General features: G+C 40.7%; 1 protein-coding gene across 3 annotated transcripts; it reads left to right on the top strand.

Annotated features, from left to right (window-relative positions):
* The first annotated feature begins 61,677 nt into the window (after positions 1-61,677).
* On the top strand, positions 61,678-116,564 carry LOC126281603 (uncharacterized). 3 transcript variants are annotated; one of them, XM_049980706.1, is made up of 10 exons: positions 61,678-62,054; positions 66,279-66,394; positions 75,176-79,482; positions 82,730-84,727; positions 93,245-93,371; positions 101,938-102,141; positions 102,900-103,014; positions 111,513-111,663; positions 114,833-114,912; positions 114,991-116,564. In XM_049980706.1, the coding sequence occupies exons 3-10, from the start codon at positions 75,311-75,313 to the stop codon at positions 116,298-116,300; spliced, it is 8,157 nt and encodes a 2,718-aa protein (XP_049836663.1). In that variant the 5' UTR covers positions 61,678-62,054; positions 66,279-66,394; positions 75,176-75,310; the 3' UTR covers positions 116,301-116,564. The 3 variants fall into 3 exon arrangements, with proteins under 3 accessions (XP_049836663.1, XP_049836662.1, XP_049836665.1); XM_049980705.1 differs by lacking the exon at positions 66,279-66,394 and having other exon boundaries at positions 61,870-62,054; XM_049980708.1 differs by lacking the exon at positions 114,833-114,912 and having other exon boundaries at positions 61,902-62,054; positions 114,991-115,091.
* Positions 116,565-144,179: the final 27,615 nt, after the last annotated feature.

Genomic DNA, 144,179 nt, shown 5'->3' with positions numbered 1-144,179 from the left:
GTGGCCGAGCGCTTCTAGGCGCTGCAGTCTGGAACCGCGCGACCGCTACGGTTGCAGTTTCGAATCCTGCCTCGGGCATGGATGTGTGTGATGTCCTTAGGTTGAAGTAATTCTACGTCTAGGTGACTGATGACCTCAGACGTTAAGTCCCATAGTGCTCAGAGCCATTTGAACCATTTGGTACCGCGGGGATTGGTACTCAGCCCCTTGCTGTACTCTCTCTTCACTGTCGACGCACCAAGGTTGGCACGCATAGAGTTGGCTCTTTAGGCCGACGTTATAGCGCTGTTCATCCGCAGTAACGTCCAGACAATGAGATGCCGCCTACAATTCGGGACCGACGCAATAGAAGCATGGCCGACGAAGTGGCGACTTCAATTCAATGTCAAATGAATTCGCAATTGCGAGTAAGGACTACCATCAGGTATAGAATGGAATGATGACAGTGAAAACATGCCAGACAGGGACACGAATCCGGATTCCCCGTTTATCGCGAGCTGTCGCCTTACCATCTTTTGTTTTGTTGATCTCATTTTGTTCTATATTGTTCGTTGAATCTGTTCGTGGCGGATGACATTCGTTCAGGTTGTTCGTTGATCCATTCACTCAGTTTTTTTTATTACAGAAGGTAGCTATACCCTCTGACCGAACACGCTGAGCTACCGTGCCAGCAACCATTCGGCTACCCGTGCACGACTCACGGCCAGGCCCAACTTCCATATGAAGGGCTTATTTCAATAGTGGTACAAGTCCATTTTTATTCATTCTGAGATGCAGAGTCCTAAAGTTAAATGAGCGCTGAAAAATCTGCAGTTGAGATACCGGAAATATATATATGGTGTTACAAAAAGGTAAGGCCAAACCTTCAGAAAACATTCCTCACACACAAAGAAAGAAAATATGTTACGTGGGCATGAGTCCGGAAACGCTTACTTTCCATGTTAGAGCTCATTTTAATACTTCTCTTCAAATCACATTAATCATGGAATGGAAACACACAGCAACAGAACGTACCAGGGTGACTTCAATCACTTTGTTACAGGAAATGTTCAAAATGTCCTCCGTTCGAGGATACATGCATCCACACTCCGTCGCATGGAATCGCTGATGCGCTGATGCAGCCCTGGAGAATGGCGTATTGTATCACAGCCGTCCACAATACGAGCACGAAGAGTCTCTACATTTGGTAGCAGGGTTGCGTAGACCAGAGCTTTCAAATGCCCCCATAAACGAAAGTCAAGAGGGTTGAGGTCAAAAGAGCGTGGTGGCCATGGAATTGGTGCGCCTCTACCAATCCAGCGATGACCGAATCTGTTGTTGAGAAGCGTACGAACACTTCGACTGAAATGGGCAGAAGCTCCATCGTGCATGAAGCACATGCTGTGTCGTACTTGTAAAGGCACATGTTCTAGCAGCACAGGTAGAGTATCCCGTATGAAATCATATAACGTGCTCCATTGAGCGTAGGTGGAAGAACATGGGGCCCAATCAAGACATCACCAACTATGCCTGCCAAAACGTTCACAGAAAATCTGTGTTTATGACATGATTCCACAATTGCGTTCGGATTCTCGTCAGCCCACACATGTTGATTGTGAAAATTTACTATTTGATCACGTTGGCATGAAGTCTCATCCGTAAAGAGAACATTTGTACTGAAATGAGGATTGACACATTGTTGGATAAACCATTGGCAGAAGTGTGCCCGTAGAGGCCAAACAGCTACTGACAGTGCCTGCACACGCTGTACATGGTACGGAAACAACTGGTCTCCCGTAGCACTCTCCATACAGTGACGTGGTCAACGTTACCTTGTACAGCAGCAACTTCTCTGACGCTGACATTAGGGTTATCGTCAACTGCACGAAGAATTGCCTCGTCCGTTGCAGGTGTCCCCGTCGTTATAGGTCTTCCCCAGTTGCGAGTCATAGGCTGGAATGATCCGTGCTCCCTAAGACGCCGATCAATTGCTTCGGACGTCTTCCCGTCGGGACACCTTCGTTCTGGAAATCTGTCTCGATACAAACGTACCGCGCCACGGCTATTGCCCCGTGCTAATCCATACATCAAATGGGCATCTGCCAACTCCGCATTTGTAAACATTGCACTGACTGCAAAATCACGTTCGTGATTAACACTAACCTGTTGATGCTACGTACTGATGTGCTTGATGCTAGTACTGTAGAGCAATGAGTCGCATGTCAACACAAGCACCGAAGTCAACATTACCTTCCTTCAATTGGGCCAACTGGCGGTGAATCGAGGAAGTACAGTCCATACTGACGAAACTGAAATGAGCTCTAACACGGAAATTAAGCGTTTCTGGACACATGTCCACATAACATCTTTTCTTTATTTGTGTGTGAGGAATGTTTCCTGAACGTTTGGCCGTACCTTTTTGTATATATTTCAGCGCTAATTTAACGTTAGGACTCTGTATCTCAGAATGAACAAAAATGGACTTGTACCACTACTGCAATAAGTCCTATATGCTGTCAACCACGAGCCTACGATCTTCACTCGTACATCCATTATGAATATTTCCGTGCAGTTTGGACGTTGTACCTGAAGTCGCTTGCCTGGAATCAGCAGATAAATACGATATTCCAATGCCTGTGTTATTCTGATTACGATGCAAAGTTCCTTTGGACATGCATTCATTTCCATGGGAACAGCACTGCGTCGTTATGGAACACATCAAATGAATTCGTAATTGCGAATAAGGACTACCACAGCTGTAGAATGGAATGATGACAACGAAAATGATTGACAGCATATGGAAGTCTGTCCAAAGGAACTTTGGGTAGTAATCAGAATAGTACAGGCACTGAAATATCGTATCAATTCAATGTGGCCAAGAGCTAGGCAGTAGTCTTCACCCAAAGGAAGCTGAGTCTAGACCTGCCACCGGTAAACATCATGGGAGACTCCATCCCATGGACGAAGACCACGAAGTACTCGGGGTGATCCTCGACCAAGGGCTCACCTGGGTCCCACATGCACAAAACTATAGGCCTATATCTCTGACATCGATCTGTTGTAGAATTTTAGAACATGTTTTTTGCTCGCGTATCATGTCAGTTCTGGAAACCCAGAATCTACTCTGTAGGAATCAACATGACTTTCGGAAACAGCGATCGTGTGAGACCCAACTCGCTTTATTTGTTCATGAGACCCAGAAAATTTGAGATACAGGCTCCCAGGTAGATGTCATTTTCCTTGACTTCCGGAAGGCGTTCGATACAGTTCCACACTCTCGCCTGATAAACAAAGTAAGAGCCTAGGGGATATGTGGCTGGATTGAAGAGTTTTAGCAAACAGAACACAGCATGTTGTTCTCAATGGAGAGACGTCTACAGACGTTAAACTAACCTCTGGCGTATCACAGGGGAGTGTTATGGGACCATTGCTTTTCACAATACATATAAATTACCTAGTAGGCAGTGTCGGAAGTTCCATGCGGCTTTTCGCGGATGATGCTGTAGTATACAGAAAAGTTGCAGCATTAAAAAATTACAGCGAAATGCAGGAAGATCTGCAGCGGATAGGCACTTGGTGCAGGGAGTGGCAACTGACCCTTAACATAGACACATGTAATGTATTGCGAATACATAGAAAGAAGGATCCTTTATTGTATGATTATATGACAGCGGAACAAACACTGGTAGCAGTTACTTCCGTAAAATATCTGGGAATATGCGTACGGAACGATTTGAAGTGGAATGATCATATAAAATTAATTGTAGGTAAAGCGGGTGCCAGGTTGAGGTTCATTGGGAGAGTCCTTAGAAAATGTGGTCCATCAACAAAGGAGGTGGCTTACAAAACACTCGTTCGACCTATACTTGAGTATTGCTCATCAGTGTGGGAGACGTACCAGGTCAGGTTGACAGAAGATCCAAAGAAGAGCGGCGCGTTTCGTCATAGGGTTATTTGGTAAGCGTGATAGCGTTACGGAGATGTATAGCAAACTCAAGTGGCAGACCCTTCAAGAGAGGCGCTCGGGATTCGAGCGCGCACGGAGGCTTTCCGGCAGTCGTTCTTCCCGCGAACGATACGCGAGTGGAACAGGAAAGGGAAGTAATTGACAGTGGCACGTAACGTGCCCTCCACCACACACCGTTGGGTGGCTTGCGGAGTATAAATGTAGATGTAGATACGCGCCACGTCAGAAGCAGAGCAGTGGGCCGTCTACGCGCCCTGTATCCGATGTTTAACCTACAGTCGTCGCTGCTGACGCATCACGGCAAAGCGCTCTACCTAACACGGTCAGGCAGTTGCTAGCGTTCGTGGCCGTGATTAGGGGGGACGGCCGCTGACTCATATCGCAGCGCTGCAGGGGGTGTACCGAGAATAGAGCTCTGGAATGCGCTCTACGCCTTCTGAGGCGGTATTCAACTCGTCTGCTGCGCGAAGACACTGGACTTCCGCTTTAGCGGGACAGAATTCTGCTGAGTCCACGGGCTTTCTACGAAAACTCGCGTCAATCGCGCAATCACGGAAGTGGGCCACTAACCACACTGCTGGCCGACGACACGTTGGCCTGACCTGCTGCGAGAATAATTTCCTCCGCAGCAACTTGAGGAAAATCATACCCATATTACAAGAGGCCAATCCAGCAGGACAGGTAAAACATAACACCACACCGAAAGGTTCAGCTGGATCAACATTATAATGTTTAGCTTCCAGCTGGCCGGTGTGGCCGAGCGGTTCTAGGCGCTTCAGTCTGGAAACCGCGCTAACGCTACGGTCGCAGGTTCGAATCCTGCCTCGGGCCTCGATTTGTGGGATGTCCTTAGGTTAGTCAGGTTTAAGTAGTTCTAAGTTCTAGGGGACTGATGACTTCATAAGTTAAGTCCCATTGTTCTCAGAGCCATTTGAAACAATTTAACTTGCACGCATGCCGAGCGAGGAATGGTCGACAGATAACCGACCAGCTGCCGCCATTGGGCGCGGAAATTACTCTCTGCCGACGTTGTGACTTCAGTAGGATGAGCGCTAGGTCCCATACTTTACTGGAAGTGAAGCTATTGTCTTCACTGATCACGACGTTGGCTGTTATTATTTCAACAACCTCCTTTAGAAAACAAGCCTTGCGTCCCAATGTCACCGAGTCCCTTTTAGATACACTGTGATCCAGAACTGCAGATTTGGTCTGTTGTTTGAGTTTGGAGTGCCTCCGTGTTCCTGGCATCATCATTTGAATGTCTGCACATTCAGCCTGACGTATGCCTCACCACATTTGCGTGGAATATGGTAGACAAATAGTTCAAATGGCTCTGAGCACTATGGGACTTCACATCTGAGGTCATCAGTCTCCTAGACTTAGAACTACTTGAACCTAACTAACCTAAGGACATCACACACATCCAAGCCTGAGGCAGGATTAGAACCTGCGACCGTAGCAGCAGCGCGGTTCCAGACTAAAGCGCCTAGAAACGCTCGGCTACAACGGCTGGCTAATATGGTAGACACCTAGTTTACAGAACCCCAGTTCTTCTTTCACCGCGACTAAAATACAGCATTGGGTATTAGACTAATAGTGCGTGCATTTTTTGTTTTTGTAAGTATAGGAAAACAAGCATTTAATATTAGGTCGAGCCATTATTCTGTCGATGTCCTTCGATACTTTGCCAGCGTACAGTGTGCATGTTAGCCTCCTCGTCGTGTTCTATCTGCAAGGCCTATACCTTCTGCCTGAAAGCACGTTGGATTTGTCTCCCCCGAAACTATTCTTCTTCAGTATGTCCTTAAGGTGGTTGAACTCCGGTAGTAGGCTTTCTTCGAACGTCATTGCACAGAACCTGTCTACCAGTGCAAGCAGCACAACTTCACGCTGTGAAGAACGATGTCTGGAGACATAGAGATACAAATTAGTGTGGGTGACTTTCCGCACGGTGTCCCACAGCACTTCCACTTTGCACTCGACTAGGTCGTACAAAAAGACGAGTTCACTGTTCTCTTTCACCCTATAGTGAATTTGGTGATGGGGTGCAGTCAGTTCCTGTTGGAGAAACTCTTGAAGTCTTTCACTCCCCTGCAGTCCCTTCCATTTCGGAATTATATTCCAAAGGAGGCTGTTGGAACACGAATAGTCTACCGCCCTGCTCAGCGCAGACAGTGCCATTATTCTCAGTAAAGCCTGGAGCCCAACGCTCAAGCAATTGGTCACAACGTCGTCCGAGGACGACTGCCACGCTCGACAGGAACGACAGAAGCACTGAGCGACCGGAGTTTGGCCCCAGCATTCTGTGACAGCTTCCCCCACCACTCTCCCATCCACCCGTGCGGCCGGCTAGCAAGGGAAGGGGTAGGTAGACTTCGGAATCTCGATGGGCAGTCTTACCCAAGAACTTGGAGTGTACTGGCTGAGTTCAGGAGCGCTCGATGGGCAGACACACTACGAGAAGCAGAAAACAATCCCCAGAAATTCAGGAGGGTAGCTCAAGCACGAAGGAAAAAACCCACAAGTATCCAGCCGCTGCACGGAGAGAACGGCCTTGTCTATGACCCCTCCGAGAAGACGGAGCCCATGGCTAACTCGCTGGAACTCCAATTCACGGTGCACGAGGAACGAGTAGAGAGGAAAGTTTCCAGTATCCTAAAACGCGCGTGACCAACGTCCTTCGAGCCTGTCGCCTGCCAAACTGTTCGATCATTAAGGGACTCAGTAACTCCAAGTCGCCGGGTTCAGAAGATATAAAGACCCTACAAGTCAAAAATTGACCTCCCCCAGCACTCCTCTACCTTACCTCGATCTATAACTCCAACTCCGCATCCTCCTTGGAAAATAGCTGAAGTAATTAGGCTACCTAAATCCAATAAAAGTCCCCTATTCCAGCAGAAATACTACCCCTGGTCCTAGCAGCTTTTAAATTCTTCCCCACAGAAAACAATATCACCTTCCCTGAACAATTTGGTTTTCGAGCTGGACATGGCACCATTTTCCAAGCCACCTGTGTGATCGAACAGCTATGTAAGGCCAGGCCTGAGGGGCATAACACAGGCGCGGTCTTCCTAGCCGTTGAAAACCCATTAGACCATGTCTAGCACGATGGCCTAATCTACAACCTCCACCAATGCTACTTCCCTGTACATATAGTTAAGATCCTTGCTTCGTTTTAGAGGATAGGGAATTCTTTGATATGTTAGACCGTATTAAAAGGAATATTAAGGTCATTGAAGCAGGCGTCCCCCAAGAGTCTGTCTTGGGGCCATTCCTTTACAGTCTGTACACAAACGACATTCGAAAGCGTCCCAACAACCACACTGGACTGTCTGCGGACGACACAGCCATCTATGCAAGCAACCCGAACCTAAATTACACAGCACAATACCTCCAGAATCTCCTAGATCTAATTAAACAATAGTGTAATAGTTGTAAAATAAAAATAGATACTGAGAAATGTAATGCAATCATGTTTACTATCAGAAGGAGGCCTCCCAACCGTGAGATATCTGTTGATGGTAGGGACCCCCCCCCCCCCCCCCAATCGGGTGTAAGGAAGTTAGGCCTAAGGAAGGATTCCAAAACTGCCACATCACTGAGCTGTTGATGGTAGGGACCCCCCCCCCCCCCAATCGGGTGTAAGGAAGTTAGGCCTAAGGAAGGATTCCAAATTGCTGTGGAACTGCCACATCACTGAGGCGTGTAATAGAGGTTCAGGCGGCATTTACAACCTATATGCAGCAGTGCTGGAAGGCAATGGTCTAACCACCAGGACTAAACTAAAGATATGGAAGATGATGGTCCTTCCAGCGCTACTTTATGGCTACGACGACTGGGGAACGGCAGCAGACTACCATCTTAAAAAAAGTTCAGGTCCCACAAAATAAGGCACTCAGAATTATAACAGACGGGCCCTGGTTCCTCACAAACGCCACGATCCACAATGATACCAGCATGGCAACCATCACCACACTCATTCAACACAAAAATCAGTCTTTCTAAAAATCATCTGAAAATTCTCCATATGATCCCATATTTTCTCTTGGATCAGATCCCTGGCCGGCCGGAGTGGCCGAGCGATTCTAGGCGCTACAGTCTGGAACCGCGCGACTGCTGCGGTCGCAGGTTCGAATCCTGCCACGGGCATGGATGTTGTGTGATGTCCTTAGGTTAGTTAGGTTTAAGTAGTTCTAAGTTCTAGGGGACTGATGACCATAGCAGTTAAGTCCCATAGTGCTCAGAGCCATGTGAACCATCAGATCCCTTTCACGTCAACTACAAACACCCGAAAAACGCAATAACTTCAGAGTATAATACTTTCACAACACAACACACATTCAAACACAAATAACACATGTGATTAAACCATTATTTCAAAACACGCTAGCTCATGAGAGAAGGCAAATTGGCAAAGTCCACTGGCCCTTCAGGTGGTACAGGGCAAACCCTGCCCGACGTGTTACGCCGCCGCCGCCGTCGCCGCAAAGATTGTTATAGAAAGAGCACAGGCGACGTTGTCACTGTTCTGCTGCTCAGACCACAGAAGAGCGAAGGGAAACGACACAACTTCGTGCAAACTGCGTAACAATCACACAAATTTGTATACATACAGACTGGAACCGACGAATGAAAATTTGTAGCAAGGTCCGAAACGATGTACACTCCTGGAAATTGAAATAAGAACACCGTGAATTCATTGTCCCAGGAAGGGGAAACTTTATTGACACATTCCTGGGGTCAGATACATCACATGATCACACTGACAGAACCACAGGCACATAGACACAGGCAACAGAGCATGCACAATGTCGCCACTAGTACAGTGTATATCCACCTTTCGCAGCAATGCAGGATGCTATTCTCCCATGGAGACGATCGTAGAGATGCTGGATGTAGTCCTGTAGAACGGTTTGCCATGCCATTTCCACCTGGCACCTCAGTTGGACCAGCGTTCGTGCTGGACGTGCAGACCGCGTGAGACGACGCTTCATCCAGTCCCAAACATGCGCAATGGGGGACAGATCCGGAGATCTTGCTGGCCAGGGTAGTTGACTTACACCTTCTAGAGCACGTTGGGTGGCACGGGATACATGCGGACGTGCATTGTCCTGTTGGAACAGCAAGTTCCCTTACCGGTCTAGGAATGGTAGAACGATGGGTTCGATGACGGTTTGGATGTACCGTGCACTATTCAGTGTCCCCTCGACGATCACCAGAGGTGTACGGCCAGTGTAGGAGATCGCTCCCCACGCCATGATGCCGGGTGTTGGGCCTGTGTGCCTCGGTCGTATGCAGTCCTGATTGTGACTCTCACCTGCACGGCGCCAAACACGCATACGACCATCATTGGCACCAAGGCAGAAGCGACTCTCATCGCTGAAGACGACACGTCTCCATTCGTCCCTCCATTCACGCCTGTCGCGACACCACTGGAGGCGGGCTGCACGATGTTGGGGCGAACGGAAGACGGCCTAACGGTGTGCGGGACCGTAGCCCAGCTTCATGGAGACGGTTGCGAATGGTCCTCGCCGATAGACCAGGAGCAACAGTGTCCCTAATTTGCTGGGAAGTGGCGGTGCGGTCCACTACGGCACTGCGTAGGATCCTACGGTCTTGGCGTGCATCCGTGCGTCGCTGCGGTCCGGTCCCAGGTCGACGGGCACGTGCACTTTCCACCGACCACTGGCGACAACATCGATGTACTGTGGAGACCTCACGCCCCACGTGTTGAGCAATTCGGCGGTACGTCCACCCGGCCTCCCGCATGCCCACTATACGCCCTCGCTCAAAGTCCGTCAACTGCACATACGGTTCACATCCACGCTGTCGCGGCATACTACCAGTGTTAAAGACTGCGATGGAGCTCCGTATGCCACAGCAAACTGGCTGATACTGACGGCGGCGGTGCACAAATGCTGCGCAGCTAGCGCCATTGGACGGCCAACACCGCGGTTCCTGGTGTGTCCGTTATGCCGTGTGTGTGATCATTGCTTGTACAGCCCTCTCGCAGTGTCCGGAGCAAGTATGGTGGGTCTGACACACCGGTGTCAATGTGTTCTTTTTTCCATTTCCAGGAGTGTAGTTTCATTTGGTTAAAGCACCTATGCCTGAGATTCAGATAGGACCTCTTGTGCTGTTCAACGCTTAGGCGCTCTTCCAGTACAGTCGGAGAGCCTCAGCAATTCTGTCGAGCTTATATGAAACTTCCTGGCAGATTAAAACTGTGTGCCCGACCGAGACTCGAACTCGGGACCTTTGCGTTTCGCAGGCAAGTGCTCTACCAACTGAGCTACCCAAGCACGACTCACGGCCCGTCCTCACAGCTTTACTTTTGCCAGTACCTCGTCTCCTACCTTCCAAACTTTACTGAAGCTCTCCTGCGAACCTTGCAAAACAAGCACTCCTGAAAGAAAGGATATTGCGGAGACATGGCTTAGCCACAGCCTGTGGGATGTTTCCAGAATGAGATTTTCACTCTGCAGCGGAGTGTGCACTGATATGAAACTTCCTGTCGTGCTTAGTTGGGATACCAATTGGGCTGAGACTCGAATGGTAATTTGGATTGAGGAGGGAGTCTGTGTAGTTGTCCAAAGCGAGTGTGCCAGTGTGGTGTAGTAGCCAGCACATCTGCCTAGTTACCAGGAGGCCCGTGTTCGAATGCTAGTAATGCTAACATTTTTAATTCCTCGCTTCAGTCTGCATATGATGATAGATGTTTGAGGCTTGAAACCATGTAGCTTCATTTGATTGAATAAATCTGTATTGTGTAGTGATTGCATAACCGCAGTATTTACGACCACGCTCAGCAACATATTGCCAGAACAGTTCAAATTGCAGATGAGAAAATCACAAATAATGATTTCTAGAAATGAGAATTCTACAGTTAGTAAAAATTTTGTGTTCCACATCCCAGGAGGTGGAAATGTGCCGCCTCTGGCTCCCCTTGAGGATGACAATGCGTATGGGGTGGTAGGTTACACGCATGCACGCACTCTCTCTCTCTCTCTCTCTCTCTCTCTCTCCCTCCCTCCCTCCCTCCCTCTCCCTCTCTTACTCTCTCTCTCTCACACACACACACTATTCCACATTTTCAAAGTGCTACTGTGACTGCGATGAATTACTGAAAGCACATTCTTGTGAAATTAATTAAAAGCGCCGAAATTAAATGAATGGATCGATGGCTTTGTAATTACCGAATACGCAGCAACACGAAATGATACCAGTGCAGACCGTTTAGAAATTCTGATCCTGCAATTAAATATGTGATGATTAACGAAAATTTGTACAACACAGTAAACGCACTACCGTTGCCAGGATAGAGACAAAACTAACTCTCACTACAATATCACACCTTTATATGCCTACTAAATATGCAGATGAAGAGTTGGAAAGGATTCACAAGATAAAAGAAATTAATCAAATAGGGAGATGAAATTTTAATTGTGATAGAGGACTGGAATTCGATAGCAGGAAAAGGAAGAGAAGGAATAACAGAACGTTTGCAAACCCCTGCAGTGTGTGGATGTGAATTCGTACCGCAATGATGGAACTGCCAAGCCCCCATCACACAACCCTTAAGATCCGATGTTAAATTTTAATTACACACTGGTATCTTTATCTCAAAAATGACCCTAACATGGAATCTTATGGTGGGGAAATGCTATAAAATCCTACTGAATGTTTGTAATCAGTTGACTAATAATAATAATAATAATAATAATAATAATAATAATAATAATAATAATAATAATAATGCATTGAAGGAAACTATAACTTACGTCAAATGAAACAGAAATAAAATTAAAAAGATACTGCACTATATTAAAAGCATCAACATAGCAAAAGACTTAGTGACATGTTTGTTAAAAAGGTGATTCAAAAGATAAGAAGAAATTGGGAGAGCGCTACGGTATCCTAGCTGCACATTCAACCACAAATACGAATGCAAGTCACCAAATGTATTAGTGACTCCAATGGTTGATTGAATAATACATGAAAACGATACTACGACTGGTACCGGGATTAACGGTACGGTGCCGACTGTACGTCCCCTCTGAGAACATGAATGGCCACCTATCGCCAGTGCTCATGCATATTGTCATCAGTTTGCTGAGGTCGCGTGTGAAAAACCAGAATCTCGCTCGTCAGGACTCAGACACCGTGAAGTCCCACCAACAGTCTGAACTCAAGAGCCCTCGACTTCTAAAACCAGCAACCTTTCACCTTCCACGTCCAATCCTTCCTCACACGTCCCTGCCCGCGACTATGGTATTCTCGCTGTTCCGGGTACAAGAATCTATCAAGGAAAAATGTCACTGGTTTCCTCCAATAGCGTGATAACTGCCACGTTTAATGAATTCCAACCACAGGATGTCTCCAGACGCGGACCAGTCAGAGCACATCTTCCTCACCAGATTGTTCTAGAAACTCACGTTTGGTGTCAGTGGTCAATGGGCGAATCAGAGTGTTCTTTATACAATATTGAATTTCCAGAAGACTGGCCAACGTGACGGGAACTCTGCGACGCCACTCTTGTCACCAAGTAGGCCCAGGCTTTCCAAGACATGTGATTTCTCACCATAAATTATTAGGTGGCAGCAGGCTCTTGAGACTACCGCCCTCACCCTTCTACAGAGACGAACTGCGCCGAATATCTCGAACCCCGTCTTATCTTGATTGACAGGGAAGTTTGATGAGCATAAGCAGGAACAAAGTGTCTGAATCCCGTGTGGTGTCTCATGTCGCTTTCAGAGTTCTGTGCGAACTGTGCAGTTCTCACACATTCTTAGAATAGAACTACACACCTCGACCGACAACCACTGCAGTTTATATAATACATCCTCCAGCATGATGAATCTGAAGTGTCCTGACAAGAGACTGACAAATTTAGTATCTAAATGGAAGGAGGCAAACTAGACGGCTTGCAAACCTTTCACACTGTCTAGAGCAAAGGAACCAATAAGGAAGCTGTCTGGTGGAATTTTATGAAGAGCATAATTTAATCATTGTCAACCCTTGGCCTGAGAATCTTGAATGCACGCCTTCACACGTCGCCTCATGGATTGCTGATGACAGAAATTCCATAACTGTAATGGTCTGATGCAAAAACCATCGACAAAATCCTTCCTGTAGAGGGAAGTCTTTCTTCTGTCTGCTTGTGCCTTTTTCTTGCAATGACACAGGCTCGGCATGGTTAATCGGATTTGGCAAAGTTAATTGAAGGGGCGGCCACATGCCCTTCCAGCCGCCACACCGTACGCCCCCCCCCCCCCCCCCCCCCGCCCCGGACGGAATTAGTGTACAGTGCGAATGTGGTCTGATGTCTGCGAGCCGTGTAACTGAGGCGGGACGTTGGAACTAGCCCAGTATTCACCTATTGGGATGTGGAAAACTGCCTAAAGACCACATCCAGGCTGGCCGGCACACTGGCCTCTGTCGTTAAGCCGCCGGGCCGATTCGATGCGGGGCCGGCGCGCCTACCCGAGTCCAGGAAGCAGCGCATTAGCGCTCTCAGCTAACCTGGCGGATTTCCTGTAGAGGGAAATCTGCTGCTGATAATCCTACACTTATTGCAGGTGACAGAGATAGTAGCAGTTGTCGCGCAGGATACACGTAATCGGATTTGGCTTACTCCATGCTGGCGGGCCACTTTCCTGGAGCTTGTACTAAGGTTCATCTGAGTATCCTATAGAAGCCGGTCCTCTAAAGCTGATGTACGCGCAGTCCGCCATCTCCTTGTGCTTTCATCTGTCTGAAAGAACACATGATCACACAAACGCCCAAAAGAGTTCCGGCGCACCTCTCACGTGCTACTGACCTCGTCCGCACAGTGGGGCCTGCTGTTTCTCTTCATCCCAAGTAATGTACATTTATGACTGGTTAGTATGGTGCTACAGTATTATACTTGACTTGGTCATATTTTTGGCATGCAAACGTTTGGTGTCACTGGCTTCTGAAGAAGGCCAAATTATTTTGGCTGAAACCTGGGTAAATATTGATTTCTATTTGCAACGGAGGCTGAAGTGTTACATGTACATGTACATGTTGAAACGTCCCCTTAGAAAAATTTATACACGACTGTGCTTAAACTGACACACAATAATTTTTAGCGCAACGCAATCTGACTTTCAATAATCCCTACAAGAGAATGGCCCTGACTAACATTAACCTATATGTTTCAAAAATCACTTACCTCACAAAAATCTTCGTTACTCGAACTATTGCAATACAGCGAGCGCCACTACTGCCAGCTAACTAAAAGATTCAAACTACGGAAGTCACTAACTACTGAGAGGCACAGTTGGCAAATGAAAGATTTTAATAGAGAACAAACAATGTATTTACCTTAATAGTTGTAATATATATATCAGTTCGTGACACCAATTCTTACAAAATTTAAAACTCCGCCATCTCTCTCCCCACATCCACCACCGATGGCGGCTCACCTCCAACTGCACAACGCTAAGCGCTGCTAACATCCAGCTGCCCAGCACTACAATGGCAGACAACAATGCAAACGAGCCACAGACTGCACACAGCACAGCCAGTGATTTTCATACAGAGCGCTACGTGGCGGCGGCGTTACCAATAAAAAAACCTAAACAGCCTACTTACAATGTGCCCAAAAATGGGCTTGAGATGTTGCACGACATGGAAGGTGACTGTGAGGGTACTTTTTTTGGTATAGTTGTGCTGTCACTCGATCGTTTCCCTCTACTTGGCCACACACAAACACCATAATGGCTTGTTACCGACGTGAATACGGGACCGTTCTGCTGCTTACAGTATGCCGCGACAATCATACAGCCTGTAACACACGGGGAACGCACAGCACTGGTCAGAGTAACTTTCATTCACCGGCGCCGTCTACCATGACAAAGGTACAGTTCCAGACACATGTTCATAGGATCTTTTATCATCCATTTCCAGTCACGAAGCAGTCTCTGCAGTTTATCAGTTTTATTAATGCTCACCCTGTATAATGCTAAGACTTTTTGCGAAACCAGATCTTTGAAAACCATCCCCAGGGGCAGGCGAGAACTACCGTAAGTTATTGGTCATGAATTGCTGATCGTCTGCCTCCATACCAGAGGGGTCAGTGCGAAAGACCGCGATGCGGAAGACCTGTGTTCAATTCCCGGTACTACCGGGATTTTTTTTTTTTTTTTTTTTTTGGTGGGAGAGACGGAACGGTGTCCACTCAGCGTGGTGAGTCCAATCGATGAGCACCCTGAGCAAGAAGTGGCGGCGTCGGCCCGGTTAGCCGAGTGGTCTAACGTGCGGCTTTCTGGAGTGGGAAAGCGATTGGTCCCTGGCACGAATGAGCCCGGCGGACTTGTGTTGAGGTCCGGTGACCCGGCCAGTCTGTGGATCGTTTTTAGGCGGTTTTCCATCTGCCTCAGCGAATGCTGGCTGGTTCCCCTTATTCTCCCCCCCCCCAACTCTCCCAGTTACACTATGTCAGTGATTGCTGAGCGCCGGCCTGTGTGGCTGACGGTTCTAGCCGCTTCAGTCTGGAACTGCGCGACTGCTACGGTTGCAGGTTCGAACCCTGCCTTGGGCATGGATGTGTATGATGTCCTTAGGTTAGGTAGGTTTAAGTAGTTCTAAGTTCTAGGGGACTGATGACCTCAGATGTTAAGTCCCATAGTGCTCAGTGCCAGTTTTTGATTGCTGCGCAAATAAGTTCTCCACATACGCGTACACCACCATTACTCTAACACGCAAACATAGGGGTTACACTCGTCTGGTGTGAGACGTTCCCTGGGGGGGGGGGGGGGGGGGGGGGTTCACCGGGGGCCGAACCGCACAATAACCCTGGGTTCGGTGTGGGGCGGCGGAGGGGTCAAGTGGACTGCCGTAGTCGTCGTGGCGTCGTGGACCACTGCGACTGCGGCGGGGACGGAGCCTCTCCGTCGTTTCTAGGTCCCCAGTTAACATACAATACAATACATACAAGAATTAGCGGCTCCAACGTCTGCTAAACAACAATGGCCGGAGAGCAGTATGTATCTAATACACTCCTGGAAATGGAAAAAAGAACACATTGACACCGGTGTGTCAGACCCATCATACTTGCTCCGGACACTGCGAGAGGGCTGTACAAGCAACGATCACACGCACGGCACAGCGGACACACCAGGAACCGCGGTGTTGGCCGTCGATTGGCGCTAGCTGCGCAGTATTTGTGCACCGCCGCCGTCAGTGTCAGCCAGTTTGCCGTGGCATACGGAGCTCCATCGCAGTCTTTAACACTGGTAGCATGCCGCGACAGCGTGGACGTGAACCGTATGTGCAGTTGACGGACTTTGAGCGAGGGCGTATAGAGGCATGCGGGAGGCCGGGTGGACGTACCGCCGAATTGCTCAACACGTGGGGCGTGAGGTCTCCACAGTACATCGATGTTGTCACCAGTGGTCGGCGGAAGGTGCACGTGCCCGTCGACCTGGGACCGGACCGCAGCGACGCACGGATGCACGCCAAGACCGTAGGATCGTACGCAGTGCCGTAGGGGGCCGCACCGCCACTTCCCAGCAAATTAGGGACACTGTTGCTCCTGGTCTATCGGCGAGGACCATTCGCAACCGTCTCCATGAAGCTGGGCTACGGTCCTGCACACCATTAGGCCGTCTTCCGCTCACGCCCCAACATCGTGCAGCCCGCCTCCAGTGGTGTCGCGACAGGCGTGAATGGAGGGACGAATGGAGACGTGTCGTCTTCAGCGATGAGAGTCGCTTCTGCCTTGGTGCCAATGATGGTCGTATGCGTGTTTGGCGCCGTGCAGGTGAGCGCCACAATCAGGGCTGCATACGACCGAGGCACACAGGGCCAACACCTGGCATCATGGTGTGGGGAGCGATCTCCTACACTGGCCGTACACCTCTGGTGATCGTCGAGGGGACACTGAATAGTGCACGGTACATCCAAACCGTCATCGAACCCATCGTTCTACCATTCCTAGACCGGCAAGGGAACTTGCTGTTCCAACAGGACAATGCACGTCCGCATGTATCCCGTGCCACCCAACGTGCTCTAGAAGGTGTAAGTCAACTACCCTGGCCAGCAAGATCTCCGGATCTGTCCCCCATTGAGCATGTTTGGGACTGGATGAAGCGTCGTCTCACGCGGTCTGCACGTCCAGCACGAACGCTGGTCCAACTGAGGCGCCAGGTGGAAATGGCATGGCAAGCCGTTCCACAGGACTACATCCAGCATCTCTACGATCGTCTCCATGGGAGAATAGCATCCTGCATTGCTGCGAAAGGTGGATATACACTGTACTAGTGGCGACATTGTGCATGCTCTGTTGCCTGTGTCTATGTGCCTGTGGTTCTGTCAGTGTGATCATGTGATGTATCTGACCCCAGGAATGTGTCAATAAAGTTTCCCCTTCCTGGGACAATGAATTCACGGTGTTCTTATTTCAATTTCCAGGAGTGTATATATCTAATCATAACTGACATTTCATATGGGGCAACTGAAGTATCTTCGCCTTCACAGGAAAAGCCACTTTAAAACACAACTTTAAAAGGGTCAATAATCCTCCATATAAATTAAAGATAGAGTTCCCCACACGTGAAGCACGCATATACAGACACACACAATTCGTCATATCATGCATATGATTTGTTAATGTGGGCGCTCTAATTCAAAGTAAGTGGTAGCTACATATGTAAACGCTCATACATCTAATCACAGTTGACACATCCTATTGGAAAAATGTAGTGACTTGGCTAATGACAGTAAACAACACTATAAAATAAGAGAACAAAAGGCTCGCGAATATTAGGTATAAATTAAAGGTGCAAGTTGAAACGAGTATGTACCATTGTGTCACCTGATCAATAGTAATTGACGATACTTCCTGTTTTAGTGAACAGTTCAGTATCATTCATATTTTGTTGATGACCCTTTGAAAATTATATATCTCATTTTCATTTAGTAGTTTTCGTGATGATACTGTAGTTCGAGGACCATTATTGTGAAAAATGTTCGGTAACATTAGGCTGTATCAAGAACGTTAGTATTTGCACAATGTCAGTGAAAGAAGAAAATATAAAACCAGTGAATCTTAAAAAAACAGTTTTTTATTGGAAAATCAGCATTTTTAACCAGTTGTCACTTATTAGGTCAATGAAGAGAACTATATTATTGTTCAAGCTGAATTCAAAAATATACTATAATCATCTTATGGTAACGGGTTAATGTTCTTTTAGTAAACAAGCCAATCCCAGGTCCTCTGAAGGAATCATAGTCCGAATTTTACTGGTCAACATTTCGCTGATGGCGTGTCTCTTTCTAGGACACAGTGGTAGGACTCGTAAAACCTTAAGAGACATGCATGCCCATCGCTGATTTTTGATCAGTATTATTTGGTATGGTAGGCAGTCAGTTATTGACGAAGTAATATACTTAGTAGTATTGGTGTGTGTGTGATATGTTAACATTTGAGCATCTGGTTTATAAAGTATGTGTGTTTGTGCAAAGGAGATGACTATGCCTTGTTGTAGGGAAGGTAAGGATTTGACTTGGAGTACTGTGATAGCAACGGGGGGAGTATGTCCAGTTGTAAGGAAGGTACAGCTATTTTCAGAGCCACTGCCGACAAGAGGGTGTATTTCCAATATTTCACCAATTACACGAGATATCGAGATGAGTATATTTATTGACTGCTAATTACTGCTACAGTCAACTCACGAATAGTCAGTCTACAATGTCGTTTTCCTACTTACAATATTATACATTTCTGTGTTAGCTGATGGTGACAGAAATGTTGAAGCTTAATTAGTTTCATTTATCACCTTGATTATAGCTCGCGCATATAATCGCACGTGACTATGAAACTTTGCAAGTGATATATTAATGTGAACTTACTTGGGGAAGAATTCAACCAGATAACAGTCAGAACAAGTGTATCATGGCGTACAACAGTTGGTAAGACCAATAGTACACAAGTCCATCTGCATCTAAAAACGCCCTCGTATAAGATGTTTCGGAAAAAATATAAAAATTTCCTTTTTTACGTCACTCTGTTCATTTAGTATATACTCCACCCTCTCTCTAAACTCACAGTAAATTTCGATTTCTCCTAATTAATGAAGCAGTCTTCCTTTCTCGTTACTACAAAGAATTTCTAAGGTGCTGTCGACGTCATTCAACTTGTGTTTGGTCGTCCGAAGATGTTTCTCAAACGAAGATCTACAACTGTCACTAACGTTAATGTGTTTAGTAAATCTAATAGCAAAACTTCTACCTGTTTGTCCTGTATAATTTTTTTCATCCTGTACCGTTAATTTTACAAACCCTTGAACGTATGTGTGGTTTTTCTATGTTGCATGCTGTTTTCGTATGGTCTTACTTAATGTGTTATGAATACAGAAGCCCATTTGTATTCTAATGTTGCGGAACTGTCTAGCTATTCTTTCAAATGCAGATCCGCCATAAGGTGAGACATACCGGAAGGCATGCGTCAGGGTGTAAGCCACACGATATTAACTATACTTCTTGCTTTTGCTTCTTCATGAAATAAATTGTGAGGCGAAGTACAGGGTGTCTAAGAGCAATACTGAACACATTGGGAGTTGGTAGTACACAGTCCAGTGACATTAACGTGACCACTGCCTATGTTCGATGTCACTGTGCAATAATCATTCACGGTGGCAGCACTAGCAATGGATGGTATACAGGGTGAAGCGAAATTCACGCACTCCTCACATGCCAGGGATAAAAAAACGTCTCTCACAAAATTTCCTCCGGCGAGTACATCCGGCAGCAAAAGGACGTTAGAGAATGGCAATCTGGCAACACTGTAACCACATATATGATAACTACCTCTGGTAGCACATGTTAGTTGTGCTGTAAAGTTGGTGCACTGGATAAAGTTTTGAGTTAGCAGGCAGGAAGTCGATGGTTTGCTCCTCAGTTGGGGCGCACTTTTTTTTATTTGCTAATTTCATTCTGACATTTCATACTGTAATATACACCGCTTCTTAGGTCTCATGTATCCTAAATTTACAACATTTTGTAACGCTGTACATAACAAAAAAATTTCAAATGTGTGTGAATTCCTAAGGGACCAAACTGCTGTGGTCATCGGTTCCTAGACTTACACACTACTTAAACTAACTTATGCTAAGAGCAACACTCGTACCCATGCCTGAGGGAGGATTCGAACATCCGGCGGGAAGGGCCACACAATCCGTGACATGGCGGCTCAAACTGTGCGGCGACTCTGCGAACATAACAAATTCGCGGTTAGGCAAATAAGAAGTAGGCAGCTGAAACAAATGACCTGTAATAGGGCAGAATAACTACAAAATCAATATCAATTTCAAGATGCTAAAGATGATAGCACAGCAAAATAACAAAACATCTACTTCTCATTTATACTACATGTAATATGAGCGTTCAGATGTCCCACTCTAGCAACCAGTGACAATAATAACGTCCATATTGATGATCATGTGATCTTCATACTAAAATACGTTGTCCTCAGAACAACAGATGGTCAAAGCAACCTTCGTGCATGTCCAAACATTGCGCAATCCGCCAGATCATACAGCTCTGGACCCTTAGTAGAAAAGCTACATACACAGTAACAAGAGCAGCATCAACACACGCTACCAATTCTTCCACATTCTTCAGTGGAGTAGAGTATACATGCTCCTTCAAGTGTCCCCACAGGAAGAAATCCATGAGGTTTAGGTCAGGTGAACCCAGTGGCCATACAACTGGACCTCCATATCCGAGCTATTTCCTTGGAAATGTTCTGTCCAAATACTGCCGCACATTAATTCAAGACTGTGGAGGTGCACCATCATGTTGGAATCATATGCTCTGCCGAACATGTAGTTGAACATCTTCCAACATATCAAGCGGATACTTTGTGACGAATGGATGATAGCTTTGTGCAGTCAACCAGTCAAACAACATGTCAGAGCCATAACACTTGCCACTCAACACTCCAGTCCAAAGTGAACTTGATACCCACGGTCGCAGAAGATGTGCTGGTCAACCTCACACCAATGGTAGGCATTGTGCATATTGAAGACACCCTCACGAGTGAATACTGCTTCATACGACCATATTACGATGTTCACGAAGTCACTGTTGGCTTCCTGTTGTTGTTGGAACCATTCACAGAATTTCAACCGCTGACGGCGATCTGCAGGATGCAGATGTTGCGTGAATGCATAATGATAAGGCTGCAACCCATGCTCGTGCAGCATGTAACAACCGTGCATTGCAAGACACGCAGCTGCCTTGCCATACTACCTGTACTACGCTGAGGTTCTTGGTGTATGACCTCCAGATACTGGAGTACAGCAATGCTGTGGACGACCTCCATCACGCGATGGTGGAAGGAGAGAAGGCACTGCTTCAGATGACGAAACACAAGCCCAGTTATCAGATGCACCAAGGACCAGCAGCATATCCACATATTCATCCCTTGCTTATGCCATACTTCTGCCATACTGGTTTAGAGATTTACAGTGACTCATCCCGACACTGCTAATTGTGAAACGTTCGGTTTCGAATTACACTGTTTCCCTAATGGTAAAAGATGTAATGTTTCCACAATCCCATCGATAGAATAATAATAATAATAATAATAATAATAATAATAATAATAATGCATTTAGATACATACTAAACAGCATGCAGCTACCAGACTCAGTGTGAAAAGGCATAATTAGTGGAATGATGGTGAGAACACAAACAAATAGTAATCGGGTTTGGACATTATTTGCAAAGCAGGTTGCTAGTCCTACTGGTAAAGTAAGGCCATAACGAAACGTAATGGACCTGAAAGAGGCAAGAATAATAGTTGGTACTAATCTATGAGACTATTAGAGGAGGGTACAAAGAAAACAGGTTTCGTATCTGCTAGATGAAGTGGTGCGAATAAATTCATGGCCACAGCAAGGTATGGGCTTCTTTCAAAGCTGACCAATCTTCCATTTCTACAAGTGTAATTTGTAAGTGCAGATGCTTTCTAGAGGACCTGCTGCAATCGCTGTTGATGGTTAAGATGCCAGATACCGTACCAACTGGACTACATTTACAAAGTAAAAAACATAAGCCTCAACCCAGGATCGAACCATCGACTTCCTGCATGCTAACCCAAAACTCTATCCACTGTACCAACTGTACAGCACTACTAAGATGTGCAGACAGAAGTAGTTATCGTACGTGTGGTTACACTGTTGCCAGATTGCCATTATTTAACTTCCTTTTTCTGCTGGATGTAGTCGCCGGACGAAATTTTGTGAGAGACATTATTTTATTGCTGGCATGTGAGGAGTTGCACTGTGAAGACCGAGTGCGCGAATTTCTCTTCACCCTGTATAAAGCATGGCAGTGGGACGTGGAAAACAGTGCGGTCTTTGATCTAATGCAGAAAGGAAGCGATTTATATAATGTCCAAAAGGGCATGATCATTAGCTTTCGGACCAGGGATGGAAGCATTTTCGAAGCATTTTCACGTGCAGCCGTAATTAAAGTATACCGTGCTTGGCAAAATGGCGCTACTGAAAACTGGCGCAGAGAGATCTGTGGCACACGTGGGCCAAAGGTAACGGGAGCAAATGACGGCTGCAGAGATGTGTATGGGCGAACAGAAGTGCAACAGTTCAGCGATGACATGTGCTCAATTTGTACTGGTTGCAGTGATACAGCTGGTTATAGGGATAAGTTTTCATTTAGCTTGTTCGTACTCCAGTTGCCAAGGGTTTATTTATAGATTGTAATTTTTGTTTTAAGATTCAAGTTGTGAATTGGATTCTGCATCATGATAATTCGCCATCCGAAACCGCTCTGTCAGTTCAGCAATTTTTAACATCAGAACAAATTTCAGTACTACCACAGCCACCTTATTCACTCTGTGCGACTTTATTCTATTTCCAAGAGTCAAAACGGTGGTCAGGGGACACCATTTTCAAATAACATAAGATGTCCAAAAAGCTGTGACGAGGGTCTTGGAGGATGTTAAAGAAGATGAGTACCATAAATGTTACCATAAATGGCAGAAGCGCTCTAAAAGTGTGTGCAATCAGAAGAGAATTACTTTGAAGGAGACAACACTAAACTTGACTAAAACAGTAAGCAACATTTTTTTTTCTTCTCATCAGTCTCCTTACTTTACTGTCGCACCGCGTATGTGGGATGAAGTAATATGTTGTTCGACCATTCCCGGAAGCTGCTCTTTCGAAATTTCAATAGTAAACCTCTCCATGATGCACAACGCCTCTCTTGTAGCGTCTGCCAATGGAGTTTGTTGAGCCTCTCGTTAGCGCTCTGGCCAAGACTAAAAAGTGATTTGTCACTTGACGATTGGACTGTGCATTCGCACTGAAGTAAGAGGACCCATTTCCCAGCCAGGCTTATCAATTATTTGAATTTGGCAGTTTCTGTTCCTTCAAAAGAACTGACACTACGCAGATCTAGCAACTGTGAAGCACTATATGAAAACTGAAGTGGGGTTAATAAATTCTTCTCGGGTTGACAGCCGAGTCAGTGCATTGTTCTCCAGCAACGTTTCAGCAAGTTTCTTACTTGCCATCTTCAGACGAAGATGGCAAGTAAGAAACTTGCTGAAACGTTGCTGGAGAACAACGCACTGACTCGGCTGTCAACCCGAGAAGAATTTATCATCAAGATTCGCCGAGAAAGCCTGCATTCTCATATGAAGTGGGGTTACTGATATCAACCGCAGCGGGACATTAAGCGGAATCAGCGGCGACGAGTAAAAATGTGTAACGGACTGAGATTCCAACCCGGGGCTCCTGCTTACTAGGCAGGTGAGGTCACCACTGCGCCATCCGGGACACTGCGTTATCGCAACTGCACGGACTATCTCGCTACGCCTCACGGCCGATCTACACTCCAACCGAGCACCACCAATCCGCAGTCCCTGTACGTCATACTGCTGCGCTACGTAGAGATTCCCACAGCAGTTCATACGTATTAGTTCATTGGGACTGAAGAAAGAGGATCCATTGTCATCCAGGCTTACCAATTATTTGAATGCGAGAGGCGTACCGAGGTAATACGTGCAGTTGCGATAACGCTGTGTCCCGAATGGCGCAGTAGTTTCCACGCCTGCCACATGCCTAGTAAGCAGGAGATTCCAGGTTCGAATCCCGGTCCGATACATATTTCTGCACGTCGCCACTGATCCGCTTAATGTCCCGCTGCAGTTAATAGCCTTAGCCCCCGTTCAGTTTACAGATAGAAATCAATTTGTTTCAAGGGAGACCACAATGCATAAAAACCGGGTGAAAATCGTAGCGTGGGCGACGACAACCATGTCAGAAACATGGTTTTGAGAAAAACGCATTTGTCACAATAAAAAAAGGACAAGGCTTGAAACTTACGGGATATCATCGATGCCTGGTCCATAATACACTACTGGCCATTAAAATTGCTACACCACGAAGATGACGTGCTAGAGACGCGAAATTTAACCGACAGGAAGAAGGTGCTGTGATATGCAAATGATTAGCTTTTCGGAGCATTCACACAAGGCTGGCGCCGGCGGCGACACCTATAACGTGCTGATATGAGGAAAGTTTCCAACAGCAGTTGACCGGCGTTGCCTGGTGAAACGTTATCGTGATGCCTCGTGCAAGGAGGAGAAATGCGTACCATCACGTTTCCGACTTTGATAAAGATCGGATTGTAGCCTATCGCGATTTGCGGTTTATCGTATCGCGACATAACTTCTCCCGTTGGCCGAGATCCAATGACTGTTAGCAGAATATAGAATCGGTGGGTTCAGGAGGGTAATACGGAACGACGTGCTGGATCCCAACAGCCTCGTATCACTAGCAGTCGAGATGACAGGCATCTTATCTGCATGGCTGTAACGGATCGTGCAGCCACGTCTCGATTCCTGAGTCAACAGATCAGGACGTTTGCAGGACAACAACCATCTGCACGAGCAGTTCGACGACGTTTGCAGCAGCATGGACTATCACCTCGGAAACCATGGCTGCGGTTACCCTTGACGCTGCATCACAGACAGGAGCGCCTGCGATGGTGTACTCAGCGACAAACCTGCGTGCACGAATGGCAAAACGTCATTTTTTTGGATGAATCCAGGTTCTGTTTACAGCATCATGATGGTCACAACAGTGTTTGGCGACATCGCGGTGAACCCACATTGGAAGCGTGTATTCGTCATCGCCATACTGGCGTATCACCCGACGTGATGGTATGGCGTGGCCTTGGTTACACGTCTCGGTCACGTCTTGACGGCACTTTGAACAGTGGACGTTTCATTTCAGATGTGTTGCGACCCGTGGCTCTACCCTTCATTCGATCCCTGCGAAACTTTACATTTCAGCAGTATAATGCACGACTGCATGTTGCAGGTCCTGTACGGGCCTTTCTGGATACAGAAAATGTTCGATTGCTGCCCTGTCGTGATGCTGGCGTATCACCCGACGTGATGGTATGGCGTGGCATTGGTTACACGTCTCGGTCACCTCTTGACGGCACTTTGAACAGTGGACGTTACATTTCAGATGTGTTGCGACCCGTGGCTCTACCCTTCATTCGATCCCTGAGAAACCTTACATTTAAGCAGTATAATGCACGACTGCATGTTACAGGTCCTGTATGGGCCTTTCTGGATACAGAAAATGTTCGATTGCTGCCTTGTCCAGCACATTCTCCAGATCTCTTACCAGTTGAAAACGTCTGGTCAATGGTGGCCGAGCAACTGGCTCGTCACAATACGCCAGTCACTACTCTTGATGAACTGTGGTATAGTGTTGAAGCTGCATGAGCAGCTGTACCTGTACACGCCATCCAAGCTCTGTTTGATTCAATGCCCAGGCGTATCAAGGCCATTATTATGGCCAGAGGTGGTTGTTCTGGGTACTGATTTCTCAGAATCTATGCACCCAAACCGCGTGAAAATGTAATCACATGTCAGTCTAGTATAACATATTTTTCCAATGAATACCCGTTTATCACCTGCATTTCTTCTTGGTGTAGCAATTTTAATGGCCAGTAGTGTATATTTACGAACCGTGGCAAAAACTTGCTAGTGGCGCCCCCCCTCCCACCCCCGTAGTGTTCGAGATAGGACGTCACAAAAATTTTAAAAACCTATTTTGTTTCTGAAGAGTTTCATATATATCCCATACACGTTCGAGGAAATCTAACACATGTTATTTGGTCTTAAGTGTGACAAAGTGCAGTGCTACGCCTCTTCACACAGTATTCTTCTATCACACGTCACTGTATTTCGCTCATTGGAATTCAGACGTTTATATTTCGTAATGGAAGCCATCAAGCCTATATTCAGGACAGTGGAAATTAAAATGTCCTGTGGTGTCTCACCTGCTCCCAATCGGCCACTTTGACATCCTACCCCCCTTAAAAAAAAAAAAACACACACACACACACACAATTAATACTGGGTAGGATTATTTGCAAACGTAGAATAAGAGCTCTTCAGAAAATTTGCACTCTTTGTTGTCTATTAGCTAGTAACTTTCTCTTTCGGTGACATAAAATTAAATATAGGAACATAGAACAAGTGAAGAAAAGAGACAAGCCAGACAGTACACTGTCCTTCAATCCTTAGTGCCCGGCATTTTTTTTCTGTCTGATCTTGCTGCAGCTTTACACGGCGTGCTTTCCTTTCTGCGAAAGAATCCATTACCTTATCAAAGTTCGTCAAACGTTTTGCTAGATGAAAAATCAAAATATTGCTGTCTAATACTGAAAAAACTGTTAATACGAATAGTACCCAAGACTAGTGTTGATTACGTCTTTTTTGTCACTGTCTGCTAGATAAAACGAAATACGCCTTTCTCAAACTGCAACAATTGTTTTGCGTGTCAAATAAGCGAGACTGTTTCGGCACAAATGGTCATTTTTATCTACCTCATTTACATAAATAACACGACAAAATATAATTCACGGAGTTCCGATATCAAATGCCTATTAGGCCTACTATAAGCAAAAACTTTTATGTTAGGAAATAATTTCTCATTTCATTCATACGTACCAATCTCTCAAGCATGAAATCGAAAAGTTGTAGTACGAAATTTTTATACATATTTGGAGTCGTCATATTCTTCCATATAATTTGTGTGACGCCCCAGTTTCTTCTTCTTCTCATTCTAACAAACAATTTTGTCATCACTAATTCTGTAACTATCCCTGCCATTGTCAAAACTTATTCTCCGGTTAACTTCGCTAACCCCGCCAGAACCATCAGTTTAATTATCCCAGGTTTATTCTCCGGTGAGGCGTTATACACTGAAGAGCCAAAGAAACTGGTACACCTGCCTAACATCGTGTAGGGTCCCCGCGACCACGCAGGAGAGCCGCAACACGACGTGGCATGGACTCGATTAATGTCTGAAGTAGTGCTGGAGGGAATTTACACCATTAACCCTGCAGGGTTGCCCATAAATCTGTAAGAATACGAGGTGATGGACATCTCCCCTGAACAGCTCGTTCAAAGGCATCCCAGATATGCTCAATAATGTTACTATCTGGGGATTTCGATGGGCAGCGGATGTGTTTAAACTCAGAAGAGTATTCGTGGAGCCACTCTACAGCTATTCTGGGCGTACGATAAAGTTTTAAACCAAACTCGTCCGACTAGACAACATGTTTCAGTCACTAACAGTCCAATGTCGGTGTTGACAGGCCAGGCAATCCGTAAACCTTTGCCTCGTGCAGTCATCGAGGGTGCACGAGTGGGTTTTGGGCTTCGAAAGCTCATATCGATAATGTTTCGTTGAATGGTTCGCACGCTGACACTCGTTGATGGCTCAGCATTGATATCTGCAGCAATTTGCGGAAGGTTTGCACTTCTGTCTCATTGATGTATTCTCTTCAGTCGTCGTTGGTCCTGTTCTTGCAGGATCTTTTTCCGGCTGCAGCGACGTGGGAGATTTGAAGTTTTACCGGATTCCTGACATTCATGGTTGTAGTTTTTTGTTGTGGTCTTCAGTCCAAAGACTGGTTTGATGCAGCTCTCCATGCTACTCTACTCTGTGCAAGCTTCTTCATCTCCCAGTACCTACTGCAACCTACATCCTTCTGAATCTGCTTAGTGTATTGATCTCTTGGTCTCCCTCTGCGTTTTTTACCCTCCACGCTGTCCTCCAATACTAAATTGATGATCCCTTGATGCGGCAGAACATGTCCTACCAACCGATCCCTTCTTCTAGTCAAGTTGTGCCACAAATTTTTCTTCTCCCCAATTCTGTTCAATATCTCCTCATTAGTTATGTGATCTACCCATCTAATCTTCAGCATTCCTCTGTAACACCATATTTCGAAAGCTTCTATTCTCTTCTTGTCCAAACTATTTACCGTCCATGTTTCACTTCCATACATGGCTACACTCCATACAAATACGTTCAGAAACGACTTCCTGACACTACTATACTCGATGTTAACAAATTTCTCTTTTTCAGAAACGCTTCCCTTGCCATTGCCAGTCTACATTTTATATCACCTCTACTTCCACCATCATCAGTTAGTTTGCTCCCCAAATAGCAAAACTTATCTACTACATTAAGTGTCTCTTTTCCTAATCTAATACCCTCAGCATCAGCCGACTTAATTCGACTACATTCCATTATCCTCGTTTTGTTTCCGTTGATCTATCTATATCTGAATCCCGTTCCAGCTACTGCCGGGTCTGGGTGTTGACGAGTCCTCTCCATTTGGCTCGGTCCTCCCACCACTTTTCTTCCTCCACTTGCTGCCAGGTCACACCTCTCCTTTCTACAGATATTCTCACTCCCATTTCCCACCGTGTTCTTGGGCGCCCTCTAGATCTTTTCCCATCAATCTTTGGTTCTTCCATAATTTTGGGGAGTCTCTGCCCATGCATCCTCTTAACATGCTCATACCATCTTAATCTCTTTCTTTCAATTTCTTCTCTTATACTTTTTTGTTTAAGGTCCTTTGTAATCTCTACATTCCTTGCTCTGTCCATTCTTGTTTTTCCCTTAACTGCTCTGAGAAATTTCATTTCCCCTGCTTGCAGTCTGCTCCAGTCCCTTTCTGTCATTGTCCATGTTTCTCCACCATAGGTGACAATAGGGATGTAATAATTCTTATACATAAGGAGTTTTGCTCTTTCTGAAACTTCATTACTCCAAATTAGGTGTTTTACTGTTTGGTGGAAATTGCCTCCCTTCTGTAACCTCCTATTAATTTCGTTAGTTGTTCTTCCATCCCTAGATATTTCACTCCCTAAATAAATGAAACTTTCTACCACTTTGAGGGGTTCTCAATTCAAGGTAATATTTCCGTTGATCCCTTTCTCTCTTCCAAATACCATTACTTCACTCTTATCTTTATTTATTTTTAATCCATACCTTTTCGTTATTCCTTCCACACATCAAGCTGTAACTGTACATCTACCTCTTTATCGCCCCATATTACCATATCATCTGCAAAAATCACCTTTTTGTTTTTTTTCTTTTACTATATCTTTGACTGTCCTATTCATTCCCTCCATCACAACATTAAAAAGTGCAGGAGATAGAATACATCCTTGCTTAAGTCCTTGTTTTATTTCGAAGTATTCAGAGTTCCCGTTCGGGTCTTTTTGGTCTGTAGAAAGCTTCGCTTGAAGCGCCCTCATATTTGAAAGCTTGTTGTACATTCCGATTAGGCACGCTTGAACACCTAAGATAACATGCCACGTGTCGAAACCGTATTCTGCGACAAGCGGGGTCAAGTGCCCCTTATTGACTTTTGTTTTGTTTCCTGTGTCGGCTGGCCATTCAGTGCAGTGTGGCCGTTGATCGCTGCGCCTCTACAGGTGGCAGCCGTTATCGATCTCACCTTGGCCGCACATACACTGCCAAGGCACAGCAGAGTGTTTTACTCCTGCTGGCGTGGCAATGTCGTCTTATCGTAACAGCCAAGCAGCACTGAAGCTAACGGCTCACACAGAGGTTACCTGGAACTTTGCAGGCTATCAAAGTGCATAACACTTCATAGTACAAAGGCTCACACCGGAGCTAGAGGGATATTAAACGTTAGACAATAAGCGAGAAATTCAATACAGCTTACGAGCCAAGCTTCTACACTGCGTCTGCGTTGTAAGTCAGTCTTTCGTTCCGAAGGTCTTAGCACAGTTTTGAAAAGACTAGTACCAAGATTCTGTAATTTAGTAAAACTGTTATTATTCTTATGTGTCCTTGGATCATTTGGGCCACGGCACCGAACGCGTCACATTATTAAGAAGTGAAAATTCCAATAAGACTACAGAAACATACATTTATTTATACGTAAGGACGTAAATGTGTGGCATAAATATGTCGGTCTATAAGTATATAACAAACGGGTATCCTAATCGAATGACATTACTACCTACATAGTAGTAACACATGCAAATATACTCAACATGACAAACACATACCTTTATTATCTAATAAATTGTTCGATTTAGCGAAAATAATTTTTCGGTGAATGTTAGCACGAAAAGGTCTTTTGTATTGCCCTCATAATGTTTTTCAACTCTTGAGTCGCTGACGCAGTAATTTCTTCACAGGAAAGTGTATCGCTTTTTACCGTAATCGATAAACCTTGGGAACAGGAGTATAGTGATATAAAGATTTACGCCGTCTCTAGCGAAACTTTTCGCATAAATGACTCTGCGATTTGCTATAAATGAAGCCAAGACTACTGGGACTGTTGTGTTTTATATCAAAAGCCCCGTAAACATCTGATAACGTACAGGGCTAACACGTTCCTCGCTTACGGTTTAATTTATGCAATGCATTTCGTTGGACACGTCTTTGCAGATGGTACAAACATTGCAATACATAGTAAATCGAATATAAATTTAGAAAGGGCGGCTAATCAAATTTTTACTGACATTAATAGGTGGTTCATAGCCAATTCACTGTCATTAAACTTTGAAAAGACCCACTATATGCGGTTCAGAACTTCCAAGAGATTTCCTTCTAGTTTGTGTATAACATGATGACATGGAAATAGGAGAAGTTGAGAGTGTAAAATTCTTGGGATTAGAACTTGATAATAAAATCACTTGGGAGCGATATACTAACGAACTGCTAAAGCGCCTAAACAAGTCTGTGTTTGCAATGCGAATGATGTCAGACATAGGAGATATAAAAAAAACTGGCATATTTTCCTTATTTTCACTCCATTATGTCATATGGTATCATATTTTGGGGTAACTTCACAAACTGAGAAAAAAATTTTAGAGTACAGAAGGGTATAATAAGAGTAATGTGTAGTGTAAATCCAAGAACATCATGTCGAAACCTATTAAAAGAACTGGGCATACTAACCACAGCTTCTCAGTATATTTATTCCTTAATTAAGTTTGTTGTAAATAATACAACTCTTTTTCCAAATAACTGCTTAGTACACAGTATCAATACTAGGAATAAGAACAATATACATAAAGATTTATAATCACTTACTCTTGCCCAGAAAGGAGTCCAGTATTGAGCAATGCGTATTTTCAATTAGTTACCAGCAACTATTAAGAGATTAGTTTTCAGATAAGGCACAATTTAAGCACAATTTAAAAGAATTTTTGGTGGCCAACTCCTTCTATTCCATCCACGAATTTCTCAACAAGTGCAGTAGACCATTTCAATGAAAATTTATTATACTTTAATTTTTGACAATACTTGGCTGTAATAGCCAAGTAACTACCTACTGTGTGAATTATAGATGTATGGAAAGCAGATGTAAATCTTAAGCTGTAAATAGTGGAAGTTTAATTTTAAATCTTGTATATAATTTGACTGTTCTTAACTGAGGATCATTGCAATGAATAATTTACTTTAATTTTTGACAATACTTGGTTGTAATAGCCAAGTAACTAGCTACTGTGTGAATGATGGATCTCATGAAAGCAGATGTAAGTATTAAACTTGTAAAGATTAGAAGTTTAATTTTAATTCATGTACATAATTTTACTGTTTATTGACTGAGGATCATTAAAATTAATGAAACACAAGTTTTTCTAATTACGTTTTTGTAATGTGTTTATCTGGCATACTCCACGTCCACGAGGATCCATTCTTTTGTGGGTCTATGGAATGAATAATTAATCTAATCTAATCTTCAACCATTAAATGGGTGTATGTTTATTTCCAGTCGCTCCCGAACGCTGCTAGAAAAGCCATCGTACTATTTTTTAATCATAGTTGTTTTAGTGCTTTTATGGCCAAAAAATTATGAGTATTCAATCTGCAGCAAAATATTTGATCCTTTGCATACCATAACTTGGGGAAGCCTTTTATTCGATATCTTGAATCTTCTGTGAAATACACTGAGGTGCAAAGGTCATGCGCTGCCTTCTACTATCGTGCCAGATCTCCTCTTCCTCGGCGTAGTGTAGTAGCTCGATGTGACATGGACTCAACAAGTCGTTGGAAGTTCCCTGCGGAAACACTGAACCATGCTGCCCCTATAGTTGTCCTTAACTGCGAAAGTGTTGCCGATGCAGGATTCTGTGCATGAGCTGACTCTCGATTATGACCCATAACTATTCAGGTGACCAAATTATTCGCTTGAATTGTCCAGAATAGCCGCGCCGGATTAGCCGAGCGGTCTTAGACGCTGCAGTCATGGACTGGGCGGTTGGTCCAGGCGGAGGTTCGAGTCCTCCCTCGGGCTTGGGTATGTGTGTGTTTGTCCTTAGGATAATTTAAGTTAAGTAGTGTGTAAGCTTAGGGACTGATGACCTTAGCAGTTAAGTCCCATAAGATTTCACACACATTTGTACAGTTCTTTTGCCCAGAATGTTCTTCAAACCAGTCGCAAACAACTGTGGGCCAGTCACATGGGGGAAGGCCATCGATAAACATTCCATCGTTGTTTGGGAATGTGAAGTTTGCACCCTACTGTCATGTCTTACTAACTGAAATCTGGACTTGTATGACCAGGCCACGGTTCTCAACCCGCCTAGGATGCAACTGATATGGTCACAAGTCGTGCTGTTAGCAAAAGCATCTCGTCCATCACCTGCTGCCATAGCCTATTAACGCCAAATTTCGCCGCACTGCCCTAACGGATACGCGGATTATTTCGCGCAGTGTTGCTTGTCTGTTAGCACTGACAACTCCGCGTAAACGCCGCTGCTCTCGGTCGTTAAGTGAAGGCTGTTGCCCACTGCACTGTCCCTGGTGAGAGGCAATGCCTGAAATTTGGTTTCTCGGCACACTCTTGACACTGTGGATATAAGAATACGGAACTCCCTAATGATTTCCAGAATGGAATGTCCCAAGCGTCTTAGCTCCAACTACCATTCCGCATTCATAGCATGTTAATTAATGTCGTGCGACCGTAATCAAGTCGGAAACGGTTTCACACGAATCACTTGAGTACAAATAACAGCTCCACCAATTCACTGCCCTTTTATACCTTATCCACGCGATATTACCGGCGTCTGTGTATGTGCATATCGCTATCGCATGAACTTTTGCCACCTCATTATTTTGTGGAAGTATTCAGCTCAGTTGCGTATGTGCACTGTGTAGCAGAATGAGGCTTTAAAAATCTGCGAGACTGTACAGAATAAAATTTTGAGCGTTTTCAAGTTAGGAACCTATAGTCGGACGTGTGAAATAAAGTTTCTGCAGCCACCTGTGTTGGAAATCCACGCTTTTCATGTACTGTTAAGTTACCGCGTGAGATTCTCAGGGCTGGAATTCATGGCGATCATATTACTGGAACACACGTCTTATGAGATCGTTTGAATGGTGCATGGTATTTGAAATTTCTCAAGAACGCCTTTCCTGAATTTCTGGGGGAAGTTCCCTTGCGGTTGTTCGCTAGTTCCTGAATTCAGAACGATGGTGCTCCAGAGTCTTTTCATCGTTGAATCAAGGCATATCTCACAGACTATTTCAGGCAGAGATCAACTGGAAGGAGATACCCAGTCCCTTGGCCTGTGTGCTACCCTGATCTCATCCCGCTGGACTTTTTCCCCAGCTGTTATGTAAACACCCTTGCACCAGTAGGAACAGTACCTGAGTTTATTGGGCACATCTCGATAACATTTTATGCCATCAGAGGGGAGCGCGAAGTCTCACAGAGAGGCAAAACATGATTCGTCCCTGCACATTATGTAATGAAGTTGGCGGTCGTCAAATTCAACATTTATTCTATATCAACGAAGCCATTGATTCCAATTGCAGTATTTGATTGTATTCTACTATTTCGTCAATAAAAATTTTCCAAACTACAGTATTCTGGAGTCTCATGTACCCACTCAATGTGCAGAAACTGCGCTGTGCCGCAGAAACTTCTTTCACATTTCCTGCTGTAGATTCCTGATGTCAAAATGTTCCGAATTTCATCCTCTACAATCTCTCTCTCTATCTCTCTCTCTCTCTCTCTCTCTCTCTCTCTCTCTCACACACACACACACACACACACACACACACACACACACACACACGAAAACTGCACCTCGATATGTTTATTCATTATGGATTTAGTTCTGGTGGTCTGTCTTAACTGCCTCCAGACCACCCCAAATAAATCCATAATGAATAAACTTACAGTGGTGCAGTTTTCGCTAAGTTATAGCGGGCAATACGGCGAATTTCCTGACGTTCGTAAGTTATTTTTACCGTTTATAGTCACCGAATTACGACACCGACTTTGTTTTTCCTAACGGGACAGTATACTTTTTCTGCAGTATTTGAAAGAAGCTTATATGAAAACTTCAACGACATAATATGTATGGGACTTGATCAAATAGTATCGAGATGACAGTGCCGCAAATCAGTTTCTCGCCGTCAGGATAAGAGGTTCCACAAGGTCTGCCCTATTATGCAAAATCTAAGCAAACAAGCAACTGAGGTACGGTTTGCGTGTTTCTTATCACGGCTGTCATACCAAGTGCTCAAAATGTTGACTTGCTACACTCTATACAGTGAGTCTGGGGAAACAATAAATACCTCACGTTGAATTTCATCTGGAGTTAACGGCAGCACAGGCCCGTGCTGTAAGGCATTTCATGGCTTAGGGAGTCGTTGGTATTTCCTAACAGTCCTCTTGTTTTAATTTTCGTCACAGATAAAAGTATAGAAGTGTGAAGTTTGGTGTGTGTGCATTTTGAATTTTCTGAAGGACTGTTCCATTGCTCGCCAAATGTTCTCTTAAGAGCGCCTGTCATTACATGTGTGAAATGGGAGGGATACCCGCCATATTGGTACCACGCTGATTGACTTATGACCAGTGGAATGTCTTTCAATAATGTGGCAGCAGCCTAACTTAAGAACTCGAGATACTTGGGTGCATTTAAATTACCATCAATAAAACTGGGATTAATGATGAGGGTCTTGAACAACACGCGCCATACGTTGGTTGACCAAAAGTGTTGTTTTTATTCATTTTGAGAAAGCGTGGATATTCAGCTGAAGATTAATGCATATTGCGAAGATTGACTTGCCCATGCTTCTTCCTTAAACAAAATTCTGTAAAGGTAAACACAAGAACCTTACCTGAGTTCCGTATTTACTTACATTTGGTATATAGGGCAGACGTCTGTGGAACCCTTTCTCATTCGATTGGCCGTGACAACATCCATGACGAGGACCGCTCCGGTCGCCCTTCTTTGATTACAGACGATTTGGTGGCTTCAGTTGAAGCGAGGATTCGTGAGAACAGGCGCTTCACAATAACAGGTCTCTCAAACGAATTTCCTGACGTGTCGAGATCAGTGCTTTACAACATTGTTTCTGAACACCTAAAGTTTAGGTGGTGGTGGTGGTTAGTGTTTAACGTCCCGTCGACAACGTGGTCATTAGAGACGGAGCGCAAGCTCGGGTTAGGAAGGATTGGGAAGGAAATCGGCCGTGCCCTTTCAAAGGAACCATCCCGGCATTTGCCTGAAGCGATTTAGGGAAATCACGGAAAACCTAAATCAGGATGGCCGGAGACGGGATTGAACCGTCGTCCTCCAGAATGCGAGTCCAGTGACCTAAAGTTTAGGAAACTGTTCTCCCATTGGGTCCCGAGACTCCTAACAGAGGACCACAAAAATCAAAGACTTGAGAGTGCAATGAAGTTCTTGACTCGTTAACACGAAGAAGGTGATGGCTTCTTGAGTCAGATCGTAACTGGAGACGAAACATGGGTTTCGCAGCAAGAGAGCATGGAATCGAGGCACACACACTCGCCTGTAAAGGTGAAGGCCAAACAGACTCTGTCCCAGGTGTGTTGGTCGACTTCATGCGACGAGGAACCACTATCAACGCAGAAGCATACTGCCAAACCCTGAGAAAGCTACGCAGAGCGATTCAAAACAAAAGACACGGCATGCTGACAAAGGAAATTGTCCTTCTCCATGACAATGCAAGACCTCACACTGCAGGTCAGTCCCGCCATTTATTGGACAGTTTCGGCTAGCAAGTTTCAGACCACACACCCTACAGTCCTGATCTTGAGCCGAGCGATTACCATCTGTTCCTCCATAATCCAGATCCGATCAGTTTCTGGGATGTCACATAATGTTGCAGCATGTCCCTTACTTGTTCTCAGATGGAAGGTCCAGTTGTGAAGGGGTTATATGTTCATGAGGCACGGTACGAGGACCCTTCCTTGTGGAAGTCAGATGTGGTCCACTAAGACCTTGATGACAAGTCTGCCTGCTCTCAAGTTGCTATGCAGTCCAAAATTGGGTCACTGTCACATCCAAATGCCCCACAAATCTGGTCATTGCATGATCCGACACGACGGGTAAATGGAGACCCACAATGAGGCACCTTTATCTCTGTAATGTGCTGATAATGCTGTCTCTCACGAGTACACAGCATCTCTGTGTCTTTCACAGTGATCCTTCAATATCTGACGTTGTTATCGTCGTTTATATTCCATGCCAAACCTGGTAACAACACTAAACATGAATAACATTAATGCACTTTGGTGGCCTCTCTACTTGTCAAAGAGGACTGCAACCCAAATCATTTACGTACCTGAGTATGTGTGCGAAGTTACATTCACATCCAATCATGACTACTGGTGATTCATTCAGGCAGCAATATATATATATATATATATATGGCATAAATTGCAAGACACAGTCCTCACACCTAGACAAATAAATTATGTTATATGGACATGGCTCTGCAAACGCTTTGCTTCCATGTTACAACTCATTTAGCTCATTAATCATGAGAAACACACTTGAACAGAACTCACCAGCATACCACATGCAACTCTTTCTCACAGGAGATGTTCAATATGCCCTCTGTGGGCATTGACACTTGCTCTCTTAGTGAATCTTGGATGCGCTGATGTGTATGGTTTCACAGCCTTCCATAATATGGGCATGGAGACTGAACGTCTCGCACTGGGTTTCCATACAGTAGAGCTCTCAAATGCCCTCACAAATAGAAGTCCAGTGTGTTAGGTCCGGAGAGCATGGACACCATCCATCCATTTCCCACCGAATCCGTTACTTAGAAGCTGACAGACATAACACAAAATGAGGATGTGTTCCATCGAATATGAAGTACACGTTTTGTCGCACATCTAAAGGCACATCTGCTAACAGATCAGGTAGAACATTCTCTCTGAAATTATGATAACTTTGTCCGTTGAGCCCGGGTGGAAGAAAATGAGGCCCTGCCACACAGTAACTAGTAATGCCAGTCCAAACATTGACTGAAAACCTTCGTTGATGACTTGCTTCAACAGTTACGTGGAGCAAGTTACGCGAGTCGGCCCATATATGCCGATTGTGAAAATTTACAATCTGATATCGTTTAAACTCGCTGCAGAAAATGAGATGTAACATGGAAACAAAGCGTTCCCAGATCCATGTTCATGTTACATAATTTTTTCATCTTCATGTGAGGAATGTGTCATGCATTACACCATATATATCCACAGCTCGTGGTCTTGCGATAGCGTTCTTTCTTCCCGAGTATGTGGTCCCGGGTTTGATTCCCAGCAGGGTCAGGAATTTTCATCTGTCTCGATATGAATGGGTGTTGTTGTATCGTCTTTATCATCATCATTCATCCCCATTATGGTTGGAAGAAGGCAATAGCAAACCGTCTCCGCTAGGACCTTGCCTAGTACAGCAGTATGGGTCTCCCGCATCGTCCTGTATGCTCTGTCAAGGAGTGTGGGACTTCATCACCATCACATATATATATATATATATATATATATATATATATATATATATATATATATATATGCGTGAGGGCCAGATAAGGAAGAAAGGAGTATCAATCTATTTCTACTGCGACTCATATGTTTGGTTTGCACAATGAACTGCATGAGTACAGCATAAGTGGAGACAAAACAAAATCAATTTCCTCTCACACTGGCATTGTCTGGAACACATGATTTTTGAAATGATATAGCAATTCAGTCACAGTTTTCTGCACTAGTTTTGAAACAGTTCATTTCGTTCCTCTCCATACAACTGAGGAATCCGATGTATGTGAGTCCAAAATCGCAAATTACGCTACGTCAACGTACAACAACCACTCACAGACAGCAGGTGGAAGCACTAGCAGTAGAAGTACACAGTTCGTGTCGGGAGGACGCGGAAACAGTGCAGTCGTTGTCGAAATGTGGAATCGGAGAGATTTATGTGATGTCCAAAAGGATATAATCATTGGATTTTGGGCCAAGGATGGAAGCATTTCCGAAACAGCTAAGTTTGTATACAGTTTGCATGCCACTGTGGTGAAAGTATACCGTGCATGTCAAAATGGCGCTACCCAAAACCAGGTTGGAGACAGCTGTGGTGCACCACAGGCCAGAGATGACAAGTGTGAAAGACGGCTGTGGAGATGTGTATGGGCTAATAAAGGTGCGTCCACCCAGATGCACTGAGGGGCTACCAGCAGTGCCTCCTCAACGACCGTTCAGCGAATGTTGCTGCATAAGGGCTTCCACAGGAGGCTCCTGGTTAACACATCCATCCTGACTTGTTTATTGGAAGACTGGAATTTCCATGCCAATACCGTAACTGGTGGTCCACTGAGTGGCCTTTTCTCATAAATCACACTTTATGCCCTATTGGATAGATGGCCTTCGAGGTGTATATGGAGATGGTATCTGTTGTTTCGGACATGTCTGAAAGAAATCATAATTAAATCAAGACCCTATGCTGTCAACAAGCGTTGATGTACATCAACGGAGGCAGTTGAAAATGTGTGCCCCGACTGGGACACGAACTCGGGATCTCCTGCTTACACGGAAGATGTTCTATCCATATGACCACTGAGGGCACAGAGGATAGTGCGACTGCAGGGATTTATCCCTTGCATGCTCCTCATGAGACCCACATTCCCAACTTAATGTCCACACACTACATTCATAATGCCCCTGCCCATTACACTCATTACTCGTGGCAGACAATCTGACCAAGTACCATAAGAGTTCGGGCAATGCATGTGCATCTGCTCAGAAGAAGAAGGTCAACGGCCAGTTAGCCTTAACTATATATGGAGATGGTATCTGTTCTTTTGGACATGTCCTAAGGAATGTTTTAGTGCCAATCCCTGGGAATCTCCTCATTCGGGAAGGTACAGTGGATCAACAAAAATCTGCATTTGTCCTTGGGGACCATGTCCACTCCTACATGTAGTTTGCATTTCCTCAGCACGATAGCATCTACCAGCTTTACTATGTGCACTGTACATACGTGGTTTGAAGAGCATCAGGATGAGTTTAGCACTATGTAACATAGCTTTCAGTGTATGTACGTGGTTTGAAGAGCATCGGGATGAGTTCTGTACTCCTGTGGCCACCAAACTCCCCAGATTTAAACCCAGTGGAGAAGCTGTGGGAACATCTCAATCGGGCTGTTCATGCCATGGATCCTCAACCCAGAAACATAGCACAGCTGGCCACGACACTGGAGTCAGTTTGGTTCAAGAAATGGCTCAAATGGCTCTGAGCACTTTGGGAGGTCATCAGTTCCCTAGAACTTAGAACTGCTTAAACCTAACTAACCTAAGGACATCACACACATCCATGCCCAAGGCAGGATAGGAACCTGCGACCATAGCCTCAGTGCGGTTCCAGACTGAAGCGCCTAGAACCGGTCGGCCACAAGGCCGGCAGTCAGTTTGGTCCACATTTCTCTCGGTACCTTCCACAACCACAGTGACACTCTTCCCACATGTCTCATTGCGCACCCTGCTGCAAAAGGTGATTATTCAGGCTTTTGACAGGTGATCACTTTAATGTGACTGGACTGCATATTTGGTTTTACAAGCTAGTGCCCCTTCATGGTTGCCTTGTTGGAGCTAGGCAAGAAACTAAGTTAGAAGACCATTAGTCAGCATGTTCTAAGAGCTGCGCTTCAGCATCCAGTCTAGGTACTGGGATTCAGTGACAGCTAACGACAAATGGCCAATTACAGAAGACAAGTGATAAGTACATCTTATTTTGCTCCAGCAGTATATGATGATGATGATGTTTGGTTTGTGGGGCACTCAACTGCAAGGTTATCAGCACCTGTACAAATTCCAAACTTTTTCTCAGTCCAGACTCGCCACTTTCATGAATGATGATGAAATGATGAGGAACACAAACACCCAATCATCTCGAGGCAAGTGAAAAATCCCTGACCCCGGTGGGAACCGAACCCCGGACCTTGTGCTCGGAAAGCGAGAATGCGACCGCGAGACTACGAGCTGCGGACTCCAGCACTATAGGCATCGTTGAGCAATACAGCAGTTGTTGGCTACACAGGGGCTTCTACTTCTTTCTTCTACTTCTCGACGACATGCAGTGTCACATATAGTCTCTCTTTAGTCTGGGTGGTGACTTCTTACCCTACCACTGCACGAGAAGCCTAGGCTCTAATAATGATTGTGGGCATGACTGCACCATGAGCGTCCACAGCAATTTACTGAAGAGAGGCCAACATTTTAAAACTGCCCTTTCGATATAACTGACACTCGGAAAACCATAAGTGCCCAAACCATAGACCGGTTTTGTGAGAAACAGATATTCATAAAAATCAAGTTTGTAGACATACTACTGGTCTCATAGGACTGACTTGTTTTTTAACAAAGTTTCGACATCCTATATTTCCTATGAAAAAATATAATGTACTCACTTTATGTTGAAACGTCCCCTTTGAAAAATTATACAAGACTGTGCTTAAACTGACACACAAAATTTTGAGCACAACGCAATCTGACTTTCAAAAATCCCTACCAAAGAATGGCCCTGACTAACATTAACCTATACGTTTCACAAATCACTTACCTCACAAAAATCTTCGTTACTCAAGCTACTGCAATACAGCGAGCACCACTACTGCCAGCTAAATAAAATATTCAAACTACTGAAGGCACTAACTACTGACATTCATAGTTAGCAAATGAAAGATTTTAATACAGAACAGACAATGTATTTACCTTAATAGTCATAATATATAAATCAGTTCGTGACACCAATTCTTACAAATTTCAAAACTCCGCCATCTCTCTCCCCACGACCACCACTGCTGGCGGCTCACCTCCAACTGCGCAACGCTACGCGCTGTTAGCATCCAGCTGCCGCTGCCCAACACTACAATGGCGAGTATTACAACAATGCCAACCAGCCACAGACTGCACACGGCACAGCCAGTGATTTTTATACAGAGCGCTACGTGGCGGCGGCGTTACCAAATAAAAAACCTAAACAGCCTACTTACAATGTTATGAAATATAGATGAATTTTTATGATCATATTTATTACTATCTGGGGTACCTGACTGCGCTCAGGGAGATAGTAATCGAATTTTTCCGTTCATGCAACTGAATCCTCGTGCTCGCTCTTGAATTTTTTCGTGTTGCGAAATTGCCAGATGTTATCCGTTTGTGGTTGTTATATGCTTCCTTCGGGTCGTAGTGGAAAGCTTCAGTTGTTGGGTTGTATTCCTTACTAGTCCTCGTCCGCACTTCTCATAGAGTGATATTTTCGTGGCTGGCTTGAGTTCGTAATCTTTTATTATAAGATTGTGACGCGATTCTTGACTCTTCAATCCATCTATTTCGTTGTTCTTCTGTTTCTCTACTTCTCAGGGTGCTCCTTGTCGTTCGTTGGGAATTAAAACGAGCTTCGCGCTCTTCGTCTGTTTCGTTTTTTCGCTGTTCTCTTTGTTTTCGCCGTTTTACTTCAGAAGTGGCAAGATCTCCTCCTATTTTAAGTTTGGGCTTTGTCTAAAATATAAATCAAATCAACTTTGTATTAGCAAATACATTAAGTACACTTTACACACTTTTCACGTTTCATCTTCGATTTACGTTCAGTCACTGCATAACTTTGACTACCCACACTTCACTGTTTGTTTCTATTCACTCAATGCACTAATTTTTCGGTTCCTCCATTCGTCACTGATAAGAAACTGACGTTCGAACCCACGACAGGTCTTGCATTATATACCCTTACCAATGTGTAGCCTCACCAGTGGTGAATTCCAGACCATACCAAAAAGGTCCACAATGTTCCAGAACATTCCACAACATTCGAGTGTGCTGATATGTTCCATAATGATCTGGGATGTTCCCGAACATTCTGGAATCTTCCTGAGTGTTTCGGACTATTCTCGAACATTTCAGAACATCCCGGATCATTACGGAACATTTCGGATCATTCTGGAATGTTGTTGAATCCTCTCGGATGTTCTGGAACGTTCACGCTTACTCTCGAATGTCCTAGAAATTTCTAGAGGGTGAAACTTCCCAGCCATTATGTCTTCAAAAGCACACCCTATAGATAAAAACTGGAACCCTCATCATGGATGCAGAATAGACGGCTATCACACCATATAACTCCCTTGATATTACCGGGACTCACTTCTGAGTTTTAGCGGTACGCACATTGTTCTTATTGATTAATTGCAATTCATAAAATTTCTACACGTAAGCTAATAACTTAGTGCCTTTTGCAGTTGTGAAACTAGAATCAGAACGTAAAGAACAGATAATAAGTGCACCAGACACACGATTGTGACCTATTTCAGCACTTTATTGCCCTCATTACCGTCATTGTCATTAAGTACATATTAAGTACGTATCATTAAGTACATATAAGCTTATACCTCCTATTGCGAAAAACTACTGCCACATACATGACGTAGATACTATATTGCGATGTCAAACCTGGTAACAAGTGTGCAGCACAGATAAACAAAATTATGGTTTCTGCTTTGGACCCAAATGGAAATGATATCCGAGAAATCGGCGAGACAGCTTTTTGTGAATGTACGTACATTCAGTGTGGGCCTCTACAAATATAGATAAAGCTGATTCACCATAAGATAAACAGATGTCAAGAGGATGCATACATGCTACAATCTCAAAATCGATGACCATGTGCTTCAGGACCTTATGGCACTCATTGACCTAAATGTATATCAGAGTACTTAATAACGTAGTGCAGACTTACCTTACAGGGAGTTCTCAATACTTACTGTATCTCAAACTACTGATAGTTACCCACTCATTATTTCTAAGATGATTACTTTGATATCGAGTTAAGCATGTTAATGTGAAATAACTGGAACATTTTCATTCAGTGATCTGAAATCATACATCCTTCATATGATTAAATACATGATATCCAATAACTTAATTATAATTTTTTACATTAATATACTTAAAATATTATGTTTACAACCGAAATTAAAAATTTGAAACGTAAAAAAATCATAATTATTGAGAAGATCTTGTTTGTTATTCAGCAAGAGATGTCACATTATTTCTTCTGAAAAAATGGAGAAATGGGAAATAAACTTTAAAAACGCTTTTTCAACTGTGATTCCATCGTGACAATTTTTTCTTACCAAACTTCACCTCTACTTGTGTAAATACATTTATTGCGTTAGTTTCATGCCTTTATTATTTAATATTGACTAGCATAATTTAAGTTAAACAAAATGTGTTTGAAACGTACATTGTTGGCAAGTTTAGATAAACTGTAACCTAGGGTCAACATTCGGCTATACTAATATAGAAAATGTCCCAAAACCACTGTGAATTTGGTCGGTGGAATCGAATTTTAACAGAGTAGGTTTGAGCTGAGAAGTTTTTCATCTCCTCAGATTGAGGATCTTCGCCAGAGTACCAGAGAATGACAATGTTCAGCGTGATGTAAATTCTGTTTAATGGCTTCTTTTATTGCCACACTGATTTTCCACTACCACCACTGTTATTTACTGTCGAACCAGTGGTCTCAAAATTTCGTGCCCACATCTTGATGGCATGGGCTGATGGAACATCATTATTATGATGAAACTTTAACTCTCTTCGGAATTCACTTTGAGTGATTACGTAGCCATTGTCGTTTTATAATATGCCTGTATAGCATAAGCACTTTGCGCATGTGTCCACTGCTCCATTGTAGCTAACAATGCTTTAAGGTTTCCTGCAAGGTGACGATGGTATCGTTCTCCTCGCTCATACCAAATCAACAGCAGCACTGTTGCCAGATGGCCTATTTCATTGCTGCACCCTGTATTTTCTGTTCTTACCAAAAACTAAATTATTCATTAATCTGTAAAAATCTTTATCAATCCACACATCAAAGATGATCTATTATTTTTTATTTTTACCAGCATATGTATTCAACCAGGGCCACTGCTTCAATTCAGAAACGTGTCTGGCTCTAGCCAGTTGCAACTCCAACTTGAGACGTTGCTGAAGGCTTCTATAATATATTACTTACCATGTCTTTTCAAGAATTGTCATCAGTTTGGTGTGGAAAACGTTTTGCAAAACTTGTTCCGCTGTACATACGGGAAATTGCTGAGTACATCATGCGAACTATTAGTATATGTTAATCCCACCTTGAGAATATATCCTATGTAACAATCGTCTGCTACAGTTTAAAAATCTAATCTGTCGATTTCAGGATGAGTCAACTATCAACCTACTCCAATAGGAATGGTTTCATGGTGAACCCGTATAAATTGTTAACATCCAAATATATGAAATAACTTGAGTCAACGGATGTTCTGTTGTACAGTACACATATTCATGTGTTATTTGCCTTAGTGTGTTTATGGAAACATTGGCAGTCCCACATTCAAAAAACAATAGCATGTTGACATCAGTTAAGAGTCGAAGTTGGACACTTGTATGTCTGTGCACAGCATCCTACAATGCTCATGGTGCAGTCTAGTATGTATGTTTCCACTCATACACTCCAGAACTGCTCCGAAACGTCTACAAGTAAGTGTATGTCAGTGCACATATAAAGTCTTGTGCACTCCCTTAAGCTGGAGATATTGAACTCGTGCCAAACATGCACCATGTCCTCATATTCTGCATCCATTATGGCACCACCTGTAAGCTTAGTGGAGAATGTGGAAACGCCAGGTAACATGGTTCATCGAAGTTCTCCATCGAATTCAGATGTTTGCATGGGAAGATCCCTTTCTCTGTTGCAAGCTAAAACTTGGTTTGTGTAGCTCGAGTGCGATGCATGTCTTCCTGGTTTCAGCAAGCTTAATGAGTCTAGGGAGCGCAGCGTAATATTCGTGATGGCTCTCTTTGAAAACGAAATACATTTCCTTGTGTTCCCAGCTAGGGCACTAACCTGATCATTACACACACTGGAATCAGACAAACGCTCAACAAGGAAATGAGGAGCATACCCAAACAAACTGGGAAGCAAAATGGGTATGTGTCGTGGAGTTTATAATTCAGGTTGCATGAATTGTGTGCTCCACCATGGAATTTGCCGATTAGATGGTACTGATTCATTCACAGTTTTTTGACTGTGTTCTAATGGTGGCCCACAAATGCTGTATAATCAACTGCTTTATCGTACAGTGACTGAACTTAGGTATTACAGAAAAATTTTCGTGTGATAAATCTCATCAACCTTCGTGAAAACTTTTTGAAGTCCAAAGGACAATTATTTCACGGGATCTTCTCTATCACACGATCATTCTGTGACGATTTTATGTGAGTCACTGTCGTCATACCCAAATTCCGCCACAGGAGCAAGAAGGCATTCTGTGTCAGGTATCTGCTCCCCATGTAGAAAATTCTGAAACTTTCGCCTGGGTGCGCATCTCCACACTTAATGGGTGCTGGGTAGAGGAGTCTGCTGGTCTCCGTTAACCTCTCCCTTGAATAAAAGGATTCAGCCACTTCAAACAGCCATGCCGTGCTTGACTGTGTGCTTTCAGTTGGGAGGAAATAGTGGAGGACATGATCCTGATCCAGAGTAGTGTTCCTTAACCCCTGAGAGATGAGCAACAAATCTGCACGTTTCTCACACTGATTTGCGAACTGGGAAAAGGGGAGAGGCCCAAGAACCTTACGCTCAATATACTTCTTCTGCAGATCATCATCATTCTTATCATGCCTGCATATCTCCAGGCTATGCATGGGAATCGATTTTGGGATATTGTGCCTCTCAAATTTTGCGATATTTGGAGTTTGGTGAGGAATTCATCCAAATGGTATTTAATAATATACAGTACTGTGCAAGTCAGAAGGACAAAGCAAGAGCTGTCGGAAATTTGGACATAAATAATACCTCATTTTCTAGGTACAGCCACTGAAAGAGGAATCAGCAATGTGCGTGTGAATGATAAAGTGCAGGACGCTGTTCATGGATTTCCCAGAAAGAGCTCCTGAAATTCAGGGAATCAGCTCTGTATACAAGTTGGACAGATCTTTCGTAAGACTGAGCAAGCAGGATGCTTCATGATATCACATCAATTTGCCCCCACAGAAATATGGGAGCCGTGCAGGCAACACCATTTCTTGTAACTTAAAACTTGAAACATAGCGCTACATTACATTTAATGGTGAGTTATCACTGATCATCTAAGATCTTGAAAAACTCCAGTTCAGAAACCGGACTGCATCATGGTACCCAATCTAATTCTCGATCTGGGCAAGTGATATCCTTTTCCCAACTGCACCCTGAATCACCGAACAAGGCGTACTGAGGCACAAAGTACGTGAGGTTTGTTGCTAATAAGATAGGCCGTAAAGCTGCTGCTGGCTGACAGACCACAATTATTATTTATTACTATATAGCTGCCTCTGGACGTACAGGATCCAGATAGATGTAGGTACCTGCAGGGCTGATGGTCTAGGAGTAGGTGTACGTGACGCCTGCGGTACTGGCAGAGCAGTTGCAAATGTTGATAATGTAGCTTGCTCGCAGTGCTGATGCCGGGCTTTAGGCACAGGTTTTTGCAATATTTCTAAGGAAAAACAATAAACAGCAGAGAAGTGTTCTGCATGTGTGTACAAGTGAAAACATTTTTCAAAGAGATTGCTGCTTTAATCAAATGAAAGTACACTCCTGGAAATGGAAAAAAGAACACATTGACACCGGAGTGTCAGACCCATCATACTTGCTCCGGACACTGCGGGAGGGCTGTACAAGCAATGATCACACGCATGGCACAGCGGACACACCAGGAACCGCGGTGTTGGCCGTCGAATGGCGCTAGCTGAGCAGAATCTGTGCACCGCCGCCGTCAGTTTCAGCCAGTTTGCCGTGGCATACGGAGCACCATCACAGTCTTTAACACTGGTAGCATGCCGCGACAGCGTGGACGTGAACCGTATGTGCAGTTGACGGACTTTGAGCGAGGGCGTATAGTGGGCATGCGGGAGGCCGGGTGGACGTACCGCCCAATTGCTCAACACGTGGGGCGTGAGGTCTCCACAGTACATCAATGTTGTCGCCAGTGGTCGGCGGAAGGTGCACGTGCCCGTCGACCTGGGACCGGACCGCAGCGACGCACGGATGCACGCCAAGACCGTAGGATCCTACGCAGTGCCGTAGGGGACCGCACCGCCACTTCCCAGAAAATTAGGGACACTGTTGCTCCTGGGGTATCGGCGAGGACCATTCGCAACCGTCTCCATGAAGCTGGGCTACGGTCCCACACACCGTTAGGCCGTCTTCCGCTCACGCCCCAACATCGTGCAGCCCGCCTCCAGTGGTGTCGCGACAGGCGTGAATGGAGAGACGAATGGAGACGTGTCGTCTTCAGCGATGAGAGTAGCTTCTGCCTTGGTGCCAATGATGGTCGTATGCGTGTTTGGCGCCGTGCAGGTGAGCGCCACAATCAGGGCTGCATACGACCGAGGCACACAGGGCCAACACCCGGCATCATGGTGTGGGGAGCGATCTCCTACACTGGCCGTACACCTCTGGTGATCGTCGAGGGGACACTGAATAGTGCACGGTACATCCAAACCGTCATCGAACCCATCGTTCTACCATTCCTAGACCGGCAAGGGAACTTGCTGTTCCAACAGGACAATGCACGTCCGCATGTATCCCGTGCCACCCAACGTGCTCTAGAAGGTGTAAGTCAACTACCCTGGCCAGCAAGATCTCCGGATCTGTCCCCCATTGAGCATGTTTGGGACTGGATGAAGCGTCGTCTCACGCGGTCTGCACGTCCAGCACGAACGCTGGTCCAACTGAGGCGCCAGGTGGAAATGGCATGGCAATCCGTTCCACAGGACTACATCCAGCATCTCTACGATCGTCTCCATGGGAGAATAGCAGCCTGCATTGCTGCGAAAGGTGGATATACACTGTACTAGTGCTGACATTGTGCATGCTCTGTTGCCTGTGTCTATGTGCCTGTGGTTCTGTCAGTGTGATCATGTGATGTATCTGACCCCAGGAATGTGTCAATAAAGTTTCCCCTTCCTGGGACAATGAATTCACGGTGTTCTTATTTCAATTTGCAGGAGTGTATATAGTTCCACAGACCTTTTCAGGTTTCAAACATTTATGATGTATATGTTCAGACTGATGAGATGAAAGAAAATTGGTACCAAGGCCGGGATTTGAACCCAGGTACAAATTTTCATTTGTGGACTCAGTCTCCATATATACATCATAGGTTTTTGAGACTTAAAAAGGTCTCTGGAACCATGTGGTTTCATTTGAGTATTACTTTGCTTTGAAACTTTACAGATCCTGTACATGTTATAGGAGTAGGTTGTCGGGGAATGTTTGTATGTAGAATGAGCAGTTTGTTAAGGACCTGTGTCAGCGTGGCTGGTCAGTGTTACTGTACGCCTATCACCGCTAGATTGCATTGTTTTCGTATCGGCAGGGTACTTCACTTCATCATAACTCAGTCAATTAGCAGGAAATATTAGTAAATAATCTCTGCAGCAATTCCAGAGATTCTTGACAGATTGAGAATGCTATGTAAGTTTTTGATATAACGACAAATTAACAGTTTTCGAATTTAGTCCTTTACCTATACTGTGAAATTTCGTGATTCTACGTCAAAGGAAGGTACTTGAAGGGTTTTTATGAGTAAGTTTTCGAGTATCAAAACATGATTGCATCTTTTGATTGCACTGACTTAGAAGCTTAAACGTTTTACACAACCAAGGAACCGTAGGCGTTAGTGTGTGACATAAATTTAACTTGACAAGTCTACCCATTCCTGAGAAAAAGGGATCTTAACAATCAGATAGACAGACTGACAGACGGACAACAAAGTGACTCTATAAGGGCTCCGTTTTTAATGACTCAAGTATAGGACCATAAAAACGTCGAATAGATGTCCCCTACAGGAATCGGGATTTCCTCGATCTCTGTGGAATGCAATGCAGCACGACATAGAATTATTGAATTATGAGCCAATCCTCAGTCCTGTTGGCATGGTATTTGTCACAGTGCTTATGTACGAGGTGCATTCAAGTTCTAAGGCCTCCGATTTCTTTTCTAATTAACGACTCACCCGAAATCAATGAAACTGGCGTTACTTCTCGACGTAATCGCTTGCAGACGGACACATTTTTCACAACGCTGACGCCATGATTCCATGGCAGCGGCGAAGGCTTCTTTAGGAGTCTGTTTTGACCACTGGAAAATCGCTGAGGCAATAGCACGGCTGGTGAATGTGCGGCCACGGAGAGTGTCTTTCATTGTTGGAAAAAGTCAAAAGTCACTAGAAGCCAGGTCAGGTGAGTAGGGAGCATGAGGAATCACTTCAAAGTTGTTATCACGAAGAAACTGTTGCGTAATGTTAGCTCGATGTGCGGGTGCGTTGTCTTGGTGAAACAGCACACGCGCAGCCCTTCCCAGACGTTTTTGTTGCAGTGCAGGAAGGAATTTGTTCTTCAAAACATTTTCGTAGGATGCACCTGTTACCGTAGTGCCCTTTGGAACGCAATGGGTAAGGATTACGCCCTCGCTGTCCCAGAACATGGACACCATCATTTTTTCAGCACTGGCAGTTACCCGAAATGTTTTTGGTGGCGGTGAATCTGTGTGCTTCCATTGAGCTGACTGGCGCTTTGTTTCTGGATTGAAAAATGGCAGCCACGTCTCATCCATTGTCACAACCGACGAAAAGAAAATCCCATTCATGCTGTCGTTGCGCGTCAACATTGCTTGGCAACATGCCACACGGGCAGCCATGTGGTCGTCCGTCAGCATTCGTGGCACCCACCTGGATGACACTTTTCGCATTTTCAGATCGTCATGCAGGATTGTGTGCACAGAACCCACAGAAATGCCAACTGTGGAGGCGATCTGTTCAACAGTCATTCGGCGATCCGCCAAAACAATTCTCTCCACTTTCTCGATCATGTCGTCAGACCGGCTTGTGCGAGCCCGAGGTTGTTTCGGTTTGTTGTCACACGATGTTCTGCCTTCATTAAACTGTCGCACCCAAGAACGCACTTTCGACACATCCATAACTCCATCACCACATGTCTCCTTCAACTGTCGATGAATTTCAATTGGTTTCACACCACGCAAATTCAGAAAACGAATGATTGCACGCTGTTCAAGTAAGGAAAACGTCGCCATTTTGAGTGTTTAAAACAGTTCTCATTTTCACCGTTGGCGGTAAAATTCGATCTTCCGTACGGTGCTGCCATCTCTGGAATGTATTGACAATGAACGCGGCCTCATTTTAAAACAATGCACATGTTTCTATCTCTTTCCATTCCGGAGAAAAAAAAAATCTGAGGCCTTAGAACTTGAATGCACCTCGTACAATGATCAGCCATAACATTATGACCACCGACCTACTATAGGTATATCCCTGCCCATATGATAGTAGCATCACCTGGCGATGAGTGACTACTTATCAGACACACTCATCGTGCATCTAGTATCAGCGAACATGCTCTCCGTGCGTAGAATGGGAAAGATGCGCAATCTATCTCAGTTTGATCAAGGGCAGATTGTGATGGCCCTGAGGCTCAGCACAAGCAGTTCGGAAATTGCACGACTTGTCAGATGTTCAGAGAGTGCTGTGGCGAGTGTCTTCACCACGTGATGAAACCAAGGTGAAACCACGTCCAGACGTTGTGGAGTTGGGTAGCACACCTCATTATTGATGTCGGACGTTCTAGACTGGGCGGACTGGTCAAACAGGACAGAAGGCAAACTGTGGTGGAACTAACATCTGACTTTAATGCTGGGCAGAGTAAAACTGCGTCTGAACACACAGTGCACCGAACACTCCTAATGATGGGCCTCCGCAGCTGATGACTCATGCATGTGCCAATCTTAACAGCACATCAGCAAATATGACTGAAATGGGCACATGACCATTGGCACTGGACGTTGGCTCGGAGGCAGAGCATTGCATGAGATGGTGAATCCTGATACCTTCTTCATCATGCCGACGGGAGGGATGGGAGGGCGCGAATCCATCGTCTTCCAGGGGAACAGCTCCTCGACACCTGCAGTGTGGGGCAGAGACGAGCTGACGCCGGCTTCATTCTGCTCTGGGAAACATTCACATGGGCAACCATGGATACAGTGTAGCTCATCCAAAGCACCTTGATGACCATGGAGTATCATACAGTGGTTGCAGACCACGTACACCCCTTCATGACGATCGTGGAATAGTAGAGAGATAGTATGATTGTGGTTCGATGAACCCTCTGCCAAGCACTTAAATGTGAATTGCAGAGTAGTCGTGTAGATGAGATGTAGATGTTTCCTGATGGCAGTGGCATTTTTCATCAAGATACTGCGCCATGTCATAAGGACAGGAGTGTGATGGAGTTGTTGCAGGAACACAGCAGCGAGATCCACTTGATGTCCTGCCAGCCCAATTCGCCAGATCTGAACCTGATCGAACACACCTGGGATGTGATTGAACGTGACGCCACAGCTCATCGCTCCCTCCCTGGAATTTACGGGGATTAGGTGACTTGTTTGAACAGATGTGGTGCCAACTCCCTCCAGCAACTTACCTAGGCCTCATTGCTTCCATGCCACGACACGTCGCCGCTGTTATTTGTGCCAAATGTGAACGTACTGGCTGTTAGGTAGGTGGTCATAATGTTCTGGCTTACCAATGTAGGTGTTATATGTATTTACACTGACTGACAAAAACAGTGAAATACACTACTGACCATTAAAATTGCTACACCACGAAGATTACGTGCTGCAGACGTGAAATTTAATCTACAGGAAGAAGATGCTGTGATATGCAAATGATTAGCTTTTCAGAGCATTCACACAAGGTTGGCGCCGGTGGGGACACCTACAACGTACTGACATGAGGAAAGTTTCCAACCGATTTCTCATACGCAAACAGCGGTTGACCGGGGTTGCCTGGTGAAACGTTGTTGTGATGCCTCGTGTAAGGAGGAGAAATGCGTACCATCACGTTTCCGACTTTGTTAAAGGTCGGATTGTAGCCTATCGCGATTGCGGTTTATCGTATCGCGATATTGCTGCTCGCGTTGGTCGAGATCCAATGACTGTTAGCAGAATATGGAATAGGTGGGTTCAGGAGGGTAATACGGAACGCCGTGCTGGATTCCAATGGCCTCGTGTCACTAGCAGTCGAGATGACAGGCATCTTATCTGCATGGCAGTAACGGATCGGGCAGCCACTTCTCGATCCCTGAGTCAACACATGGAGATGTTTGCAAGACCACCACCATCTGCACGAACAATTCGACGACTTTTGCAGCAGCATGGACTCTCAGCTCGGAGACCATGGTTGCGGTTATCGCTGACGCTGGATCACAGATAGGAGCGCCTGCGATGGTGTACTCAACGACGAACCTGGGTGCACGGTGGCAAAACGTCATTTTTTCGGATGAATCCAGGTTTACCGCATTATGATGGTCGCATACGTGTTTGGCGACATCGCAGTGAACGCACATTGGAAGCGCGTATTCGTCACCGCCATACTGGCGTATCACTCTGCGTGATGGTATGGGGTGCCATTGGTTACACGTCTCGGCCACCTTTCGTTCGCATTGAGGGCACTTTGAACAGTGGACATTACATTTCAGATGTGTTACGACCCGTGGCTCCACCCTTCGTTCGATCCCTGTGAAGCCCTACATTTCAGCAGGATAATGCACCACCCCATGTATCAGATCCTGTACGGGCCTTTCTGGATACAGAAAATGTTCGACTGCTGCCCTGACCAGCACATTCTCCAGATCTCTCACCAATTGAAAACATCTGGTCACTAGTGGTCGAGCAACTGGCTCGTCACAATACGCCAGTCACTACTCTTGATGAACTGTGGTACCGTGTTGAAGCTGCATGGGCAGCTGCACCTGTACACAGAATCCAAGCTCTGTTTGACTCAATGCCCAGTTGTATCAAGGCCGTTATCACGGCCAGAGATGGTTGTTCTGGGTACTGATTTCTCAGGATCTATGGTCCCAAATTGCGTGAAAATGTAATCACATGTCAGTTCTAGTATAATATATTTGTCCAATTAATACCCGTATTTCTTCTTGGTGTAGCAATTTTAATGGCCAGTTGTGTACATGAAAAGGGAAGTGGAAATGAAATGAAACTTCACGAGTCTGAGAGAGTATGTGATGTTAATGCTGTGAATACAAAATCAAGTCAAATTTAGGAAGAACTTGGCAATATGAGACTGCTTACTAGCATGACATTGCACTCCCTCTGTCCTGTATGCATGCACTGATTCAGTCAGAAAGGGCATTATAAAACCGTTGTATCCTCTTCTGAGGAAAAGTGGCCCACAATTGTCGTATCTGGTCTTCGACATCCAGTATACGGGCACTGGGACAGAGTTGATGTCCAAGCTAGAACCAATTATGGTCTGTCAGTGACAGATTTGGGGATATGGATAGCCACAGAAGTACCTCAACATTACCCAGACATTTCATAGAGATACATGTCATGTCTGAACGAACATCATCTTGTTGAAAAGCAGCACCACAATACTTTCGCATGAGTGGTAACGTGTGGGGACACAGCATGTCCATGATGTACTGTTATGCCGTCAGAGATCTTAGTCACTATGAGCCATGAACTGAATTATGGTTCCCCACACCATGACACCGGCAGTAATACCGCTATGACACTCCACAATACCGAAAGAATGGGACCTGTCCACAGGTCGTTTCAATACTCGCCAATAATAGTCATCCACGGTTGTTCATTCTTTACTGAACGCAGTGCGATGCCATTCATCAGAAGTCCATGCATCCTGGTTATGGCATTTCGAATGCAACTGTTCGTCTTGTGGCGTCAACGGCAGCCTACACTTGGGATGATAATTCCCTAGTCCAGTTGCTGCTAGTATCTGACCAACGGTGTGAGATGACACAGAATATTGCAGGGAATCCATTACTTGTCCTCAGGTGGCAGGCAGAGATTTGAAGGGGTTAAGATATGGTGGATGCACAATACGGCGATCCTCTCTCGTGGTGATTAGAACTGGTCGTCTGGAAACTTGGTGAGAACTATGCCTGCCCTCACATTACCATACAGTCCACCATTGGGTCTCTGCCTCATCTGAATGCCCCACAAATCTGAATATAGCATGGTCCGACCAGTCAGCCAAATGGTTCCCTAAAATGGAGCCCATTTCAAACTCTGTACTTACATGGATATGGTGTCTGTTCTTTCCGGCGTGTCCTTATATCCGTATAAGTATATAGTTCTGGCAATACCGGCCATGACCTTCTTCTGTGCGGATGCACACATATTACCCGAACTCTTACGGGATTTGGTAAGAATGTCTTCCACGAGTAATGAATGTGTTGGGTAAGGACACTACGAATGTAGTGTGCGGGCGTATAAGGTGAGAATATGCGTCTCGCGGGAGGCGTGCGCGAGATAGTCCATGCAGTCGCACTATCCTCTGTGCTCTCGGTGGCTCAGATGGATAGAGCGTCTGCCATGCAAGCAGGAGATACCGGGTTTGAGTTCCGGTCGGGGCACACATTTTCACCTGTCTCTGTTGATATATATCAATGCCCGACAGCAGCTGAATGTATTAATATATATGATTGTAATTTCATTCCAAACTCTGTCAGGTGCTGATAACGTTGTGTCACGTAAGTACATAGCATCTCTGTGACCTGCACAGTAATCCATCAACATCAAACAATGTTCAGGCCTCTTATGTACATATCAGGCCTGGTAAACAACACTAAATGCGAACAACAGCTATGCATTTTGGTAGACATTCAACCTATCATAGAAAGTTGCGTCTCTAATCAGTTACATACCCACCGACGGTGTGTACATTTGTGGACTTACATTCATTCACACCTGACCATGTTTTCTGGGTGCTCCACTTTTCTCGTCGGGCTATATTTGCACATTTTGTGTGCTCGAAGTGAATACTGTGTGTGAGACTCATATGTTTTTCACGCTATGTGAATTATAAACTTACTTTTTGCACAGTATTTATGTAGTTTTGCACACGAAATGCGAATAAACTGCTTTCATTAGTATATATATATATATATATATATATATATATATATATATATATATATATATATATATATTAATATTAGTTTAGTTTTTCCTGCCACTGGGCCTACAAATCAAGATCACATGTTTTCCCATGTAAAGTCTCCCACAGCTGAATTACACACTATAAAAAAGTGGATGGCATATCATGTAAAAATGTGCTGCAACAATGTTACAAAATTGCAACTCGCTACTAGATCTCATTAGAAATATGTAAAACAATTATTTGTTATTAGACATGGTGAGGCAGCTATGAGAGGCCATCCTAATATATATCCAGACTGAATAAGTACAATTTAATCAATGTTTTACGTGTTTGGCTAAAGGTGCTGGTATAATTTCCATCTTTAATTTCCTATGGCACATTGTTGTATAGTTTTAATGCACGCTATAACACCCTGTCTCGTATTTTAAAGTTGTCGTTCCTGTTTGGACGTGAAAAGTGACTTGATCTGCTTCCATGGTCATGTATTGAGGCCCTTTGTGGTACAAAGATGAATAATTTTTCTAATGTACATTATATTCTGAGAGTTATATTGATATGGGGTAGTATGGGACAGACAGAAATTTCAGTGCCAGCCTCTTCTTCTCAGAGAAGCGTTTGCAACCTACCCTATGTTGTTTTCTGGCTGTGTTCCAATCTCTGCTTCCCTCTACAATTTTTATCCTCTACAGATCCCTGTAATACCATAGAAGTTATTCCGTGGCGCCTTAACAGGTGTCCTGCCATGCTGTCCTAGTTAGTGTTATCCACATATACCTTTCCTCGCCGATTCTTCAGAGAACCTCCTCATTCCTTACCTGATCAGTCCACCTAATTTTCAACGTTCTCTGTAGCACCACGTCTCAAACGCTCCGATTCTTTTCTTTTCCGGATTTCCTGCAGTCCACGTTTACTACCATACAATACTGCACTGCAAACGTATATTCTCAAAAATCTCGTCTTCAAATTAATACCTATGTTTGATACTAGTAAACTTCTGTTGACCGAGAATGCCCTTTATGCCATTGCTAGTCTGCGTTTTATGTCCTATTTCCTGTGTCCGTCATGGGTTATTCTGTTCGTTCCATTTAGCAGATCCTGTATTTTTTCTTCACTTCCACTGGGGATAGCAATGTCATCAGCGAAGGTTATCATTGCTATCCTTTCACCTTTAATTTTAATTTCACTTTTGAACCTTTCTTTTATTTACGTAGTCCCTCTTTGCTACTTCGGTGTTTGGATTGAACACTAGGGACGGGAGACTACATCCCTGTCTTACACCTTTTTTAATCCGAGCACTCCGTTCTTGGTGTTCCACTCTTATTGTTCCCTCTTGGTTCTTGTACATTTGCATTTTACTCGTCTTTCCCTATAGCTGATCCCTATTTTTCTCAGGATTTCGAACATGTTGCATCATTTACAGTGTCGTACACTTCTTCCAGGTCGACAAATTGTCGACACAGAAGTGTCGCAAGGGAAGGGCGACACACAAAATGAACAGTCTTATCAATATAAACAATCACAAGTATGTGATACATAGACAGTACAAGCGAAGTAACTAGCGTCCATGCTGCTATGCCGGCCGGTGTGGCCGTGCGGTTCTAGGCGCTTCAGACAGGAACCGCGTGACCGCTACGGTCGCAAGTTCGAATCTTGCCTTGCGCATGGGTGTGTGTGATGTCCTTAGGTTAGTTAGGTTTAAGTAGTTCTAAGTTCTAGGAGACTGATGACCTCAGAAGTTAAGTCCCATAGTGCTCAGAGCCATTTGAACCATGCTGCTATGCAAGTGCTTAATCTTGAAGCTGCTTTACAACTGGGGCGTCGCCAGCCGGTCGCGGCGCTTCATACAGGGGCCGCTGCTGCCGTGTTGTCTTCTCACAGCCACCTCCCACTGGCGTGCGGCGTTTGACTTTCCGCCTAACAGCCTCATCCTCTGCAGATCTTCCTGCATTTCGCTACAGCACTTTAGTCTTGTAGCTTCTCCGTATACTACAGCATCATTAGAGTAACGCCTCATGGAACCTCCTACGTCATTTACGGGTTCATTTAAATACAAGGCGATTCAAAAGCTGCCAACGCCTGTCGATAGGACTTGTTTACTATCTCCTTTAGCTCATATTATCATGTAGGAGATTGTCTACTGTTCTAATGGTTCCAGGATCAAAAGTAGTGGAATTTCTTTTTGTCTACTGTTCTAATGGTTCCAGGATCAAAAGCAGTGGAATTTCTTTTTGTCTCGTCCATGCTGAACTTTTGAAGTACAGTCAATTGGGATAAATTCCTATCGCTTTTATTTCAATTTTTTTGAAAATACAGGACACAAAATAAATATTTTACATCTGTCGTTACTGACTACTTGGAAAAGTAAAAATGTACACTAACTATATTGTATTAAGAGTAAAATTTCTATTTTAATACTGGTACAACTGTCATTTAGGATAGCTTTAGACCATTGTCGCCAGAAACTATCTTCAAACTACTGCAATTTTAGGATAATCATAAGACTGGGAACTTGTAAAAATGTGGAAAGACAACTGAAATACTAACTAGAAGCCACAGCCGTAATTAAAGTGTTACTTTTAGTACAAAATAATCCAAAAAGGGAGCAGGAGCCACGTGAAACAAAAGGAGTGTGTGGTAATATGATACCTTGACTGGTAAAAAGTTAACCTGATTGGCTGTAGCAGATTGATGTACCCCTGATGAGCTATGAGATTTCTTTTTCAGAGAGGTTGTGTTTTTATTTTCAATCTGTAGAACTAGTTTCCATTGCCCACAGTAATTTGAAGCGTTGATCCCACTGCGGTTAAAATGTTTCCCAATATTTTTGGATACTTACAGATGGCCAAGCCATCATCCACATAATGAGACAGGTAGATGTCAGCGCCATCTGTGAAAGCACGGAAAACTTGTCAGCATTCGGTTGCTCAAATTTAAACAGTCAGAAACGGCGCACGTGTTTGATTCTACAGGGTGATGGTAGTTTGACTCCAATTTGCAAACAATATTTGAATCCTCTAAAACAAACCCTTTTGGTTGCTCCATGTAAACCTTTTCTTTCAGAATCTTGTTTTCAATTTCACTGTCGAAATTTTGTCCTATGCCACAGTCGAGATAATGAAACTTGGTTAACTGATCCTGTTTTACTATAAGTTAACATCTAGGCAATTCACGTGTTTCTTGTTTTGTTTTTGCTTCTAATTACAAGAGCCTGCAATTCAGTTTTTTCAACATTTCCATGACGCTCTACCTTGTGTCGAACAAGCCCTCATTTGCATAGTTCAATATCCCCTACTAAAGCTACTTGATATGGATCCCACACTCTTGAGCAGTATTTCAAGATAGGCATACAAGTGATTTGTAAGCAATCTTCTTTGTACGCTGACTAATTTCCCTAGTTTCCTGCCAGTTAACCAAATACTGTCAACGGCCCTACCTACATCCGAGCCTTTGTGATCATTCCATTTCATATCCCTTTTAACTGTTTCGCCCAGGTATTTGTATGTGTTGAGTGGTTGCAACCGAGAATTACTGATATTGCAGTCACGGGTTTCTAGGCCTTTTTTGTTTTGTTTTGCGTTTCAGACAATATTACATTTCGTGTATATTTAAAATCCCTGCGCCACTTTGAATCGTATTAAGATCTGATGTAATATTTCCGCAGCTTTGCTCGCATATTACTTCATTAAGCCAGGTTCCAATGGTTGCTTTAAAAGTGTTCACCTCATTGACCCGAGAAGTGAGGTCTCTATTACCAGGACCATTCAGAAGGAAAACTGCACAGGACCTGAAAGAGTACCAATTGGAGAAGTCTTCAATAGCGACGGAAATGAAAGGACAAAATACTAATGCTTCATTTTTTATATATGTAAGGTGAATATCCAAATAGTAAAGCTGCATGCCCTCGGGAAAAATTACAGCGGTAGTTTCCCCTTGTTTTCAGCCATTCCCAGTACCAGCACAGCAAGTCTGTTTTGGTTAGTGTTTCTCTACACATATGAAAAATTGTATGTAATTCATAGGCGTATGTAGTCCTGATGCAGCCTCTCCAGTCGTGACTGGTAAACGACGTGGATCTGGTAACAAAGTAATAAAATTCACAGATGCAACTAAAGTGACGCCACAGCTCGTGGCATTCTGTGCTGCCACCATGAGCTACCGTTCATACAAGACGCAATAAATCCTACGTACTTGTACAGTTTTCAATATGGCGTCAAATGAATTCGTATTTATTTATTTTGCATGTGTCATCGTACAAATGATTTTGGGCAGATATTGATGCTGCAGTGCGGGTTACGGCATGAGACCTGTGACGAGGAAAACGAAACGCAGATGTTAGATTCCTAAATAGATTTCACACAGGAATAAAACAAGGGAAAGAGACACATATCACTATATAAAAGAAGTAACAACGGAAGACAAAAATGCTTTCTGTTATGGCAAATCAATCAACAACTGGCATATAAATAAGATTATAAAACATTATTGTATTCGTTAATATAGGCATTTCGATATTGCACCTCTAATTTTTAGTTTCACCACAGTCACATCACACATGGCAAATCAACCAACAACTGGCATATAAATAAGATTATAAAACATTATTGTATTCGTTAAAATAGGCATTTCGATATTGCACCTCTAATTTTTAGTTTCACCGCAGTCACGTCACACATGGGGTCTATTTTCAGCATACAATCCACAATTTATACAGTGATTGGTCTCTCAAAACCACGAGTTTCAGACATATTATAGGCAAGTTTTTCGAAGTCCATGGTGGTTGCTATAAACGAAGTCATTTTGTTCGATTTATCTAGTTGCATTTAACTGCAGAATATGTTCTAGGAGTCTACAACGGATGGGCGTCAATGACATTGTCATTTTTAGGTCATTTTTTGTGTACCTCTTTATTTTGGTAAGCAAAGCTGTGCTCTGAAGTAATAACATAAATACAGCGCCGATAACATGAAGGCAGATCGAGACAATAACACACCATGAATTTTTTTAGTCGACTATTGTGAAGATTCCCTCTACAAATGTGATTACCTGTCACTTCGAATATTTTCACTGAGACCTTTTAACAGGAAACAGTCTAGAAGTACCCTTATATAACTGCTATATCTTGCATGTATATTTCAAATGAAATATGTGTTAGCATCATTTCTCCTATATTTGTATCGTTCAGGATGGATTATTTCCCTCGTGTGCTCTTTGTGATCTTATTTTCGCTTTTTATGGAGATACACGTAAGTTTGGACCTGCTTTGAAACATTAAAAATATTTTCTTTCACAGCCTGGATTGTCATTTTGACTCAGCACATTTGACTGATAGAAAATGGAAGGTGAATCAATGCTGCTAGTAGCGATTCAACTTTGTTTCATTACGAGAGACTTTAGAGATTTTGATTTTTAACGGACAAAAGACTTTGCCTGAAACTGTTTAACGATATTAAGGGAGTGCATTTTCGTATTTGCTTCTATTTTTGAGGCTACTTTATGAACACTGATTACGATGAAATCACTTTAAATTTAGGAAAGATTTAATGTATGATATCAATAACCGTTACTAACGAATTCATTTTACTGCAACATATATAAAAAATATAGCAATGGTTGCCCATTAACTGGTTGTTTCTGTTGAAGTTCATTGTTAATATTTCTTGAAAACGATCATAAACTCATGGCCTCTGGAAACTCGTAAGAAAGCACTTAGAAAGCATTTTACTTAGAAATTCTTTTTCCAAGTAGAATACAGTATGTTCACGCCTTCTGATACACACGTAACTCAAAAAAGCATTCTTGTCAGCCTTCATTTGAAGGTTACCGGAGTGCGTTTTTGATAATATGCCATATTATGTCAACAAACGGGACTAAGGAAACACATTTACCTTCGTGTTTGAAGCTAAAAGCATAGTCGTAGTTGAAAGCAAATATAACACACTAACGATTACAACTACGTCCTTTCCCGTGTTTCCCCAGACTATCGGAAGCCATTTCTCTGTAACAAGCGTTACATACTGAGGAGACTAGATTATCAAGGATTTCCGATAACTTTAATTGAAGGTGTAGTGAATAGTCTCTTCCTATGAAATGAAGCAAAACTAAGTGCTATTTTATTGTTGTTACGAGCTTTACGGCGTAACAAAGCATTACGAGCTAAATAAGAATACTTACTTTCGTGTTTTACATCCGTCCGCCATTTTGACGTTGCGTTGGTTGAGTTCCTGCTACGCGCCAGTACTTGCTGGCCGCTCAGCACTGTGGGTAAACATGTCGGCGTGCAGTACGTGTGCGAGCGGATGACGAGGTGCAAGGTTGTGTTCTTACGGAAGAAAGCTTGCATTTGCATTAATACAACGACTGTGTTCATTTATAAGTATACGAAAACAGAAACTAGTATCGATTGCGTCATATACTCTACAGGTAAGTCAGTAATAACTTCAAAACAAACTGTCTCGCCAGGTAGGCGTCAGCTTGTACCTTTGGCCTTCATTTGAAATCGTTGGAGTAACATTTTCTTCGTCAATAGATGTAGAAGGAATTGATTGTGAGAATACGTTAGTAATTATGATGAAGATTGTTTAGGCGCTAGCGGCAGTGTTTTGTTGTTAGGTCTATGAAGTTGGTATGAAATGTGCAGCGTATGCAACAATGGTCTGACAATTGTAACGAACCAACTTTAAAGATGGCAGCGATGAGTTGTTGATCACATTATTGTCAAAAAACGCAATAATATTATACAATGCAGTAAAGTTCTCCGCTTTTGCAGTATTCGTACAGTTTTGAGGACGATTTGTGGAAGTATCTTGAAGTAGAAGTACGATATTTTTGGAAATTTCTTACATTTGATATTTCATTTGGAAACTTTACTAGCAATATTGGAAGATATTTATTAACTCGTTTGATTAAGATTGGTATTATAAATACATATATACTCGTGTTTCTTTTTATGACGATAGGTGACGGATGTAGGCCTGCCTTGACAGGTCATGAGGCACATGTATCTGAAATATGATAGAAGTCGTGGGTTCAAGAATATTTTTAATTCAAGATACATATTCGAAGGCGATTCAGGCATGTTATTATCGGATAAAAGTATAATTCTTATGACATATTGCATTATGAAATGTGAAATATTGAGCTCACATGTTACTCAAGCTGTTTCGGGCCAAACTGTGCTATTCATATTTGAATAATGCTACGAGTTTGTCATTTTTATCAGATAAGCAATTGTTACTGAAATTACCCAGTTGGAAACTACGTCAATTAAATTATCCATACACATAATTTGTAACTATTGCAATAATATACACTCAAACATATTCTCTACATACACAATATTATTATGTATATAAGGAACTTGTCAGGTTGGTAATTTTATGAATAAAGTGAAAACAAAATTAAGACACTTGCCTGGTTTCCATCATGAATGGCCTACAGCACAGGAAACACACAAATGCACAAAGACTACATTCAAAGCTTAGAATATAGTGTGTTGAATTGTTGATAGTGTACCGTGTTTCAACTCAATGCTTCTACATCGATAAACTTGCCTATGTATTGGGAACGGATTTTGTATGAACTGTTGAACAATGGTTGCCAGATTTTATATTGCCATGTATGGTATCAAAGTATTTCAAACATGTAGTAGCTTTAATATTGCGTTTTATTTATGTCATTTTTAAAATCATTATGTATTTTTGCAATTTACTGAGTGACGCCTCTATCGTCGTTCATTGTGCAGGAAGTTATATCTTTGCTGTGCAAGTAATATTAAAAGGGTAATAGCCCCCAAATACCAGTAAAGATAAGCAAATATTAAAATAATGAAAAATCAAATACATTTTAAAGGCTGTTTTCCATCACTGGTAGCTGATTGAAATGTTTAGTCCGGTGCAACCCAGCTGGTGTCATGAAAAAATAATTTTACTATGGAAAATACATACTATTTATTCCCTATGTCCAAATAGCTGTATTGATTTGCTTACCACTAGTTGCAATTGATTCAGAGGTTACAAGGCTTCATAGATCATTTGCAGATCTATGTCGTCGTATTGGCAACCTGTCATGTCTGTGTCAGAACCACGCTTCAAGGTGGTTGCGTCGTAGACATGATAGACTGCTGACCCAACTACAGAAATCTAAAGATGATCCAGAAGGATCCAAACATTCATGTATGAAAACAATGTGCAACTGTGACTGAAAAATAGGTAATGTATTAGAATTGTTTTAAATGTCAATACAGTTAGTGTTCTTTTGTGATGAATATGTCGGCTATAGTGATAATCTGGAATCATTGAATTATACATCGACAAATATATCTTGCTACCATGAGACAGCATCAGTAGTGGATACAACTACACCTCAACTCAGTTGCAGCCATAGCTGCAGATGGATGCATGCTGCTTCATGGCCATCCTCATAAAGTGTGGGTGTCAGTGTATTACGCGTCGATATGTAGGCGGTATTGGTTAAAGTGTAGCCATACCCAGTGATGGGGAGGTACTACATGGTAGTGACATGATACACGTGCAGATATGTAATCCATCAATTCCACATTATGCCTGAGGATTAAGTGTTGTGGCTGTTAACATGATTGCAATTAATAGACTGCAGTACCACAGCTTTGGCAAGTTATGACCCCATCTCTTCCATTGTTATGGAATGAACAACGTGGAAGGAACATTATATTGCAGTTACATTTGTTGTGCAATTCAGTAATTATATTGACTTAAGATCATTTTTGTAAGTATTGGTTGTTGCAGAAAATATGAAAGACCAGAAAAATGCACATCACTTAAGAGTTAAATGTGCCGTGTAAATTATATGCGATAATCCATATTCACAGGTTGTGTATAAGTATAAAATTGCACAAATCCACTTCGATCACAGGACTCCCTACATCCATGGTGGGAGTCAAAGTTTATTAATTCTGCAGCTCCACATGATTGAAAGCTTTTAGGATTGTGTCCGCATTAAACAAATAAAGCAGAAACCAGGGAAAACTAAAATACAGCAATGTAGTGAAAGGGTGTTCTTTTATTATTTCCCTGGTTTTCCTTAATTTTGAATTGTACTATCATCTGTCAAATAAGTAATGACACATCAAGCTTTCAGATGTGCACTGCAACAATTCCGCAGTTCTTCCACTGTCGGAATTTTATTCAGCTGTTATTGGCCTCCATATGCTGTAATTAATGTTATTTTCTTGCCCTACTGTGACTTCACTCACAACATCTGTTACAATAAAATAATTAATTACTAATTTTGTATTTTTATATTTTTGGAAGATTTTTCAGTTAAACTAAAAGTTATTTTATGGTATGCGGATGTCATTGTTCACTGCTTTGTCATCTTGTACTCTTACTACTATAAAACACTGTCTCATTGTTGCACATAAGGTGTGCCTCTTTTGTGAATAATCAACTGCAGAGGAAAACTGATGAACTGCCTGTGCTATGTCAAACTCATTTTAAAATAAATAAATGAAATGACTGCTGTGCTGCCATGTGCTTACATTGCTCACATTGTTCATCTAGCTCTGAAATTTTATTTGAATGGCTTCATACATCTCTCTTTTCCATACAAAGATGTTTTTTTTTCTGCTGTTGCTAGTGTTCACAGGCAATCATGGAGCTCACTGATATGAGTAACATTATGACTACTTAAAAATAATAAGAGTACTAGTCAAGTAGTAGCAACAACAGCAGTGCTAATTATGTCAGCATTCTTCCCCTAAGGAGTGCCCTAGTAAATACATAGAAAAATTTACTGCTCGTGCTACGTACAACTTGTAACTGTGTAAATATTTCTAAAGAGTATGAAGCATGAGGAATTTTAACTAATTAAATCTCTGGCATAAAACACCTTTTCTCTAATTTAAGCCATTTGGATTGCAATGTTTATGTATGTGGTGTATAAATGCACTACATTCTGGGCTGGACTATGGAGTCCAGAAAAATTATGTTGAATGCTGTTAAGCCAGATCATGATCGGTTAATCAGATAGGCATTTGTCGAAACATAACCTGATCCTATTTGTTTGCATTTGTATTCAGTTTTCGTATTGCCATGCTCCCTATTTCCCCTGAAAGCTGCAAATTTTAGTAAAAAAATATGATTTTAGCTGAAAGTAATCCTCCCCACTCATGGTGCCACCCATTTTTCCTCTTAAAAATTTCACTGCTCCTAGCCTGTTAATTTTTTCTTTCAGATTAATAACTTGCACTGTTTGGAATTTTAATTGCCATGTCATTTCATATTAAAATTCCTGTGGTTTCATTTGCCTAGGATTTTCTCGTGACATATTCTAGCAGTAGTATCTCAGGCCAATTTTCTGTGTCATTTCAAAAGCTCATAGCCCCATGTTCTCATTTGTTGATCTGGGCACTGTAATTTCACTTATATGGAGCCAGAACACATCCACCAAGTAGTCCCTAAAATAATTTCAGATGGGCATTTGTTGAAATTTTATTCAAGTATCTTAGTGATTATCTTTAGAGAACTTAAGAATGCTGGTGTTTATTTGCACATTATTTTTATGTCGAGCCTCACATCTTTAAGATTTACTTCCCTTGTAATCAGTTTGATTATGTGATTCTGTTTGCAGTACATAGTTCATATACATAGTTTTTTTCATATTTTTCAGGTAAGCAGATGCTGACAACGAAAATATCAGAGATTAAACATTTGATATAGAAAGTAGACAGAATAACAATAAATTTATAAAGGCTTGGTATCTGAAATTGAACACAGTTCTGCAAGGTAACATGCTTTCATTTGCTGCAATTCTTCATATGGATTCTTTTATTTTTATTGCTAGTGACAGATCACTTTTACTGTACATAAGCAGTTATTGGCTTTTGAATTCATTTGAGATCAATTTTTTGGAGAAATTTCAAACTTACATTCTGCTTCTTCCTAACTTTAAAAAGTTTTTTCTGTGTTAGAGATTCATCCAGCAGACTGACTGCAGCAGGAGGCCCTAACATTGCACCTTTCCACAGTCACATAGAACATCTGCTTCACCTGGCAGAAACTTCTTGCATATTGATCTTACAACATGACATTCACACACACTGCCATTCTTGTTACCTCTCGCATTAGGGTTAAGAGAACAACTGAAAATGTAAACTTCATTTCCTTGTGAAATTGTAACTCCAGGGGTAGCTGTCTGTTCTGATTAGTGTGGTTTTCCTGGTGCAGGTCCCAACCAGCATGAAAAATTGTCATTCTATGCACCACCAGATTTATTACTCATTTTTTATAGTTTATTTGACTTTCCCGTACATCCATCCAGATCTTTCTTATTTTCTGCCTTGTCTAGACTTACCACCTTTTGATGCCAAGATAGTATGTGCCTTGCTAGCCAATACTATGACCAGTGACCAGTCTAAAATACTGTACAAAGTGGCTGGGTCTGTTTGAGAAACAAGATGACAGATTGTGTTCTATTCTTGCTTTGTTTTTTGTGTGTGTTTAACATTTCTTTCTTTCCTTTCTGTATCTGTTTAAACAAGTTGTTTACAGACAACCATTGCCAGATTTAACTTTAAATAGATCTTTGTGTTCAAGGTTCATCCAACAGACTGACAACTACAGTAGGAGGTGCAAATATTGCACCTTTCCATACTTTCATTCACTAAATCTTCCTGGTTTCCAAGCGGCGTCACTTTGAATAAAACACTTGGAACTTTTGATAGTTGTCTCCACCATTGACATCAGGAGTTAAAATCACTGACTGCTGGGGCTGGGGTGGTGTTCAACTTAAACAACATAAACAGAAATTGTCTGAAAAAGCCCGCAATTGTCCCTCAGGGCAGGCAGGCAGCTCCCTAACAACCCTGTATAAGAAGAACACCGTGCCAGCTGCAGCAGTCGTTGATTTTAACTCCTCATGATGATGGCACAGACAGCTATCAAAAGCTTTAGTGTTTTATTTGAAGTGATGCGGATTGTAAACTGAGAAGATTTTATTGATGTACGTCACTTTGAAAGCCTCTGTGAGCACTGATATTTGCATTGGTATGAGTATTCCTTCTGAAGCTTGCTCCTCCCCCCATCCCATTATAATGTCTCCATCAGTGTCATCTTTTTTTTATACAGAACTTCTTTATGTTCTGTTATAACTAATTTCCAGTTATCTGTTTGCAAGAATTTTTAATTTTTTAAGTTTCTACCCCATTTCCTATTTTTAGTCATATGATGTCCCTTGACTCAGAACATGTGGTAACATATTTCAATCAAAACAACTTATGCTAGTTTTCTACAGCTTTCCTTTGTCCGCTTTGTTTCTTAAATAGGGAACATGCAACTGGAAACCCTTATTGCTCCCTCTCATCCTTTGCATGTTTTGAGCGGTTAGGCTGTATTGCACAGTGGATCTTTATTTAGAGTATTGAGAGAGGACATTCAGTAAGTTTGGTAGTGTTCTTATTTAAATGTTACCAGCTGATCTATGATTAATTTAAAATAAAGAGATGTTAAAATTTGTTTGAACACACAAAATTGGCAGTTTTTTTATAGTAACAGCATTTGATAAGCAGTGAAATATGAGAAAATATACGGAGTAAAATGAAACTTTATCACTGCCTGCTTTATTAAGCTGAGTCTGAAATTGTGAAGTTTATGAGCATTGTCTTCATTACAGCCTCATCATGTTTCTTGTATGGTCTTTCATCTCTTATGAAATAGGTGCTTCACAGGTATCTTTGTATCAGTATTGCAACCAGCATAATCTTCTCTTAATTATTTGCTCTTTGGTCAATATAACAAGCAAGATTCTGTATGCTTCCATACGTCTTGAGAAATAGTCTAAACCAGATAGTACTGTTGAATTGAGAGTGGTTTGAGTACATTCTTCGTTGCATCTGAGAGTGTCTGTGGGGTTGCTTGTTCATTACACTGCCTGCTAAGATACAACACTTAATGGGATAGAAAGCAAGAGCAACAATGGTTCTTAATGAGAGTCTAGATACAATTTACATGGGAAACCAAAAGTCTGATGAGACTAAATAAATCTTGAACATTAATTGTAACTAAAAGTAAAATGAATAAAGCTTCAGTACATGTTAGGGGAATTGAACACAATAATTTAAAAATACTGGATGGTACAAAATGTTTACGATCAACTCTGACAGACTGGAAACATCATAACAACATGCAAAGATCCAATGAAAATACAGAAAATATTTTGGTGTCTTTCTTTTGTGTGTGTATCAGAATTAAAAGAGCAAAGAAATGGAGAATGAAGTGTAAGCAACAAACATAGCACATCACCTGACCAGTATAAAACATCAACATAAGCTAAGTAAGAAGTTGTATAGCTGATGAGAAGTTATCACAACATTATTAAAGTACAAGTGAGGTCTTAATGGAGAGCTTCGTTGTAACATCTGGCCTATCTCAAGATCGTTTGATAGGGTTCTTGCTTTTATAGTATACAGAATATACACCAATGAGCCAAATCATTGTGACCACTTGATTGAGAATGAGCTGGTTGACCTTTGGAACACAGTACAGCAGCATTTCTGCATGTCATGGGTTTAACAGATGCTTTACATGTTTATGTCTACACACGCCATGCAGTTCCCACAGATAATGGACTAGTGGTTTATGGGCACGAAGCTGGCACCTGCTAGCATTCCAGATGTATTCAGTGGGTTCAGATCAGATGATTTTTGTGGCCTAGACATCATTGTGATTTCACCATCATGCCCCTCAAACCTCTGTAGTACAGTTTTGGCCTTGAGAGATGGACAGTTATTGCAAACCACTGTAGTACAGTTCTCGCATTGTGAGACATCACTTATTCTTCTCAAAGTTGCAGTCACTGCCAGCAAGACACTAAGCATGAAGGGACGCAGGTGGCCCATAGTAATGTTGTTGTACACCACACTATGGTGCGGTCTACGTGGTGCTTTCGATTACTACTACAAGCCCCATGAAGCTCACGTAAATGATCCTATAGTGTAATACTTCCACCACTGGCCTGTGTTCATGTTGTGGTGCATGATTTGAACAGCTGTTCACCCGGAGAATGGTGTATCTGAAGATGATAATGAACCTGGTGTAATGAGAAATGTGACTTATCTGACCAGACAACACATCTCCATTGATGTACAATCCAGTCTTGCTATGCTTGCTGCTGTTATAATTGATAATGTCGTTGGGTTGACATGGGAACTCGTAGGTGTCACCAGCCCCGTGTTAAACAGTGTGTACTGGAGAGTGTGTGCTGAAATACTTGTACCTGCACCGGCATTATATTCAGCCATCAAATCTGCCACAGATTGAGACCTGTCCTATTTTACAGAGCAGGAAAGCCTCCACATTCTGTGATGAGACGAGGTGTCCAACACCTTGTCACTTACTTGTGTTTCATCATCCTTTAACCACTTTCCATAGATAGTCGTGACAGTAGCATGTGAACAGCTGGCCAGCTTTGCTGTTTCCAAGGCTCATGGACATAACCCTGTCTTTTGTCAAAATCGTCAGTGGATTTCCCCATTTGCGGCCTGTATTGCCATTAGAATGATTGCCAGTTCATCTCTGCTTTGCTCATAAATTTTCCTTACTAGGACACATGCCTGCAATGCCACCAGGTGGCATTCAGTCTTGAAGTAGTCTGCAATCTCAATGTTTATGCTTGTCAGTGTAAATAACATGGCAGATAACATCTATAACCTTATGGGGCTATTTGCTGTTGACTCACTTCTGTACAGAGTAATGACATTGTTAGAAACATGTTACAAATTTCAGAGAGACTTGCAGGTGGTCAGCAGCTGGTGCAAAGATTGGTATCTCATCTAAACCCAAATAAATGTATAGTATTTTGCATAGGGACCTGCAATTATCTCGCATTTTTTGATAAGTGACCAGTAGTTAGTTACACAAGTATATATAAATATCTATTCAGAGTGAGTTAAAACTCTCATTCAGGTGCCCAGGATATGTCTTACTTCCATCAGCATATAAATTGTGTAATGTGTGGAACATAATTAGAGAAATGTGGGCTGATACAAAAAAGTACTGACAGTTATTGTTCCCTTGTACCATATTTTGTATAGTGACCTGTGGAGTACCAGTATAGGCGTAAGTTTTGGGGAAATAAGAGAGAAATACTGGCATAATTGAAGCTGCGAGTATTTGCTATGAGTCTCGTGTTGATAGTTCAGTAAGAGGATTGTCCTAGTTTGAGTCATGATCTAGCTCACCGAGTCTGTTAAGAACTTTCAAAGACTCACACTCCACTACAAAGTAAAAAATTCATCATGGAAGCAGTTATACCCACATTGGCATTAACACACTTGTAGGCATATGAGGATTTGAAGATGTTGAAGTAGAAAATGAAGAAGACTGCTTGGTAATTATATAGGTAACAAATTAAAAACATGACATCCAAAGCAGCAAATTACATAAATTTTGTTTGATAATCAAACAATAAAGCAGCACACCAAACAAATTAGTCACCACGAGGAGACGTCATGCCAGTACTGTATAACACCATCTCTAGCCTTGCTAATGGTCTCATTTCAGCAAAGAAGATACTCCAAAAGTGTATTCAGGTATGTCGTATGCAGCTGAAGCTGTTCGTTGATGATTGCTTTCTGTAGAGCTACCAGATTTTTTTTTTTTTTTTTGGGGGGGGGGGGGGTGTTGATAGCTACATTTCACCCCAGTAGTTCCACACATTTTTTGTGCACCAGTTGAGGTAGGATAGTGTGCATAAATGTTGTCACTCCAGAAACATATGTGCAGACCTGTGAACATGCTTTTTTCATCTTGGGGGTGTTCACAGCACACTTTTCATGAAGATTTTGAAAGCATGGCAGCTATTGACCATTCAGAATGTTGCAACAAACAAGTACCCTGATACATGTTCATGGTAACCTGAATTAGTGGGCCAGAGCTATGGTACAAAAACACCACAGAACCAACTCTGGTCTGAACTACACACTATGGGTTCAATGCCAGCAGTGCAGTCCATACCTTGTATCTTTTGTTAAAAGGCAAAAATTGCAACTCAACAGACCTCACTACAGGTGTCCAGACAGGTACTGTCCAGTCTCTGTTCGTTTGGCGAATTGAAGTCAAACAGCCTTATGTGCTGCTCTGAAGAAATTGCTTTTGTGAGGTACCCAACTCCAAATGTCCATTGCTTGCAGTCCCTTCACAATGTTCGCTCAGAAATTGGTTGAGATGTATCTGCATTCACTGACAGCAGCTATTGTTGTCAGGTTTCGAACTAATCGTCATTGAGATGGTGTAACACTGGTGTCCCGTCCCTATGGAATAGGCCCTGTTTTACAACTGCTGTTGTTACTCCGCATGCTGCAAGTACTACACCGTTCCTTGTGGATGTGTTGGACACATCTTATTGATATACCAACAAATTGATGACGTCATTCGTGGTGTGATCGTGAGCATGCACAAACTTGATAGTTCCTTTCTGCCATTCTGTCAAGCTTCCAAATCGACCCATCATATCTGCACTGACAAAACTCTACCATCTGGTGAGCAAGATGTATGAGACAGGCGAAATACCCTCAGACTTCAAGAAGAATATAATAATTCCAATCCCAAAGAAAGCAGATGTTGACAGATGTGAAAATTACCGCACTATCAGTTTAATAAGTCACAGCAGCAAAGTACTAACACGAATTCTTTATAGACGAATGGAAAAACTGGTAGAAGCTGGCCTTGGAGAAGATCAGTTTGGATTCCGTAGAAATATTGGAACACGTGAGGCAATACTGACCCTACGACTTATCTTAGAAGCTAGATTAAGGAAAGGCAAACCTACGTTTCTAGCATTTGTAGACTTAGAGAAAGATTTTGACAGTGTTGACTGGAATACTCTCTTTCAAATTCTGAAGGTGGCAGGGGTAAAATATAGAGAGTGAAAGGCTATTTACAATTTGTATAGAAACCAAATGGCAGTTATAAGAGTTGAGGGGCATGAAAGGGAAGCAGTGGTTGGGAAGGGTGTGAGACAGGGTTGTAGCCTCCCCCTGATGTTATCCAATGTGTATATTGAGCAAGCAATAAAGGAAACAAAAGAAAAGTTTGGAGTAGGTATTAAAATCTATGGAGAAGAAATAAAAACTTTGAGGTTCGCCAATGACATCGTAATTCTGTCAGAGACGGCAAAGGACTTGGAAGAGCAGTTGAACGGAATGGACAGTGTCTTGAAAGGAGGATATAAGATGAACATTAACAAAAGCAAAACGAGGATAATGGAATGTAGTCAAATTAAATCGGGTGATGCTGAGGGAATTAGATTAGGAAATGAGACACTTAAGGTAGTAAAGGAGTTTTGCTATTTGGGGAGCAAAATACCTGATGATGGTCGAAGTAAAGAGGATATAAAATGTAGACTGGCAATGGCAAGGAAAGCGTTTCTGAAGAAGAGAAATTTGTTAACATCGAGTATAGATTTAAGTGTCAGGAAGTTGTTTCTGAAAGTATTTGTTGGAGTGTAGCCATGTATGGAAGTGAAACATGGACGATAAATAGTTTAGACAAGAAGAGAATAGAAGCTTTCGGAATGTGGTGCTGCAGAAGAATGCTGAAGATTAGATGGGTAGATCACATAACTAATGAGGTGTTGAATTGGATTGGGGAGAAGAGAAGTTTGTGGCACAACTTGACTAGAAGAAGGGATCGGTTGGTAGGACGTTCTGAGGCACCAAGGGATTACCAATTTAGTATTGGAGGGCAGCGTGGAGGGTAAAAATCGTAGAGGGAGACCAAGAGATGAATACACCAAGCAGATTCAGAAGGATGTAGGTTGCAGTAGGTACTGGGAGATGAAGAAGCTTGCACAGGATAGAGTAGCATGGAGAGCTGCATCAAACCAGTCTCAGGACTGAGGACCACAACAACAACACCTGCACTGACCCGTATACACCTGACTGACACTTATGCACCATTTCACTGCTGTGACTTGTCAATGATTGAGGATCATGTGACTGCCGGTACCAATTCTAAACCATCTACAACGCTCAGTAGTGACCACTGTGCTGTTTTAAGGGGTGTCTAATATGTGTCTGGTATGCACATGAAGTGTTCAAACCCTTGCAGATTTCTTTTACAAGAATTATATTTGACAGTGTTATGCCTCCCAGACCAGATGGTCGAGTAAGACTGCACCGAAGATTGAAGTACTCACCACATAAATTTTTCTCATCAAAAAGAAAGGAGAAAAAGGAAGGCTCTAAATTACACAGCTTTTTGAGATGGGCAACTTTTACTGCAGCCGTCTTTCATGTTGCTTATTGGTGTTTGTGGCACTGTGAGTCATTGCCATTGAGTTTGCCATGGAGTTTCAAAATTAGAACTGTATACTACTTACACTACTGGTCTTACTTTTGGTGTCCCTTTGTTAGGAATGGATTCTAATATAAAATATGTTATTCCGTACAACAATAAGAAAAGCTTGCTTGTAAATAATGTTGAATATTGTCCTGAATTGTCCATGTAATTTTTGAATAACAACAGAAGTAGTCATTGATTGCAATAGTACTATCGGATATTTCTATAAAAGAAACAGTTGTACAGCTTGCCATTTATTAATTTTCACATAATTTAAAGCAGGGATTCATGGTTCACTCATGTGTACAGACAACTTTTAAAGTTATAGTGCCATAGTGCCATAACACTATATGAAAAACTTTACACTGGAAATAGTTTTCTTACTTTAAAGAGTGGAAATTCCAAGATGGAATAACAACAGTATTACAGAAAGGATAGATTGCTGCTCGCCATATATAGGAGAGACTGGGTCGCAGACCGGCACAATGAAAAGACTGCTATCTGAAAGTTTAAATGGGTGGTTAAGTCTTTTTGAAGTGTCTGCGTGCAACTCAGTACCTCCCCCATAAGTTGAGTAGCAATCTCTCCTTTTCATAACATTGTTTCTTTTTTTAACTTATTTTGATTATTATAATAGTTTATATTGTATACACAGAGAGGATTTTATTGATGTCTAAATTCTTCGTAGGTTATTGGGTGATTTTATTTTTGTGACAGGATTTGATACTTTGAATTACCAGATAAATTTTCTTTCTGATGTGAATGTAACTTTCCATTGAGTAATTATCATTATTTTTCCTGATATGCAGCACAGTTTGGGAGCTGTACTCATTGATTCTGTTTGACACCCCTTAGCACTGAACATAATTTCTACAGTGAATTCAGTTGTTGCATTTAGTTACTAGTCGAATCTGTAATTTGAAAATGGTTTCTGAATTGTGTGCACAGAAAACAATTCCTCAACTATGAATCAAATGCAGATTAGATTAGTTTGTGGCTATAGAGCATGGTTTGTAGTGTGTAATTAGCCAGTTCGAAATGCTTGCCAGTATTATTGTGTATTCATTTTAATTAGCCAACCATTCAAATCTCTTGTTTAAATACCAAATACATCCTCTAACTGCTGCTTAATATCACTTACTTTCATTAAATTTGTAATATTAAATAGATCAAATGACACTCCTAACTGTAATAATTGAAATATTGTAAATTTTTCTCTTATTGTTTCAGCTCAGCGGTACGAAATGGTATTATGTAATTAGATGCCATGGAAGAAAGGTCCCATTGAAGGTAGACTTATAGATAGAATACTTAATTATATGAATTGGTTGAACAATAGTAATTACTGTGAAATGTGACACAACAATGTGTAGCAGTCCACCAGAACTTGTACATTACTTGAAAGATAGGCATGAAGCCAAAATAACAGATGATGTCAGCCCACCTGAACTGCTGCCAGAGGTAATAGTAACACGAACCAAACGAAGGAAGCAACACTGTGATGTGCCTATTCCAATAAAGAGACGGCGTGTACAGAATGTTGCATTCAAGAATCTAAAATTTTCACAAAAATTAAAGAGAAAGTACCTGCCAAATAAGTATACACTTCGATGCAGTTCAGCACCAGATAATTCTAGCACATTAACTCGAAACAGACAAACTAACAATGAGGACTTGGATGAAAATGTACAACAGCCACACAAGTCTCTGAAAGAGACAATTTCTGGTGACAGTCTGCCTGCAGAAGACAAGCTTTCTTCAGTTGCTGAAGAATGTTCACCAGTGTCTTGTGATACAGGGGATGCAATGGAAATGTCACAACTTAACTCAAAAGAACTTTGTGCTCCTAATGAACCAGAACTGCAGGAACCACAAGATGATGCCATGAAGGCTTCATGTGATACCACAGAAAAGGAGCAACATCGAAAAGCACATTGTTTCAACAATGAATCGAAACAGACCATAGCTGAGGACACATTAAGTAATGATGCCCATAGTAATGGAGAACCCCCTTTGCTAGAAGAAGCTCTCCATTCAGATTTCAGCAGTGAAGTCCCTGATCTGCACTCTTCAGATTTAGAATGCCTTTGGAGTGAGGAAGAGTATGATGATGAAAATTTTTTTAAAACTCCAAAGTGTGTTAGTACAGGGAAAGAAGAACGTGATACAATAGATGGATACGAGTTCCTGTCATTTGAAACTGAGCATGACATGGTGGAATTCACAAAAATAGAACTAGATTTTAAAGGCATAACTTTAAATGATGAAAACCACTTTCAGAACGACACAGGCCTGGATGTAATGTATGAGGGCTACACTGACAATGAATCACAAGGAGCTAGTCAGGCCATTGTGCCAACAAAAACGAAAGATATTACCAAGATTAAGGGATGGAGAACAAAACAGTTTCTTGTCAATAACAACCCTCCTCATGCGAGTCGAAGTAGCAGTTGCAGTAGTGCATTTGACTGGGAGGATAAATATGGGAGCAGTAGTGCAAAATCTGTAACAGGAGATGTGAAAGAGTCACAGAAGGACCAGCCAAAAAATCTAGATGAACCTGAATGTGATGAACACATGCTGAAGAGAATGTGTACTCCTACATTTAGTATTTCTGGAACATCTCTAGACTTCGAAGAATCACCTGTTGACAGAAGTGTTACAGAAATTAATATGCATGGAAATGATACAGTGAGTGAGTTATCTCTGGAATTACAGATTGGAAGACAAAGCAATTGTTATCTTGCAGAAAAAACCAATAGTCAATACTCTGCAGCTGAGAATGATGTTTTTAGACCATTTGATGGTGCATCCATGGAAATTTCGCAGGATTGTGAGAAATCTGCATTTATCAGTGATGTCTTGGACAACTTTCTTACCACCCAGTCTGAATTAAAAATCAGTTTTGAGGTGCCAAGTCTTGCAGCAGAAGAAGCCATCTCTTGCAAAAGCAAAGAAAATGCTGTGGAACAGAGACATAATGTATCAGAACAGTTGGAGTCTAAACACTTGAAGCATGTGTCAGTTCCTGACAAAAGGAAATTTACTGGAGAGAAATTAAGAAAAGCAGATAAAAAGTTGATAAGTGAGAGTAAAGTAAAATTAGATGCTGGCGATTCAGATTCTCGAAGTACTTTTGATGGACACAGTTTCTACAGGTCGGCAGATAGGACAGAAAGAGGAATAGATGATGCTGATATAAGTGATCTGGATGAAATGGAAGCTGAACCACCACGTAGAAGACTGAGACGCTTGAGGCCAACTGAAGTTCCAAATTATAATGAAGATTCTGTGGACAGTGATTCTGAAGGTGAATCTCGTAGGCGACAGCCACACAGGAAGACTAAAAAGGTACCTTATCTTAGAAGCAGTAGACGTAATAAGAAGGACAACCGAATGACAACGAGTGAGTCTGAAAGGGATTCACATACTGATAGTTTATCCTCTCTGAAAGAGATAGGTGTCAATAGTAAACCTATTAGTAATTTGAAAAATGTAGTTAAAACAGAGAAAGTATGTATTTCAAAACCACCCAGTAACTGCAACAAAAATACTGTAACTGGATTACTTAATAACAGTGGTGAAACTTGTGATATTTCATTTTCATTTATTGCTGGAATTGGTAAAAAATTACCAGAACCTGTTATACAACAGTTAAATAAAATTCGATCAGACACGTACCAAATAGATGCAAACTGGGCTAATTTTGCTGTTTCTGTACTACTCCCTGCCAAATGGGATGGTGTTAATTTACCAAAACAGCGTATTATTTTACCAGCAAGAAAAACTGAGTTTATATTTGAAGAGAGACTGAAGGAGACCGATCATAGCCTAGGACACCAAATGAAGGCTAGTTGTTCTGAACCTGAACAGAAACTAAAACAGCTAGTACCACACAGAATTGCAACCAAGATTTCTAAAGCTGCCATTGAAACATCATCAAGGAAACTAACACTTTTAAAAGAAAAAACACGTTTCCCAATGAATAATAATCGCTCCACATCTCCAGATCCTGACTGCATAATTATAGAGGAATTTCAGAAAAAAGAAAAAACAACAAACAAGCCATTATGTAAAGAGACACAGCTGAACTTCATTGGCAGTGCACTGCAGATCAGCAATGTAAAGAGTGATAGCAGTGTAAGTCAGGAGGTTTGCGAAGTTGTCAGAAATATATTGACTTATGTGGCTAATAAAGAAAAGGGAGATCGAGTGCATAATGACCCAGACACCTCTTACAGTGATAACTGTACTGGTTTTCATCGTACTGTTCGACTTGTACGAAACTGCGAAAAGAAAATTGAAAGTAACCTGGCAAGCAAGAAAAAGAAGACTGTGCATTTAGTCCGTGAGATGGAACGACTAGGTGTTAATGTTATCGAGATGAATGCTGGTCAGGAAACTGTATGTGAAGAAGATTTTTGCAGACTTGGTTGTGTTTGCAAAAGTCTGAAAACCTGTAAATCTCTACCCAGAGGCCACTGTGGAGAAGTATCATGTATGTTTGATTGTAAGTGCATTTCAGCAACATCTTTCAACAAAGAGGAAGTCACAAACAATAGACTTTTGTCACCTGACATGTTACTTAGGCTGCAGAATGAAGTAGGGCGAAACTTGGCAAAGAAAGAGAGAGAATTTCACCAGACAGTTATAAAGGGTGATGAAGGTGTTATTGTTGTTGGTGGAGATGGTAATATCAGAAAGAAGAGGGACAGGAAACTTCCAGGGAGATATAGGGACTCTGTATTGATTTCTCATCTTACCGTCCCTCAGATTAAAGCACTTGCAAAAAATGAAGATGAGAGAACTAAATCACGTTACAAGTCTGATTCTTCAGAAATTAAAGTAGTAGGCTCAAGAGAAGAAAAGCCCTCTCAAGAGAAATATCCCATAGACAAGATAAAAATTGAAAGAACAGTGAGTGGCAAACTTCGTTCGCATAGAATTCCGTCAGAAAAAGTGAGTACTTCTGCCAAAGCACCATTGCCAAATTCGCCAGTGATTATTCAGTTGCCAACCGATATTGAGGCTCGCATTGTTGAGGAAGGAGGGATATTAGCTCCATGCAACCCAAAGCTTGTGAATTCAAATGCACCTATTTTAGAATTAGAGAAAGTGGCTGCCCCAAGTCGTCCTCCTCCTCCCCAGCTATGGACACCCAAGAAATCGGTGATCACCAACAATTCAGAGCCTGGTACCAAAACGAAAAATGGTACTGTACCCATTAGGTCACAGATATTGAACAACATCTGCATCAAAGATTTAGAAATAACTAAAGTTGTGAGCGAGGGAGAGTCAACTGCACAGCCAGCTGTCCAGGAACCTCAAAATGATGTTGAGATCAAAGTAATAGCTTGTGACTCCACTGCTGTTCCATCCTCCACCGCGAACACCTCATTGGAACCTGCAGTACAAGGCAGAGCTGCAGAAGTGTCAGTGATTAAGAAGTCAGCAAATGCTGAAACAATTGCTCCTGATGCAGCTGCAGATTCGGAGTCTGGCGTGATTGAGAAGCTTCACAATGCATTGAAAGAAAGGTAAGTCATATTTTTAATTATTACCATGAAGTATTATACTTAAATAATACATGCTCAGTAACAACTGATAATAATTTATTTTATACAATTGCATGTATGATACCTATATATGGAAAAATATTTTACATTATCATAATTCCAGTTATCAGTTTAAAAAAGAGCACTTCATCATTCCTTTTTTGGCAACCTATACAATGAAATGACTTATCGTGTGGGAGATAAGACAAAGTAGAAAACAAATAAAATCAGACAAACTGTGAGAGCAGACAACAAATCACCTACAGATAAATGATTGGTGGTGTAGGCACACTTAAAATCTCACTAACCTTCATGCTTTTGCTCAATTATCAGCTGTAACTTACAAAGACACAACAACCTGTATAAGCTTGCATTGGGAAGGAGGAGGAGGAGGAGGAGGGGGGGGGGGGGTTCTTATATAATATTTATACTCAGGGTGGAGAAAAGCAAAATCTCCCAAGATTAGTTCTATTTTCTGGGCTGTTAGTGTGTCTAAATGGTACTCATTTTTCACCTTTTGTTGGATGGTTGCCCGTTTCACTTTTGTGTGGTGTTTCCTTTGTTGATTTTACATAACCATGCTGTAAAGTAAATATGTTCTAATTATCCATAGAGTATTGCTGTCTCCTGATTTTATGCTGAATAACATGCCAAGGGTTTTAGAATAACAGTTTGAGATTTGGACAAGTACGGTGAACTTTTGTGAAACAGGAAAGAGGTAAAATATGGAAAGTGGGTTGGTTTAGAAGGAGGGGGAGGGGGGGGGGGGGGACCAAACTGCTAGATCATCAGTCCCAAAAAATATGGAAGAGAGAAATTTCTATTTCTGTTTGTAGAATTATGAAAAATGTATGTCATAATTTTTCTTCTGGATTAACTTAGCCAGAGTTTGATATAGCCTGAGCAATTCAGATTGCATACCTTGTTATTATGAAATATTTTAAAAATTTCTGGTGGTGTATTTATCTTTTCAGTCCTAGGTGAATTTGGAATCATTGTTAGGAAGTTAAAATTATCACATTACTTAGAGTTCGTTTTAGAGATAATATTCTAGTAAAAACTCAAACATTGTATTTCTAGCACATACATATTACTTGAAGTACTGTACAACTGATGGTACTGTGCATATTTTACTGTCAGAAAAAAGAATCAATAGTCTGTTTTTGTAAAGAACATCTGTTCTTAGTAGTGTAGTCCCTTTGTCTTCAAAGAAGCATAATGTCAGCTGGTGTTGCCACGATCTGTTGCTCCATGTAGTGCAGTGCTAATTTTAATGGTGTCGTTCCATAACTACATACTGATCGTCTTGGTTCTACCACGTCTGCACTTCATTGTCTCAGTTTTCAGACCCAGAAAGATGCCAAACAATATGTAACAACAGTTCATTTTTGTTTCCTTATGGGAGAGTGTCGTTGCTTTTTTTCCTTTCTTCTTTTTTTATGAGAGAATTTCCAAACACTTTTTTAGTATTTCTGATTTTAAGTAGTGCCAAGATTCTGCAACTGTGTTTACAACATCCTTCATTTTAATTTTTGCAGGGCAACTTCTATTGGGGGCACATTTACTGTAGAGTGCAGAAGTGGTAGCAACACATCCCCACCCCCCTCCCCCCTCCCTCAAACGTGCCAGTGTTCCTTGGTTCACTGCTTGGACAAGGTTAGTAGTATTTGGAGGTAAAAAAAGGGTAAATGTCTATAGCTTTGGAGGGAATTCCTGCATTGTATCAAGTAAGGATCCCTTGAGTGGTAATTTTTTGCTCATTAAAGTCCCTTTTTCGGGTGGGGGGGTACAAATGTGTCAAAAAAACCATCTCTAAAAAATTGAGATATCCATCCAGGCACTTTTTTTATTTTTATATAAAACTGATAAGGCTGACAACTGTATGTTTGTGAATGCTCTTGGTTTGGCAGACTTAGTAATTGATCAAAAGTGGCAGTTTCAGCAATTTTTGATCTCAAGAGGCATTGCTGCAAGCTAGAATTGTTATCTATCTTTTGATTTCTTGTAAACCATAGCATAAGGACCATTTCTAGGTGCTAGCGTTTTTGTTGGAAGTGTTCTATAATTGAGTCCTGCTCATTACAATTATAAACTTGATCCAGTGGCAAATTTTCTTCATTTACTATAGTTTTTTTGTTTTTTCATGTATCACTTAGACAGCTCCACTGTCAGCGGATAACTTTTCATCACAGAATTCAAGCTGGTGCACCCCATATCTTCTCTTCCATCCAGCCAGCTAGAGCTAGTGGAAGAACTTTCTTCTCCTGCTTCTAATTCTGTTTGAAATAAAAGCATCTTCTTCTGAATCATCGGATCACTTGTTGGACTTCCTTTAGCTTGCTGTTGAGTAAATCACAACAAAAGACCTTCATTAGTCTTTTCGTAATCTGATGTTTTCATGGTTTTATGATCCGTGAATTTTGATGTCATTTAGAAGAAAAACAAGACACTGTGGTTGAATACACTGTTCTAGTTTGATTCTGCTTCGCTGCTAGTCACCTACTGTTACTTCTTTTATGCTCAACTCTGCCACTGCCTCTTTTATAGTCTCATCACTGTCCAATCTTACTAGTGCTGAAACATCAATCACCAAAGAAATAAATATCCTCTTCTGTTTTAAAGAGGCATGACTCATATTGGCAAAAAATGGCAGGAACAATAATACATGTAACACGACCTGACAATGCATATACACTGAACCGAACTTGAGCAAACACTGGCTGACTGGTGGTGTGTGAAACAACAGTAGCATATTAAGCAGGCTTGATTGTAAACAGTGCGTACATGCGTATCTTGGCCTCTGATCACACACACTCACTGCATACTTTTTATGTTATGCGTGGTGTGTGTGTGTGTGTGTGTGTGTGTGTGTGTGTGTGTGTGTTGTTTTTCTTACAGTCGTGTTCCGTTTTCGCATAATACATAAACTATAATACACTGTCATTTTTTAATGTGGCTGCAACATTCTGCAACATTCACTGTGTCATTTTTTAAGCTATAGTATAGTTCTTCAGGATTTTGAACATGTATTGTATGTAGTCTTTAATATCATAGGGAAGACCTACCTTAATTAAACAGTTTCATCAAGATTTACGATAAACAGATACTGTTTTAGGATCTAACATTCCTAGTATGCTTAGTGATTATTTTGCTGAATGCCTATTGTTATTGAAATTAAGTTTTGTATTTGTCTATCTTACAATATTGTAATGTCTAATTTATTTTACAGGTATGGAATAGAACAGTCTTTTGTGTCCATAAACAAGGTGAAAGGTATAAAGAAAAGACCATACTGTATGGAGCATGATGAATATGGTTGTGATTGTATCAAGAGGAGAATCCCTCCCAGTCCATTGTGTGAGCTTATTAAATTAAACACTGCTATTAAAAGACTATGTTCCCCTCCTTTGTCTGCAGAGCAACGTCGACAGTTGGCGATTCAAGCATCAGAGCAGCAGACAAAATCACGCAATGTGGCTGTGAAGCGCACAACTCCTCTCAACACAGTTCACGTGCATAATCTACAGCGTGATTCAGCAAGGACAGCAGGCATTTCTCACACCTACCTTTCTAGACGTGTTCGCAGCAGTGTGATACGTCTAAATCGACGGGAACCAAATCAGTGCCAGAACAATGTAGGAAAGGTCACTGTGAAATCTGAGAAGGGTTCAGAAGCTGGAATTCAGATTGCAGCTGTCACTACCCTCACCTTAGAAGAATTCTGTGGACAGAAGCCCAGTGAGGATGCAGAGTGTGCCACTACTTATCAACAGCAAGGAAGTGTGATCAAAGAACAGTTCCCAAATGCAGTGGACACACAACCGTCTCTAACTCAACAATCTCCAACTCAACTGTCTCCAGCACAGCAGTCTCCATTGCAACAATCTCCATCGCAATTGTCTCCACCACGACAATCTCCATCACAACAGTCTCCTTCTAAAAGTGAGTCTAGGAAGAAACAGCAGCTAGGTTCGAAGCTAATAAGTCTTCTCCAAGGCAGCAGCAATGAATCTAGGGCATCAATTATCAGTGAGGGTAATAGTTTTCCAGACTTGAATACATTCCCTAAAGGTCATATACAAGTGGTAAACTGGAACTTCCTCAAGCAACTTTTTGAAATGAACAACGTTTTCGTGTGGTTGCGTGTCCTTGATACTGGAATGAAACTTATCATCACACCAACTAATAGACAACCATCACCTCAGTTTATCAATCTTAAAAAAATGCGTAAGCTGCAAGGTTTCCCATCTGTTGTGCAAAATCTTGTTATCCCAGGTCGTATTGAGAATTCCAAATATGCAATCTTAAGGTGTGATGGTTCATGCTGGCAAATTGCCGGTACAATAACAAACCGTGTTAAAGGTACACAGGGAGAACAAGCCGGAATTCAGGCAGACCCAGAACTTGAAGAAGATTTGCAGCCATCTGAGACTGAGCATTTGTCTCCTGAGGCATGGACAGGTTCCGGGTTTTCTGTGCCCAATGACAGAATTCCCGATGGGGGGCCGTTTTCTGAACTTCGTTCTAAGATATCGCCTGCTCGCTTCAAAGCAAAGATGTTAGAATTGCTGGCGGCAGGAGAATCAACTGATGGAGAAATGCGATTTGAACTGGCAGATGTAAATGTGAATGAAGAAACGTGTTGTGTCACTCAGGGTTTGTACACTTTGCCTCGAGGAGCGGACAAATTTCACTGGTTTTCTGTACCTCTTGTGAAGAAGTACGATATGGTGTATGTGGCATCCAAAAGGTGTGGTGTTGAATATGAAGAAATGCTGGACATGGTTTACAAGTCCATGCGGGATAAAGTGGCACTTTGTAAGCCTCTGCTAGAACGACGTGAAGGATACGTCCTGGTTAATGATCTTTCGTGTCCAAAATTTGGAGTTTATGCCACGTTTGAAGCCCCGCAGAAATTGTTGTTTGGTCCGTTCACAGCAACTGAGCAACATCGGATATCGCTGCATCGACTTGTCATGCCTCCTAATCCAGGACCAGCGCAAAGTGTGGGAGGCACCATTCTTTCTTCGTTACAGAAGTCATCTCGCACAAATGTCATACATCGAACTCGTAAAGTGCCCTGTGTGTTGTATCCAATGATGCCTAGTCTTGGTTACATTCCTGCTGTGCGTCTACACACTGGTGAAATCACTTTCCGTCACTTTTTCATCAAGGATCAAGAACTCATGTTTCCCAACATGGATGCTGTCGACACATGGCTCGATAAGTAAGTAGTAGTTTTCCTTGTGATGAAACAAGGGTATTTATCAACGTAGTAAAGAACAGCTGGCTGGTTTAGATCTAAAGTTGCATGCATTACATAACAGTAAAGAAAGAGAAAAACAATGAAACGTGTTTTTGCATCTAAATGTATTATTTCACAGTTTGCAATCCTTTTACGCAATGAAACTAGACGATGAGCAGTGAACGTAATGATAAACAAACACATTATTACACAACTAAGTTAATTATAGCAGATCTGGCAGATAATACTTGGGATCATATGCTGTTTTGTCCTTTATGTTTTGATTCTGTTCAACTGGACTAATGTTTCATATGATCCAGCAATGAAGTATGTAGGCCCCACTTATTGTTTAGTCTTTTACCAAGCACTATACTTTGAAAATTAAAGTGATACAGTGACCAATCTTATTTATTTAAAAAATATTGGTCTTTTTTGGTGCGGCAGATGCAGCTTATCCATAATTAGTGCAGGTGTGCTCGTGGTTGCTGTGCTGGCTGAAAAAGTAATTTTCAAAACTAGGCTATTGTCAATGATTTAGGCTACACCAAGATTACAATTCAAACACTAATTGCACTTTGATGTTGAATGAATTCCTGTTTATGACTGTATCAAGTCTTAGCTTTTGAAATGATGCATGGGTAAATGAATAGCCACATTTTACATTCGGTTGACATGCTATAATATGATTGCTCAAATGCAGTAACCTACCACTAACAAAAGTATTCACAAAATTTCATGTGCAGTAAACAAATATTTAACAATGTCACAGAATTAAACACTTAAAATACTGTCTTTCAGATCGAGTATTCAAATAGTTATGAACATATGTGCACAGTAATTATTCGGAAATAAGAGTTCACAGACCAATGTTAATGTTGCAGTAAGCATAATTGGAGTTGGATATTGTCCATAAAAATTACACATTCACTGTCCAATCAGTCATTTAGAGCAAGTGGTAAATTACAGAACGATCTGGATATGAAAAGTAAATTTAGAAACTTGAGACATTTTATGACTTATAATGTATACTAACTCGTCTGCAGTATATTTCCGTGCATTGGTGGATATAGATCTCATAATTTAGTAGCCTTTCACAGACCGACTTAAAATGGCTTCCAACATATCTCTTTTATAAGTTTACAATAATTAAAATTGAAACTAAATGAATGCAAGTGTTGGTAACATATTTACATCACTGATGTAAGCCAGTTGTCATGATTTCTGATTGTTGAACATTGCTATACCATATTGTGTGTGGGATGAGATGATTCTTCTGTATTCTTATTCTGTCAGAGTGAGAGCTTCCTGTCTTTTTATTTAGATGGAGTTATATGTTACTTACCACTGCCTGTCTTCTTATGTCAGATGGAATTATATATTACTTGCCACTGGAAGACACAGAACAATTGTGAGCAGAAGCTTATCAGATACAGTATTCAAGTTCTATCTAAGCTGAACATCCATTTGGTGGTACTGGGAGCTGTCGAGCCATGCAGTTGAACAGTACTTTAGCTGATAGGGAGAAAAAATATAATGGATAAAACCAGACGACTGAATTAAAGCCGTTACTGTTATGAGAGTGTTTTTCGCTGCTCTCTTGGAATTTCCAGGTGGCTTGTGCTATAAATTGTTACTTTTGTAGCCATTTTCCAAAGGTCGTACAAGTAAGTGACTCATCCAAAGTGAGACCCAGGTATTTTGGAATGCTGTTTTGTAGTTACACACCTTGTCTCTGAATATTACTTACAGACAGTAGTTTGCACATTTGTTGTGCAGATGGAGTGCTGCAGCCTCTGTCTTCAGATGGTTTGGTTTTAGTTTCTACTTACCTGAATTCTCATCTAATCCACACAAGTCATCTGCCACCATTACTTCTAGCTTTGAGAGACTGGTCCAGTGGATCACTATACAGATATCATAAGTGCATGTAAATTTGCAATATACAATTTCTAGCAGGTTGTGGGTCTATGGGTTGAACAGTGTAGGGGAGAGAACTGAACTTCGGGGCTGGTCATTTCCCAGGTTATGGGATTTACTCTGCATGTATTTAGAGTAAACTTGAAACAGGCAGATATGAAGTCCAATAATGAGATGTTCTTTATGCAGGGAACTACTGCCTTTATTGATTTCATTATAAGTCCCTCGCTCCACACTTTGTGGTATGCTGTGGAGAGATCTAAGGTGACAGCAAGACTTTCTTCCTCTTTTCTTAAAGCCAGTTTCCAGATGTGTCATTGAGGAGAGGACCTGTTCACAGAAGCCACAACTGGGCCAGAATACAGCGTGTTGTGTTGGTACTAGAATTTTAGTTGCTTATGCTGTTCTGTTTAGGATTAACACACCGAGTGAGTAAGTTATATGTGACTGAGAGCAGTGCAATTGGTCTTTAGATTTTTGGAAGGTATTCTAATATACAGATGGAAAAGTAAGCAAGACACTGTTTAGCAGCAGGTTCACAATATTTGGGAATATCCCATCTAAGGCTTTAGCCTTTTCACTATGGAGACAGTGCATTTCACGAGTAAGATACCATGCTTTCTGCAAGAGTGATTAGATTTCATATTCTGGACAATTTCCATGTATTTAACATTTGTGACTCGATCTAATGATTTCGAGAGTTTTGTAGCTGATATATGGGATTGGTTTTTAAATTCAGTAGTGAGTCTGCTCGTCTCTCTCTATTCCATCCTGGTATATAATCTTCTTTTTGAGTGCATCATGGAGTGCTTCTTTCGGCTGATGCTTTAATACAGCCACCAAACCTTCCATAGTTCTCTGTAACAAAATTAATCCATCTGATATTACAATCAGTACATTTAATTTTTTTTTCTTTTTAAATTCCATTGGGATTTCAGAATAGCCCATACAGCTGAGATCTGCATGCCAATTAATAAATAATATTTTGGTTTATGTTGGCTGTGAGGGAAGTCATTTAGCAATTCCCTCCAGATTCTTGAATGTGGTTACATTAAAATGAAAGAAGCAAAACAGAAGTAAAGTGAATAGACATACTTCCAGAATGAAATGAACCTTCATCTTAGGCATCATATATAAGGTGTATATTATTTACATCCGTCCATGGAAGTTTAATTCCGCATTCATCATTTTCATTAGACCTACAGAAGGCATGGTGACCATTGAAGTTCCAAGTATTAAATGATCTTGAGCAGATGCCAGAGGGAGAACAAGTGTGGACAGCAAACATTTGAAGACTTATAAGCATATGTGATTACAATGATTTGGATTTTTACTGAGTTTGAAAAGAATCTGATGATGGGAACCTGACAGAATAATCAAAGCCATTTTTAAGTGATGTGGCTATCCACTATTTGGCATGGTATTGTACTAATGCATTATTCTGTCCAGCCATTACTGCTGTAGCTGAGAACTGTTTGTCGTCATTGGTGTGCGTGTTTCAAACTATTGGATTCTTAATGAACATGCTTGTACAACAATCATCAAAAAATGTTCAAGATGTTTTACTTTAAGATTTGATTCAACAAGTGTAGTAAAAGACACAAACCAAAGAAAGGAGAAATCAACATCTAGAACATACTCAGTAATTTATTGAGCCAAGGATGATAGTGAAAATATTAACATTTGTAAAACAGCTCTTCTTAGCATTCACAGTCCAACATCAAACTATATGGAGTGACTAATGTCAACACCGAAAGCCGGTCACCCAATAATGGAAGAGGAAAAAAATTGACTAGTAAAACTACAGCTATTTCTTCTGAAATATGTGAACTAATTGCTCAGCATAGAGTTTCATTTGAGGTTAAGGAAGCACATTATTCAAAATGACCTAGTTAAGTACCTTCATCAGAAGTGTCATATTTTTCATTACAAATGTGTTAATTAACACCTTTCATTGATATTTGCTGTGGTACAGTTAGAAATTTGTTGTAAGTGCAAGTTGTTGAAAACAAAACTGAGAAGTGACAGTGCTAAGATAGCGACAGCTGCAGAGCAGATGGCACAAACTCGAAGACAAATGAATTTTTATAGTATACTTAGTGACATGAGAAATATATGTCAGAATGAAGAGAATGTATGGGGAATTTCAATAGGTTGTTAGCAAAATGTACAATTATCTCCTATACTAGTACACAAGGTATTCAGCTGTAAAAATACTTTTGGGAATAATCAGTATACCAGCAGTGACTAAACAACTCTGCTGTATGATGGTAGCAGTCACCTTAGGCCAGGGTGGTGCTGTTGCTGCTGAAGTACTGGTTATTCTTTGTATTTTACTGTCCCTCATAATATGTACAGCTAAAATGAATATCACACTAGGCAAATTCAGGATCGCTCTACCCAAAAGTAATATGAAATTCTGCTTTAAAACTAGTGATGTACATAACGGGAAACAAACAAACACTTTTCGTTGACACGTGCATCACATAAAGAGGTTATGACCGATGTTTGTTTGAACTGATTCCCGATACACATTGCAAAAATGAAATTGCAGATATCTGCCAAAACACCATAGAAAATTGGCTGGTGACTTTTAGGAAAAAACGCGTAGTACAAAAACAAATGCTCCAGAAAGTGACAGGAAACTTCATATGTTTTTAAATGGCTGTGCACAGAAATAATACTTTGGTGGAATTCTGGTTGGCTTTTATTTCGTCAAAGAGATTTGACAAAGTATGTCACTTTTTTCTTGAGATTGAGATTTTGGTGCAGTAAAGATAAAATTATGTCTTCAGGATATAATTTATAGTTCTTAAGAATTAAATGAATTTGTTGCATTGTCAGTTCATTTTGCAACTGTACTTCGACTTTGCACACCTCGAATATTTCCATAGACTACAAAAGTGAAGACCTAAGTTCTATTAAAAGAATTCTGTCTCTATTATGAAGTTATATAGAAACATAACTCCAAGAGACAGCAATGTGCCAGTCCAAATTTCCAACTAATGTTTGTTTGACTAAGACAGTTCAGCTCCAGCTCCTCTTACATCTATATCCATAGTCTGCAAACCACTGTGAAGCATGTGGCAGATCATATATTCAATTGTATTGATTATTAAGGCTTTTTCCCATTCCATTAATGTATCGAGCGCAGGAAAAGTGATTGCTTAACTTTTACTGTGTCTTAGCTGTAGCAGTAGTTTTCTTTTTCCAAATGGAAACTTGAGATACATGTTTGTACATGTTGAACCTCATGACCACCAGAATACATGGAGGTGGTTGGTTCGCTGTATTCCACTGTGTGACTGAATATTGTTGTTGTTATTTCTCTTGGCAATTATTGAATGATTGTTTTATTATTTAATACAATAGAGAATATTTCATAATTAGCTATTTTAGTAAATAAAATGAAGCAAATTGTACAAAGTATGTTTTGGAAACAGGCACATACTTTTGTATAAACCTTTCACCTAAAATCATTACAAAATCGCCTAATACCATTACAACATAAAGAAAAAATTTTCTTTCTCCAGAAAAAAGTTAGGCCTGAAAGGGTTAAATACCTCTGTGCATGCTGTAATTAGTCTGATCTTGTCTTTGTGATCCCTATCAGAGTGGTATGTAGGGGGTTGTAGTATAATCCTAGATTCATCACATATTTCCAAATGAAAAATTCAGCAGTGATGAACAACGTGTGGCCATGAATGCTACAAAACATAGACACAACATTCTATGGAGAAGTAGTTCTACGGAAAACAGTCAAAACATTGATATGTACGTCTCACAAACTGGGATTCAGTGGGGAAAGGCACAGAGCATGGACTAGAAACTAATGGACACATGCAACATGGTGCAGCAAGTCTACTTCCATATTGTTATCTATAGCAGGACGTGTTAATATACACACAAAACTAAAGGAAACGTGAAATTCAGGCTGACGATATACATGGTCCAATCACAGCAATGTGACCACTGCATGTGTTTCACATCAGTATGCAATAACCACTCACACATGGTAGGTGGCAGCCCTAGCAGTGGAAGGCGTGTAAAGTGCATCCAGGGGATGCAGAAAACAGTGCAGTCTTTGTCACAATGTGGAAATCAGCAATTTACCTGACATCCAGAATGGCACGATCATTGGGTTTCAGGCCAAGGGCGGAAGCATTTTCAAAACAGCTAAGTTTGTAAACTGTTTGAGTGCCACCGTGGTTAAAGTACACCCTGCATGGGGAAATGGTGCTATCCAAAATTGGTGACAAGGCAACTGTGGTGCATCACTGGCCATAGATGACAGGGGTAAACAACAGTTGTGGGGGTGTATTCTGGTGAATAGACGTGCAATTGTTGAGGAGCTAGCTCCCCAGATGAACCGAGAGGCTACCAACAGTGTCTCCTTTGCGTAAAGGACTCTGCAGCAGGGGCCTGCTTCACGCTCCCGTGCTGACTGCTGTTCATCAGCAACGAAAGCTGGAATTTGCACACCGGTACTGCAACTGGACATCCACTGAGTGGAACAGATGGCATTTTCTGATGAATCTTGTTTTATGTTCTGTCAGCTTGAAATGTCTGAAAGCAAACACTCTGCAACAATCGTTGCAAGGGTCCAAGATGGAAGAGAGAATGTTATGGTCTGGGGAATGTTTTCGTGGCATTCCCTGAGTATCTCATCGTACTGGAAGGCACAATGGATTGTCACAAATATGCATCTGCCCTTGGAGACCGTGTCCATCCCTACATGCATTTTTTTCTCCTTTTCAGAATGGTATCTGCCAACAGGACAATGCTAAGTGTCACACAGCTCACAGAGCACCATAATGAGTTTACCTTACTCCCTGGCCACCAAACTGTTCAGATTTCAATCCAATCGAGAATCTGTGGGACCACCTCAATCTGGCTCATCGTGCCATGGATTTCACTAAAAAACCTACCACAGCTGGCCACTGCAGTGGAGTTGGCGTAGCTCCACATCCCTGTCAGTACCTTCCAGAATCTCACTGCCTCAATTCCACACTGCAAAAGGTAGTTATTCGGGCTTTTGGCAGGTGGCCACATTAATGTGACGACAGTGTATATTGCTACAGACAACAATTGGGAATAGACTTGGTGCACCAATGCATCTGTTCATTGGTCAGTAACATAGATTTTGTGCTCTTTTCACAACCTAAATCCAGCTGATGAGAGGTTTTATCTATTGCTACCATATCATGAACATATTATTTATGCTATTCCTACCATACTGTTTAGCTAAACACTGTGCTGTAGACAAATATTAAGTTCAACAGCTTCTTTTGGACAATGATCGTTTTATGAGAGGTAAAAGTCATGTCTAGTGTCTTATCTTCGTTAGTAACAGGCATTGCATATGCAGTTCTCGTGTAAAGTATGTGCTTGCAACATAAAAGATGCAATGCCGTAGATAACCCTAGTAGGCTGCTCCAACTAAGCAATTTTTTTCCTTGTTGGGAGTCTGTGAGGTCTGACATAATAACATCCATATCAGTGTCCCAGAATTCTTCCTAATATGTTATATTATAGGTGAAAAGTATGTAACAAGTAAATTAGAACGCAGTCTTCAAAAATGAGCTATTTTGTATTATTTTGTACAAGCTCAATATTTTTTTTTTCTTTCTGCATCTCCCCACTCGTATCACTGCCCTTCCCATCTTGCCCGTCCCTTTATGGTCACAAATATATTTTTGTGTGCCATTCAAGTTGCTCACTGCTGCTGCATTTGCTTATTCATGTAACTTAAATTACTTCTCAAGTATTTCATGTAAATTGTATGCTATGGTGATTTATACTGAAACTTTGTGGCAGATCAAAACTGTGTGCCAGATCAAGACTTGATCTCTGTACCTTTGCCTTCCATGGGCAGGTGCTATACCAACTGAGCTACCCAAAGCATGACTCGTGACCTGTCCTCACAGCTTTACTTCTGACATTCCACAATTCACAGAAGTTCTCCTGTGAAACTTATGGGACTAGGTCTCACGGAAGAAAGTACATTGCAGAGGCACGACTTACCGACAGCCGTGATGATGTTTCCACAATGAATTCTTCACTTTGCAGCAGATGAGCTGTGTCTCTGCAACATCCTTTCTTCCAGGAGAGCTAGTTGTGCAAATTTCGCAGAAGAACCTTTGTGAAGTTTGGATGGTAGGAGATGAGGTTACTAGCAGAAGTAAAGCTGTGAGGAGGGGGTCATGATTCATACTTGCGTAGCTCAGTTGGTAGAGCATTAGCCTGTGAAAGACAGAGGTCCCAAGTTCAGTCTCAGACCAGCAAACGATGTTAATGTGCTAAGAAGTTTCATATCCGTGCATGTTGCACTACAAAGGGAAAAATTCATTCTGAATTATTTACATTTATCATTGTACGTATAACTTCTGAAATGCAGTTCTTTGGCACAATCTGTGGCAAACATTATTCACATAATAATTATTATTATTAATTTAATCATCTGGTTTTATGTTCATTTGGAATACTTGTGTTCTCTTGTTTAGTGAAGCACTGAATTTTTTTCTTGTGTATGAAAGCGTCTTTTGTTTCAATTATTTAATATGTTTTGTCCTTTTCTCATAGGTTCCTGCAGTCTAGGATTTTGTATGTACCTAAGCAATTAAGAGTAAAATGGAAATGTGTTCCTCTTGAATGTTTTGATCCAGCCCTCAAGAAAGTTTTTGACACAAAAATCCTCAATGGCAATCATGTACGTATTTATGTTACTTTGGTTTTTAAAATATGGGAAGAATTAGGTAGGCTTTTTAGTGTAATACACGCACTTTAGACAGGTGCTTAATGAGTCTCCATTCTGATCTTAGTGCTTACTACAAAATCACAAATACTGTAACTTATACTTAATTACACATTGTCCAACCTGTACCATCTGTTTTGACACAATTAATGGTTAAGGTAAATAGGAAAAGAGCACATAAAATAAAATTAAGGGTGAAGAGATGAAAAATTTCACAGATGTATCACAAGTAACAAAATTTTCTGACACACTGTGAAACTTTAAAATGCAAATACTTCTGATTCAAGTGAAATGGTGTTTATTCTGGGACAAAAGTAACACCTGTAAAGTAATTCATACTTTTATAAAATACACACTTACCAATTAACGTAAGCAGTTTCATAAAGTCCTAGAAAATCCAACGAGCCTAATTGAATACCTGCCTGCAAAAACATTTTAACACTCAAAATGCAGTTTTTTTTTTTTTTATAGAAGAGAAGAAAAACAATTAAACAACCAAAATGTTTGTGAATGCTTATTCTGCAATTGGTAATCAATATAAATGAGTTTGTTAGCTATTAATGGACAATAATTGTGACAGTGTTTGACGTAATAATCAAAATATGGTTGTGTGCCAAAGGTGAAAAAATGTAACTGTATAAAGAAAGTAGCACGTTTGCTGTTTACGACACGTACACACTATTGAAAGTATTTAATAGTATGTCTTGGTTTCATTCTGTATAAAGATAATGACTGAGAAACCATACTTGCAATTTGCATTATGTTTAACAGAATTCACTGAACACTAGAAATACTATTGTAAATGAATGTTCTGCAGTGCTTAAGCATCACACCACTTCACTTTATCTTTAGATTCTCATAAAAGGCTCGATGTTGTTCAGGAATATATCTCCATATGTCGATCAGACTAGCTTTCTTTTCTGTAGATACAGTCAGGGGCTCTCTATGCTGTTTGAGTAGGCTAATCAAGCTAATTATCACAAGTAGAACTATAATGCTGTATTTACCTCTGAAAAGTTTTGCTAAGTTTGTAAATTACCAAGATTGCAAGTTATGACTCTTGTGGTAGCAACGTACTGTTGGGGAGTCTGAGGATATCTTCATCCAAACGTAATCCATTATTTTCCATTTTAGATCTTTGTGGATTTGCTTTTCAGTAGTGATTAGTTCAATGGAATCGTCTAGTTGAATGAAACATACCAAAAATGAGTTACTTGGTCTAGCAGTTGCTATTACTTTCACCCATTGAAATGACTCATACACCAGGTGGTTCTTCTCATTTCTCTCGATTAATGCAAAATCTCGATCACAAAGCAGAAAGCTGTGCCTTGGGCTTAGAAATGTTTGATACACAGATGTGAATTACTTAAAGTTTAGCGGTATTGGTACAAAATGTTTTCCAGTTATCGTTCTGTCCTATGTATCAATCTGATCACAAAACAAAAATTCTTTCTTCACTGAGTTTTAGTACTGAAAATTCAGAAGGCAAGAGGTAATTTCCGCTGATCCCCATTTGGCCTCATTTCTGGCCATACGTACACCCATACTCATTGACACATATGTAGTGTGTTGTTTTATTGTAAATTGGCAGCTGATGTTGACAGAATATTACAGAATGCATAAGAGTGGGAGACCTGCTGGAGGTCTGTGCATATGGCAACATAGATTTTCAAACATTGATAACTCGAGATTGGGATGTCAACAATGAAAAGATAGATTGCTACTTATCACAAGGATGATACATAGTTGCAGACAGCCACAGTTAAAAGACAGTTGCCCATAAGCTTTTGGCTACAGTCTTCGTCAGAAAAAGAAAGAGAAACAGAAACACAACATTCATTCACACAAGCAAGCACACCTCACGCACACATGACAGCCTACTCGAGCAGCTTGGACCAGACTACAACTATCATGTGGAATGGAAGCAGCAGTCTGGAGGGGGCAGGGAAGGGGAAGGGATAGCAGTGGACAGACGAGTGCTGTCTGACAGAGGAACTAGGTTGCCAACAGATGTAGCATCAGGAGGTTGTGGGGCAGGGAGGTGGGTAAAACGTAGTGAGAAAGAAGAGGAGCTGGGAAAGATGGGAGGGTACATTGGCAGGAAGCGGCAAACAAAGAGGATGGAAGGTGAGAATGGGGAGGAGGTGATAGGACAAAGAGGTAGAAACAGTTGGCTGGAGGGTGTGTGGATAGTATCAGAAAAGATGGTGGTGGATTGGAGGATCCAGATGGCTCAAGTAGTGAAGCAGCCATTGAAATCAAGTAAATTACGTTCAGCTGTATGTTGTGCCTCAGGGTGGTCTATTTTGCTCTTGGCTACAGTTTGGCGGTAGCCATTCATCTGGGTGCACGGCTGGTTGGTATTCATACCAGTTATATAAAATGCTGTGCAGTGATTGCAGCAGAGCTGGTATTTGACATGGCTGCTTTCACCAGTTGCCCAGCCCCTAATGACATAGGATAAAGCTGTGACGTGGGTGGAATAGGATGTGCTGGGTGGGTGGATTCAGCAGGTCTGGCACCAGGATCTTCCACATGCAGGGGGTATACGACCGGGGAAATCTGGGAGAAACTCGGGAATTTTTTCATCTGGGAGAAAACTGGGAAAAACGCTGGAATTTTTAGGAATTCCGGAAATTTTTCATTGTTTTATCTTTCAGTCAAATTTTTGTCATTTTTACTGGTAAGAATTGATTCTCCAGGAGAGAATGTTACTGTATCCTGCTACTGGAGAATGATTCTGCAGCAATAAAATATAAACATGAGGGGAAAAAATAAAACTTTTGTGGCAAAGGAAATGCGCCATTTACAACAACAAAACACCGTGCATGCACAAGCGTCTGCAAACAGCACATATATGTCAAAGGCCTTAGGGCAAAGACTATGTAATACTTTGTAAAAATAAACTGTTTTCTATGAGCATGACATCACAACTGTTCACATTAGGCATGTTTGACCAGTTGCCAGCGGACTCATATGCATGCGCAGTTGACTCACTATGAGCAGTATCTTCTCCCGCTACTTGAAGTGTGGCTGTTAGTTGTACCGGCAGCAAGCAGCCAGATGCTAATGAGAAAAAATTTTCTCGTGTGCCCTAGCTGCCAGATTCGCGCAATATCAGAGTTCTCTGAGTTGTTGTGGGGAGGGGGTTAGTCTCCAGCTGACTCCTGTTTGCGTTAAGTGATTTCGCTATTTCCTCTTTATTTACAGCTTCCATGTCAAAAGAAAAAAAATAACGGTTTCTGCACCCGGGAGCTACCAAGGGAACTATATAATACATTCACAGAATTATGGAGGGCATTATTAGTTTCAGTTTTCTGATTTTATTTTATTTCCAAATTATTAGCAGTCAAGCATTAATTGCCTTGCAGAACAATGAAGTTTTTTTTGGTCAGTTTGCTAAAGAAATTTGGCTTCATTAAACTTTTCACTGAGGCAATCAATTTATTTGAAACGAAGTGTTTCGTTCCACATTATTGGCTGCTTCCAACTGTTTGCTGAATTTCAAGTGCACGTTTTCATTTTCTGCCATGCATGGCATTATGTCATAATAAAGAACCAAATATTAGATAGTACAGTATTGGTACTCCAAGAAAATTTACATCCCAAAAACCACAGTGAAAAGCTTAATATCAGATGGGACCTACTTCATTGTGAATCTTGAAAAAACCAATGTGCACTTCAAACCAAATTATGCATTTTAGTATGGTTTACGAAATTCTGATGCTTTTGGAATATCCTCTGATGTTCTGTTTCTTTCTGGTAGACAGTTTTTGGCTAAAAATGTCATGGTTCCACTGCCCCATGCACCTTATTCGCCTGTCCTGGCTCTGTGTGAGTTTTCTTATTTTCACACATGAAAAGGGGCATTCGAGGACACTGATTTGACAACATTTAAGAAGTCAGTAAAAAATGAGGGAGGAACTGTTAGCCATTTCTAAGGACGACCACAAAAAAATGATTAGAACAGTGCAAGCATACAAAAAATGATTTGAATAATGGAAGCACCAGTGGGACAAATGTATTAGTTGTAATGGAGAGTGCTTTGAAGGGAATAAGGTTGTTTTGAAAACAATTTGAAAATATATAGCTTTTAAAAGTAATTCCAGTTTTATATAACATCCATGGTGGAGAACAAGCTTTCTCAAAGAATCAGGAAAATAAACTGAAGACAGTTAGATTTTTCACTTTTTTCTCTTATTCAAATAGTAGATGTAGGTGAACATCTGTATTATATAATCTAAGAATACATAATATTCTTCGATTTATTAAACATGTCTAACACTGCACCGTATTGTCAACTGATGACCAACATACTGTCATACAAAAGCAGTTCACAGTTATACAGTTGCTTCAAAGAATTTTGCATGGTAGAACAAGGTATACTATACTGCAAACCTTTGACAGAAACACAATTATTATCAGATGCACCCAAAGGAAATGTAACAGAAGGATTGTTCACATAAATAATTTATGTGATTGGGTCACCATTACTGACATGCTGTTCTTTAAAGGACAGTGTTGTGCCTGTATGTTTATGATAAAATACGGAGCTATGTAGATGTAATTTCCTCTTGGTCTACTGAATAGTGGTTCTCATTAAATGTGTATAAATGCAAAGTAATTCTCATAGCAAAGAAAAGGGTAGCAAATGTAGCACATCGTTATAAGAATAGTGGTAAACTTCTAAAGCTAGTCACATTGTCCAAGTAACTGAAGATAACACTAAATGGAAATGGAAAGTACACTTAAAATTGACATCAGGAAATGTGAATGGCGTACTTAAATTTATCTGGTGGATTGTAAGAAAAACGTGCAAAATTATAGTGTGACCTATCCCATAGCACCATCCAATTTTTAAAGTCCGTTTATAGTGGACATGACAACAGACATACAAGGAATTGAGATACAGCCGCTAGAGTTGTAACAGGTTGTTATGGTCCATGATAAATTATAACAAAAATTCTCAGGGAATTTATATAGGAAACTGGAAGAAGGGTTACATTGTTCCCTTGAAAACGTTACTTCAATCAAAAATACCTTGTAGAGACCACAAGAATAAGATAAGGAATAAAAGAAATAAAAGTTAAGTTTGTTAGGGCTTAATGTCTAGTAGACAATGAGATCATTAGAGACGGAGCATTATCTCAGAAAGAACAAAGATGGGGAAAGAACAATCCCATCATTTGCCGTAATTGATTTAGGAAAACATCTTTAAATCTAAATCTGGACACGGATTAGAACCCCACTCCTTCCTCATGCAAATAAAGTGCCTCAGCTTCTGTACCATCTTTCTTGGTAATGATGTTGTTGTTGTTGTCTTCAGTCCTGAGACTGGTTTGATGCAGCTCTAGAAATTACTAATACCTATAAAACTAAGAGGGCTTTACATAACTGCCCCTCACCTCCCCAGAACTGCATTACCAAAATCAAACTCTGATAATTGGAAAAGGGCACATCAGTGTCAGAACATTTGTGTGTCAAAGAGAAAACAGGGGTCAACTGAGAAAGACCCCCCTTTCTTCATCGTTGATGGAACTGTAAAATCTGTTGAATGACTTTGCAGCAGAACACTATTGGTCGAAACTGCTGTCTTGCCAAGCGACAATTGTGCATCAAAGAATTTTAGTTAATATGCCATATCAAGTAGTGAAGCACAGCACTGTCAAATTCAGTAAGGGTGTCATATGTTGCCAAGTCATCATTGATATGGACAGTGCTGAACTGCAAAAAGTATGGGAAATGTCTATCCTTACAGAGCACAAAAGACAGTATGTTATAAATGCTAAAGATGTCCAAGAAGCAGGGCCATTGTGTTCAGTGAAAGACTTTTGTGAAAATTGCTTATGGAGTCACACTGCTTGGAGCAGGTATTTTCCAAAAGAGAAAATTGAAGTGACCAAGAAACTTTCATATACCAAGAAAGTAAAGAATATAAAGAATTGCAGGCTACTGTTTTCTCAATTTCTTTTACTACCACTTCAAGAAAAGCTGTAGTAAAGATCATGGCTACTATACAGACAAAGGCAATAGATATTGGCTTAGACTTGTATATGTGTAGATTTATATACAACAATGCCCTTGTTATGAGGCCTTTAGCTGGTCCTAACCCATTTCCAGCAGAGGTTGCCAAAAAATTATAGAGACAACCCTTATCACAAAGCTATATGCCCAAAGTAGTTCAATCCTTTGGAGACAGCCTACATCACTATTGCAAAAGGCAGAATCCACACCAAAGAATAAGCAAAATTCAAAGACACCTAGCTTGAGATAGCCTGAGACTCTCAGATAGGAAAACGTTAGTATTAACCAAGAATGATTAGTCAGAAAGGGAGCTGGAAATGTGTGCTGGAGAAGTGGCAAGTCTCTTATCTCTCCACTCACTGACCAACAGGCATAACTAAAAACAAGACACATGGGAAAAGAAAAGCCCTTCCATTTAGTTGCTGCTGTACTGCAACAGAATGAGAAGAGTTTAAGAACACTTATGGAGGAAGTCAAGTTTTCAACGCAGAATAACCCCTTATGATTAGGCATGCAACAGACATATTGCAGACCTCCTGCAACTGTATGTTTAAAGGTTATACCATCATCATCATGAAGGATAATACAGATAGTGAGAATACTGAGGATGGTGGGGCAGTATTTGTCCATGATTTAGGTCATTCTGTACCTGTTACCATTACCATTCACCTTCTAGCTGTTAGTGTTTCCACACCATTACCGATTGGTGCCTGCATCTCTCACCTGTTGAACTCGTGGATGATGAAGCCCTTGTGGGCCCTGCAAAGTCTCTTAGTCCTTTCTCATTCTTAGATATTTCACATTGCTGTGAATATTTTTTATGCTCTGTGTGTGTGTGTGTGTGTGTGTATGTGAGAGAGAGAGAGAGAGAGAGAGAGAGAGAGAGAGAGAGAGAGAGAGAGGGAGAGAGAGAGATGAATGTAAAACATTTGTCTTTCTTCATTCATTCTAATTGTGATTTTATGCTAACTGTGTCAGTTCAGAAAAGTTGTTATGAACAGTCTCTCTCAATGCTGCCCAGTGCATAGAAACATTAAATCTACATGTCTCATGTGTCACCTTTCACCCATGATTCATAGTCATGTGAACTCCATTTCTCTAATGCTAATTCCAGCATTAAATAGAAGGCATGTTTGGAAAGTAAGTACCATTTTGTTCTATCACCACCACAGCACTAGTGTCGCAAAGCTGCACATTCACACGTCTCTCTGGTTCATTGTTTTTTCACTGATGCCATTACAGCTGGATTGTGTTCACATTTGTTAGTGATTGTTAAAAATGTGTAAGACATTATCTGAACCTGTTGACTGTGAAGTGCGCACTATTTATCTGAGCCTGTTAACTGTGAAGTGCACACTGTTATATGGTATTTAAATGTAAAGAATGTTAAGCCAGCCGAAATTCGTTGTCAACTTGTAGGGACTGATGGAATAATGAGAAAGTGGACGAGACAGTTTAATGATGGATGAACAAATGTTCGTGACCAAGCACACAGTGGGCAGTCTTAGGTTGTCAGTGGTGGTTTGGTTGAGAAAGTGAATGAAGAAATTCAAGAAAACAGATGGTTAACAATAAGAATGCTTTGTGATGAGTTTCCACAAATTTCAAAAATTATTTTGCTTGACACCATAACAAATCACTTAAATTTTTCCAAATACTATTCCTGGTGGGTTGCTAAAATGCTTACAGATGTCTGCAAAACAAAGCAACTTGGCAGTGCTTTGACACCTCTTACTCTATACAATGACAAGGCAGATAAATTCTTAAATACAGTTTGAGTTTGTTATGTCACTCCAGAATCAAAACAACATTGTCAAAGCAAAAAAATCGTGCACTGGGTTCTGGGATAGACAGGGCATTCTGCTTGTTGAGATGCTTCCCAGAGGTGAAACAGTCTGTGCAGTACGATACTATGAAATGTCAAGAAAACTTCGGTGTGCTTATTCAAAACAAAAGGCATGGAAAGCTCAATCAAGACATTGTGATGGCTCATGACAATGTACGTTCCCATTCCGCTGTTGTCACTCGAAACCTTATTCAGCAATTTGGTTGGGAGCAGTGCGATCTCTAGTTGTACAGCCCCAATGTTGCACCTTCTGACTACCAATTGTTTCTGAACTTGAAACATGATTTTGGAGAAAGGTAGTCTGGCATCTGGGCAATGCAAAAAATGCAGTTCATTACTGGCTTAATCCATGTGTGGCATCTTTTTATAAAGAAGGCATAGAAAAGTTGGTTTCCCACTATGACAGATGTCTGAACACTGTAGGCATCTTTGTAGAAACATGGTTTAAGAAATGCTATTTCTTATAAAAATAAATTTTGGTTTAAAAAAATGTTTTTATAAGATTCTTCTAACATGATACTCCCTTTCCAGACATGCCTTGTAGTAAGTGGAACATTGGAACACCTGAATTGTTGCTGAGGGCATGTTCATTGTAATTACATGCTTTTTTTTTGCTTTCTTTCATATAACTTTGAATTTTATTTATTGCAGGTGATGACAGTCGTAGGCGTCTTTGATTTGTATGAAATGAAGTACAATAATGCTGCAGCATATGGGCTGAAGAATTCACTTCTGCACAAACTGAAAGAGAAGCTTCGTAGGCGAGATGTTATGGAAGGTTTCAATGTTATTGGCCGTGTGCTTCTTGATCAAAGTGATTCTGGCCATATGTCAAAGTTGCAGCTTCTCAGGAAAGTAAGTCCTTCTATTTATTTATTTTTCTCTTAAAAAAAAGAAAAAGAAAAAGAGAGAGAGAGAGAAAAGAATGCTGTTTGAGCATTGTTGCATTGTCCTTCATGGTAATAATAATGCAGAATGAATTTTTCACTTTTGTATAACTTCATTTTTCGTGATGTGGCATGTATCCTGAAGGCTTAAAGAATTCCATTTATCTTTTGTTAACATGTTGTCGTAAATAAAGTTACCTTCTTCATGTTATTAGTAAGATTACATTTTGTCTTGTCTTATCCATAATGTGACTTTAAGTGATATCTTCAAAAGTAGTTCACTTAGACCTATGAAGCTGCATCATATTTGTGCATCAATAAATTATTGTGGCAATTTACAGTTATTCCTAAGACTGAATTTACATGCTGCACAGAAATAAAAGCTGAAAAACTTTTGTCAAAGTAACAAGAATTGTGAAAAGAAAATATGTAATTTTGTTATATCTAATTTTGTATTTAATTGTTGATAATAACTTTTTCTGAAACAGAGTAGTAGTTTAATGAAGTGTTCTCATATTTGTTGCATTTTAGAGCAAGTTGTACATATCTCCAAAGAAGAATGTTCAAAACTTATTTCAATCATGAAATTGTTTTAGGGCTGCACTATATAAATATATATTATATAACTTCAATAATAGATATGATAGAAGTATCCCAGTAATTTAAAGGAAGGAAAAATATACAAGTAGTGACTTTACATTAATTTTACTATTTCTGTTTTACTAGGCCAGAGAAGAAATTAGACAACTTGAGGCAGATTTTGTGAAACTTTCATTTGAAAAGAATCAATTGAAGAACAAGAAACAGTCTTTACTGAAACGTATGTACAAGGATGTGATGCGTAAGTAATCGTTCATCTAGCTTGGGTGATCTGACATAAATGAATTTATATTTTTAGTTTTGAGATATGACATGCGAATCATGATTGTTTAATTGGAAAAGTGATTGTAAATCAAATTATAACTTATATTAAAAACAAAGATTCCAAGACTTACCAAGCGGGAAAGCGCCGGCAGACAGGCACATGAACAAAACACACAAACACACACACAGAATTACGAGCTTTCGCAACTGGCAGTTGCTTCGTCAGGAAAGAGGGAAGGAGAGGGAAAAATGAAAGGATGTGGGTTTTAAGGGAGAGGGTAAGGAGTCATTCCAATCCCGGGAGCGGAAAGACTTCCCTTAGGGGAAAAAAAGGACAGGTGTACACTCGCAAACACACACATATCCATCCGCACATACACAGACACAAGCAGACATGTCTTTCCCGCTTGGTAAGTCTTGGAATCTTTGTTTTTAATATATTTTTCCCATGTGGAAGTTTCTTTCTGTTTTATTTACATCGTCATAAATTATAACTTATTATTGATAGCAGGTGCCTGGACAGGTGGAGGTTGGGAGGGGGTAGAGAAGGATACACAAGGCGAGGAGAGGGTAGTGGGATAGTGTCAATCCACAGACGACTTAGTGGCTGCACAACAAGATCAAAGGAGTTAGAAGATGGAACATATAAGAAGTAGGGACAGGAAGGAGACAATAAAGGGATGGGAGGAAAGGAGAGGAAGATAGAGAGGAGGAAAGAGAAAGGGAGAGATATGGAAAAGGGGGGAGAGAGGTAGAGAGAATGCCCACTTGTGGAGAGAATAGGAAGTGTGTCGGGAGCAGGCAGTACATGATCTGGAGGGGGAAGGAATGGTATTGACAGAAGGGAAAATGCAAACCTAAAACTCCACCATCCAGTTGCCAAAAATGCAGCACATCATAACACAAATGGCTTAAACAGTGACTTCACCATCACTCTTTTTTTTACATTCTGCATCAGAATTGGCAAGACCTATTTTACTTATAGGCATTATCTGAAGATAAATCAAATCAAATTTTTATTAACACACACATTAAGTACACTTTACTTTCGATTTATTTACAGTCACTGTATTACTTTAGCTGCTGACATGTTTTTATTCACTCACTGCACTTCTTTTTTGGTTCCTCCCTTTTTCACTTATAAGGAACTGATATTCGAATCCACGACTGGTCCCTACCAATGGTGAATTCCTTAACATACCAAAAAGTCTTTGAATGGTCCATGATGTTCCAGAACATTCCACATTGGAGAGTATTCTGAAATGCTCCACAATGATACGGGATGTTCCGGGTTTTCCCAAACATTCTGGAATCTTCCCAAATATTCCAGACTATTTCCAAACATTCCAGAGCACCCTAGATCATTATGGAAATTCTGGAATGTTGTGGAATGCTCTTGAGTACTCTCTAATGTTCGAGAATTTTCTTGTGTGCAAAATTCCCAACTCTTATATTTTCAAAAGCACATCCTTCAGGTAAAAAAGGGAACCTTCTTCATGGATGGGGGATAGAGGGCTATCACACCATAATAACTCCCTTAATTGTATGGGACTCACTTCTGAGTTTTAGCAGCATGCACAGTGTACACTTACTTTTATAATGTGCATTGATTACTGCTATCTACATGATGTAGCCTCCCCATGAACTATGGACCTTGTCATTGGTGGGGAGGCTTGCATGCCTCGGCAATACTTACAGCCGTACACCATAGGTGCAACCACAATGGAGGGGTATCTGTTGAGAGGCCAGACAAATGTGTGGGTCCTGAAGAGGGGCAGCAGTCTCTTCAATAGTTGCAGGGACAACAGTCTGAATGATTGACTGACGTGGCCTTGTAACATCAACCAATACGGTTTTGCTGTGCTGGTATTGCTAACGGCTGAAAACAAGGGGAAACAACAGCCATAATTTTTCCTGAGGACATGCATCTTTACTGTATGGTTAAATGATGGTGGTGCCCTCATGGGTAAAATATTCTGGAGGTAAAATATTCCCCCATTCAGACCTCTGGGAGGAGACTACCTCAGGAGGACATCATTATCAGGAGTAACCAAACTGGCATTCTACAGATTGGAACTAGGAATGTCGGATCCCTTATTCAGGCAGGTAGGTTAGAAAATTTAAAAAGTGAAATGGATAGGTCAAAGGTAGATATAATTGGAATTAGTGACATTCGGTGGCAGGAGGAACAAGGCTTTTGGTCAGGTGAATACAGGGCTATAAATACAAAGTGAAGTAACAGTAATGCAGGAATAAGGTTAATAATGAATTTAAGAAATTGAAACACGGATAAGCTGCTATGAGCAGCAAAGTGAACTCATTATTGTAGCCAAAATAGACACCAAGCCCATGCCTACAACTGTAGTACAAGTTTATATGCTGACTAGCTCTGCAGATGATGAAGAAATTAAAGAAATGTATGACGCAATAAAAGAAATTAATTCAGATAGTTCAGGGAGACAAAAATGTATAGAAAATGGGGACTGGAATTCAATAGTAGGAATAGGAAGAGATGGAAAAGTAGTAGGTGAATATGGACTGGGGGTAAGGAAAGAAAGAGGAAGTCGCCTGGTAGAATTATGCACAGAGCATAACTTAATCATAGCTAACACATGGTTTAAGATTCATGAAAGAAGGTTCTATATGTGGAAGAGGCCTGGAGACACTGGAAGCTTTCAGATAGATTATATAATGGTAAGACAGAGATTTAGGAGCCAGGTTTAAAATTATAAGATGTTTCCAGCAGCAGATGTGGACTCTGACCACAATTTATTGGTTATGAGCTGTAGATTAAAAGAAACTGCAAAGGTAGAAATTTAAGGAGATGGGACCTGGATAAACTGAAAAGGCCATAGGTTGTAGAGAGTTCCAGAGAGAGCATTAGGGAATGATTGAGAAGGACAGGGCAACAGTAGAAGAAAAACGGGGAGCTTTGAGAGATGAAGTAGTGAAGGCAGCAGAGGATCAAGTAGGTAAAAAGAAGAGGGCGTGTAGAAATCCTTGGCTAACAGAAGAGATATTGAATTTAATTGATGAAAGGAGAAAATATAAAATAGCAGTAAATGAAGCAAGAGAAAAGGAATACAAACATCTCAAAAACGTGATTGACAGGAAGAGCAAAATGGCTAAGCAGGGATGGTTAGAGGACAGATGTAAGGATGTGGAAGCTTATATCTCCAGGGGTAAGATAGATACTGCCTACAGGAAAATTAAAGAGACCTTTGGAAAAAAGAGAACGACCTGTACGAATACGAAGAGCTCAGATGGAAAACCAGCTCTAAGCAAAGAAGGGAAAGCAAAAGGTGGAGGGAGTATATAGAGTGTCTTTACAAGGATGATATACTAGAGGGAATGGAAATGGAAGAGGATGCAGATGAAGATGAAATGAAAGATATGATGTAGCTTGAAGAATTTGATCGAGCACTGAAAGACCTAAGTCCCATTAGAACTATTCATAGCCTTGGGAGAGCCATCTGTGACAAAGTTCTACCATCTGGTGAGCAATATGTATGAGATAGGTGATATACCCTCAAACTTCAAGAGGAATACAATAATTTCAATCCCAAAGACAGCAGGTCTTAGCAGCTGGGAAATTACTCAGCTATCGGTTTAATAAGCGATGGTTGCAAAATACTAACACAAATACTTTACAAACAAGATCAGTTTGGATTCCATGGAAGTGTTGGAACATGTGAAGCAATACTGACCTTACAACTTATTTTAGAAGATACGTTAAGGAAAGGCAAAACTACTAATCTAGCATTTGTAGACTTAGAGAAAGCTTTTGATGATGTTGACTGGAAATTCTGAAGGTGACAGGTGTAAAATACAGGAAGTGAAAGGCTATTTACAATTTGTACAGAAACCGTTATGAGTCGAGGGGCATGAAAAGGAAGCAGTGGTTGGGAAGGGGGTGAGACAGAGTTGTAGCCTCTCCCTGATGTTATTCAATCTGTATATTGAGCAAGCAATAAAGGAAACAAAAGAAAAGTTTGGAGTAGGTATTAAAATCCATGGAGAAGAAATAAAAAACTTTGAGGTTCGCCGATGACACTGTAATTCTGTCAGAGACAGCAAAGGACTTGGAAGAGCAGTTGAATGCAATGGACAGTGTCTTGAAAGGATTGTATAAGATGGAATCAACAAAAGCAAAATAAGGATAGTGGAATGTAGTCGAATTAAGTCGGGTGATGCTGAGGTAATTAGATTAGGAAATGAGACACTTAAAATAGTAAAGAAGTTTTGCTGTTTGCGGAGCAAAATATCTGATGGTGATCGAAGTAGAGAGGATATAAAATGTAAACTGGCAATGGCAAGGAAAGCGTTTCTGAAGAAGAAAAATTTGTTAACATCGAGTATAGATTGAAGTGTCAGGAAGTCGTTTCTGAAAGTATTTGTATGGAGTGTAGCCATGTATGGAAGTGAAACATAGACGATAAATAGTTTAGACAAGAAGATAATAGAAGCTTTCGAAATGTGGTGCTACAGAAGAATGTTGAAGATTAGATGGGTTGATCACATAACTAATGAGGAGGTATTGAATAGAAGTGGGGAGAAGAGGAATTTGTGTCACAACTTGACTAGAAGAAGGGATTGGTTGGTAGGACACCAATTTAGTATTGGAGGGGAAGGGTAGAGGGTAAAAATCATAGACGGAGACCAAGATGTGAATACTCTAAGCAGATTCAGAAGGATGTAGGCTGCAGTAGTTATTTGGAGATGATGAGGCTTGCACAGGATAGAGCTGGATCAAACCAGTCACTGGACTGAAGACCACAACAACACATGATGTAGGTTCCAAATTATGTTCCCAACCCTAGATGACAGATGAGTGATGCAAAACAACAAAATCATGCTTTGCATTTTGGGCCCATATACCTGAGAAATTGGCGAGACCGCTTTTTGTAAATGTTCATATATATTCAGTGTGGCTCTACAGATGTAGATAAAGCAGGTTCACCATAAGACTGACAGATCACAGTAGCTCGCATAAATGTTATAATCTCAAAATTGATGATTGTGTGCTTTAGGCCCTTATGGTTCTCAGCTACACAACTGTTTTATGATCAACTGGGAAAACTATTCACACACTGCTTTCACTCTAGAGTACCATCTTAGTGGTGTTAGGTTAAAAATTCACCCAATTTCACATTGCATTGTTGCTCTTGTAAATCAGATGTTGCAAAAAAAACATGACAAATACCATATTGTTCATTTTACTCAACGAACAGTAGTTCAGAAATTAAAGCAGGTGTGTTTGTTCTGAAGGCTCCAGCATATACGGTAGTATTGCTGTGTTGTGACCTTCAGCACAAAGACTTCCTGGCTGCATCTCTGAATAGCTACTGCACTCCACATTCATTTAAACCATCTGATTGTAGTCATTCCTTGATCTCCCTCAATAGTTTTGACCCCACACTTTCTTCCATTACCCAGTAAACTATTCCTTCATGCCTCATAATGTATCCTATTAAGTGATCCCTTCGTTTGGTCGGACGTGCCACAAATTTATTTTGCCCAATTTTATTCAGTACCTCCTCATTACTTACATGATCTGTCCATCCAACCTTCAGCATTCTTGTGTAGTGCCACATTTCCAAACTTTCTATTCTCTTGTGGTTTTTGCTGTTTATTACCTACATTTCATGTTTAATGCTACATTCCAGACAAATGCTTTCAGAAAAGACTTACTAACTCTTAAATCTATGGTAAGTGTTAACATACTTCTGTTTTTCATAAAAGCTTTTCTTGTTACTGGAAGTCTGCATTTTATATTCTCTCTATTTATGCCATTGTCAGTTATTTTGTTCCCGAAATAATAAAATTCATCTACTACTTTCAGTGTCTCATTTCCTAATCTAATTCCCTCAGCACCATCTGGTTTAATTTGATTCTGTTCCAGTACACTTGTTTTTGTTTTTGATGATGTTCATCTTATAATCTCTTAGAGCACATTATCCCTTCTGACCAACTGATCTTTCAAGCCTTATGCTGTCTCTGATGAAATCACACTCTCACTGATAAGCTTTTCCAGTATTTTATTCTGGAAACAATCTCTTAGGCTGTGACCAAGCCAGTTCTATGGAATAATTTTTCTTCGAGGATTGTCAGTTCCATAAGGCTTGCAGGAGATTTTCTGTAAGATTTGGAAAGTAGGAGGTACTGATGAATATGTGAGGGCGGATCATGAGTCATGCCTGAATTGTAGAGAGTTTAACTGTGACAAGCAGACATTCAAAGTTCCAGTCCCAATCAGGCACACAGTTTTAATTTGGCAGGAGGTCTTAACATATTTGTTTCTTCTCCCTGAACTTTAATTTCCTTTTCAAATTCTTCCTCCATTTCTGTTACAGCTTGCTGTATGCACTAATGGGGACTAGGTTACAATCCTATCTTACTTTGTTCTCAGTTACTGCTTCCCTTTCATGTCTTTTGACTGTTATAACTTAAATCTGGTTTCTGTACAAGTTGTTGACAACCTTTCTTTCCCAGTACATTATCCTTGCTACCGACATAGTTTCAAAGAGAGTATTCAAGTCAACATTGTCAAATGCTTTCTCTAAATCTACAGTTACCACAAATGTGGTTTTACCTTTCTTCAGTCTGTCATTTAAGATAAACCATCATGTCACTAATGCTCATGTGTTCTTACATTTATCTGGGATCCAAACTTTTCAATCTGTCAGCTTCTTACAGTCTTTCCAGTCTTTTGTAAGTAATTCTTTGGGTGTTTCAACAATGACATATTCAAATGATGGTTGAGCAAATTCACTGCCTTCATTGGAAGTATGTTTATTACATTCTTCCAGAAGCTGGAGAATATTTTAAATGTCACATGTACCGTGCATACCAGATTGAATAGTTTTATCATGGGTGATTGTCCCAAAGATCTTAATAAAGAAAAAGAAAACACACGCACACATTCATGCACACACAATACGCATGCGTGCCCCCGTGGCCAGTGTGTCACCATGGGTGCTAATACAGTTGGATCTCATTGCCCAGGGATGACAGTAACTGTGAGTCCGAGTTGCACGTCTATGAGTAATTGTGTTTTTCTGATTCTGAAGAAGGACTTTGTCCGAAAGCTTAGTCTAGTTTCAAATATACTTAAACATGCCTGTCTGATGCTTATCGCCTTGCCTGTGTGGCAAGCAGCAGTGGGTTCTGTTATAATTTCATTATTGTGTGTATTACCCAATAACTTGTTGTCTTTTTGCCACTGCTGTCTTCACTACTGTCAGGGACAAAGGAAAAAAACTGTAGTAAATGTGAATTGTACAGATGAACTATTTTATCAGAGATAGTTTGAAATAGATTTATTCTCAACATATAAATATAGAAAATTTAACCAATTTTCCTGTGACAATGTGTCAGTTCTGATACAGGCTGCTGGCCTGCAAAAGGGAGGCAGGACTCATTTCCCCAGTCCACTCCTCTCCCTCCTGTTGGTTAAAATTCTGGTTTGTTTACACACATGTTTTGTTTACACTCACGGCCATCTGCCACAATAGCTATAGTGTCTGCACTCTGTTATAGTGATAGGAAAACAAAACCTGTAACATTTTTCAACTGTGCGAAAATTCTTCCCCTAATGTTAAAATAATGTTACCATAGGTTTGGCTCTACTTTTATGCTAACTGCCTTGTCAGTCCTATCTGTAGTGTTGTCAAATGCAAGTCGTATGCTATGAATGCCTATGAAAGATTGAAATTAATAGTCTGCAGATTTTGTGATCATCAAATTTGTGCAGGCAAAGACAGTAATGCCCAGAAACATCTTAAGTCAGAGACATTCAGTTCATCGGCAGCAAAATGCTGCTGCTTTTCAACAAAACAGGAATTTTTGAAAGCTCAAATACAGCCACATGCAGAAAACATAAGCCATTTCAGAAGAAAAACGAAGAACCAATGCTTTGTTTGTCTTCACTTTTAAATTTGCGTGACTAATCATTTACAAACAAAAAATAAATAAATATACCAATTTCAACAGAAAAAGATGCAAATTTCACAAAAAGTAGATGTGAATTTCTCCAAAAATAGATGATACATTTTATGGTCCCTACCAATCACAATCAAATTTTTGTTTCCCTCAACATACTGAATAAATCCTTTTACCTCCCCATACATTTTTCTGTCTCTTCATCTGCATGACTGTAGCAGGACATATATTTTGTGTCAAATAATGCTGTTAGCAGGACGTTATTAGAATGCTACAAATGTCCATAAAAAAAATATTTGTTAGTTTTTTGAACAGATCTTGTACAAGTCTACCAGGAAACTAGATGTCCACTGTCATAAATAACTACTTCCACACAGTACTCAGTGACTAATTGTGTTCCTTCATATCATTAGCTATGTAGCTTATAAAAAGTGGAACAAAGAATAACGGCTGGTCTATCATCAATTTCTTGTAAAAATGTCTGTTATCTTGTTTTGTGACTGCAGATTTTTAGGTGTATTATTTTATTTCTAGGCATGTCATACAAGGAAGATGTAGAAAATATAGTCAGTGAATTGAAAAAAGTGTGGGAGGTGAATGACAGTCCACCTGTTGTGGAGTTAACTGAAAGTGAAGATGCTGATAATAAAGAAAATATTTGCAAAGTCCCATTGTTTTTATCACGGTAAGTAACCGTCAAGGCATTAGCAAGCCACTGACAGAATCATTTGATGAAAGGTCGCATTTTCATAAGTGACTCATCAAATAATGTTGTTTAATACTTTAGTGCCCATTTGTTGCCAGTAAATCGTTTCTCTTCGATTTCTTTAAATATCTATTAAATTGTGTGTTTCCATATTTTGGATTCATTAATGAATTACTTATTACTTATTTGACACTGAAGCTGTTAATCTATTTATAGAGTGATAATGCAAGGGATTGTCTTGTGATTTATAGTGTCATCTATTATTTTTTTATGTATTACTGGAGTATTTTATTTGCACCTCAGCATTAGAATGATGGATGTTACCAGGAATCTTCTTTCAGATATGGTACATAACAAATAAATAAAAATACATAAATTTCTGAATATTCATAATCGTGATAGAGCATCTAACAGTTTGTGAGAAGATGCATTTGATTACTCGGAACTAGTTAAAGAAGTAGAACTAAATAAACTTAAACATGTACACAATGTTCCATGAGCCTGTGTTCAGAAAAGATCGTTAAAGGAAATATAACAACAAGATGACCTCAAGAAATAATATGAAATATTATTGCAGCAAACAGAAAGATTTATGTCACACTGATGCTGTAAACTGGTGTGTCACACTGATGCTGTAAACTGGTGTATAAATTGGTTTCTTTGAAATATTTTGTAACGTTTTCACAAACGTTTTTGAAGTCCTCAGGATAAATATCATTCAGGCTGTTCTTTCGTCAATCTTTTACTTAAGGCCTGTGAGCTTAGTTCAATATTAGACTTAGAAGAAGCTCTAGTCATGAACGTCCCTCCCAAGACTCTCATTAATGGTCTCTCGTCCTGCATCACTTTTTGTTTTAATTTTTAAGCCTGTTCACCAATACCATAGAATTAATCTAGTATGTAAGAGTGTAATCTTTAATGCAGAACTTTTTTAAACATGTTCCTACACTTCTCTGTCAGAATCATTTGGATGTCAGTTAATGATTTTAAAAAAAAGAGTTGATTTAAACAAAGATTCATTCACATATTCCGTAGAGACCATCATAAAGTGAAATATGGTTAGTGAATCAGTGTGTCCAGCAACCTTGAAATCTTGAAAACCTGAAAAAGGCCAAGAATTTTCAAAATTGGAAAAAACCCCAAAACTTGAATTTTATTTAAATACTTTGACATTTTAAAAATTTTTCGGTACGTACACTTATTGATATACATATTTCAAATAGCATTCAAATATTCAAAGGGGGTTACACGTTATGCACATACTACCTGTTGGTGAGCCAATGTTTACACAGTGATTCGTAACTGTCAACATTTGTTGAGCTGTCACATGAGGTGGGAATCCAAGGAAGCTGATGTGTCAGAGGTGGGGAGAGACAGGAGAATTCATTGCTTTGAATTCTGGGTTAAAGTACAAATCAGCCATGGTTGTAGAAACACACGGAAGTAATAAGTACAATATTTGGAATTTCGTTAAGCCTGTAGTAACACTTATTGTATCAATCGTTAGATCACTGTAGTTGGCAGCAGTCGAGAACAGGATATCATAGTCAAAAAGAGTAATGACTTGTACTGATAAGCATTGAACAGGTCTGTGTAGCTGAACAACTGCTCGACGCTGACAGGCCGACATAAATGAAGACGTTAAAAGCTAGCCATCGATTTTGCCATGGGGTAATCTGCAATCTTTTGTTGATAGATCTGTAGCTTGTGAATGCTTACTTGGCAATTTTGATGTGTGGAGTGGCAATAATAACCTTGAGTGGTAATGAAAACTTGGCTATTTTGACGAGCGGAGTGGCAGTAATAATCTTGAGTAGTAATGCAATTAAATCAAGGTGGTCGTAAAACAATTATTCAAACAGGACAAGATAAATAAAATTTTAGACATTTATAATCATGTCTCATTTTGCAGCATTTACACAATTATCAGTATTAAGTAATTAGTGTATTCACCTTCCCCCCTCCCTTTTTTTAATGTTGGATTGTCATCAAACTTCAAAATTATAGTTGAAAATGTAGTTGACAGTTTCAAGTCTTATATACTGTTTTTGCAATGCACGTTGTTTGTACGAAGGCAGTAGGAAACATTAAGATGAAGGAAAGTGAAAGAGAGGAGGAGGAATGATTATTGAACAAACGAAAGAAGATGAAATCAAAGAATTCAAAAAGAGTGAAGCCTCAAAGATTTCAGCAGAGATAGAAAATTTAAAGAAATTGTGTGTTCATTTTTATCGCCTTTAAATCAATATACAGCATTTAATATTTTAAAAATATTTTAGTTTTTTATTTGTAATTTATACTACTTAAGAAATAACTTAATGTTGTAATAATTATCAATATAATGTTTTGAAAAATGATGTTTTGGTCTAAGATTTAAGAAAAAGGTAACATGAAAGAAATTTGTCTTGAGAAACCTGTAAAGAACCTTTAATGTGAAGATTATCAGTCGTTGGACACCCTGTGAATGTATCACAGTACACATTAACAAAGAGAAGCAGCTGTTTACTGTTTTAGCAATAAAGGAACACTGAATTGCTGACACTGTTTGTGCTTACACTTGCTAAATCAACATAGTAAATTGGCAAGAAAACCACTGCTTTGAATAATGATGCTTCTGCTTCAGTTACGCTAAGTGGCTGCTGTTTATTTCGTACCACTAGCTTAATATTTACTTAATCGTATTTACACTTATCAAATAACAATAAGTGAAATATTATCTTTGAATGGATTGAATCTATATTATTTTTACTTTGTAGATATTATGTCCCTGCTTAAGTACACATTTTGATTCATTGTTTTCTGTTTGAGTTCTGAGGTCATTGGTGATCAGTTGTTCATCTGGTATCATACTTCTTCAACTGCAATGAGGTTTTAAAATTCTTGTCATAAAACTAAGATGCTTTTACAATCTTCAGTGTCTTCATTTATGTGGAAAATGAAGGGGATCTGAAAAGTTTCTGTTCTCGATTAAGACAACGGCATTTCTTGCTGCATTTTTACTGAGTGGCTTAATCTAAATTATTGTATTTTGGATAATTTCAATGATTATTTATATGTGAAGTACAGATTTAAGAGCCATGTTGTTAGCAAGTTTATACAAACTCTCTGTCTTCAGATTTATTAAAGTTCTCTTTTTCTTTCATATCAGCAATACTGAAGGCTCAACAGATAAAACAGATAGAAATGATGCAGTTATTGACATTGCCAGTAGTGACAGTGATCTGGATGGTTAGTACCTTGAAATTATAAGGTACAATTTATGTAAAATATATAAAGACAATTAACAGCAATTCTATTTCTTTGCAGATTACCTGTCAGATGATCAGATGATGCCAGAAACTGGACAAAATGATGAAAGTGTGCAGAATAAAAACTCTGATCCAAACAAAAATAAGGGAAGTGGAAAGTTCCAAACTCACTCTTTTAGTGCATGTGAAGATCAGCAGTTGTGTAGTTCAGGTTCAGAAAATATAAGTGTTAAATTAGAGAGACAGTGCAGCACTCTAGATCTTAGGACAATAGACCAAGCTTCCAGCAGTGTTGAAGAAAGAAAGCTTGGAGATTTAGAACAAACTACACTGAGTGTCAGTAATCTTAGTAGCAAGATCAAGAGTGCCTTAAATAAAACCTCACCGAGTGCATTAAATCGGGACCAAAGAAATGGTGTGGAAGTAATCAGTCTATCAGATGAGGAAAGTGGCTTTGGTGATATAAAAAATTCTTGTTCCACTAATCTCGAAGTGAATCCAGAAACGTACCAAACCTGTCACAAAGAAGTGCCAAATGTTAGTAGTGCAGAAAAGCATATCATAATTTATCCTGATGTACAAACAAAGTCGGTAGTGAATATGTTGGGACTACATAGTAATGTGGTAAATTGTGAGCCAATGCCATCTTCCTTATTAAATGGGATAGTTGCCTCCAGTAGTTCAGGTGTGAATATACAGCAAGATTTGAATCCGCCAACCATTGTGCCAGTCAGTGTTTCACGGGATAGGTCTTCTGGGCAGTGTATATTTAAGATCGAAGGAGGGAAACTGTATGTGAAGGGTAAAACTGGAGAAACAATACCAATAGTTCCAGGACAGATTGGAAGTATACCAACACCTGTTCTGACACTTCCTGAAACTGCTACACCTGCACTAAATTATTCAGTATCACCTCCAACATACAGTGATGCACGTGGACAAATCCTTTCTGTACCTTGTGCAAGTCGTGATGATAATTTTGTGCCATCTTCAACAGTGTGCCAAGCAACTTCTTCTGTGAGCAGTGTTTCAAGCTGGCATGTGCCTTGTGAATCTCCTGTGATATCTGATGCAATCCAGTCCAATGTATTACCTCAGTCCCCAGATACACAGTATTTGAGTCCACCCTCTGTCCCAGTATATACTTCACCTCAGATGTGTAAATCTACAGAGACCGGGAGTGAACCTGTGTCACCAGTGAGTTTAAAGTTGAACAGTACACTTCCACATCTCAACGTAAATAGTGTGTCAACCTTAAATTCTGGAATATTACAAGGTTCTATTTTTACACAAGCTGGATGGACAACAGATAGTATGTTGGCTACAACTGGTAATTCAGATGCTGTAAATCACAGTGAAAGACAATAATACATCTTGCATCTTTTGAAGTGTTGTGTACATTGTGTCATTCTTCTGAAGTGTGATGCTACTGTCCAGCAAAATTGCTGCAGTTGAATACAATTCCCCAGTAGGTGAACACTATGATAAAGAGAAGTGGTACAGTGTGGTACCTGCAATGAAAATTTCTGTGATGTCTGTAATATATAGATTTTGATTGTTAATCTTTTCTTCAAGGTATCTGTTCATACACATGTTTATGTGCTTCAGAATATTATTCTGTTATTGTGTGAATTGGCCTTTTTTTATACTTTGTGCTTGTGTTTGTTTTTAATTTATTCCATCATGGTATCATTCAAAGGAGACAAATTTACAGGCGTCAACATACTGCAAGAGTATATCATAAATTTTATTTATTTTGAATCCTCATGAGCAACTAATTTAATAGTGCAATTAAACAGTCTTGCTCATTATGGCAGGGTAGTAACTGCATCTTATTTATTCCATTCAGCAGATAAAATTGTTTCTAATTTTGTGATATTGTACATAAATATTTATAGAGGAAATGTGCAACAAGTTCTTGTGAATTTCTGATTTTCGCTAGTGCGGATAGATTGTTTTGAGTGAATTGTGTTTTGGGTGTACATAGACTGTAAATATCAAAGTATTTTACTTTCTCAATTTTTGTATTTAATTATTCACAGAGACTTATAAATATTTTATGTGTATACAGTTTTGTACATAATAAACAAAAATTATAAACTTGTTAAAACATTAATGTTTATGTAACATTGCATATAGTAAATAGATGAAGCATTTTGTTGTTTTAATTATGTAGAAGTAATTCATTAAAATATGTATGAATGTTTCGTTCAATCTTAGTCACGCTTGTTTTCAGAAGTGTTGGCAGAATGAGAGGACAAAATGTTGTTGATTTTTGGCTTTAATAACATGCTCTTTGAAAGCAGCATAATAATTTTATATAATTGGGACCATTTGCTTGGTAATACAGCTTTTTTATGGGAATGTATAATTCCAAGAAGTATTTAAATATGTTGTAAACAGGTTATAATGAAACAATGGAAAATGTGGGATGGAATGTAACAATGGCAGTGCAGTTTCAGCTCTGTGAGACTGCAGACGTGCGTGCTAGTTGCATTTGTGTGAGTGTGTGTGTGTGTGTGCGTGTGTCTACTGCTGACAAAGGCCTTAATGGCCGAAAGCTATGATTGTGTGAATCTATTTATTGTGCCTATCGCGACTCAGCATCTCCGCTACATGGCGAATAGCAACTTTCCTTCTCAGGTATTGTAAACAAGTTATCAATGCAGGATTCCATGGATACTATTTTTTTAAGCATAGAATATGTCACATGCTTGAAGCAAAGTTTTTCATACCTCCTATTAAAAAGTGTGTATATACTACTCTTGAAGCATCACAATTGGACAAAGAGATTTCATTAGTAGTAACTTGTGTAGAATAACTGGTGCACAGTGTATAGAAGGTAGAAAGTCTGACCACTAGTCGAGTACACCCTTTTCACCGCTTGGCGGCACTAGTTCCAGTTTAGCACTACTCTCCCACGCATTTGTACCTCTGTTTTACGTGTTACAGAGTCACCATTCTCATGTGCGCTGTGGGAATGTGCTTAAACTAGACTATTTAAGCCCTGGCTCAATACTGATAATTGATTTTTTAATTGTTCAGACATGGAAATAAGAGAACACAGCAATGCACAAACTGCATGATTTTGCACACAATAATTAATTTTTGGATTGTCAGTGTATTAAAGTAGCAAGCGGGGAAAAAAAATCGAATCACTGAATGTTATATGGCAATACGAATATTTATTCTTACATCACTTTGTATTTCTACGGCTGACCAACTGAATAATGATTGTGAAATCCTACTACTAAGAATAACATATTAGTAATTCGCTTTTAGTAATGCTGTGAATAATCTAGAGCTATAATAGTACAAGTCATTTCTTATGAAAAGTTTTCAATTCTGTAATATATATTGCAGAACATTGTCGATCTTTAATCTTCTCCCAATGTTGTGTTTTCAACTATTACTCTCCAGCCTTTCTTGCAGGGCTTAGATTTTCTTGGCCACTAGTCAGCCAAAAATGCACCAGCACCTATAGCTCACGCGGCCAACAAGAGTACTCTTCAAATAAATGCTGCTTGGCCAAAAGTGGCATAATAGAGTGTGTGTACAGTGGAAAAGAAGAAAATTCTCATAGGTCTAACAGACCATAGAGCAAAACTAGGCCACAAATAAAAATTACTACACACTAAAATAAGAAATTTAAAAAAAAAAATTCTACATGTTTTCTCACCTTAAACTGCTGGACACTTTGGAAAGTTTCCTTGTTGATTTACTTTTTTTTCCCCCTCGAGTCCCTAGCTGAGTTCTTTCACTTTGAAACAAAACTGACATTTCATGTAGCAAGAAATTAGTGTGTGTACAGTCTCCAAGGCATGTTCTGCACTACAAGCCAAGCCAGAAGTCTTCATTTGTATTTTTGCAATGCTTTACAAACAGTCATAGAACAAGTCATCCCAGAATGCAGATGGAGAAGAAAGATTAGCACTTAAGGTTTATTCTTCCTGTAGGAAGACATTTAACGCTTCTGAAAGGTAACATAAATAACTTTGTCCTTGATGGGCACCATAGTTCTTAGAGTCACTGAAAAGTGAAAAAGGACCATTTTCTATTGCAGAATTCTTTGGCACAACATTTAGTGATTTTTGAGGCCTGAAGTACAACATAACTTGCTGTGTTGTGTACAATTCATTTTTTTAATTTATTTATTGCATTATCAATAACACTGTTTGAGGACTTATAGGCTTCCCACTTAGAATGATTTTCAATGGCGTTTATGACAATCAGTTTTTCTTCTATACTACGCAGTACAGATTTTTTGATGTCAGTATATTCCTTTTTAGTCTTCTTTGCCAAGATTCATACCTGACTGACATAGGATGTGAGAGTGGGTTCTGTCCCTCATTTACAATTCCCTCCCTATGATAAAACTTTCTTGACAGGCACATGTATTGACTGGAGCATATGTAAATGTAGAAAGTTTACTGGTGAAGGGTGGTCATCGCAGGTCACTGATCAAATAATACCAAAATGTCACTCTAGGGGATCCTGATTGAAATTGGCAGTCAATATGTGTCTGAATCTTTTATTTCACAAATATTCAGATATTTCTAATGTGCTCTGTACTGTTACTCTGAGCGGTTCCAGTGTTCTGTTTGAAGCAAAATTTCTGTCTGGATCAGCTAGACTATGAAAAATACGCTGCAGAATTTTATGGTGATCTGAATCTTTTCTCGTATCACATTATGTTGTTTTTTAATTTGGAGCATTGTGAACATCGCTTATATACTGAGTAAATTTTTCAGTTGGCTCACAATCCTCAAATCCCATGATGCCACTTTCTGTCTATAAAAAATAAAATTAAAATAAAAAGGTAAAGCTTTTGACATTCTGGTATTAAATAACAGGAAAAGAAGGCAAGCACCATTTGCTGAAAGGAAGTCGGGTGGATGTGTGCATATGTCAGTTTACTACATGCCTTTACACCAGCAAACTGTACTGAACTGTCAACTTTATAAGCACATTCAAGAAATCCATACCTCGTGATGTCAGTTCCAAACAGCGCAGTACATTTATCATGAAAGTGGTTGTGTATGTATTTCAAAATATGTACTGCACCTGAAAAAGCTCAACCTTTTCTATTTCCATCAACAGGATTTTGAAGATAGCATTTAGTATTCCCCTTCTTTCCTGATACTTGCAAATGTTTCTGGGCTTGTTCGTTAGATTGACTGCCATCGCATATAAATTCTACACTCTACCTGCTCCAGTTGTATTAGAATGTGAATTAAAACTTTTTCTATCAGTTCTCCAGGAGTTGCATTTCTGTTGGCATAGACTACAACTGGTTGCACCCAACATTATCCCAGAGTTAAAAACATGAAAACAAGGGCATGATCAGCTAAGACTTAATTTTGGTCTGCGGGCATCATACGGCCAAAGTCTACAATAAAGAGAACCCATTGAACTGAATATCCTCTCTCAGTGTAACCCCATCAAAGATAATTACCCATTATTTTATGTTTTTATCAGTTTCTTCTCTAAAATTCTCCTTAAAACATCTATGGCTGTCTTGCTAACACCGTATGTGCATTTCAACCTTTTAAGAGTCTCCTCAAATGCAGGAAGCAGTACCTATAACCCTTAGGAGATTCAATGTATAATAAAAACTCTAGAAGAAATTCACTATTTTATCTCACTCCTTATATATCCTTCCTCTGGCACTTCTGTAAGATAGTATATGCAAGTATTTTTTTACTTACTAGATAAGCTTTCACTACATTTACATTTCTTAAGTCTACATGCTTCTGTCTGCGGCACGATTGCTCTAGCCTTGTCTGACTTGAGTTTATTGTTTCCCCTAGCCAAGGTAGTTTTTAATTTTTTTGTTTGTAGTTTCAATACAGTTACTTCATCAAGCAGATCAACTGATGTAGACTTTTACCAAACAACTGGGTGCTGCTGAAACCAGAAGTGGTATCACTTTCACAAATTCGTAAACATTTGATGGGTGCTTTATTCACAATTTTACAAACAGCTTTCCTTTTTGTGGGAGATTTTCTTAGCTTTAATGGGGTAGACAAATACTAGGGCAAATTCAGGAAAATTTGAGGAACCGAATTTGGTTTCAAGTGACAGTTAATTCTGGGCAATTCTACTTCCTTTCTATCAATAATCAATTTGTCTGTTCTTAATATCAAATTTTCAGCAAAGTATGAGTTTCTTGTTAGCTCCTTGTCTTCTCCTAGGATAACTTACTTCCATTTGTTAAAATTTTCTATACCCTTCAGGGGCTTGAAAAAGCATCTGATTTGCAACCCAGCACAAAATAGGAAGGTGTTGTCACCACGATTTAGGAGATGGCAGCGCCAACTGTTAATTTTGATCAAAATATTCGCTTGGCAACCATGTATTTCGGTTTAATTTATAATCAAGCTCCACCAATAATCTGTACCATTGCAGAATTGCACATACATAACTCAAAATATCTGTAAATCAGCAACAGAGCACATGAAATAGCATTTATAATCATAGACAACTCATCACACTGCTGTGCAGTGGGAGGTTACTGCGCTAACCCTATTCAGCCCATGTTATTGGAGACAATAGAGTACACTTTCTGCCTCTATATGGTATGACTGAAGCAAAATCAGAAAAGATACTGTAACATACAGTTGGTCCACATGCATAACATAATTTGTCAGTTTAATTTTTTTCATGTTAAAGTAAAAAAATTTAACACAGACGAGTCTGTGGATATTTTATTCTTGTTTGCAGATCACATCATAAGCTTCATGTATAATGAGCAAACTTATCTTGCTGCAGTTTTAGGGAGGCAACGCTACTTGCGTTTTGTGAGGATTTTATTGTACTAAAGACAGTCTTTTTGATTTTGTTGACATTTAAAAACTGGGGAAAGTTATTGTTCTCCATTATTTCTACTATTCTGTCATCATTTTTGTCAAGTGTATAGAGAATAACAGTAATTTGTTCTTATGGGCTGTGAACAATGACATTCATTTGTAGTAGTTAACCTGTCAGTATAAGTCTTCTCATGTAATGAAATAGTTTTGTTTTGTTTTGTGTAGTAAATAAGTATAAACTCACATTCTCATTTGTTAATATGTGTTCCGAATGTGAAGTGGGAATTCACCTTTCAATTGCTCCAAATCCCTCCTATTTTGACATAGACTTGGACACAAAATGATCCATTTAGGTGCCTTCAAGACTGTTTAGTGTCTGATGTGTTTGAGCAGGTTGCAGTTTCTCTGGTACTTGTACAATGATAACATTAGTTTTTATGTTTCCAAGCTGGATACTGTACATCTGGTAATAATGTGGGTACAACATATGTTATTTTGAAAGATAAAGTTCAAAATTGTCTTCTGCTTTGTGGCCTTGATGTATTTTTTGCTTCTACTTTTGCAAGCTGCTGTCGCCGTCGAATATTACTGAATTGAATTGTTGCTCTTGGATTCATAGGAGTATTCACTTATACATTGTGATCATATTCTCGTAAATGCAAGCTTTTAACTAGAAGAATTCATAGTGTCATATTCCCAGCTTAAGCACTTTGCAAGCTTTCTCCACATTCTCCTGCATAAACTTCTTTTCAGTATCCATTCAATAATTCAAAAAGAGTCTTCTGGTTTTAGGTTCGAAGCTCTCAGACTCACATCAAAAGAATGTGTTTACTTTTTAAATATTCCGCACATTGGGAGACTCAATTAAGATATGAATCTTTGGCTGAAAAGACTTCCTTCTGCACTCAGAAAGAAATATGAACAAGCCCAACCCCTTTTTCTCCCCAAATTACAGTAGCTCTCTGGTTCTCCAGTGACAATCTAATGTGTTGCGTTAGGGAGCAGCTAGTGTCACTCGAAGTGATGTGGGGACCGATAGCCTTTGGAGTCTGGGCCCTTCAACCCCCACAAACCAACCAACCAAAATGACATGTCTTCCATAAAATTTAATGTAACCTCAGAATTTGATAGCAATTGACAAATGAAGACCTTCAGAGACATCACAGTGGATTTAATTGTTTTTGTGTTATGACAGTATGCCATTTCAAGGCAACAACACATTGAAGATTTATCACAACACATCACTCTGGGTAATACTTGTTATAGTTCAGTGCCAGTTAGTGACATCAGCAGCAAAACTCTTCATGAGATCCTAAGATGAAAGCCATCTGTTGTTGAAAGTTATGTGCTGTCATAATAGTGTAGTGGGGAGACATGGAGTTGTTTGTTGTTGTGCTCTTCAGTCTGAAGACTGGTTTGATACACCTCTCCATTCTGTGCAAGACTCATCATATCCGAATAACTAATCCAAACAACATCCTTCTGAATCAACTACCTGTACTCATCTCTTTGTCTCTGTAAGATTTTGATGCCCCCCCTCACATACTTCCCTCCAGTACTTAGATGCTGATCCCTCGATGTCTCAGAATGTGTCCTATCAACCGATCCTGCCTTCTAATCAGGCTGTGCCACAAATTTCTCTCCTCCCCAATTCTATTCAGTATCTCCTCAGTAGTTACATGATCTACCCACCTAAACCTTATACAGAGTCGTAAGAAGTAGGTTTGCATCCTGTTATATTCAAACATTTTCTATACACCTTCACATTTGTGGAAGATTCTGGGACTTTCTTATTAATGTAATGGAAGTATGTTCTGCAGTATTTGATGTTGTTTACATATTAGAGCATTTTCTCTCCAGATTGAGTTGTTAGACTTTTGTAATCTTGGTTTTCACAAACATTTGACACTTTTTTTCCAGAATATGTTTTAAGATTTCTGAGGGTGTGGTTAAGCAGGAACCTAAGCTTACCACTTCTCTCCATTGCCTGTGCTGGCACTATAACCTGTGTGCTGTGCCTATAAAAAGCAGATGTGACACTGTTGCAAATATTGTTTGTACTGGGGGACAAATAAATATCTTTCAGCTATTGCCAATTTTCCCCGCTTCTGGCAGCACCAGCAAAGTCAACAACTTATCATGGCCAAATTATAAATTGATGTTAGTGAAATGAGCAGTAGTGACATTTATGTTCTTGCTTGTCACAAATACTTGGCTGTTTATTTCCATAAATATGATTTCTAAAAGTGTGATTAATGAGGAATCTGAGGACACAGCTCGAATTGGTGCAACCAAATCAAGTTTTTTTCCAAATATTTAGCAATTTCCAAAGGTCCTCTCCCATACAATACTTATGTGAAACTTGTGACCATGAACAGCAGTTGACAAGTACTCATTGTTTTGACATCATTTTCCAATAACCTTAGAGTAAAACTAACTTCTCCCATTCCCCTACTTTTTTAAGTTACCAAAGTGAATAATGACAAGCAGAATGGGAAAATTTATTGAATAGTACAAGTATCTCACCACAACTGACAGGAGAAGATGTAAATAAACACCATATTTTCTTTAGAGAAATTGCAGAAATTGGAGAAAATATGATGCTTAAATTTCAGTTACCTTTTTGTTTTACTGCAAATAGGCCATCTGGGCAGCATGTTCCAATTTCAATTCTTCATTCTTTTCATTTCTTCCAGAATACCTTCATCTTTACTGCAGACCATTTTGAACCAGTCTTTTTAGCTATCCAGCCTTGGAATCCTTCCATTTTCAATACTTTTTCCTGAAAAGCTTCTCTATTGTTTATACCTTCTGTTTTTATATTGATCTTTGTAGCTGCTGTTTTGCTTCGTTGACCCAGCTTGCGGACTTCTTATCACACAAATATTTGAAAATCTTATTAGTTAATCTACTGTCTGGCATTTGAAATAGATGTATGAACAGCATGAGTCTATATTTTGCTATATTTCAGCATTACTTCATAATTTCCAACCTTCTGCTGTTTTTTGTGGTCTTAATACTTATTCACCTTTCTAGTAGTTCTAATTTATCAAAATTATAGTTTAATGTCAGGCGTTTGCTTGCATATAGGCATTCTGGCTTCTTCATTTTTGCATCTTTGGATACACACTTTTTATTGTAGAGATCTTTGGTGATACCATATGCTATCCTCATTTTATGCAACCTGTCCTCTGTTGATAGCTGATGCCACTTTTTCGGAAAGCGTAGCAATATCATCTGCAAATGAAAGACAGTTGATTTCGATCTTTTTGCTTCATCTTGTCTTCTTGCTTCCTCTTGTCTTCCTAACTTTATAGGTGACATGTTGAGTTCAATAAGTTTTTTGTTCCAAATTCTTACTATTTTCTCCAACACACTATTAAAAAGAATTGTGATAGGCTGTCACCTTCTCGTACACCTGTTTTTATTTTGAAAGGCTGTTATATTTCCTCCATAAATTTTACTTTACAGACTGTATCTGTAAGTGTTAACATGGATTAGGTTCGCCAGTTCAGACTTCAGTCCAAATTCTCAGATTATTTTATATATGGTTTCTCTGTAAACAGAATCAAAAGCCTTTTTGAAATCCACAAACATAACTACAATATCCTTTGATTTAGGTAAGCTGTGATGGATTACTGACTTTACATTAAATATTTGCTCTGAGCATGACCTTGCTTTCCTGAAACCACCTTGATATTCATCTAAATGACTGTCTAGTGTTGTTTCTATTCTGCTTAATAAAACCAAGGAAAATACTTATGCTACTGGCAGTAAACAGTTTCCTCTGTAGTTGTTTACATACTGTTTATTACTTTTTTTGTGGACTGGGTGTATCAAGGCAACTATCCATTACTCTGCAATTTTTTCTGTTTTCTAGATTTCTTCAAAAAGTAAATTTAGCTCCTCTGCTATGTTTGGCAAGGTCCATTTCAAAAGTTTAGCTGTAATAGGATCTTCTACACCAGCTTTGTTGTTTTTGAGGGCCATAATTACTTCTTGAATTTCCTCTATAGTTGATGGCAAATCTTCTTCCAGATTTTCGTTAATATCTCAGCATTCCAATTTATGATTTGGTTTAAAACAGTTCAGAAGCTGAAGAAAATGCCTTGCTAGTATTTCAAATACTCGATATTGCTTAATAACAGTTTTCAATTTTGAAACAGACATTTGGAGTTTGGTACCACTTTAATTTCTTTACAAAATTTTTGTCTATTTCCAAAAATTTCTCCTTTTCAAAACCACGTTTGGTATTTTTGATTAATGTGGCTGTTTCCTTCCTTTGTTGTTTAAATTGATCATAATCTTCAATTTTCTTTCAGCAGTTCCATTTTTCCCACCTTTTAGTCCTCTCTGCTACGGCTTCTTCACATATTTCTTTCGACCATATTTTGCTTTTGTTTTTTATTGACCCAAATACTTTCTGTGCAGTATTATTAATTTCTTTGAATATGTCTTGCCAGTTGCCATGTTTAGCTACTTTAATTTTGTCTTGTTAGTTTTTAATTGATTCTTTTGTTATAGTAAGCTTGTCTGTATTATACAGGGTGTACATAAAGTCTGGCAACACTTTCAGTTATTTATTGCACAAGAACCAAACATTTTACAGGAATCATACATATGTCATTTTGAAGAGAATCCCTGAAAGTTTTTTTCCATGTATACCACCACAGCATAGTTTGGTAATTTGCCGATAGTCAGCGCTAGTCGCAAACATGGCGAATTAAGGTGCAGAGTGAGCTTCGTGTGTGTTGGACTTAGACAAAAACAAGTTCATTCTCAAAGATGAGGCGGTCGTCTCTTTCTGTCGATAACCGCCACCAAGCCTCCGCCGGTAGTGCGGAGCACGATAAGGATGGTGTGCCTGTGTGCACCCAGCCGGCTGATGGCACAAGTACGCATGACCGATCGTGTTGTGGCAGGCGCTAGTGCGAGATGCGATTGATCCATTTCTCAATGTCTTGGTAGGTGCGATCAGTGGAGGGAAGGTGCAGAAGGCGTCCACATGTTGACTGTGCCCTGCTGCTGATGGCACGGTGGAAGCAGAAGGTGTCGGTGGGGAGAACATAGTCGTGCTGAGGCTTTGTGGTGCAGCGGGGTTTTGATCCGATCAAAGGTGCGGAGTGCGTCGAAGATGCGATGCGATGTATTGCCAAAGTATTTGCTGGCGAACACGGCGGTAAGTGTAATGTGTCCGGTAACAGTTTGTTATTTTCCGCATGACATATAGGAGCAAGCATGCTGTGGCTTAACGGGTGCGTAAGAGATGCCGGATGAGCAACACTCGCAGTAATGACAGAGTTATAGAGGCGCTTAATGTTGCAGCAGGGGAGAAAACAGTAAGCTGCACATGACTGACCTTGGCGGCGGATGACTTCGGTGTAGACTGAAGCGTCACCTCAGAGTCCGTGGACAGCGAGTGTGTTACAGCAGTAGATGGCAGGATGTTCCAAGCGAAGTTGACAATGTCAGTGTTTTGATGTGCGAAACAGCTGTGATTGTGGGTTGGGAGGTGCAGCTGTGAGCCCTGTGCATGAGGCATGGTGATGGCGAGAGGTGGTGGAAGGCGGACGTGGTCGGTGAAACCATGGTCGGAGCAGGAAGGCAATGAGAGGTAATGTGAACATGAAAAAGTCGAATCGGCGGATGAACTGCTGATCCGTGGCGGAAAGGCGACACAGTTCGATGGAGCTGGAGCTGCGTGTTTGCTGTCACTGCCGGCGCTGCGGTCGAGTCGTAAGGCTGCAAGTTGCTCGCGAGAAACTGCCGCACGGTCATGTGTCGGAGCGGAAAGATGCTCACTCATCAAAGCAGAAACGGCAGATGTGTTGGTCATACATTGCGGAGGTAGTGAAGAGGGCGGCACTGGAATGTGGCTGGTTATGCCATGGTACAGAAACAAAGTGTCTGGAACTTCCAAGGAAAGGTGGCAGTGGCGTAAATAAGTTGCTTGTACCACATCAGTAACGTAGAATTTCCACTTGAGGCGGTGAGATGATGACAGTTGTGACATCTGGTACTATAGATGCATGTAGCGTGATCATCAGGGTATTAGTTGTAGCTGGTAGTAACGGCAAAGGATCATCAGCAGTCGGAGGCGGAACAATGACAGGAGCATCCGTTGCATGTCTTGCTCAGTCAGTGTCGGCTGCAGCATGTGTAACTGATCTTGTACCAACAAGTTGTATGTCGCAATTTGTTCACGTAGCTGTTGCAGTTGTTCAGGCGAAAATGTACATCGTGAAGCAGTCTGCTGTGTATCACTGAGTAAGATGGTGTCAAAATCACAATCTCTCTCTATCAAAGGGTAACCTGGCGTACAAGACAAGGTTGGCGGCACAGTATTGACATAACAGTTTGAGTGGAAGAGATTGTGTGTGTGCGATTGCGAATGTGAAACTCAGTACTCGGCGGTGGCGGAGTGTGAACACGTTCACTGCTGTATGAAGCATTGAGACGGCTGAAATCGTCGTCTGGGGTGAGTGAAAAAGTTGCAGGCGGTAGGCTTTCATAGTGTTGGCGAGTTGTTGACAAGATGCGGGTGCAGTAGCCGTGGTGGGATAGTATGTCATGCAGCTATTTGTTTTGACTGGGTCGAGGTCAGTGAGCCAGCAGGCGCGGCCTTCATGTCGCTGTCAGTAGCGGTCGAGCAGAGTTGGTGTGGCTCAGGTGCTGCATAGAGGGAGATGTGGCACGTCCAGTGTTGCACTGATAAACAGCCGGCATTGTCGTCGGTGTAATTGGTGCATTGTTGTTGATCAGTAGAATGCCCTTGATGAAATTGTTTCTGCGATATTGGTGACAAGCGCTAAATTAAAGCGGCTTTCGCTCTGGTGTACTTGTCACTCAAATTGTCACAGATAACGCCCGTAATTACCTAATGATAGTCCTTTAGGTGCCTGAAGACTACGAGGTATTTTTCACTTTTGTCGGTGATGCCATAAGAGGAGAATATATACTCCGCGGCCATGAACCACATTGGAAGTTGGTCCGAGAGAAATGTTGGTAGTAGAATGCTGCAAATGAGACAAGCGGGGAGAAGAGGAGGAAATGTTTGCGGAAACATTCGAACTCTGGAAGATGGGCTGTGCGGAAACTGGGTCGAATGAATTTGCACGCGGTGCGGAAGATGTGGCACGTCCAGTGTTGCACTGATAAACAGCCGGCATTGTCGTCGGTGTAATTGGTGCATTGTTGTTGATCAGTAGAATGCCCTTGATGAAATTGTTTCTGCGATGTTGGTGACAGGCGCTAAATTAAAGCGGCTTTCGCTCTGGTGTACTTGTCACTCAAATTGTCACAGATAACGCCCGTAATTACATAATGATAGTCCTTTAGGTGCCTGAAGACTACGAGGTATTTTTCACTTTTGTCGGTGATGCCATAAGAGGAGAATATATACTCCGCGGCCATGAACCACATTGGAAGTTGGTCCGAGAGAAATGTTGGTAGTAGAATGCTGCAAATGAGACAAGCGGGGAGAAGAGGAGGAAATGTTTGCGGAAACATTCGAACTCTGGAAGATGGGCTGTGCGGAAACTGGGTCGAATGAATTTGCACGCGGTGCGGAAGACGCGGTGGCTGTGACAGGCGTTTGTAAATTCAACCAGGCATGCGATTTAGCCATAGTTCGGAATTTGTGCGAACTGGGATTTGCAACATACTCCCCATTTCTTGCAGTCCATTGTTTGGCATGATTGTCCAGTGTCGAAGCACTGCACTGACAAATGTCACTGTAATTATTATCACACAAAAGCACGTCAAAATTGTCCAAATTAATCGGCGAAGGAGCACTGCACTGTCCGGAAGTGATATTACCGATGCGTTGAGCAGGTTTTAACGGACGACGTGTGCACCTTGGTCGCATTGTCGATGTGTGGGAAGGTGATGAAAGTTACTAAAAAGCACGATTCACACAAGAGTCAGGAATTTACACACTAATTACACTTCCTGTACACTGCATCCAGATGCGGCACAATGTGAAGTCAATGGACGTACAAATCCGACAAAGGGTTGCTGCATTGTTTGTCCTTGGCGATGTTCCGGTACACATTTCTGGTGTCATAAGTGGTGTTCGTGAGCATCGGGGTCACCAGTAAGGAGGATTGAGATGTTACGTACAGTAATATTGAACCCAACATTAAGTATTCACTCGTTTATAATGAATTAACTTTATTTTGATCTTGTCGGTACAAACACATCCGCTCGAATACAGAGTTGGGAACACACTGAGATCAACAGTTTTCAAAGAAGTTCGTTCTCAAAGATGAGGCGGTCGACTCTTTCAGTTGATAACTGCCACAGATTCAAATACGGTAAGATGTCACCAACAAGGAAGGCGTTTTACCACTGGCTCAACAAATTCGTTACGACGGGTTTCTTGTGCCCAGAAAAGAGAAACAGATGTCCCAGTGTGAATAAAGTGAATGTGGAGTTCGTACAAGAGACATTCATAAGGAGGCCAAAGAAATCAATGTGTCATGCATCCTGTGAACTTGAAATGGCTCCGGTGACAAAGTGGAAAGTCCTGCGACAAAAGCCATTCAACTTGGAGCTAGTGCAGAAGCTCAAAGACAAGCATTTTGAGTTCTGTTCGCAGTTGTAGCAATCAAATGAGGATGGGGATAGCATTGTTGATCGCTAAATTTTTAGCAAAGAAGCCACTTTTCACACTAACGGGAAAGTGAACAGGCATAATTTTTGAATCTGGGGTACAAAGCATCCATACAAATGCATTGAATTTGAGCACGATTCCCCAAAGGTAAATGTTTTTCATGCCTTGTCATGTCGAAAACTGTACGGGCCATTCTTCTTCGCCCGAGCACTGTCACTGGATATTCCTGCTTGGACATGTTGCAGCAATGGCCGATGCCTCAAATGTAATTGGACTCTCCGTTCATCTTCCAGCAAAATGGTGCACAACCCCATTTCCATCGTGAAGTTCGAGGGTACCTGAACACGGAGCTGCCGCATTGATGGGTCGACTGTGCTACAGAAGGGGACAGCTGTTTCATGAAATGGCCTCCCCAATCACCAGATCTCACTCTGTGTGACTTATTTCTGTGCGGACACATTAAAAATCTGGTGTATGTACTGCCTCTACTACATGGTGTAGCAGAGCCATGGGAGAGAATATGGGAAGTGACTGCCACAGTCAACGATGCCATGCTGGGATGGGTATGGCAAGAATTCGATTATTGTATTGACGTGTGCGGGGTCACTCAGGGTTTGCTCATTGAATGTTTGTCAAAAAAACTTTCAGAGTTTCTCTTCAAAATAGAATGTGTATGACATCTGTACAATGTTTAGTTCTTGTGCAATAAATAATTGAAAGTGTTCCCAGACTTTACATATACCCGGTATTTTATCAACCTTTGTGACTTTCTTTCGTTCCTTTTTTTAATTATTATTATTAGGTAGGAGTTTGACTTTAATTTTAGAGAGATAATGATCAGGATCAGATTCACCATTCCTTACTACTTTCACATTCATAATTTCCATTGTGCTTTTTTGTGAAATAGTCACATGATCTACTGAAATTGTTCTAACATTGGATTGAGAGATATCCACGTTTTAGCTTTTCTTGGGAGTTTCCTAAAGAAGGTTGACATTAGTTTCAGGTGAGAGCTTTCACACAAGATGATTAGCCTCATACCATTTGTGTTAGTTCTATGAGCTGGGTAGTGTCCTACATTTCTAAATTTCTTTTCTTTGCCTATTTGTGCATTGAAATCGCCTAATAGTAATATGGTGTTCATCTTTGGAATTTTAGTTATTTAAGTTCCTAAAAGATCCCAGAATTCCACTGTTTTTTGTGGATTTTTTTTCCAGTTTTCATTTATTGGTGCATGGCAATTAACAAGTGTGTATAGCTTGTTTTTGCGTTTAACTGACAGGAAGTATACTCTCTCTCTCTGAGATGGGTTTAAATAAGATTTCCTATTACCCTTTTATGAACGTAGGAAGTTGTACACATTAATGGCATCTGATTCATAATTTTGATTGCTGGTTTGCCATTGGAAATTCTGTAGTTACAGTGTAGGAACCTTGTTTCTTGAACTGCTAAAATTTGAATTTTGTTTTATTGATATATTAATTCAATAGTGGGTAAGAACAATTATTTCCATTGGTGAAGCTGCATGATGAGGTGTAGTGATAAATTCTAAGGTATCATTAGTGCACCTCGTTGTGTAACTATCTACATCTACATGGATACTCTGCAAATCACATTTAAGCACCTGGCAGAGGGTTCATCGAACCACCTCTCAATTCTCTAATATTCCAATCTCATATAACGTGCAGAAAGAATGAACACCTATATCTTCCCGTACGAGCTCTGATTTCCCTTATTTTATCATGGTGACCGTTCCGCCCTATGTAGGTTGGTGTCAACAAAATATTTTCGCATTCGGAGGAGAAAGTTGGTGATTGGAATTTCGTGAGAAGATTCCGTCGCAACAAAAAATGCCTTTCTTTTAATGATTTCCATCCCAAATCCTGTATCATTTCTGTGACACTCTCTCCCATATTTCGCGATAATACAAAATGCGCTGCCTTTCTTTGAACTTTTTCGATGTAGTGCATCAGTCCTACCTGGTAAGGATCCCACACCGCGCAGCAGTATTCTAAAAGAGGACGGACAAGCATAGTGTAGGTAGTCTCCTTGGTAGGTCTGTTACATTTTCTAAGTGTCTTGCCAATAAAACGCAGACTTTGGTTAGCCTTCCCAACATTTTCTATGTGTTCTTTCCAATTTAAGTTGTTCATAATTGTAAGTCCTAAGTACTTAGTTGAATTTATGGCTTTTAGATTAGACTGATTTATCGTGTAACCGAAGTTTAACGAGTTCCTTTTAACACCATGTCGATGATCTCACACTTTTCGTTATTTAGGGTTATGTGATAAATGACAGCGTCATCTGCAAACAACTGAAGACAGCTGCTCAGATTGTCTCCCAAATCATTTACATAAATAAGGAACAGCAAAGGGCCTATAACACTACCTTGGGGAACGCCTGAAATCACTTCTGTTTCACTCGATGACTTTCCATCAATTACTATGAACTGTGACCTCTCTCAGTGGTATTAATTGATTTCTAGACCAAAAATCATTTTTTAGTATCAGAAGATGCTGTAACCTGATTTAATCAAAAAAGTATATTTTTGTTGATATCAACTCTATGGCGTGCACCAAAATCAGCACCTGAAATATCTAGGTATTACAATGGACCATACACTGTCCTATAAAAAGGATCTGGAAAACTGACAGTTAATATACAAAAGTAGGAACAATAGCCTGCATAATCTGTGTGTAACAACGTGGGGCTCCACTGCTGAAGCTGCACTCTTTAGCTGTTGGACTAGTGTGCTGTCCTGGAGAATGTGGTGCTATGGTGTGGCTCAGTAACACACAGACAAATGCTTCATGCACAGCTGAACAGCACAGTGAGAATTATAAGTGGTACTCTAAGATCAACCACCTTTTTAGTGACTGCCGATATTGAACAATGTTTTGTCCACTGGCCCTCAACAAAATCAGCTCTTCTCAGTGAGTTTAAACATGTATGGGCAACCCGAAACTTCCTGTCCACCAGTATATGGTTATCATAGAATGAAACTGGATTTGATCAAGAAAAACATCTGTGGAACTGCACATGTCTCAGTTCAGTTTAACAGAATAATGGGAATGAGACTGGACAGAGGCTGGTCTTCTGCATTTCCAGAACTTGCTCTGCATAAGGGAGAAACCAAATAACCATATCATACGTAAATGATACTGAAAGAGTGATTATAAATAGAGGTGTATGTAACTAGCCATCAGAGTAATGTTCACTCCTAACAAGAGCAAGGAACAATTGACTGAATATGACATGTAAATTGGCCTGCAGATCAACAGAGAACCAGTCTCTAAGATGAGCCCTGGGTTAACTAGCAAAGTAACAGCATGTGTGCTCATGAGGCAAGGAAATGCAAGTCGTTGGGTAATAAATAAAACACAATTTTGTGACTCTTGAGTTTCTCCCAGTGTATTTGATAATCAAAATATCCACAGGTGTACTACCAGTCTACAGTGTCCAATGGGCACAATATTTCGACGATCATACATGTCGCCATCATCAGGTGAACTGACAGACTGAGCTCTTGTGAACGGGGAACTGGCTTCAGTCGTGGCGGCAGCCGATTTAAATACCCTTCACCTGCAGCGCACTCCCTCCGCTGTCTGTGCCACGGTCACGCTGTGGAACAGATTGCGATGGTGTCTGAGATGACATCGGTGTGATGGCTCTGTCCGCCTGGTCGTCATAACTATACGTTTGCTCGATTTACTCTTGATTAACCCAATCGCTGGTTCCCAAGCCTTGCTAAGATTATAGCCACAGTCACGGTTTATGAGGTCGTCATTGGTGCGAATTTCGATGGCCTCTCTAACAACACTGTCCCAGTATCTCGACATCTGTACCAGAATCCTCGTGCGTTCATACTCCATAGCGTGATTTTCCGACAAACAATGTTCAGCGACCGCCGACTTGCTCGGATACATCAGTTGAGTATGCCTCTGGCGGCATTCATGGCATCGATCCTCGACGATACACATCGTCTGACCAATATACGACTTGCAAGTCAATATTTTCTCTATTGTACAGGTTTGTACATTCAATGTTTCTCTGCTGCACCATGCACTTGTACTCAGTTAATGAAACTTAAAACTGCAACAACCCTAAGATATGTTCACTTTTGCTAAGGCAACTCTATACCATCACATTCACAGTAAAATTACCTAATTTTTATATATGATTGCATAAGGAAACTTGATGAGGGTAATTTACTCCTACCTGTCTGCATCTGGCAATATTTCATTAGTGCTTGGAGAAATGTAGGCAACCTTACCTCATCTTTTACCCTTGATTGATGGTAATTTTTTTAGGAAACTGCATATGGGTAAACATCAAAGAAAATATTAACCACACAGTTTTTAATTAAATAGCTGTGCACAACATGGAGTGGCAACCTGAACCATATTTCATTTATTTATACAATATAGTGTATAAAATATATATTTTATTAGTAAACTGGATGAGGGAATGTCAGTTTAAGTTTGGATCTTAGACTAAGAGCTATCATTCAAGGCATTATGTGACAAGAAATTAAAAACAGATGAAATTATGTAATGTTTATGAGATCTGTTTTCTATTTCACTTATTATTCTATCAAATACTTTGAAATATTCTAGCTCCAACAGTTTATCAGTGCAGATCAAGTATGCTTCACATTCATCCATTTCTTCAGGCATCCTCCTCACCTTCCCCAACCTTTTAACAACAAAATATTTTGGATGGGTATAGAACTACAAGCATATTTGCTTTTGACTCTATTTTTGCTCTCCTTCTTCATGTAGCTGTTTTGCCAAACCAGATAATGAACTCTTTGCTACATCAAAGGTGGCATCCTTTCTTTGCAGTGATTTGTCGTGACAGTGTAATTTTATTAATACATAACATTACATCTCTAAAGGCACATGAATTACATATCCCCTGCTCTTCATTTGCTTGATTCGTCCATCACATCTCACTCAGTTCTCTGTTAACATATATCGGCAACAGTCAGAAGCCTTTGGTCAAGTAGCATATTTGCTTCAGCACTCGTTTACTGACCTATGTGATTCTACAATACCATTGCAGTTTAGCAGCAAGAACTCCATTGTTGAACAAAGCCTGTATAAACAACACCAATGCAAAGTAGTCAGAAGAAATAAATTGTTGAACATAGTGAGCTGTGTAAGCACACTGCTGCATGAAGCAGATGCACATTTTATATATAAACCAAATTAGTGATAGACATCTGTTCAGCAATAGCTGCTTCTTCATGATGGTGCTTGGGTGGAATGACACTGTGACAATGGCATGTGTTTACAGTTGGAGACTGAGTGATGGGCTTTTTCCTGTGGACATAAGATAGGAACATCAGCAGGCAAACTCATCTTTCTCTGTTATACAGCCTTGTCCTTTATACTGGTACCTCCATAGAAAACACAGAGTTACAACATATGATATAACATGTTGTGTGGGGGAGGGGTGTATGTCACTTACAGCACTGCTCCTGTGTAAAGCTTTCTCGTTGGTGTGTTGTGCTATTGGTTACTGTATCTCTTACTATCTTTCAGACAGAGCACATGGACGGAAGTGCCTCTATTTGTGTTTCTTGAGTATTAGACAAATGGATGCTGCTTTTTTCTGCCATTTTGAAGTCAGTGCTGGTTGAGAGACGTGATAATGGCTCCACAATGTTGTCCATGCTTACATTCAACAGAGGTCTGGAAGCATAGGAATAGAGTGAGTTCAGACAGCATTCTGAAAATAGCTCCGCTATGACAAAAGGGACCATGTAATTGGTTTCCTGGAGTGGGCCTCTGTAGGCCTCGATGCAATGGCAAAGGGTGCTGTTGAAGTGGTGGTCACATAGACCACAGGCCTGGCAAAAGGTTTGTCTTCATCCAGTGGCATATCTATGGAGGGTAAGGAGGGGGGGGGGGTGCTTCTGATCATCTTAAGGCCTCCCTCCCCCTTCCCCAAAATGTGAAATTATAGACATGTTTTTATTACATACCTGCACACAATATCATAATACCATGGGTAGAAAACAAGGGTTAACAATGCCTCTGTTACGGTATGTAAAGTGGGTTGTATTCTGCTACAGTATCCCAACAACAGACTGTCTCCAAATGAATCTCCATACAAAAGAGAATCACTGATAACTGGTGTGGTTGTGATTGGTTAACAGTAATTAGAGCTTTTTTAAGTATTAAAGCTTATTTATTTAAGTAACATGCTCCATTACATAGTAACATTACTTGTTTTCAGTAATACATATCAGAGTAACTTCCATGGTGAATTAAATACAAAGTTTACAAGCTCAGTCTCAGCATATTAATGTTAATGAATACAGAAACAATACACATTATAGAGGTGGGACACATTGTTGGAGCATTCACTGACCAGGAAATGTTCTTGTTTGTTTCATACACATCTGCAGCTCGTGGTCGTGGAGTAGCATTCTCGCTTCCCTCGCTCGGGTTCGATTCCCGGCGGGGTCAGGGATTTTCTCTGCCTCATGATGACTGGGTGTTGTGTGATGTCCTTAGGTTAGTTAGGTTTCAGTAGTTCTAAGTTCTAGGGGACTGATGACCATAGATGTTAAGTCCCATAGTGCTCAGAGCCATTTGAACCTTTTTCCTTTTTTTTTTTTTTTTTTTTTTTTTTTCATACACAATTCTCTGTGTTATCAATTGTTGAATTGTTGATACAACAATGTGGTGAAAACTGTGTTATTGAAGCTAGTGTAGTGAAATCTTAGTTTTGAGAGCTAACACAATCCATCACAAAACAAAAAATGGAAACATTTTGAACTACTTCTCCAAAAGATGATGACTAGAAGAAATTCTGTCCTCTCAGGCTGGACAGTTGCCACTGCTGCTGCTTTCAAACAATAGAAGCATTATTGCTAATTCAAAAACACCTTGGTTGGTCCTGAAGGAAAATCAACATATTTCATTGACACATCAAGGTCCAACAATCCGCCACCATGCTGTAAGTATGACATAAGTGATTGTTTGCTATCAAGTAACGAAAAAGTTGATGACCACATGGAACTACAGCATTTCCTAAACTTTTTAGTGCCCAACACAAGTTACAGAATTCCATTCACTTTACAAAAGTGGCCAATATTAAGTACAATGTCAGTTGCCTGGATAAATATTTTTGTCTAGTATATTCTCACAAACAGAATGCTGTCTTTTGTAAGCACTGTACAATTATCATAAGACAAATTCAGGTAAAGTTGGTCATCAAAATATTGGAGCACTGTTAACCTCACAAGTTTTTGAAGAGAAAGCGTGCTCTTGAATATTTCAGCATTCATATGAGCAACACTTAACATAAAGTTGCTGTAACTGATGGTGACAATTTTGTTCACATCATGATGAACAAGTGAAAAGATATAAAACATTGCCTAGACTAAGGCTTGATGGAGCAAGTTGAGGAAAAAAAAGGGGAAGGGGTGAAGGAATGCATAGCCCCTATCACTGAGGCAGTTATTCTCTATGTACGTAAGGAGATTGCATTAAGGGGACACAGGGACTTCAGGCTATTGAAGCTGACAAACAAAACAAGATGACATGAACATGGGTAACTTTCACAACATTCTAAAATATCGTGCAAAGGGTGATGAGAACCTACATGCAAGTTTGGAAGGAACTGGTAAATGTAACAAGTACACTAGTGCTCCAGTCCAAAATCAGATCATCAACTGTATCACTAACCAATACCAGAAAGGATTGTTCAGCACATTAATGATAATTAAGGTTTCATGTTTCTTGTGGATGAAACTGCCAGTATAGAACAACTTTCTCTTTGTGCACATTATATTTTCTCAGATCTCGATATTCATTAAGATTTCCTGCAAATTTTTTCCAGTGTTTGATGTGACTGGAAAAGAATTATATGGATCAATAATTGAAAACTTTGGTTTTGGTTTTGATGTGTCATTTTTATGAAGACAGGGCTATGACAGTGCTGCATTCTTCTTGGAAAAAGCCCATGGGGCTCATACAACAGAACTATCCTCTTGCTGTATACTCTCATTGTTTAGACCATCATTTCAATTTGGTCATCACTGACACACAAACATTCACTAAAAACACTGGAAATGGCACGTTATTTCATTGTACTACCAAAGGGTAGACAAATATGAAATGATACCCTTGAATCATTAACTGGTGCAATGTACTACACTCACTAGATGAATTGAGTGTCTTTTCAGCACACAAGACTTCAATGAAATATATGGTTGTGTTGTTTCAACTCAGGAAAAGTTTCAAGAATTTGACAAGGTCGCATCCCACAATTCCATGATTCTGTTAGCAGCCATTACAAAGGGAGATTTTGTCATCTGCTCAGTTATACTTTCTGGACTGTTTGCACTGGGTGAGTCCATCTGTCATCAACTTCAGTACCAAGATATAGATTTTACAGAGTTAATCAAGGGAACTATTAGTAATGAGGGAAAATGCTGGTGATATGTTCAGCTGGCTTTTCTTAGAATCCAATGAATTAGCTTCAGCCATACGAGTTGAAACCAAGCAAACACACATTTCTACCAAGCAAGCATGTCATGGATATCAGGATACTGGTGATTAAGTCTTTGTTCATACACTTTCTGGATGTCTTCATTAGTTCAGTTCTTGACACATTGTGAACTTTTTAACAGCTTTATTTGCCTTCTACCACAACAAACTGAAGACACAGGTATCATTGATGGAGTTATAGAACTCCATTCATTTTATGTTTCAGATCCATTCGTTGCCACTTTAACAATGACAATGGCTGAGTTAAAACTCTTTCATCAGTGTGTGAGCCCACTGGAGCAGTTGCCTCAAAACACAATGGAAGCTTTATCTGTCTGCAACCATCAGATCTATCCTAATGTGTTTTGGTTTCTGTTACTCTTGGCAACTGTACTAGTGACAACAGCCACAAATGAGCACAGTTTCTGTGCTCTTAAAAGAAGCGAGACATGACTTAAGAAATACAGCCAGCAAGGTACCTCTGAATGGGCTCACCATAACGATGATTCATTGATAAGAAAGGATTGATGTCCAGAGTGTGATAAGTGATGTGCCAAAGCAAAGAGACCACCATCTTCCTTTTATATTTTTAATTTCTAGTAAATGGTTTAATCATTAGTTCTATTCATGAATATTAAAGTATCAGGCAAATGCAGATTTTATATACTTCAAAGTAAATTAACATAGGACTAGACTATAAAAACAGACAGGTAATAGAATTGGTGAAGAAAATTCTCTTAGTAAATAGACTATGTTTTATTGAAATAATTCAAACTTCATAGCTTCAGTGTTCTAATTAAACAAATGTAAACCAGTGATGCACTTTACTTTCATAATTATAGACATTAAATTAGTATGGAATCATTCTGTAGCCAACAACTGTGGCCAAGAGCTTGGTAGACCATCCCGTGGCCCAACGTGCGGCTGAACTTAACATGCTTGATTTCAATGGCTGCTTCACAACCTAGACTGTCTGGATCATCCCCTTCACCACCAGTTTTTCTGAACTGCACAGATTGGAGTTATCCTTACAAAACTTTCTCCACTACTAAAATTATCCTGGCCTTGATCTATGGTAACTTTCTGTCCCCCCCCCTCCCCCCAAATCACCTCCTCCCTATTCATGTCCCCTCATCCTCATTGTGTGCCACCCTCTGCCAGTGCACACACGTTTTCCCCCTTCCCTGCTCCTTTCTCCCCCCCCCCCCCCCCCCTTATTGCGGTCTTCTCATGGCTCCATCTGCTTCCTTCACATTTCGCCAGACAGTGCTCTTCTCTCTCCCCACCTGTAAACTGCTATCCCTCCCTCTTCTTTCCCCCACTCCAGCGTGCCACACAACTTGATACTTGCAGTTCGTTCTGATCTGCCAGAGATGGCAGTCATGTGTGTTTGAGGTGTGCTCGCTTGTGTGAATTTGTGTATGTTTTCTTTTGTGAGGAAGGCTTTGGCCAAAAGCTAAATGTGTTACAGTATTTCCATTGTGCTTGTCTGCAACTTGACATGTCATCTTTATGGTCGGTAGCAATATATCCTTTTCGCAATATTGTTGAACCTACCTGTAACAAATTTAATATCAAACTTCTGAATTGCTTCAGTGTCTCCCTTAAATCTGGCTGTATGGGGTCCAAAACACTCAAGCAATACCTGATAATGGATTACACTAGTGTTCCACATGCAGTCTCTTTTACACATGAGATAAACGTGCCTGAAATCGCCCCGATAAACCGAAGTCATCTATTCAAGTCGCCTACTACCATCCTTACATGCTCATTCCATTTCATATCACTCTGCAACAATTCACCCAGATAGTTAATTGTTGTAACTGTATCATGCTGTACTTTAACATGTTTTTCCTACTCATTTGCATTAAATTACATTTTTCTCCTTTTAGTGCACGGTGCTGCTCTCATATCAACTAGAAATTTTGTCTAAGTCATCTTGTATCCTACTAAAGTCGCTTGACAATGATACCTTGCTGTACACCACAGCATCATCAGCAAACAACTGCAGATTGATGCTAAGCCTGTCGGTCAGACCCTTTATTTATATAGAGAATAAGAGTGGCCCTACCACATTTTCCTGGGACACTAGTGATGCTATCCATGTCTCCGATGAACACTCTCTTTCAAGGATGACATGCTGGGTTTTCTTACTTGAGAAGTCGTTGAGAGACATATCTGGGGACCTATTCAATATGCTCAGACCTTCATTAACAACCTGCAGTGGGGCACTGTGTCAAATGTTTTCTGGAAATCTAGGGCTATGGAATCTGCCTCTTACCCATCACCTACAGTTCAAAAGATATCAAGTGAGGAAAGCGTAAGTTGAATCAACCAATGGAAAGTCTATGATGGAATAACAACAATATTGTGAAAAGGATAGATTGCTACTCACCAATAGCAGAGATGCTGAGTTGCAGACAGGCACAATGAAAAGGTTTCTGTACATTTAAGGTTTTGACTAAACAGATTTCTTCCAAAATAGACAAAACACACACACACACACACACACACACACACACACACACACAAACACACAAAAGTACAGCTCTCACATACGTGACCAAACACTCTGGGCTCTGTGGGTGGACTGCTACTGCACCTGATAGGAGCAGAAGTCTGGGGTTGGTAATAGGGGTAAGGAGGAGGCATGGGGCTGGGAGGAGGAGGCCATAGGAGAGTAAGGAGGGGGAGGGGGTAGTCTACTGCTATGTGGAAGCATGAAAGGGCATGGTGGGGACAGGACAGGACAGGGCTGTTAGAGGGGTCAGAAGGATTTTTTTGGGGGGGGAGGGGGGGGGGGGAATCTGAGGGGAGCGAAAAGGAGAGAAGGGGTAAAAAAAAACTAGTGGATGCATTGGTTGAGTAGGAGACTATGTGTGCTGCAGTGAGAGCAGGGAAGGGGTAGGTAGATGGAGGATAGAGACTAGGGAAATTGATGCCAACGTGTTTACAGGAACATACAATATATTGCAGGTAGAGTTTCCACTTGAGCAGATCAGAAAACTGGTGTTGCTAGGAAGCATCCACATGGTACAGACTATGAAGCACTCACTGTAGTGAAACACATTGTGTTGGACAGCATATTCAGCAACTGAGTGGTCCAGATGGCCTTGGCCACAGTTTGATGGTGGCCACTCATGCAAACAGAAGAACGTGTAGAAAGCAGCACAGTGGCTGCAGCTTAGCTTGTAGAGCACATGGCTGCTTACACAGGTAGTCCAGCCTTTGACTGAATAGGAGATGCCTATGATTGGACAGGAACAGGAGGTGGTGGGAGGATATATGGGACAAATATTGCATCTAGGTCTATTGCAGAGATGTGAGGGAAGGGATGAGAATGGTGTTGAATACAGAAGGACCAGGATAATGCCTAGATTTGATGGGTGGCAGAACACCACTGTCCACATTTCAAGGCTTGAAACCCAGATGGAGAATGTGATTAAGTATTTCAGTCCTGACTGGTACTGAATGAAGAGAGCGGTGCTCTTTGTTGTCAGATGGTGGGGATGTAGGATTTGGTATGTGACTGAAAAGACAAGGCACAGGAGATCTGTTTTTGTAAGAGGTTGAGAGGATAATTCCACCCTGTGAAGACCTCAGTGAAACCTTTTGTCTATTTGTAGAGGAACTCCTCATCACTACCAATATGACAACCAGGGGTGGCAAGGCTGTATGGGTTACACGTCTTGATACGGAATGGATGACAGCTGTCAAAGTGTAGGAATTACTGGTGATTGGTAGTAAGTTGAGCTTTGCACTTGCTACACTTTCTAAATCTGGGCTGATTTGTAGACAGAAGCTTTTGGACTCATGGAAATTCATTATATTCAAACTGAGAATATGTTCAAGAATTCTGCAGTGAATCAAAGTAAAGGATATTGGTTTGTAACTTTGCAGGTCCATTATTTTACCTCATGTTGTATACCAGTGTCACCTGCACTACTTTTGAGTCACTTGGAACTTTGGGCTCAGTGAGAGATTCATGATGAATGCAAGCTAAGTAAGGGGCCATTGCCATATGGTACTCTCTGTAAAACCAAATTACAATTCCACCCAGGCTTGGTAATGCTTTTGTTTGCATCTCTGTGCCAGAGATGCCTATTACTATGCCTTCCATATGGGAGTGTGTATGATGGTGAAATAATGGTATGTTCACGTGATCCTCCTGCATGACTCATTTCGTAAAAGTGAAACTTAAAACTTCACCTTTCTTTTTAATGTCTTATATTACCACACCAGACTGGTCAGTGAATGGCTGGATTAAGCCTCTGACCAGCTTGGCAACTGTACATAGAATCAGAATTTTCTCAAGTGCTCCTGAGATCTTTTGCTAAAATATAATGGTGGAAGTCATTGTATCCTTACGGATCTTTTTTTTACAGACACATGACTTTATAACTAATTTTACTTTGTCAGCATTTGCTTGTTCTTTTTTGAAGCAATAGTGCAGTAGTCTCTGCTTCATCATCATTTTCTGAATTTTGTTATTAAACCCTAGTGAATCCTTTCCATCCTTAATCTATTTACTTGACACATACTTGCCCAGAGCACGATTTAGATTCAGTTTCAACTTTGCCCATAATTCCTTTATGAACACTGTATTGGAACTAAGTAATGTCTAGCCATTATATAAGTGCAATGCTAACCACTGTGTAACTGCTGCTTCTAGTAAAACTAATCTCCTAACCTTCTTCATGGCTTCATTAACTTTAGTAACCATTGTCACTCTGACATCATGTTCACTAATCCCTGTCTCTACATTGACACTGTCAATAAGGTCAAGCCTGTGTGTAGCTACAAGGTTCACAATATATGCGTTGCATGTGGGCTGTCAAAGTAGCTGCTCAAGGCAGTTTTCAGAAAACATGTGCAAAATTACTTCACAAAACTGTCTGTCTGTTCCACTCTACAATGAATCCGTAGATGCCCCAGTCTATACTCGGTAGGTCATAGTCACTACATCTAATACTATATGATCTGGGTATTTCCAAGCCACTGAGCCTAGACTTTCTTTGAATGATTCTAAAACTCTCTGCTGAATTGGGAGGCCAGTTAAAATATTTGATAATTGAGTTCATATAGGCCCATTACTTAAGACCAAATAACTTCACAGTTAGACCCAATTTCAATGCCAATAGGCACAATATTTCTCTTGACTGCAGTGAATGCTCCCATTCTGTGAGGTCTAATTTGTCCTTAGGAGATACTGCTCATGCCTTGCTAAATATTTCAGAGCTTTCTAATTCAACCATCTCTTGGTTCTGAGAGTACTTCATGGACAGCAACTTTACTGGAGGGCAGTAAATTCAAGAACTTT

The sequence above is a fragment of the Schistocerca gregaria genome, chromosome 7, assembly GCF_023897955.1.
Source record: "Schistocerca gregaria isolate iqSchGreg1 chromosome 7, iqSchGreg1.2, whole genome shotgun sequence".
Lineage (NCBI taxonomy): Eukaryota > Metazoa > Arthropoda > Insecta > Orthoptera > Acrididae > Schistocerca > Schistocerca gregaria.
Note: the sequence above shows the minus strand (reverse complement) of the source record. Positions and strands in the feature narration are given on the sequence as shown.

What these genes read in the sequence shown, in the direction of transcription:
- LOC126281603 (XM_049980706.1), top strand. Translation starts at nt 75,311, where the DNA reads ATGTGTAGCAGTCCACCAGAACTTGTACATTACTTGAAAGATAGGCAT. An exon ending in GTCGACACATGGCTCGATAA is followed by an intron (nt 84,728 to 93,244) that starts GTAAGTAGTAGT and finishes CTTTTCTCATAG; the next exon opens with GTTCCTGCAGTCTAGGATTT. An exon ending in AAATCCTCAATGGCAATCAT is followed by an intron (nt 93,372 to 101,937) that starts GTACGTATTTAT and finishes TATTTATTGCAG; the next exon opens with GTGATGACAGTCGTAGGCGT.